The sequence below is a fragment of the Lissotriton vulgaris genome, chromosome 5 (assembly GCF_964263255.1).
Source record: "Lissotriton vulgaris chromosome 5, aLisVul1.2, whole genome shotgun sequence".
Classification (NCBI taxonomy): domain Eukaryota; kingdom Metazoa; phylum Chordata; class Amphibia; order Caudata; family Salamandridae; genus Lissotriton; species Lissotriton vulgaris.
The window spans coordinates 1,906,558,708-1,906,702,886 of NC_141693.1; the positions used below are offsets into that span (position 1 = coordinate 1,906,558,708).

Genomic DNA, 144,179 nt, shown 5'->3' on the forward strand with positions numbered 1-144,179 from the left:
GGCGCGAACTCACGCGAACAGTGCGAGCAGTGCGAGCAAAATCCGCTGCTCGCGGATTTGCGGATTTTGCGGGAAATTCGCAAATCTCGCGGATTGCGGATTTCCCGAAAATCCGCAAAATCCGCGAGCGGAACGGATTTTCCGCCCACGCCTACGCGATATATAGTTAGCGCAACTAACTATATATGGAATTTCAATGGTTTTGTGCGAGTAAAATAAGGTTTTGTAAATGCAAATCCCTAACTATATATGGTCTATAACCTATGGTTTTTTCATTGAATATATATATATATATATATATATATATATATATATATATATATATATATATATATATATATGTGTATATATATGTTTATACAAGATGCCTGTGACATGAGAGGCACACTGCAGGGCTCTCCCCTCCGGGCTGCAGTGTCTCAGCACGCTTCACCACGTTGCAAGGAATAGTATGCCCGATGCGTTTCTGGGGGACTCCCCCCGTCTTCAGGGGCTGCTTCCAGTCGATTCTCAATGTTCGTCACCTGTTTTATGGACGTTTTCTATCAGGCAAATCCGTGGACAAGCATATGTCATCTTTAGCTGGAATTATGGGATTTGTAGTCCATGGTGATGCAAACACATCGATAGTCTTGGGTGCATGATGCTTTCATTTCATACCTTAAGTAGGCTGCTTATTGTGCTTTAGCGCGCTGTAATTAGAATGACGAGTCCTGCGCTCCTTGTACAGCCAAAAAGTTTGGATGCTTCGAGCTTCATCCTGCCGCTCACCATTACAGAACAGCAGGCGATGGTGCTCTCTCCGCGGCCAGGCTGCCGTGTCGAAATGTTTATACAAGATGCCTGTGACATGAGAGGCACACTGCAGGGCTCTCCCCTCCGGGCTGCAGTGTCTCAGCACGCTTCACCACGTTGCAAGGAATAGTATGCCCGACGCGTTTCTGGGGGACTCCCCCCGTCTTCAGGGGCTGCTTCCAGTCGATTCTCAATGTTCGTCACCTGTTTTATGGACGTTTTCTATCAGGCAAATCCGTGGACAAGCATATGTCATCTTTAGCTGGAATTATGGGATTTGTAGTCCATGGTGATGCAAACACATCGATAGTCTTGGGTGCATGATGCTTTCATTTCATACCTTAAGTAGGCTGCTTATTGTGCTTTAGCGCGCTGTAATTAGAATGACGAGTCCTGCGCTCCTTGTACAGCCAAAAAGTTTGGATGCTTCGAGCTTCATCCTGCCGCTCACCATTACAGAACAGCAGGCGATGGTGCTCTCTCCGCGGCCAGGCTGCCGCGTCGAAATGTTTATACAAGATGCCTGTGACATGAGAGGCACACTGCAGGGCTCTCCCCTCCGGGCTGCAGTGTCTCAGCACGCTTCACCACGTTGCAAGGAATAGTATGCCCGACGCGTTTCTGGGGGACTCCCCCCGTCTTCAGGGGCTGCTTCCAGTCGATTCTCAATGTTCGTCACCTGTTTTATGGACGTTTTCTATCAGGCAAATCCGTGGACAAGCATATGTCATCTTTAGCTGGAATTATGGGATTTGTAGTCCATGGTGATGCAAACACATCGATAGTCTTGGGTGCATGATGTTTTCATTTCATACCTTAAGTAGGCTGCTTATTGTGCTTTAGCGCGCTGTAATTAGAATGACGAGTCCTGCGCTCCTTGTACAGCCAAAAAGTTTGGATGCTTCGAGCTTCATCCTGCCGATCACCATTACAGAACAGCAGGCGATGGTGCTCTCTCCGCGGCCAGGCTGCCGTGTAGAAATGTTTATACAAGATGCCTGTGACATGAGAGGCACACTGCAGGGCTCTCCCCTCCGGGCTGCAGTGTCTCAGCACGCTTCACCACGTTGCAAGGAATAGTATGCCCGACGCGTTTCTGGGGGACTCCCCCCATCTTCAGGGGCTGCTTCCAGTCGATTCTCAATGTTCGTCACCTGTTTTATGGATGTTTTCTATCAGGCAAATCCGTGGACAAGCATATGTCATCTTTAGCTGGAATTATGGGATTTGTAGTCCATGGTGATGCAAACACATCGATAGTCTTGGGTGCATGATGCTTTCATTTCATACCTTAAGTAGGCTGCTTATTGTGCTTTAGCGCGCTGTAATTAGAATGACGAGTCCTGCGCTCCTTGTACAGCCAAAAAGTTTGGATGCTTCGAGCTTCATCCTGCCGCTCACCATTACAGAACAGCAGACGATGGTGCTCTCTCCGCGGCCAGGCTGCCGCGTAGAAATGTTTATACAAGATGCCTGTGACATGAGAGGCACACTGCAGGGCTCTCCCCTCCGGGCTGCAGTGTCTCAGCACGCTTCACCACGTTGCAAGGAATAGTATGCCCGACGCGTTTCTGGGGGACTCCCCCCGTCTTCAGGGGCTGCTTCCAGTCGATTCTCAATGTTCGTCACCTGTTTTATGGACGTTTTCTCTCAGGCAAATCTGTGGACAAGCATATGTCATCTTTAGCTGGAATTATGGGATTTGTAGTCCATGGTGATGCAAACACATCGATAGTCTTGGGTGCATGATGCTTTCATTTCATACCTTAAGTAGGCTGCTTATTGTGCTTTAGCGCGCTGTAATTAGAATGACGAGTCCTGCGCTCCTTGTACAGCCAAAAAGTTTGGATGCTTCGAGCTTCATCCTGCCGCTCACCATTACAGAACAGCAGGCGATGGTGCTCTCTCCGCGGCCAGGCTGCCGCGTAGAAATGTTTATACAAGATACCTGTGACATGAGAGGCACACTGCAGGGCTCTCCCCTCCGGGCTGCAGTGTCTCAGCACGCTTCACCACGTTGCAAGGAATAGTATGCCCGACGCGTTTCTGGGGGACTCCCCCCTTCTTCAGGGGCTGCTTCCAGTCGATTCTCAATGTTCGTCACCTGTTTTATGGACGTTTTCTATCAGGCAAATCCATGGACAAGCATATGTCATCTTTAGCTGGAATTATGGGATTTGTAGTCCATGGTGATGCAAACACATCGATAGTCTTGGGTGCATGATGCTTTCATTTCATACCTTAAGTAGGCTGCTTATTGTGCTTTAGCGCGCTGTAATTAGAATGACGAGTCCTGCGCTCCTTGTACAGCCAAAAAGTTTGGATGCTTCGAGCTTCATCCTGCCGCTCACCATTACAGAACAGCAGGCGATGGTGCTCTCTCCGCTTTGTACATAGGTCTCTTTTGAGTTGCCCACCAGCCCACCCCTCTGCGCCATTTTGCTATGGTGGGTGTAGCAGGGTTCAACCAGCTAGTCGCAATGTCCCTCTTGGCCTCCACCTTGGCTGTGTTCAGGAATAGTTTGTCGGCTCTAGACCGGTCCAACCCATCCGTCAACTCCCAGGAACACAATTAATGGCTTATGTGGAACCTCCCAGCCCAGAACCTCTGTGAGTTCCTTTTCTATGGAATCCCAATATCGTGTAATGACGGGGCAGAGACATACCATGTGGAAGAAATCTGATTGGTATTGGTTGCAGCGTGGATATTGGTGTTGGTTGCAGAGTGGATATTATGCATCTGGTTGTAGTCCTGCGCTGTGAAGGCGTTTCGGTGTTAAGTATGTAATATGTAGGTAGTACAGTTGGACCAGACGGAGTCTAGTGGAGGTGGTGATTGTTTTGTCTGCCATCAGTGCGTCTCTCTAGTCCTCTTCCTCCAGAGGCCCGATCCATCCCTCCCACTGGTCCCTGAGTTTGTTTAATGTATTGGGAGTATTGTTTGTTACGGACCGGTAGATACGGGAGACCCCCTCCCTTATGCAAGTTGCCTGTCATGATTTGCGCCTTGGTGGACTGTATTCAGGATGTGAGAAAAGTAAATATTTTTATTAGAAAAATATATGACTGTACCATTTTTTAAGGTCTATGTAACATATAATGTCATGAAGTAGTATGCCCCATACACCACAGGCCCTGGCTGTGGAAGTTACCTTTTTAATGATTAATGGATTAAATGCATATAAAAAATCACTGTGCACTTGACATTACCAAAGACTGAGTTTTTAAGGGTACACGGTATACTATGATGTTTGGAAGAGAGTACCATCTTCATACAACGCAATGGACCAGAAATCTTTTTGTCAGGATTGCTATTCTATCACAATGTGACATTTAGTCAATACATTTAATTAGAAGTCCAATCATTTTTAAGGCACTTGTACTAAGGTGGAAGGCCCATATGTCATATTGTCATAGAGTAAGTTATGCTAAAACGATGTCATACCCAGTATAGGGTTGAGCCCAGGTTTAAGTTCTAAAAACTGTTTTTTACCTTGACAAGAATGTGACCTTATTTCTTGTGGTGGACTCACATCACCCGCAATTATTAACTCTGCCTACAGTTATATTTGTTCTTCTCATTTAAAATACAGTCAGCAGATTTTGTGGCCTTTAATTTTGCCCTACTATATCTGCATAGTTGTACTTTTTAATTCATACTGCATTTGTTGTGCTAAGTATCTCTATCATGTCAGCACTCTACAAGTTTAAAAATGAAAACAAGAATACTACGTTCTTACCTGGCTTGCAAATCCTTTGTTGCAATGAGGTTTCAGTTTTGCATTGTTTGGAGTCTAGGATGCACTTGTCCTATTTCACAATGAACAATAGGTCAGCATAATGGACAGGATCAGTGCTTGATGACATGCGTTTTGAAGAGCTTAGGTCTTGATGAACCAGACGGAGTAATAGGAGGGTGCTGGGCTGGTTTGGTGGTCTGATGTAGTGAAGAGCTATGTGTGAGGACTTGATGCTAAATTTTGAATGTATGTGGTCATTGATGACATAGGATAGAACCTGGAGTTTGAAGAACAACAGCAAGTGAGCTGTGCTCAGCTGGGGATGCTGTGATTTTAACTTGTTAATTAATAAACCTCTTCTGAACATCAAGATCAACAATGTACAAATCTTTACATTGGCGACGAGGTAAAGAGGCTAAAGAAGAAGAAATTAAAGTCAAAGAAAAGAAGAAATTGAAGTTAAAGCTGTGCAAGGGACAGACATCGGCATCTCCACCCTTGGAAAATACAATGACTGTAACTCAGGCAAGGGAAACTGAAAGGAAACGGATGAGCGTTTAATGGGAAATTCTTCCTTATATTAATAGTTGGTTAATTTCTAATCTTATTGATTTTGCCGTTAACTATAACCAGCGTGTGTGATCAAAGTGCGAGCCTCATCAAAGACTGAAGCAGCGCGGGTGACTCAGCACAAGAGCAGAGCGTGTGTGATCAAAGCGCAAGCCTGAATACTGAGTGAGCGGTGTAAGCTCTGACGCGTGTGACTCTACGTGAGTCTGAACTAAGAAGTAAAACAGTGGTGCGAGCTCCAGCGCGTATGAATTAGCGCGAGTCTCTGCACTTGAAAACAAATAAAATCGTACCAATAAAAAAGAATAAGAAACAGCACTATAAATCCTTACGGCAAACTTCATCATAAACTTCTACCTGGATCTGCATGTATATCGGCGACATGATCAAATACAATTCCTTCAATATAACATATGTCTTACCATTACTGAGGAATAACAGCTCCTCGCTTCATTTCCTCATCCTCTGAAGTCAATAAAGGAAGTGGAAGCATTAGAGGAAAGGGCCTCATAGGAAGTGGAACCATTAGAGGAAAGAACTTATCCTTTCTATAGTAGAATGAAGTAAATGCTACACAAGCACATGGAAGAGAATATAGGACAAGAAAAGCTATAAAAGGAAGTAGAAAGAGCATAAAACATTATACAAGAAATATTGGAGAACACATTTCTTGCTTTAATTTTTTATGTTAATTTGTTATATTGATTATTATTTTTTTTTGGCTCATCATGGGAGATCGGTCTTTGTCTTCACCTCCACCTTTTTTGTCATCTCCTGGAGAACCACCTGTACCGTTGAAACAGTGGAAAAATCTTTTTATAACCTATTTATTGGCTATTGGTGGTGATCGTTATGGACCTCTTAGGCGACAAGCGATATTACTTCATCATTTTGGGATTGAAGGGAGGAGGATATATGAGGATCTGACTGTGGTATCTTTGGGTATGGGTGATGGACAGCCAAACAATGTGTATGAAATGTCCATGCAAATGCTTGATATTCAGTTCACTCCTAAAACAAATTTAGTATTAGAGCGACATACGTACTTCTCTAGAGTGCAAAAGCAATATAAAGATATAGCGTCTTATGTGGCTACCTTAAGGGGTCTGTCATTGTCATGTCATTTTGAGCAGTTAACTGATTCCTTGATCAGGGATCAAATAGTTAGGTGCACAAATAACAAAAGAATTAAAGACAGGTTGTTAATGAAAGATGAAAGATCTAAATTTAGATGAAACTATCAAAATTGCAAAAGGAATGGAGCACACAGCAATATGGTTAAAATAAATTGATAGTTCAAACGGTGATAAAAAAGAAACTCTTGTTGCTGTAGTGGGAACGGTACATACTAAAGAAAACAGTAATGTGAAAGGGACAACAGAATCTAAATCAAAGAATGATATTCAGGTTAAACAAACTAGCGGTGATTGAAGAGAGATAAAATGTTTTCGCTGTGGTGCTCCGGGGCATATTGCATCCAGTACTAGATGTACTGCGAGAAGTTCAATTTGCAGGAAGTGTGGGAAAAGGGGTCATCTTGCAAAGATGTGTAAAACAAAGATGGAGTTTACCAATACCAAGCAAATTCAACAGGTGGAATCACAAATGGATGATTCATGTGATGATGTTCATGAATTGATTTCTACAGTAGAAATTGTTTCCATGGTACATGGTGAAGTACAAGGTGGAAAGGATGTGAAAAGTCATAGTCAAGGTGCCGCAAAAGTTGAGAGTACTGACAAATTAAAGAAACCCCATTGTTAAGTACTTCTTGAAGGAGTGTCCATATGAGTCCTGGTGAATTCTGGAAGCTTGTTTACTTTGATATCAAAGTAAGTGTTTGAAAGTAGTTGGGATATCAATTCCTTACTCAAATCAGACATAAAAGCTGTGGGGTAGGCTGGAAGGAAAATTGAAATTTTGGGAATGAAATGGTTAACTATCGATTTCAAAGGTATGAAGGTGTATGGTAGGGTATACATTACTGATTATGGCTCCAATTAATTGGCTTGGCGCCATCAACGTGACTTAGGCATAATCATCAATCCTAATGCCCCTGAACCTGTAATGCTAGCTGAGCATGAAGAAGTGCTAGAAGTTGATGTTACCAATTGTGAAAGTATCATTGAAAAATATCCAGATGTATTGTCTGATAAGTTAGGACTGTTAAAAGGGTTCTCCCATAAAATCATATTGAAAGAAGGAGCAAAACCTGTAGGACATAAGGTGAGGAATGTCACTAATGCCATAAGAGATCTCTTAAAAGTAGAATTAGATAAGTTATTAGAGCAACAAATTATCGAACCCATCGACGCCTCTGAATGGTTGGTCCCAATTGTGGTAGCGCCTAAGGCTGAAGGAAAAATTTGTTTGTGCGTTGACCTCCACGATTTAAACAAGTCCATCTGGGTGGATAGACAGCCACTTCCTAATATATCTGAAATGTTGACAATGAATGGTGGTGGAGTCGTATTCAGTGTTCTGGATATGTCGTCCGCTTATCATCAGGTGGATTTACATACTCCATCAAGGCATTTGACACCTTTTGGGATGCCCTTAGGGGCCTTTCATTACCAGAGGATGCCTTTTGGCCTAGCTTCGTCATCCACAGTGTTCCAGAGGATAATGAAAAAATATTTTTGGAGATCTCAATCATGTGTTATGTTTTCAGGATGATGTATCAATTATAGGAAAAAATCTTTCTGAACATGATACATTGTTTTATGAGGTGATGTTGAGGTTACGCAAAAATGGCATGACAGTAAAAAAAAGAAAAGTGTCAAATTAGAAAGAACGAGGTAACCTATCTAGAACATACAATAAATGCTAAAGGTATAACTCCAAAGAAAAGCATTGTGACTGCAATTGAAAAAGCAAATAGACCACATACCAAGAATGAATTAAAATCATTCTTGGGTTTAGCAGAATATTGTGCCAAATTTGTAAAGGGATTCACTGAAATAGTGGAACCATTAAGGAAATTGCTAAAAAAAAGGGTGCTGAATTTGTCTGGTGTACGGAGTGTGAAAGTGCATTTTTGTGTATGAAAAAGGGTATTAGTCATGCTCCAACACTAGGACATTTTGATGTTACAGCAAGGACATATCTTACGACAGATGCTAGTGAAGGGGGAATTGGTGCGGTGCTCACACAAGTTAAAGATGGTGTCGAAAATATAATTTGTTTCGTATCTAGGAGACTGCAAGAAGCAGAATCTACATATTCTGTAATTGAAAGGGAAGCTTTAGCTTGTTGTTGGGGGATCAACAGATTCAGGTTCTATGTATGGGGAATTCCTTTCAAATTAAGAACGGATCCCAAACCATTGGCATTCATCTTTAAAGGTGGTATAGGACTGGAGGGAAATGTTACATCACGCATCTCTAGGTGGTTGCTATCAGTAATGGACTGTAACCTTGAGATTGAGTTTGTGAGAGGTATAAAAAATGTGATTGCAGATTTTTTATCAAGAGCACCTGAAAACGATGAAATTGGAGAAGTTTCTAGAGATTAAGTATTTATCAATTAAGAGATGGCTATAATCGCTGAAGAATGGATGACTGCAAGAGAAGATGTTGGAATGGATGAAGTTGAGTAAAAGGTTGTACATGGATGGAATGAAAATTGTGAAATGAATGTGGAATTGCGTGAATATTTTAAAGTCAAGGAAGAGTTAAGTATAATTGATGGAAAATTGATGAGAACAAATCAGCCGGTACCTCCTAAAGGTATTCGATCTAGGATTCTCAATATTGTCCATGAGGGGCATTTGGGACGTGGTATTGTGAAAAGGAAAGTCAGACAATCATACTGGTGGCCTGGAATAGATCGAGATATTGAGGAAAAGGTGAAGAATTGCTCAATATTTGCTAATAGTGATAAAACCAAAGTAGATAGGGAGCCTCCATTGGACATTGTGGCTTTTCCAGAGAAACCTTGGGAAAAGTTAGCCATAGATTTTTTGGGACCTATATCTAAGTTAGGTTCAAACAGTAGATTTATTCTAATTTCAGTAGATTATCATACAAAATGGTTTGTGTTTAAAGATGTTGGTGAAGTAAAGACTTCAAGCATTATTGAGGTCTTGGAGGAAGTTTTTGTGGAGGAAGGAATACCCAAGAAAATTGTGTCAGATAATGGAGTACAATTTGTATCTATAGAGATGAAGGATTATTTGTCTTGAATGGGGATAGAGCATGATAAAGTGGCTCTTTTCCGACCTCAAGCCAATGGCTTGGTAGAAAGAGTAAATCGATTGGTGATGGATAATATACAATTAACCGTTGCTAATCATCTTCCATGGAAGAGAGAGTTGAGAAGGATGATGTGGACGCATAGGACTAGTCCTCATTCAGTGACAGGAGTTTCTCCTTTCGTCTCCTTAATAGGAAGAAGTCCTGGAGTAAAAGAGTGTCCGGTGTGGCTGAAAGGAGTGGTAACTAATATCAGAGTTGATTGAGCAGAGATTCAGAGGAATGTTTTAAGATTGCAAATCAAAAACATGGTGTACTTTAATGAGAAGAAGGGTGGGAAGCGATGTTGTGTTAAACCTAGAGATTGGTTGGTTGTCAAGCTAAGAGGGTTTGTTTGTAAGGGTCAGAGTAAGTATTCTGCACCTTAAAAAGTAAGAGAGGTCAAGCGCAACGTAGTGGTTTTAGAAAATGGAACCACAAGAAGTATGAGTGATGTTTGTAAGATCCAGGGTTAATGTATTGTATTATTGTTATTATGCTTGTTATTCATTAATCTTAATGTGATTTATTTTATTGTAATTCTTATTTGGTTCTAATATGATTTTGTTAATTTAGAATGTATGTGGTCATTGATGACATAGGATAGAACCTGGAGTTTGAAGAACAACAGCAAGTGAGCTTTGCTCAGCTGGGGATGCTGTGATTTTAAATTGTTAATTAATAAACCTCTTCTGAACATCAAGATCAACAGTGTACGAATCTTTACACTATGCTTGTTTAAACACTGTTTGAGTTCCACCTCTTGCCTTTTACATGTCAAAATTATCAATATATGGCTACTGGTATTTAATAAATCATCAAAATAAAATTGATATTTCCCAATAAATGTTAAGCTAGTGTTGCTATATGTCAAATGTATTTATTTTATGTGTATTTTTAAGTATCAAGACACTACTTGAATATTAACTTTACATTCTGGAATTCAGAGAATGCTTTATATTTCAGGGTTTTATTAAGCTTGGAAGAAAAAAACTAGAACTAAAATATTATGCATATAAATATTTTAACTAAAAAAACAAAGGTTACAGGGTTGTTGATGTTTATTTCAGAATTTACACACACAAAACCATAGAAATTCAGGTGTTATCGTTAACTCAAGAGACTAAAACTCGTGTCCTAAGGTAACCATAACCTGCGCTCCCTATTGCTCAGTTTTGGTATAAAAAAATGAATAGCAAATGTTGCACTGATGTTATCAATGATGTCATAGAAAATGTCATGAGTGATGTAATATGTGGGGTAATTAGCAGTGCATGGCAAGGGCACAAGTTATAGTTACCGTAGAGCGATGGTTATACTTACTTGCGATAGCTCTAACTATAGTAGCTAAATTTCTATGGTTTTAGGTGTGTAAATTTTGAACCTAACTAACGTCCCTGTAACCTTGTTTTTTTGTGCATTTCTAAAGTTTTTAAAAATTTCTGACTGGGTCTCTGAGTGGGTTGGTGTGAGTCTCTGAGTGGGTGTGTGAGTGAGTGCATGAATCTGTCAGTGGGTTTGAGTGGGTCCATGTGTTTATGTGTGGTTCTGTAGGTGTGTGAGTCTCTAAATGGGGCTGTGAGTGGGTGTGTGAGTCTTTGAGTGGATCTGGGAAAGTGTCCTTGAGTGTCTGAGTGGGTCTGTGAGTAGGTGCATGAGTCTGAGTGGATCTGTGAGTGGGTGCTTGAGTGTCTAAGTGGGGCTGTGAGTGGGTCCATGAGTGTCTATGTGGGTCTGTGAGGGGTGCATGATTCTCTGAGTGGGTCTGTGATTGGGTGGGTTAGTGTATGAGTGGAGCTGTGCCTGGGTGAATGAGCCTCTGAGTGGGTCTGTTGGTGAGTATCAGAGAGTGGGAGTGCATATGAGAGTGAATTCATTGCTGTCTGAGTGTGTGATTGTTGGTTTTTTTCGGCATTGTTCGGCAGTTCATTGCAACCTTGAGCTGAGAGTCATGACGTAGCTCCAAATATCACACGTGGAGAGAAGAAACTTTTTTTGACATGTTCTATGCATATGTGGTCCCTCAGAGACCCCTATATTCCAGTTATGGGGTGAGGTTACCTCTGTCCTGACCCCTTCTATTGCTGTCAATATATAGTTTCAGCCCCTGGGGCCGTGTCCAGTTACACAAAACGGCAACTGCTACTTTCTGCACAGGTTGTTGCCATCTAATCATGGCATTCCTTGTGGCATGTGCATTCACAACTTTGCAAAAATAGTCATGAAGTATTCTCACTTCTAGATATACAAATTTATTTTTCTTTAAATATCTTGAAAACTGCTTAACAGATTTATAACAAATAACAACAAGCATCGATAAATGCCATAGGTTACACCTATGTGATTAATATATATTTTGTTGTTGTTGTAAGTTTTAGCTTGGTTAGTAATTGTGCAAAGGTAGTGTAGTGACTAAGGTCCTCCTTTACTCAGCCCTTGTTAAAACAGTATTAGTAAATGCAGAATATGAGTTACAAAAGGAATGTATTAGATTAGTAAAAAGGGAAATATTGCTGGATTATAATATGTGGGATTATATTTGGCAGGGGAAGTCATTCCTCACAAAGCGTGCAGGGCTGAGAGTACGTCAGGTAAGATTGATGGATACATGCTGGAATAACAAGGAAAAACTTGAAATTACAATAAGAGATAGTGAGAGGTGAGGAAGTTACTTTAGCTGGAAATAGATCACGAACCTTAGCATCTTTAGATTGCGAAGAAGAAGGGTGATTGAGTGAGATCGACTAGGAGCAAGGGTATTCGCACAGTCTGTCTATATCATCCTGGAATATAAATGGTTATAAGAGGATATTGAACAAGGAAAGTTTTAAAAAAGATCATTGAGTGTAACGTTTGTAGGAAGTTGGAATCTTACTGCATGGTTGCCCCCATTTTTTCTGGTATTTTGGTGGTTTTTGGCTCAGTTTGGCTGGGATCCCTGCCAATCAGGGCCCCAGCCTATCTGCTTTCCTCTCTAAATTGATTGCCTGTACATTAGGTACACTCCAGATTGGTTACTGGGTTACCCTTGTGAGTCCCTAGTAGATGATACCTTAGGTACTAAGGGCATAGGTACCTCAGAGGACTACCAGGGGCAGAAGCATGTATTATGCCACCCCTGGAAAACCTTCCAAAATGGCACCACAGGTCTGCTACTGCAGCCTGGGTATGGTGGTGCATGCACCCCTTACTGAGAAATTGGTTACCTATTATCTACCTTATATCATTGACACATATAAACCTATAAGTCACTCCTATGGCATGCCTTATCAATCCTGAAGGCAGAGTGCTTAGTTTTGTGTGAGAGGGTGCCCAAGCCTGAGCAGGACCCCTTTGCAGCTTTTGGAATTACTTCCCTGTAGCTGTTTTGTGATGCAGCCAGACCATATACTCTTAGGTGCATTATAACCTAGCGGTTATTGCTAACTTTGGAATGGCTGCATGGATACATGTCGTGTTTGGTGTCAAACACTTTGGAATCCTACCCCCCGCCAGTCCAGGTGGCGGGGGTAGAATTCCACCCTTCTAGAGGGAGAGACATGTACACACTGGTCTAACCGGTAATAGTTTTAAAGAGCACTGGCACTACAAAATGGATGCCACAGCCACAGACACTGGTCTGGATTAAAAGGTAAATGGGTATTAGGGTGCAGAATGTTGTTGTTGGCCCCCTCCCCACGCTATGAAGGGATAGTCGTTGTTAAGGTATACATTCAGAAAGGGAAGGAGGATGAATATAAGGTGGAAATGGAAAATGTAAAAGAAGATTTGATGACTGTATGTGACAACTACCAGAATGGTGTTCTCATTGTGTTGGGTGATTTTAACCATAAACTAGATCCCCGGAGAATAGATCCATGGTGTGAGGAATTGTTGATCTCCTATAATATAGAGGGGAGTCTATCTCAAAAAATACAGATTGGCAATGGGTTGAGTCAGGGGTGCGTATTGGCACCCTTACTTGTCTCCTTATTTATTGCAGAGTTTCCCCAAGATCTAGGTAATGAAAGGGGGGCAAGTCCGAAGTTAGATGGGAAAAACATTTCATGTCTATTATATGCAGATGATCTTGTTATAATTGATCAAACAGAGATCGTCCCATAAATAAAGCTTAATAGGTAAGATTACCTCTCGCAGAAAAGTTCTGTACGCTTCATGGTCACCGCATGGCAAAATAAACAGCATTTCCCTTACATTTATAGGTTACCCTGCCACTGGTTAGGAAGGGAACTACTATGGCTAAGAATTGGGGTTAACCCCTTGAAATGTTAATGATGGGGTAAAAAGATCCATGATTGATAGTAATGGAAACTGTGTCTGCACCTTGAAAACAACTTGTGACATTTTACATATATTATTTGATTGTCAGAAGGTTGTAGATATACGAAAAGAGATTTTACGCCCAATTTAAAAGTATGATTTCAAAAATAGGGCTCAGGCAGTAAACCTTTTAACCGAAATGAGTACTTCGGACATAGCTAGTGCCATGGAGAAGTTCATTGAAAACGTTAAAGTATTCCTCAATTGTGAATGTAATTGAAAGGCTGTTTAATAGTTTTTGGTTCTCTGTGTATATGAACTGTGGACAGGACAATTGAGTGTATTACACGAAATGTTATGATGTTTTTTACGAAATGTGATTTAAAAGTTTGTATTAATGTAAGTTTTAAAAAAAGTTTGAGGAGTATTGGTCTAAATAAACTTGCTTTGAACTGAACTGAACTGTGCAATATAAGTAACTGAAACTCCATAACAGTGTTATGACTTGTTTATTGAGATAGCGAATATATCGTGCAGTAACTAGGGGTAATAGAATGCGGGGAGATTAGGTAAGAGGTGGAAGACAAAGAAAGAAAATCATGCAGCGGCCAAGCACATTTGATATGCCTGCAGCCATGGGGGAGTCTGTAAAAGGTGGGGGACACATCAAACTATCACAGTGTAACTGAACTCTCTGGTAAGCTGCAGTACAAAGCTCTGCTACCAAGAAACATGAAGAGCGGGTGGTTCAACCAAGCCTTCTCTGCTGAACTCTCCAATGCAAACTGAATGATTTTGGACCATTGTGTTATTTTCACAATCATTTTTACCAAGAGTGAATTTGTTGAAAGAGAAATGAGTAAAGCTCTGGCCCTGTACTGCATCGGGAATGCTTATCCATCTAACCAAAACCAAGGTCTCTCGATCAGGGAGTAAGAAAGGGAACAGGGCCAGTCTCTACCTTTTTTGGTAGATGGGAGAGCTTTGGTGACGTCTGTTTAAAATCTCATTTCTTTTTTAAAAGGTGCTGCTGTTTATTTTACATTGGTGAACAGAAGATAATTATGTGCAGATGCCATGAGTGGATCATGAAAATTTCCATACAGTACAACTTTACAAAAGAAGTAAACATGCTAGACATAATAGGGCATGTGAATAAAAGGAAGGAATCAAAGGAAGCCCTCAGATTGCTTTCTTTATGGTCCTCTCCCTTAAAATCATTTACCATTGCTGCATATATGGGATGACTGGAGAAGGTGTGGACAAAACAACTCACCTGCTGAGGGAAATTTAAGACCCGCTCACAATCCAGGGTGGTAAGCTGCATGTGCCGGAGGGGCACAGTTAATGTTCTGACATTAAAATATTTACATAGTTATTTGGTTTTTCATGTATTGATTGATAGGTGGCTAAAATGATTACTGTTTTATGCCATAGTTTATAATAACCTAGCTTGAAATTATGTAAATTTAATATGTGTATAAATCGGTTTGGCATGAGTATCCAAAATAGAAGCAAAGGGGCAGGACAGAGTATGTGGCATAACGGCCAGAACTGCTAACCTTTGACCTGGGGGTCGATTTTGGCGTTGGTTCAACATCTTGAACAAGCACACTAAAATACATGCAGACAATGAGCGCACTTCAAATGTGTTCAGGTTTGCAATGCAAAATGGTATTAATAGTCTATAGTATGCGCGTGTGGGTCTGTGTATGTGTGAGTGCAAGGAAGGAGGGCAGAGTATATGCTTGATGTGTGGCTGATTGCTTTGGATACTTAGCACTATTGAGCTATTGAATTTTCTTCCTCTGGAGGAAAACAGAAATATAACCATACCCATTCCTGCTATGTGACTTGGCACAGTGTTTTAAATTGGAAAACAGAGTGATGTCAATTCCTGTGTCCTTCATCCTTCATCATTGGAATTATAATTTAGGACTATTGTCTTGTTTCAGGCAAACACTCAAATATAGGGAGTTGTCCTCTACTTGCAATCTACTGCAATGACTGAAAATGCATTTAAAAAAAGGCATTACTAAGAAGACTGTATAAAAATCATGTTAGGAGTGACTGGGAAAGGGGCAGATACCACACAGGAAGTGCATGCTTGAAAGTAAACCTTCAATAGCACAGTATGGGTGTGCGAATTCTAAGAATACGAGTGATGCAGTACCCGAGAAGAGAGCAGGAGGGGGAAGTGAAAGGAACAATCACTGTTACAGTTTGTTCTATATTGTTCATATGACCTTAGGCTTTCTCAGCTAAAAGTATGTTTTAGGGGGGCGGAGCTTGCCGGCAACGATGGCCGACGCGTGATCCCGGAGCTCTGCATCGCTGCCCTAACTATCCTTTAATATCCTACATCAGTGCGCTTACCCATAAGTGTTCAGTTGCCAACCTGACAAACCCACGATGTGGACAGCCTGAGGGAATTTGACCCGCGATCAAAGGAGCTGAAACGGCCGGCGATGCGAGAGAAGCGTGACCAGCGATGAGTGAGGCCGTAAAGCCGCGAACTAGCATACTGCCAGACCTGGGCTACGTGATAGTGCGCGCGGATCATGGAGGCATGAGAACCCGGTGAGCGCTTGGCTTTAAACACTCAGAGCTGCGAGGCCCCCGATGGCGGGGAGGGGGATATCTGCTATCCTGTCCCCCCCCCTGTAATACCGTGCCCTGGCGAGCTACAACACAACGGGAGCACAATCACCACCACCATCGTGGCTCCCACGCGGTGACGGCTCTGGGACTTGGTGCATAGCCTGATAAAGTGAGGCACAGCCTGGGGGTGATCGGCGAAAGCGGAGCTAGGCGCAGATAAATGCACACCTACAGCCCTGCTAGCAGGTTGATCCGGGGACCATGCATTACTGTGCCCTGGCGATTTACAACACAATGGGAGTACAATCACCACCACCATCGCGGCTCCCACGTGGTGACGGCTCTGGGCACTGGCGCATAGCCTGATAAAGTGAGGCACAGCCTGGGGGTGATCGGTGAAAGCGGCACTGGACACAGAGAAACGAACACCTACAGCCCTGCTAGCAAATTGATCTGGGGACTAAATCACATTGTGGAACCCAGGACAAGCCCAGGGAGATAGCGAGCTGAGGGATAGCCTGCGACGGAGACGGTGCTGCCGCCACCCATAAACTTGGGGCGCGTCACGCTAACGCAGACCGGTGAACAGAGACACAGACCGACTGGAATGCTTTGGCGCTTGCCCTGCGGTGCGTTGCGACCCTGCCTCTGGGGAGCCCTCAGCGACAGCACCAATTACGGAAGGCCTGGCTCTGTACACGAGACCACGTAAATTGGAGACCTCGGTGGGGCTACACGACTTAGATTTGCGGCACCTAGACGGGGTGAGGTTGGGACAACCCCGGCCATATACCACACACCCTACCGCCAACGCCTGGACGGACATAAGTAACACAGTAGAAATAGATCTCGCACCAGATCCCACTCTGGCACTTCTGGAGTACTCTAAGAAGCTACCTAGAGCTACTCGGCGATTGGTGGACATGGGGCTGCTAATAGCCCGAAGGGTAGTAGCCTGTTGTTGGATGAGAGGCCCCGCACCTACACCAAAACGCTGGGCACACGATATGTTATATAGCTGTACACAGTCAGAGAACTACAGCGAGTTACTGCCTCCCACTAGTCGTCCTAAAAAGTTTTCAGGATTATACCAGTCATACCTACATAGTAAGGAAGATACTCACGCTGCAGTAGAGGACTGGGGACACAAGATTGCCATCGGGAGGAAAGGGACGGTGTGTCAGCATGTATAGTAGGGATTGAGTATCACACTATGAGATACAGAGGGGGAATGTGCGAGGGGATAAGTGCAATTCATTTGTGATCAGATCAGTAGATATTTCCAAGATCACTGCCTGCCCTGCTATGAATTGTTGGCTAAATGGCTGTGTACAAACCTAAGAGGGGAATGTCTCATCGTTGTCCTGACTTGCTTTGCGACAAAAGGCGGATAAGCGTGAGGGGTGTTTGGTTGCTTGTTACGAATTATGTATTACAAACTCAATAAAAATATAAATAAATAAAATAAAAAATAAAAAAAGTATGTTTTACTTTAACTAATGGGAAAGTTTAGCCTTATCCTGCTAGATTTGGTTACCCCTATTATAGAATTTCCGAATAGTTGAACTGCACAAAACACGTAAGTGCCAGTTAGCTTAAAGTAAAGAAAGACAAAGTGAATGAGGACAGCAATTAGAGAAAAAGATTGGAACCATCTGTTTCCCTTCTCTCTAAGAATGGACATGTCAACATACCAAGTAAGTAGCCCAAGTGGTGCAAGGGTGAATTTGTGCCTCTGGATCCAACCTGTTTCCAAAGCATGGTCTTTCTCCCTCCCAACATTTTAACACTCCCCAAGATTCTACAGTTGCACATGGAAATGTCTCAGAGATGTCATACATGTGCAGTTTACCCTTTTCTATTTTGGGGTCGATTCCGATGTCGTTTGGAAAGCATTCCTACAGAATCGGTTCCGAAATGCTTTCTGGAAGACTCCGATTGGCGGATTTGGATGTATCCGGATGCTTCCGGAAAAGATTCGGACAGACTCCCATTGACTTCAATGGCAGTCTGTGTTCCGAGCGAAAACACAGGCTCCCATTAAAGAGAGGGGTTGCTGGGGAAAACCTTGCACTCTGTGGCCGGCACCCCATGGTGCCTTCCACAATCAATCAATCAATCAATCAATCAATCAATCAATCAATCAGAGTACTTGTAAAGCGATCTACTTACCCGTGAGGGTATCAAGGCGCTGAGGGTAGGGGGGTGCCGCTACTGCTTGAATAGCCAGGTCTTGTGAAGTCTTCTGAAGGCGAGTAGGTCTTGTGACTTCCGTAGGTGGGTAGGGAGGGTGTTCCCGGTCTTGGCGGCGAGGTAGGAGAAGGATCAGCGTGGCGGAGTTGGCGTGGTTGTTGTTCTCGAGGTGGAAGTTCAGGTACCCGAGGAGGATGTAGTCCGTGGAGGCGAGTGCGTGGGTGCTAGCGAGGTCGGCGATGGAGTCGCTAAACTGAGCCTGGGGTCCGGGGGGTCTGTAGACGAGTGTCCCTCTGAGGGTGGTGTTGGGGTCTGTGTGGATCCGGAAGTGCAGGTGTTTGGCGGTGTTGAGGGTGTCGTCTGTGTGGGTGGTGACCTTGAGGGTGGACTTGTGGACGATGGCTATTCCTCCTCCGATTCCATTGGCGCGATCCCTGCGGGTGATCTTGTAGCCGTCCGGGATGGCGATGTCCGGGGCCGAGGAGTCGTTCCACCAGGTCTCGGTTTGGAAGGCCACGCCTGGGGCGGAGGTGTCGAGCAGATCCCAGAGCTTGACGGCGTGTTTGCGTGCGGAGCGGGTGTTGAGGAGTATGCAGCGGAGGTGTCCAGTCCTTGGAGGTTTGGTGGCACTGTGGCAGGTGAAGCTGCAGGTGCAGCAGGAGAAGGGTCCGTGGGTCCATTTCGGGGCAGCCTGGAAGCAGGTGTGGTTTCGGCCGGCGTTGAGTGCGTGGACGGTGCTGGCGTCAGAGCGGAGTCTGGTGTTGTGGCGCTGGGCGCGGTCCAGGCGTGGATGGGCGCAGACAGGCTTGCCTTAGGCGCGCAGCGTCCAGCATATATTGGGAGGTGGGAGGGAGGAGCAGATGGGAGGTGGAAGCAGCGAGTGAGCAGGGGGGCGGGGGAAGAGTGGGACAGAAAGCAGAATGGGGTACAAAGAGGGGGCAAACCAGTGGCACAGAGGGCAAAACGGGGCACAACAGAGGGGAAAAACGAGTGGCACAGAAGCAAAAACAGGGCACACAGAGAGGGAAAAACAGTGGCACAAAGGGCAAAACGGTGCACAACAGAGGGGAAAAACGAGTGGCACAATGTGCATGGTTGGAAAGGAAGATCCTTTGGGTACCCCAATAATGCCCGATTCAGAAGGCCCTACATGAAGAGGGGCCTGCTATGGTCCCCCAAAGACAGATTCTTCAGCCAATTAATTCCGGAGAAACTGATTTGGAACAGCTGTCCGAATCAGTCATCATACTCGCTCACTCAGAAACCGAGTCCATAGAGCTGTACGATTCTGCTCTAAAAGATGCGACCTGCCCGAATGACTTTAGGAACCGATTCGGACAGCCCTACCGATTTCCAGGCATTGTAATCGGTGTGTACGATTCAGTCGGAAACAAGGGTTCCAGATCATATTCGGCAAACACAAAATTGTGTTTGCCAAATTCGATTTGGAGCCCTTCCGAACGACATCTGAATTGACCCCTATGTGTATTCTGGTACTATAACACCCCTTCGCACTGTATCCAGAATGTAACAAAACATAAATGTCGACTAATTTTGTATTTGTAACCTGTGAGGAGACAACTGGAGCAGAGATGTTTTAAGGCATGGGCAAAGTTTTATTTATGCAACATCCATAAAAAACTATCTTTTAAATCAAAACAGGACCTCATATATGAGAAAAGGAAGGGTGCCACTGAGATTATTTGCTGTAACATTAGTGCGCTGCTGCTGTGACCCGGCCAAAGGGGCATGAAAGACCTGAAATTAGATCATAAATTCAAAGCTGTTCCAAACAGGGACCACCAAAATACATTTTGCCCAGTGCCCCCCAAATCCTTAAGATGTCCCTGAACTGGAGATCTCTATGTAAGACCTGAACTATGCAAGATATCTCAATGTGTGCTACTGCATGAGATCATGAGGCACTCACCGAACCCTATTTTTTCCGTTTACATTCTGCTGGTTATTAGGCCTACATGTACAATAGGAAAAGACAGCACAGCTACCTAAAAATAAGGGAATGCAAAGAAAAGCATCACACGCTATTCACAAATGACACCGGACAAATTGATATTCACATTGGCACCCACAATTTAAAAACTTTTTCAAGCATGAAGCTGAATGAATGAATGAACAGCCTATGGTTTTAACTATTTAATCTTTTTTAGTAATGGACTTGTGTTTTCTTGTCCTATTTTAATGGTTTTGAGTAACCAGAAATAAATGTATTCATTCATTCATTCGTTCATGAAGCTGAATGTTCTCTTGACCATGTCTAAATGCAAGCTTTAATAAAAACATCCTTGAGCGAAGTGACTCATTCATTGGTAGTAAAAAATTTCCCAAGCTATTCAGCGTTCTCGCTGAGCAATGACATCCAATTAATTTGATTGGCAGTTTTACAAATTCGTTGTTGAAAATATTTGACTGCTGATATGGGCTTCTGTGGAAACAATACTTTTTCAAATGTGGCACTGTCAATGAATGAAGGCAATTCTAGATGGGTCTGTGTTGTAATCTGTCTTTTTATTCTCTCTGCCCGTTACCCTTTTCTTCCCTTGGTTTCTTCCTCCTGGAACCCCCCCACTCCCCTGTTGTCAATAGAATGTTCCTTCTGTAGTTCATTTAGAATGTTGGTGCTTTCTGTCACTTGTGGAGAGTGGATGACCGAAATAAAAAAGCTCTTCAGCTTACCTGGTGTAGAACTTCATGGTTTCATCTTTTCAACAGCCTGCTTCACCTAAGGAGCTTTTGTGTAGTTCCTGCACAATTCCCAGTCCCCAGGCCTTTCCTGCTCAATGCAAAAGGACTCTGCCCTACTTTGCCTGGTGATGCACTAATCCCATCACTATTTCATTTGTACTAATCTCACAGCAAGTACCACGGTTCTACCACAATTTGTAAGTGTGATTTTTAAACATGCACAGGTATAAAATGTGTAGTTGATTAACAACAACAAGCATTCATGGACATAAGCCATGCGTTTGAATTTACATTTACAAAAAGGGAAAAGTACAAAAGCAGTGATTGGGGTGGGGGAGGTGGGATCTGTAACTACGGCAAGCAGCGAAGGGAGGGTGACTGAGGGGAGGACACGACAAACAGCAACAAATGCAGATGGGATAAGAGAGTTGGATAGAGAACCTGGAAAATGATGCAAAATAAGCACAAGTGAAGCAAGGCACACAGCTGCGAGGGGTGCAGCTCGCTCTTCCTGCGTGCTCGGCTGAACAAATACCTTTGATATGACAGCAGCGTGGTCTCTGCAAGCGGCGACCTCCGCAACAAAAGCGACCACTAGAGTAGGTGCCTGCTCCGGGCCCGGGAAGGACTGGAGGGTGCACATTGCAGTGAGGGAACTGGTGATTGCCAAACCTGAACTGGGATCTTGAGGTCTCCACTGAGACCAGCACAGCACGCGGAGTGCACGCCATTCAGCCAGTGCTGTAGCTTCAAAGCAAGGGTGTAGATCTTGTAGTGTCAGCAGGGGTGCTAACAAGCGGAAAAAAGTTCCAGCAAAGCAGATTGAAAGAGCGCTTGGGCAAAGACGGACCGAAAAAAGAAACACACGAGGAACAGCAGGAAATAGTATGCTACAGACAACAGAAATGGAGGAAATGTATGTAGCAAGCACAGACACCAATAAAAAACAATGTTGGGATGTAAGCTCCTTTTAAGATTGATATTAAATACAATAGATTTCACATGCCGGCAAAACCTAAATAAATCACTTTCTGGACCAAGAGCTACCTTTCCCCAAACTTTAGTGTATTTCCGTCCAGCAATTTGGGCTGTAGTTGCGTCTGAAATATCTATGGGAATTAACATTGGGAAAAAGCGTTTTGGGACCACCGACCTCCACTTGGCAAATCACCCCAAAACTTTCAACACAGAAGCTCAATGGAGTGTTGTACTCATTTTTTAAGATAGATAGAGACAGACAGACAGACAGACGGACGGACGGACGGACGGACAGACAGACAGACAGACAGACAGACAGACAGACAGACAGACAGACAGACAGACAGATAGATAGATAGATAGATAGATAGATAGATAGATAGATAGATAGATAGATAGATAGATAGATAGATAGATAGATAGATAGATAGATAGATAGAAATTCAAGAAGACAATATTCTGATCTCAAATTTGTCGTATCACAATTTGATATTGGACTGTTGCTTATATCTCTGATACATTTTGAAACTACAAGTCATTTACTATGCTTTATTAACATTATTCTTCATTGATAACTGTGTCATATTTTGCTACAATTACATCCTATATGTTTATTGAAGTTTCATATAATCACTTCACTAAAGTTTACATAACACCCCTTTCCCATTATCTAAGATGGGATCTAGGCATAAGCACTGACCAGGTCAAAGAGGCTGAAAACATCTTTTGGGTTCTTTTGGGCCTCTATAGTGTGTCTTTCAATACCAGTGTAGTAAATTCTGGACAGAAAGAGTCCGTTGGATGCCTTAAAAAGCACCTTCTCATTTTCATATTGAACTTCAAATTGAGAATAGGGTTGATTCCTTCTTTTTACTGTCTTGATGCTTTTACGGTAGTCACGTGGGTCCAAACTTAGATAGTTGCCTTTGTAGTCAGTGATTTCCACATTCCCATCATTCATCTGACACACCTGAAACCAACAGGTGTGGTCTCGGTCTTTTTTCCCTCGGATCCCATTCGGCATTGAGCTCCAGTACATGCCGTTATCCATCTTGAAGGAGATGCCCTTCGGAGTGCACTTTAACCCCATGGGCGGGTGAAGACCTTCGATGAAGTGTGAGTAAAAACTGGAAACATGGGGATCCTTAAAATCTAAAAAAAAAAAACAATTGTCAAAGGAAAATTATATTGATATACCTGTCATAATTTGAGTCATGATATTCTTTGCTTTGCCTCACGTTCCTAAATAGTGCTAACTGCTTCCACTTAATAGCTTTCAAAACATTTGCAACTTCAAATCCTTGTTCATGGCCTTTACATTTGTATCACAGCTTCTTACCCTGACGTGGTGAGAAAACATATTCAGATAGTTAGTTCTCCCAACAGAGAGCTAATTATCAAAGAAGCTGGGAGAGCAAACCTGGCACATTCTCATGCTTTTACCATCAGTGGCTTATGACCCAATCACTAATGCTTGCTAGAGCCCTATTCCTCATTATCCGTCAATATGGGGAGGGACAATTACTAATATTATTACCTGGTTGTAGTATATAATGTTAAGTTGCAGCCCCTCCATAGACCGTGGGCCCGATTCACAGAACTAACTTAAGACAAAATCCTAAACTTGCTACCTTTGGTATTCACAGAAGTTAGGATTTTGTCTTAAGACAAACTTAAGACAGACTTAAGACAAACTTAAGTTAGGATTTTGTCTTAAGTCTGTCTTAAGTCTGTCTTAAGTTTGTCTTAAGACAAAATCCTAACTTCTGTGAATAACAAAAGTAGTTAGTTTAGGATTTTGTCTTAAGTTAGTTCTGTGAATCAGTCCCCTTATTTATGAAGATCGTGCACAGAAAGGCACGAATGTGCTAAAAGACAGGCACTTACATTAATGACTTGCCTCGCTGGCATATTTTATAAAGTGTATGCAGCTATATTGAGCATCGAGGACCAGATTTACCAAGATGTCATTCAGCAGAGCACAGCAAGGCAACTTGCTGTGCTGCGTGAAAAGGTAACAGCAGAAATGCTGCATATTTACAAAGGTATGCCACATTTCTGCTGCCTCCTAAGGCTGGTGCACTGTGTACAGGCTTGCGCCAAAGGAGGCATCCTTGCACCTTGGATCAGGGAGACGTAGCATTTTGGTGCAATCCCAGGTTTACTGACCTTAGTACATCTGAGATTGTGTCAAAATCAATGGGTAGATGCACGGAAATGTTCATACTCCATCCAAGGTAATGTAACCCAACTCAGCCGAAACAATTGCATTACGTTACATTTCACGCAACTTGGCCCTCACATGGCTTTGTAAATCCCAGTTAAGGACTTGCATTGCCTTGAGATGACGTGCGTCATGCAAGGTCGATGAAAGTCCTTAGAAAATCATAGTCGCGGCCGGTGTAGGCAAGCGCGGCGGGGCGGGGGGGAAGGCGACTGACAACTGAATAGGTAAAATAAATAAATAAACAAAACCAATTACCTTACGCTTGCCGCATCACTGACTCGGCAATGCGGCGAGCGCAAGGTGATTTTCCTTATTCCATCATCTGTCGACTACCTGCTCCACCACGCTTACCTGCTCCGGCTGCGACTGGTAAATTAAGTCCCTAGTATTCTTTTAAATGAAAATGCTGCTACCTTTGCATTATATGAGGTTTTGGTGAAGGCCATTACAAAAGAAAAGCAAAGTCTCCTGCATCAGAACCCTGCTGCACTGAGCGCTGCTATATTGAATTTTTCTTTAACCCCTTCCATGCTGGTGACGAACCCCAGCCGTCATGCACTACGGTGCTCGTGTGCTGATGACGGCTGGGGTTCGTCATGGCCCGCCCGTGTTCGGCCGGCGGCCGCACACGGGAAAAAAAGCGGCCGCATCGAAGGGGTTAATGTATATGATGATGCTAGGATGCCTCTACAAGTTATAGAAGAACATGCATGAGCATATGTTGTCTGCAGTTTTAAGGAAAATATGGGATACAACATATTATGTGACCATATTAACTGTTATGACTTAAGTGATCAGTAAGGAAAATGATATGATTGTATTGTAGTCAAAATAAGCTAGGAGGTTCTCACCTAAGTATAATGTGGAAACATGCTGACAATGGCTGTTATGTCAGCAGGGATGAATATCCTGGGTAAAATAAAATATATATGTACATATACCTGGTGTGGGGGAAGTGTATGAAAGATTCGGAATTGTTGTCTGCAGTGAAATTCTGACATTAGGAAAGAACTGTTTGAAAGCAATGGTCTTTTTAGGTCTCGCCTAGGGAATAAGGATTTTCAACTCCCATCGCTTTGCTCGTGTTTTTTTTTTACTGCCACACATTTGATTGGGCATTGTGTAAGGCTTCCACAAAAGAATGCACGCAAATGGCCAAAGGCTCATGTATGTAAATGTAAATGTAAATTGATACTTGTATAGCGCACTACTCACCCGCAAGGTCTCAAGGCGCTTGTACGAATACCGCTGTGGAACCCATCCTGGCATTCCCTGTGAGGCGTCCACTCCTGGGCACCCCCAAGGTGTAGGCCAGGCATCCTTAGCGTTGTGGGGGACGTTGTGGAGATTAAGCAAGCTATTGCCCAGAGTTGCAGAGTGGGACTCCATGATTGGAATAGGCACCGAGGCGAGAATTATCAGGTCCGTGGAATTTTGAGCCCAAGACCCACCGAGGCGGGGAATTGAACCCTGGTCCCGGGCTAGACCTCTGCATCAGGGTCTGCCACTCTAACCATTGAGCCACACTTCTCCACTGGGTGGAGAAGTATGTCCCGCCTCTCCTCAAAACTAGCACTGCCATGGCCTAGGGGTCTCGGGAGCGTGCAGGGTGCCATGTTTCAATGGCAGCTGCATTCCTTACAGGGCGCGCATGCACGCCCACCACTCCCGGGCTGGTTTTGTTTTCCACGTTTGCAAAACTGCTTGAAAGACAGACGGAGATCGCACCAGCACAGCCCTTCCTGGCCACAAGGGAAGGAAGCCCTCATGATTTATTTTGTCAGCAGCTTTCCTTTCTGGCGATGCTTGTTTCAGATGCAAGCATTTTCAAACGGATCTGCTGCAAATCCTACACAACGCAAATCAAAATCCCAGGACTGGAATCGCAACCGCACCCAATACATGGCATAGTGCAAACACATCTTGACTAAATATAAGCATGGCAAAGATTATCCTGGCATTTATGAGATCACAAACAACACAATATATATATTACCCAGTGGATGTCTCCACTGGGGAGTAATAAGCGGTTGTATATCGGTACACCGCTAGTAAAAACATTGCATTCCTTTAAAATGCATTTGTTACACCGCATTTGTTTAGCACGCATATGCTCTTACCTCGCATGCCATTACCACGCATTACTAAGGTAACTTTAAATATATATATATATATATAAATATATATATATATATATATATATATATACATCCCCCAACCCCTCGTACTTACCTTAAATGCGTGGTAAATGCCTATACGTGCTAAACAAATGAAGGGGTAACAAATGCATGATAAAGGCACTGCAATGTAAAAATCGAGTTGCAAAGACTCTTTCCCGTTATAGGCTAGATCCCAAAACACAAAATAGCCATGCATTTTCCATAGATTTTTTTGGGAATGTGAACTGCAAAAACTGTTGAAAGGAATTACACCAAATTTGGCAGGAAGCTACATCTTGGTCCAGAAAATGTGCTTTTTGTGGTTTGGTGTAAATCCGTTCAGTAGTTTTTGAGAAATTAGGGTTAAAAAATATTTGCATATCTGAATAGTTGGGCTCGAGGAACTCTCATAAGTGTCCCTAAATCACAACTTTAAAAAAAAGCATTTGCAATGCAATCAGTCTCGCTTTTGGGAACTTATAAGTATTTAGCCATGCAGCACAGGCTGGCTCAGCTGTGAAAAGGCAATCACGTGGGATGTGTCAGTCACATATTAGGCCACACACTGACACTGAGCAGTAATATGTCAATACTTATGCATGGTACTTACCCCAGACTAACATCTGCAGTTACAATGTGCTGTGCGATGAATCATTGGCATAGCCAATAGGTCTCACTTTTGGGACCTTATAAGTATTTAGTTATGCAGAATAACATCTTTGGTGCAACAACATCAACTTTTGCATGGCTAAACACTTATAAGGTCCCAAAGGCGAGACCTATTGGCTATGCCAATTTAATAATATTGTATTTATTTCTCCTGTGCATATACAATAGCATATGAATTAGCTTCAATACTACTACAATCCATAACATAAATAACGAAAATATAACAAGGCATTAACATGTAAGCATATAATAACACAAATAATAAAATGTAATTAGTATACACAAATTAGGATGCTTTCAATGCTGTACTCTATAATATCCGCGAAAAACAAGGGTGTGCTGCAGTGTCTCCCTACTTTCTGCCGCCATGTTTGACTGATACTGGTGGTTACTGACTCTGACTGTTCCCTGGAATCTGTTAACCAGGTCCAGGGACAGTGCTCTGTTAAAAGATATATGATAATTAGATTTAATTATCATTGGTTCTGACTGACTACCTGTAAGTCCCTGGTATATGGTAGGGCATGTAGCTTTAGAGGCCCAGTAGATTTAATGCTCTTAAGTTTGCACACTGCATTGCCTGCTGTCATTTTAAAAGTCAGCCCTGCATTGCAGACTGCTTTAAAAAATAAACTATGCCCAATTTCAGCTTAGAAATCAAAGTTAATTTTAAAGCCTCAAACTACCCTATTTTAACATATACGTCACCGTGTTAAAATAAGCAGGGACATTATAAAATATGTTTCATATGCCCTGGCAAGGGAAGAACTGCCAATTTAGTTTTTCCCCCTTGTAGTGCTTTAACTCCATGACTAGCATGGGAAGGCTGTATTTAGCTAACGCCTAACATGTGACTGGAATGAGCTAAAATAATATTTCAAAGTGTTAAATTAATAGTTACAAAAAATCCAGCAACTTGCCAGGGTTGGATTTATTATAACTATTACAAGAAATAAGTTATAGAACTAATTTCCTAAAGTTAACCACTTCAGCCCTGTAAACAGCCTCTTCTGAATAGCTAGCCATTGACAGGCTGAGCCAAGCACTCTTGATTAGGTGTGAAGTGGCCTGGGCTGAGACAAATTAGACTTCTGGTGGAAGGAGATCTGCTGCCTGTAGATCCCAGAACAGGAAGGGGGCTGGGTAGCCAAACTGGTCTTCTAAAGGAGAATGACAGTAATGACCAGAACCAGGGCCAGTCCACTTTTTGCACCCCCAGTCAGATGGGAGCCCCTGTAATTGAATAAGGAGAAGGGCTGGAATGGGAGTGTAGAGAAAAGTTAGCCCCATCTCTCGGTTGGATTAGCCAGACCTGAAGATTCATGAGCGATGATCTTCATTTTGATTTTTCTGTGATAGTGCTTTTTGGGACAAAAATATACCACACTTAGGAGGACGTGGTCATCACAAAGGGTGGAACCCTGCAACTCATTGGTCAGGGGTGCCCCTCTTCTTGCCAGCTCAGAAGCCTGGATAAATATGGGAGAGCTGCCCAGCAACTCAAATCCCTGCCTGAAAGAGTAGAAAGACTGTCCTACTGAACCGCTGGTCTGCACCACAAGAAGACTGCACTCACTAGAACTGCACCTGCTGCACACTCTGAGCTTCACAAAAGAGTACTTTGCCTGTCTTAAAAAGATTATTGAGTGGACTCCTGTTAGGCTTGGCCCTTTTTGCAGGGTCATCCCTGAACATTTTTCTTTTTTCCTGGTAATTTTTCCGACCTGGTGTTGCTGTTTTTAGGACTCTGGGCACTTTATCACTGCTGTCCAGTGTAAAGTGCATATGCTCTCTATTGTAAACATGATAAGATTGGTCTACACCTGTTCAGCGTATTTAATTTACCTATCAGTCCACTCTAAAGTGGTATCTCATATACCCAGGGCCAGTAAATAAAATGCTTCTTGTGGGCTTGCAGCGCTGCTTGCACCACCTACCAAAGTAGCCTTTGAAACCTGTCTCAGGCCTCTACCATTGCAATGCCTGTACACGCAGTTTACTGCCACTGTGATGTGGCACATAAAGTGGGTGCCACTTCTATGACTCCCCTTTTACTATATATCAGTCACCCCTAAGGTAAGCCCTACCTAGCCCTATGGGCAGGGTGCAATGTGGGTAAAAGGTAGGACATGTGCCTTAACGGTGTGGCATGTCCTGGTAGTAAAAAACAGCCATCTTAGTTTCTCACTATTGTGAGGCTACCCTCTCATAGAAATGAATTGGGGATTCCCTGATATGTGTTTCAGTGATAATTCCTGGTATGAGAGGAGTAGCATGCTCAAGTTTGGTATGTTTAGAAAAGTGGTAATAAATGCTTCGTAATGGTGTTCACAGATTTATCATCACTATTTTAGAAATGCCACTTTTAAAAGTAAGTGATACCAAAGGGGATGATGGACGGAGCATTTGAGCAAATCAAACACTCACCCCCAGTCAACTGATCTGGGTTTAATCCATCATCAGTCTTAAGCTCACTCACCCCAGTTCAGACATGGCCATATGCAAAGTAGTCTGACCCTGTGCCTCATGGGAACAGTCCTGCCCGAACTGCCAAGCTATGTCTTCATTGGACCAGAAACAAGCATCCTGGGACTGGTTTCTGGCTATTCAACCATCATCAGCCAGGCTAGCTTGAATCCAGTGGCAAAGTGAGCAAGGGACCCATGTCTGGGCATACCCTGCCAACTTAGGGCGAACAAAGCGATACCAGAGGGGATGATGGATGGAGGAGCAACCTTCGGAGGGCCCGTTCCTACCTCCCCTGCAGTTATCGAGCTGCATTTCAATCAGCACGGGAGCGCTGGTGCTTCTAGCGGAGTAGCAGGATCATTTCCTGGTGCGTGTGGCACCTCCACCCCCGGATTTGGATGTGATCCCCAATAAAATTTTGGGTGGGATTAGACCCAGGTAAGACCTCGACGGAGGCCCCCAGGTCCCAGAGGAGAAAGGCTCTCCACAAAATTGCTGCATCCCCTGTAGAAGGTGGACAGGAAGCCCAGGAGCTTATGCAGGGAAACCAGTTGCTACAGTACAGGTAGCAGGAGTGCCGCTCCTCAGTTTGGTAACCACTTTTCTGGGTTACACCTTATGTGCAGTGATGGTGTCTCAGCATGTTTTCTTTTTATGCTGTGGTGGTAATGTGAGCACCCAGTAAGTGATTACCATGCACTGCTGATGATGGTGGGCAGGGTTGTGATGATGTACATCACTACTGCTGATTATGTTTGGCAAAACATGCTATACTAGGAAGTGCTATTATGTTCATGCCTCATGATTGATGCCTAATGTGGTGTGCTAGACGTGCCTTTACCTGTAGATACTGGTTGGTTTCGCTAACTGTGAATGGTGATGGTGATCTTAGTGGCCCGATTGGCCCTGTAGTGTATATAATCCCTGTAGAGGTGGCACAGTGTATATATGTGATTATGTTCTAATGCTTTTTATGAGTAATACAAAGTCTATTTTTGATATAACCTTGTATGGAGTTTCTTTTGTGGTGTGCCTAGTGTGGCACTGCTGTATGAGTGTGTTGCATAAGCGCTTTACACATTGCCTCTGGGATAAGCCTAACTGCTCTGCCAAGCTACCAAGGGGGTGAGCAGTGGTTATCTTCAGCGTGTAAATCCCTTGCTCTTACTAGAGTGGTGGTTTCTGCCTGATTTAGGCGCAAGCCCTAGCCAACAAAGAAACCCATTGCTAACAACTCCCTGAAAGCAACAGGTAGAAAAAAGCTTTAAGAAGTCACCTGCATCAACTCCACCAAGATAGGCAAAGCCAACCAGCTTCACATGGACTTTATAGAATGTGACCAAGCGCTTTGAGGGAATTGTAGACTCAAGTCTCCAAAAGGCAAATCAGAGCATCTGGACACTTGGATGATGTGGACCCTCAAAAACTCAAGAAGAAACAACTGGAGAAGAAACACTGTTCTGATGGACCCTTGGACTGTGCAAGAGATGTCTGCACTCATAAGGACTTCACCTGCTGCACTCACAAGGCTTCACAACAAAGGACTTTTCCTGTCTTAAAGGATAAGGAATTGACTCCCTGATCAGTAACAGGTAGAAAAGAACTGGAAGAGCTCTCTGCAACATCAACAACAAGGACAACTCCTGCTGACAAGCTTCACCTTGGATTTTATTAGAATGTACCAGGTGTATTTGAAGTTGTAGTCCCAGACCCCAAGAGGCAAACCAGAGCTTCTGAACCTTTGGATGGTGCCAAGGACAACTTTCCTGTATCATAAAACACTTCAGGAAGTAAGTGTAAAAGGGTTACCTCGCAGGCGGCCAGGGCTGCCTTTTCCTGCATTCAATTTTTGTCATTTTGTTGACATTTTAATCAAAAGCAGTGTTCATATATATATATATATATATTACCTAGTTATTTATAGTTAGGATTTTTTTCAATGTTAAATCTCAAAATTCTATTTGGAATAACTTTGGCGCCGGTTGACGAATCTGCCTGGAAATTTCCTCAAAATGGCCTCGCGGCGCCCCGGTCCTTTCCTGAAAGTTTCGGGGGGATTCGTCAAGCGGGGGTCAAGATAAAAGGGGGGTCCCAAAACCCATTTTCCCCATGTTAATTTCCTCAGGGCGGTCGATTTCACTTTTAGCCCGAACGGCTGAATGGATTTCCACCAAACTTGGCAAAATTGTAGGGACTGGTAGCCCGATGTGCCTTTGCTATGTCTCGAGATATGTGCTCCAGTGGATTTTGAGTAATTTAGGTTAAAAAAAATATATATATCTAGAGCCGCGCCCCGGTACGCGCACCGGGGAGCGCTCCGGGCGCGCCACGCGACTTGCGCACAGAAAGCTGATTGGCTATTGGGTGTCTGTAAACATTCGAAACAGTCCGGAGCGGCCGCCATCTTGTGTCTCGGTAAAATCGAGACACAAGAGGTGGCTAAAACAAAGGACTTTGCCTGTCTTAAAGGATAAGGAATTGACTCCCTGATCAGTAACAGGTAGAAAAGAACTGGAAGAGCTCTCTGCAACATCAACAACAAGGACAACTCCTGCTGACAAGCTTCAACTTGGATTTTATTAGAATGTACCAGGTGTATTTGAAGTTGTAGTCCCAGACCCCAAGAGGCAAACCAGAGCTTCTGAACCTTTGGATGGTGCCAAGGACAACTTTCCTGTATCATAAAACACTTCAGGAAGTAAGTGTAAAAGGGTTACCTCGCAGGCGGCCAGGGCTGCCTTTTCCTGCATTCAATTTTTGTCATTTTGTTGAAATTTTAATCATAAAAATGTTTCCTATTTTTATACATTTTACTGTATTGTTTTTTTGTAAATGCTTTACACACCTGTCTCCTAAGTTAAGCCTGACTGCTCATCAGCAAAGCTACCAGGAGTTGAGAAAAGATTAATTTACTGAGACATTACTGGACATGTTTTGTGACTGTGGTGTTATTACTAGTTATAGCTACCTACATTCACCTACTAATAAATCACAATCCAACAATATCCAGTTCAAATTCTATATTATTGGATGCAGACTTTGATCCAAAAGATCAAAGTCGTAACTGGCATTACTTTAGTTTCTATTGCATAATTAAGTGCAATTACGGATACAATCAAGTGTACCATGACCTGAACTGCAATTGAGAACACTCTTCAGAGCATTCCCATTCTGCATACAAGTCAATTATGTTACCCCATGTTGCTTCAGAAATATCTTCATTTGCTCTTGTATTGTAGGTAACAGTTTTTATGGTTGTCAATGTAATCCTTAATTTTTGCTGTTTTTATAGCTCTCCAATGAAGCAGCACCATTCTCTGTCATGTCAATTGACTTTCCGCTATTCCCATTTTGTTTTCTTGTGACCTACCTTCCTCATTATCAAAACATTTATTTATGACCAATTTTTATCGTCCCACAGTTCAGTTATAAGAAGGCATGTCACAAGTAGACGTTCAGATCTTTCCTGCTTACATATCCTGCATCTACATTACTTTGTTAATGTCAATGTATGCATACAGTTCAAGATTCCTACTTCATCTAAAGTCACTCATAGGGACACCTCTCAAGATTTCAGACAAGGGACTTTCTAAATTTAATTTTGTTATATATATATATATCCCCTGCAATAAAGTGGCTTCCGACTGTTCCCCTGCTGGGTCCTTGTTTCTTATCCTCGGAGAAGAAAGCAGTGTTCATATATATATATATATATATTACCTAGTTATTTATAGTTAGGATTTTTTTCAATGTTAAATCTCAAAATTCTATTTGGAATAACTTTGGCGCCGGTTGACGAATCTGCCTGGAAATTTCCTCAAAATGGCCTCGCGGCGCCCCGGTCCTTTCCTGAAAGTTTCGGGGGGATTCGTCAAGCGGGGGTCAAGATAAAAGGGGGGTCCCAAAACCCATTTTCCCCATGTTAATTTCCTCAGGGCGGTCGATTTCACTTTTAGCCCGAACGGCTGAATGGATTTCCACCAAACTTGGCAAAATTGTAGGGACTGGTAGCCCGATGTGCCTTTGCTATGTCTCGAGATATGTGCTCCAGTGGATTTTGAGTAATTTAGGTTCAAAAAAATATATATATCTAGAGCCGCGCCCCGGTACGCGCACCGGGGAGCGCTCCGGGCGCGCCACGCGACTTGCGCACAGAAAGCTGATTGGCTATTGGGTGTCTGTAAACATTCGAAACAGTCCGGAGCGGCCGCCATCTTGTGTCTCGGTAAAATCGAGACACAAGAGGTGGCTAAAACAAAGGGGGAAATGACCATAAGGCGTCAGGGATAGACCCCCTCTGACCCCCTAGGTTTGATGTGGGGGAAATAAAAGGGCCCAGCGGGGCATTTAAAATATATATTTTTTTCGTTTTGCGCGGGGGGAGCGCCCGGTACGCGTACCGGGGAGCGGACCGGGGAACGTACTATGAGGAAAAAAGAATGACAGTTTTTAAAAAAGGAAGCCTTTTTTTAGAAATTGGAGGTAGTTCTAAAAAGAACTTTTTTTTTTCTTCTTTTTGTTGTTTTATATTTTTTTGTGTTTTTTGAACATTTTGTACTTTTTTTGGCTTTTCAAAACAGTTTTATTTTTTTTTGTATTTTTTTAGGGGGAGAAACAAAAAAAAGGGAATTGAAACTGGCTCAACTGGAGCAAAAAAACAAAAAACCCAAAAAATTACTTCTTTTTGGGGCACTTGTGATTGTCACCTGCAAGGACGATGAGCTTTACGCTCTTTTCACCATAGGCGATAAGCTTGCCACATGCAGAACAAGTGATTTTAAAATCAGCAAATCGTGGCTGAATACAAGGCATCATCTCTGATGTTTCTGGTCCCGATGAAGTGGGTTTGTTTCTTTGGGAGGTGGTCCTTGAAGACTGGGGGAGGTTACTGGCCAGTTCCCTGAGCTCTGCACGAGAATAGTTGGTAGGGTGCTTACGGGTCATATGTCGAATCATGGTATAGTTACCAAAGGAATATTTTTTGTTTGGGTTGCCCCTTGAGAGTTCTTCATTACAGATTAGACAAGTTACCTTGGCCGCATTCACTTTTTTCTTGCCCTCTGGGAGTGAAAAAAACTCCCATACAATGTGTGGCTTGGGCTTGTATGGGGTATTTTGTTCAGGCAGCCATCTTCTGCTCCCCTCCTCCTCTTCCTCTTCCTCCTTCTCCTCTTGTTGACCACCAATATAATCTTGAGCTGGTCCTCTTGGTTGTTGTGGTGGTGGTGGTGGGGCAGATGCACCAGCTGCTGCTGCTACTGAAGCCATTATAAAGATCAAAAAGGTACAGAGAGGTACAAACAGGTCTTCCTCAGTCAAAGGACAAAGTCAGAATAAGGAAAAAAGGTGGGGTCTTTCATCATTTGGAAAAAAAACTGTCCTGAACCAATGAGAAGTGTTATTTTCAGGTCACAAGACCAGGGGCTTCATCATTATGAAAACAAAACTGTTATGAACCAATGAAAAGTGTTATTTTCAGGTCACATGACCTGACGCGCTTACGCTACGCGCCCCGGGGCGCGCGCCCCGGGTCGCGTCGCGTAAGCGCGTCGAATGTTTACGTTGCGCGATCGTATTCGCTCGAGTACTTCTGGGTGCGCTTACGCCGTGCGTATAACGGGACGCTCCCCGGAGCGCGCACCGGGGCGCTTTATAGAAGTACGCTTTTCGGGGCGCTGCCCGGGGCGCGCACCGGGAGCGCTCCCAAAAAAAAAAAATAATATGGGAAAATTGTAGGGACAGGTAGCCCTATTCTGAAGTGCTTTTTACGAAAATTAACTTTGGAAAAATATGTATTGTGCTACATTGGGCTTTATATATGTTAGAGCCAAAATGTAGCCCAAATGTAGCCCAATGTAGCCCAAAGATGGCCACCAGAGACAAAAAAAAACAAATGAAGCCCAAATATCAGCCAGATGTAGCCCAACTATAGCCCAATGACAGAATGAACCAGAGTGTTCTAAAGAACAACTAGAGCGCTAACAGTCTTACTTATAAAGTGAGACTTATAGTTAGGAATTAGCATTAAAAAAACCTATGAAATTCACTGAAAAAACCATAGGTTTCAGACCAGTTATAGTTAGGAATTAGCATTTAAAAAAACAATGAAATTCACTGAAAAAACCATAGGTTTCACACCAGTTATAGTTAGGAATTAGCATTTAAAAAACCTATTAAATTCACTGAAAAAACCATAGGTTTCACACCAGTTATAGTTAGCTGGAAATTTTACTGACATAAAACCATTGAAATTCCACGTTATAGTTAGTTGGACTCACTATAACTTGCGCGTGTAATGCACTGCTGATGACATCACATATTACATCACTCATGACATGGTCAGTTACATCACTCATGACATCACTGATGACACCATCCATTGAATGTGTGTCTTTCTGAAAAATAAATATGTTTTATATATGTATATGTAAAAGTTGATTGAAGAATAAATGTTTAAATAAGTGTGGCTCACTGGTTAGAGGCGGCAGACCCGAGAGCAGAGGACGGCCCAGGACCAGGGTTCGATTCCCGGCGTGGCAGGTTTCTGGACCAGGGTCATTGGACTCGATAATTCTCTTGCCTCGGTGCCCACTCTGATCAGCGATCACACTCGGCAACTCTGGGCATTAGCTTGCCTCATCTTCACTAACGGTCCCACCAGACCGCCGGGGATGCCTGGTCTCACCCTGGAGATACCCATTAAGGGACCATCTCTCAGGGAAGCCAGGAAGGGTTTCGCAGCGGTCGAAGCGCCTTGGGACCCTACGGGTAAGTAGTGCGCTATATAAATGCCTATACATTTACATACATACATTACATTACATTTGTCTAAATGGATTTTTTTTTTTTTAAATTGATTGGTTAACTGGCTTATTAAGTGTATCTCAGTGAATACATATATTAGCGAATAATGTTTAAAAATTTAAATATATGTATCAGTGTTTCGTTTTGTGTATAAGTGGCTGTATGGGTTGCTGAGTAGCTACATGTGTGTGTATATGGGTTATTAGATTTTTTTTTAGTATCAGTATGAGTGTCTGTATGGTTTGGTGGGAGTGTTACTTAGCACATAGATGCATCAATGACTGACTCACTGTTTGTATGTTTTTTGAAAACAGCATATGTGCAGGACTATATGAGTGGATGAGTGTGTATATGTGTGTGTTAGTGATTGAATGCCTATCTCACTAGTGTGTTTATCAGTAACAAGATATATTTTAATCTAGTATATGTGAGTATTGATGTATATAAGTCAGTATATGTGAAAGTGAGAGATTGTAAGAGTTCCTGTTTAAATAAGTATGTGTTTTTATAAGTGATTGTTTAAAAGAATACATATGTGTAAGTTTCCTTAGAAGTAAGGTGGTAGTGTGTGTATATCTGTATATGCAAATAAATGGATGTTTATTAGTTTATTTGCATATGTGAGTATATGTGTGAGTAACTTTTTGATGACTGTCGGTGTGTAACAGGATGAATAGGTGTATCACTACATATGATGAGTGAGTATATGTATGAGTGACTATATAAAACTGTTGGTGAATGTGTGAATGTGTACATAGATGGTGAAATTACTGAATTGGTTGTTGTAACTGGTATGGGTATATCCACTTTTTTGAAAATGTTAGTTTCTATTTTTGAATATGTGTTTCAAGGGTTACTTTACAGTGAAAGGAGATCAGTCACTGTGTCACAAGGATGGTGTCATCAGTGATGTCATGAGTGATGTAACTGACCATGTCATGAGTGATGTAATATGTGATGTCATCAGCAGTGCATTACACGCGCAAGTTATAGTGAGTCCAACTAACTATAACGTGGAATTTCAATGGTTTTATGTCAGTAAAATTTCCAGCTAACTATAACTGGTGTGAAACCTATGGTTTTTTCAGTGAATATATATATATATATATATATATATGCCTCGTCTCTTCTCACCATAGTTACCACGGCTGAAGTCACGGCACAGCAAAAGGTTCAGTTCACAAAAATAGTTTATTCACACACCATGTGCAAAATAATGTGCATCAAATAACGGACGGCCTACGCATTTCGGCTACTCCTAGCCTTCCACTGGACCATAGAGTCCTTGGGTCTAGACCTTGTTTTTAAAGTGCATAGTGTAAGTACCCTCATCCCTTTCCATGGTCATCTAGACCAACAACCCTGCACAGATCTCATTGGTTTTACAATGCAGCCATTTTACAATCTGACGTTTCTGTAAAGTACGCTCTCTTTCAAAAGTTACTCAAAGCCAATTCATAGTATATACATATATACATATTAACATTTCAATAGTTTTATGGTTCCCATTCTTTTTATAGCATTTTCGATTTTCTAATTATTCTAAATTTTCTAACAATTCATGGTTCTTTTTTATGTTTTATATATATATATATACAGTAAAGTACTCCGCAAGAAAAAAGTATATGCTTCTTACATTATTCTCAATCCAGTTATTATCCTTTTTCCACTGGTTTATATGTACACTATTTACATTTTTATAATGACTATACACAGTCTATTAAGTGTTCCAACGATTATGTACATATATACTGGTACCAGATATTTACCACCATATTCATTGGATGAGGGGAATAATTACTGAAAATTTCTGTAAAGTACAAGTTATACAACCATAATTATATCCTCATCACCCATTTCTTCTATGTCATTCTGCGTTTATGTATTTCAAATTCATTCTAACCACGAATCATGATAAACTATATCAAAGAACCTTGGATGTTATGTTACTTAGGCTTTGAGTTTTGACTATTATGTTATATTTTGTTGTCCAGTTCCTAATCTCATCACATCTATTCACATATTTTTTCAACAACATGTTATTTACATATATTTACACTTCTCTGTTTCGTGAAACAAGTCTCTCATTTTCTCAACATTTTTCTCTTCTGATATTTACAAGTGTACAAACAGTTCGGCATCTAAGTTATGTCCATATGGGACCTCTGTTCCCATACCCAATATCATTCTGGATTCAAGCTTTCGAAGTTGCAATGTTCGATCTCCACCCCTTTCAGAGATTTTGCTTAGCTTGATACCTAAATATTTCAATAAGGCTGGGTTGCCCTGATGGTGTTTGGCAAAATGTGTGGCCATCGGGTAGCTAGGGTCATTGTTCTTGATTGCCCTTAATTGTTGTAATATTCTTAATTTCAGTTTGTTAATAGTGCTCCCGATATAGAACTTATCACAGGGACATTGTAGTCTATACACCACACATTTTGATTCACACGTGATGTGATCCTTCATTTTTTCTATTTTGAAGTTTGTATTCTTTGATGTTCACGCCATGATCACAGGCTTTACATTTATAGCACTTCCAGAAACCAGGAGTTGTTAACCAAGCTCGTTTATCTGGTTCTCTTAACTCGAGATGAATGTGAGTTAAGATGTCTCCTAGAGATGAAGTTTTCCGGTAGGCAATGCTTGGATAGGTGGTTAAATTGTTTTTCAAGGTTTCATCCAACAGTAAGATTTTCCAATGTTTTTGTAATGCTCATTTCATTTCACTACTTTGGTTATCAAAGTCTATGATTATTCTTGTCACTTCGTTCCTGTGGTCATTTTCATTGTCCATGTTTTCAGGCCTTTTGGTTTTAGGTACAAGTAAATCCACTCTCTTTTTCTCAGTCATCCTTGATTTTGTGGATGATATCACTTCCTCCGGATATCCCCTCTCTAAGAACCGTGGGCTCATTTTATTTATTTCATCTTCTAGATCTATTTGTTCAGAACAATTTCTCTTTTCTCGCAGCATTTGTCCATATGGAATACTTCATTTCAATTTTATCGGATGTCCACTGTTCGCATGGAGGATGCTGTTGCACGATGTTGGTTTCCTATGGATTTTCGAGCACAACTTGTTGTTCTTTACAAAGATCTCTACGTCTAAGAAGATGAGATTTGTGGAGCTGATGGTTGAAGTGAAATGCAAATTATATTCATTTACTTCCAAGGTTTCAATGAATGATTGGAGTGAGTTGTTGTCCCCTTCCCATATGATGAACAAGTCATCTATAAAACGACACCAAAGTTTTATTCTGGACCCATTTTCCTCGTCTTTTCTCAATACCTCGCTTTCCCACACCCCCATCAGGAGGTTCGCATAAGTGGGCACAAATGATGTTCCCATAGCGGTCCCCTGTTTTTGGAGGTACATCGTCCCCAAAAACAGGAAAGTATTGTGTGTTAAACAGTAGTGGAGAATCTCCAGTAGCATTGCTGAATGTTCTAGAAGACTTGCTGAGCGTGCTCCTATTACATTTTTAACAGTTTTCACACCGTCCTCATGGCGTATCGAGGTGTAGAGAGAGGCAACATCAATACGTGCCATTAGATAAGTTGGTTTCCATTCACTCTCAGAGATATTTTTGAGGAAATCCATTGTGTCTCTCAAGAAAGATGGTAGTGCTGTCACATAGTTCATTAAAAATATATCTATGAATCTTGATGTTGATTCCAATAATGATCCTATGGAACTTACAATTGGTCTTCCGGGAGGTTGTATAAGGCATTTATGAACTTTTGGTAAAAAGTATATTGTGGCAATAATGGGACTGTCTGTTTTTAAATAGCAATATTCATCAAAGTCGATCAGACCCCTCTCTTTCCAACCTAGCAACAGGGAATGATATTCAATGGTCCATTCTTCCATTGGATTTTTCTTTAGTTGTTCATAATGTTCCAGGGTCTCGAGTTGCCTGTTCGCTTCTAGAATGTAAGCTGACACGTCCTGTACCACAAGATTGCCACCTTTGTCAGATGACTTGATTATTATTGTTGGGTCATCTTTTAGTTCGGACATCGCTTTGTATTCTTTGGGTGAAAGATTTTGTTTCTTCTTCACTTTTTTGGCAGATTTGTCCGCGATCCTCGTTATTTCTTCCACAATTAGTTCATGAAACAAATCCACCTTGTTGCCCGGTGGAAGTTGTGGGCAAAATCTTGAGCTTTTCTTTAAACCACTCTCTCCTCCTGAGTTCGTGGTTATGCCCATTGTATATATATATATATATATAACTATATATAACTATATTTAACTATATATATATATATATATATATATATATATATATATATATATATATATATATATATATATATATATATATATATATATATATATATATGAGGTTTTTTTTAATCTGTGATCAATTTCTTTTATTGGTGGTGACCATTGCATTTATGCAGGAATGTGGACGATGTCCTAGTTCTATTTTTCACAGGCGCGCAGTCTCTCGTGTATATATTTGTGTCTATTATATCTTGACATGTGCACCCATGTGAATTTTACAATGTTTTATTCAAAATTCTAAATCACTGTAATTCATGAATTAATGCAACACTGTGTTAATTGCACAATCGCAATTATAACCATTTGCAAATCGCTTTTAAATGGAGTAAGATAGTTTGGCTATAAGGAAAAGTAGACCGCTATGCCCTTACCTTGTAGTGTGTCCTCTATGTCCATTAATCACGTGTGAGTTTTGAAAAAAATGGTGAAAAAAATCGAAAAAAATGTGTACTTAATCTGTGGAGAAATCATTGTCTGACGATCTGTGAGCAAGGGCGGATGCCCGAAACGCGTCGGATCTATTGGCTCTGTTGGATTAAAGAATTTATGCCAAATCTACACATTGGAGTTGCGTAATCTTTTCTTTCACTCGCGTGAGCGGATGTGTTGAAGATTGCACCTTTAAGGATATATATATATATATATATATATATGTATATATATATATATATATATATATATATATATATATATATGTATGTATGTATATATATATATATATATACTTTGTTTTCCAAGTCCCCGCTACAAAGTCTCCTGTGTGGTGGTAGGAGATGCGGTTGGGGACCCGAGGAGGGGGCTTGTTTCAACTATACCGGACCTTGGGGTTCCAGGCGGCGCTGCTCCACCCGTCGCATAGCCTGCCAGCAGTTTCCTTTGCATGCTGGTACCTGTAGGCGCTGGAGGAGAGGCGTCCTGTAGGAGGCTAAGGCGATTGGCACTGACCAGTATGGGCGGAGCAGCAGTTCATGAAGCAGGTCACGGAACGATATTTAAATCGGCACACTCACCTGCTTCCTGTTCGTCACACCCACGGCGCTGAGGAAGGCTGAAATGATGCCGAAATGCATTCGCCACTGCGGGTGTTTGTGAGACTTCTTTGCCGGTGTTAGGGAAATAAAGCTGCCTTCCACGTTTCCCCTGTTGTGGCCTTGTCTTCCTTGGAAGAGTGTTCTGGACATTACCTCAGCGCGATTTCCAGTGTCGCGCTCTCAAGGCTCCCGCATCATCTAGGGTTCAAGCCCCACTGGTTTCCGCCTTCGTGGAGGATTTTCTGCTGTCCTGGCTACAGGAATGACTTGAACCTGCCTACTCGCACTGGAGACGAAGAGGCGGAGTAGGTGTCTTCGACATCACGCAGGACAAGGCTACTTTGTTTTCCAAGTCCCCGCTACAAAGTCTCCTGTGTGGTGGTAGGAGATGCGGTTGGGGACCCGAGGAGGGGGCTTGTTTCAACTATACTGGACCTTGGGGTTCCAGGCGGCGCTGCTCCACCCGTCGCATAGCCTGCCAGCAGTTTCCTTTGCATGCTGGTACCTGTAGGCGCTGGAGGAGAGGCGTCCTGTAGGAGGCTAAGGCGATTGGCACTGACCAGTATGGGCGGAGCAGCAGTTCATGAAGCAGGTCACGGAACGATATTTAAATCGGCACACTCACCTGCTTCCTGTTCGTCACACCCACGGCGCTGAGGAAGGCTGAAATGATGCCGAAATGCATTCGCCACTGCGGGTGTTTGTGAGACTTCTTTGCCGGTGTTAGGGAAATAAAGCTGCCTTCCACGTTTCCCCTGTTGTGGCCTTGTCTTCCTTGGAAGAGTGTTCTGGACATTACCTCAGCGCGATTTCCAGTGTCGCGCTCTCAAGGCTCCCGCATCATCTAGGGTTCAAGCCCCACTGGTTTCCGCCTTCGTGGAGGATTTTCTGCTGTCCTGGCTACAGGAATGACTTGAACCTGCCTACTCGCACTGGAGACGAAGAGGCGGAGTAGGTGTCTTCGACATCACGCAGGACAAGGCTACTTTGTTTTCCAAGTCCCCGCTACAAAGTCTCCTGTGTGGTGGTAGGAGATGCGGTTGGGGACCCGAGGAGGGGGCTTGTTTCAACTATACCGGACCTTGGGGTTCCAGGCGGCGCTGCTCCACCCGTCGCATAGCCTGCCAGCAGTTTCCTTTGCATGCTGGTACCTGTAGGCGCTGGAGGAGAGGCGTCCTGTAGGAGGCTAAGGCGATTGGCACTGACCAGTATGGGCGGAGCAGCAGTTCATGAAGCAGGTCACGGAACGATATTTAAATCGGCACACTCACCTGCTTCCTGTTCGTCACACCCACGGCGCTGAGGAAGGCTGAAATGATGCCGAAATGCATTCGCCACTGCGGGTGTTTGTGAGACTTCTTTGCCGGTGTTAGGGAAATAAAGCTGCCTTCCACGTTTCCCCTGTTGTGGCCTTGTCTTCCTTGGAAGAGTGTTCTGGACATTACCTCAGCGCGATTTCCAGTGTCGCGCTCTCAAGGCTCCCGCATCATCTAGGGTTCAAGCCCCACTGGTTTCCGCCTTCGTGGAGGATTTTCTGCTGTCCTGGCTACAGGAATGACTTGAACCTGCCTACTCGCACTGGAGACGAAGAGGCGGAGTAGGTGTCTTCGACATCACGCAGGACAAGGCTACTTTGTTTTCCAAGTCCCCGCTACAAAGTCTCCTGTGTGGTGGTAGGAGATGCGGTTGGGGACCCGAGGAGGGGGCTTGTTTCAACTATACCGGACCTTGGGGTTCCAGGCGGCGCTGCTCCACCCGTCGCATAGCCTGCCAGCAGTTTCCTTTGCATGCTGGTACCTGTAGGCGCTGGAGGAGAGGCGTCCTGTAGGAGGCTAAGGCGATTGGCACTGACCAGTATGGGTGGAGCAGCAGTTCATGAAGCAGGTCACGGAACGATATTTAAATCGGCACACTCACCTGCTTCCTGTTCGTCACACCCACGGCGCTGAGGAAGGCTGAAATGATGCCGAAATGCATTCGCCACTGCGGGTGTTTGTGAGACTTCTTTGCCGGTGTTAGGGAAATAAAGCTGCCTTCCACGTTTCCCCTGTTGTGGCCTTGTCTTCCTTGGAAGAGTGTTCTGGACATTACCTCAGCGCGATTTCCAGTGTCGCGCTCTCAAGGCTCCCGCATCATCTAGGGTTCAAGCCCCACTGGTTTCCGCCTTCGTGGAGGATTTTCTGCTGTCCTGGCTACAGGAATGACTTGAACCTGCCTACTCGCACTGGAGACGAAGAGGCGGAGTAGGTGTCTTCGACATCACGCAGGACAAGGCTACTTTGTTTTCCAAGTCCCCGCTACAAAGTCTCCTGTGTGGTGGTAGGAGATGTGGTTGGGGACCCGAGGAGGGGGCTTGTTTCAACTATACCGGACCTTGGGGTTCCAGGCGGCGCTGCTCCACCCGTCGCATAGCCTGCCAGCAGTTTCCTTTGCATGCTGGTACCTGTAGGCGCTGGAGGAGAGGCGTCCTGTAGGAGGCTAAGGCGATTGGCACTGACCAGTATGGGCGGAGCAGCAGTTCATGAAGCAGGTCACGGAACGATATTTAAATCGGCACACTCACCTGCTTCCTGTTCGTCACACCCACGGCGCTGAGGAAGGCTGAAATGATGCCGAAATGCATTCGCCACTGCGGGTGTTTGTGAGACTTCTTTACCGGTGTTAGGGAAATAAAGCTGCCTTCCACGTTTCCCCTGTTGTGGCCTTGTCTTCCTTGGAAGAGTGTTCTGGACATTACCTCAGCGCGATTTCCAGTGTCGCGCTCTCAAGGCTCCCGCATCATCTAGGGTTCAAGCCCCACTGGTTTCCGCCTTCGTGGAGGATTTTCTGCTGTCCTGGCTACAGGAATGACTTGAACCTGCCTACTCGCACTGGAGACGAAGAGGCGGAGTAGGTGTCTTCGACATCACGCAGGACAAGGCTACTTTGTTTTCCAAGTCCCCGCTACAAAGTCTCCTGTGTGGTGGTAGGAGATGCGGTTGGGGACCCGAGGAGGGGGCTTGTTTCAACTATACCGGACCTTGGGGTTCCAGGCGGCGCTGCTCCACCCGTCGCATAGCCTGCCAGCAGTTTCCTTTGCATGCTGGTACCTGTAGGCGCTGGAGGAGAGGCGTCCTGTAGGAGGCTAAGGCGATTGGCACTGACCAGTATGGGCGGAGCAGCAGTTCATGAAGCAGGTCACGGAACGATATTTAAATCGGCACACTCACCTGCTTCCTGTTCGTCACACCCACGGCGCTGAGGAAGGCTGAAATGATGCCGAAATGCATTCGCCACTGCGGGTGTTTGTGAGACTTCTTTGCCGGTGTTAGGGAAATAAAGCTGCCTTCCACGTTTCCCCTGTTGTGGCCTTGTCTTCCTTGGAAGAGTGTTCTGGATATATATATATATATATATATATATATATATATATATATCACCTTCTGGCGGTCGCCAGTAGGTAGTTATAGTTAGAACCTAGTTTCCATAGGGAATCCTCAACATTGTATTTGGAATAACGTTGGCACTGGTGGACGAATCTTTGCGAATTTCTCCAAGAAAATGGCCTGCTCTGCTCCTTCCCTGAAAGTTTGGGGGTGATTCGTCAAGTGGGGGCAGAGAAAAAAGGGGGGTCCCAAAACGTGTTTTCCCCATGCAATTTTCCATAGAGACATTTAGCCAGGGCTACAGCCCGAACGACAGAACGGAATTACACCAAATTTGGCCGCGGGGTAGAGTTCGGTTTGCAGATTGTGCTTTTTGTTAAATGGTTTAATTCCGTTTAGTAGTAACTGAGCAAATCTAAAGTAAAATCATAGCGATATCTAGAGACGAAGTACGGCACGCGTACCGAAATCCGTACAATTACGAGCACGAGCTGCATGCAAATTGGATGTCAACTGTCTGTCAACACTCCAAACCAGAAAGTGTTGGTAGCCATCTTGCGCCTCGGTAGCACTGAGTCAGAAGAAAACAGTACAACAAATTTAAAAATAAGGAAAGGGGGCAGGGTAGAAACATGTTGACCCTCTAGGCCTGCTCAGGGGGTCCCACACGGATCTTTAGGCACAAATTGTATATATTTTTTTTTAAATAAAAACAACGTGGGGTACGCCTATGGTACTCATACGCAAACTAGAAGTCTGTTTTGTTCTTAGTTAGCTCCCGGGGGTAATTTTTTACTATAATAGGGGGCTTGGAAGTGTCCAGCAGGAGCAAAAGAATGGAAAAAAAAACTAATGTCGAGGACAGCGATGCTCCTGCTTCTTCCGTTTTATCAGGTCAATAGACTGTTCCCCATAACAAAAAAGTTTGTTGCAATAAATGCATAGAATTTAAATTTTAGCAAAATCAGGAATAATTTGTGGGTGTGGATTGCTTGCTGAAAATGCTGGTACAGCAGTTGATGTGCTTGGTGCAGCAGCAGGTGGGTTGTCCTTCAACGTCCGTGTTGGAGCTCAAGCAAAGTTGTTGGGGTGCAAGTTCTTCACGTGTTGCTCCATATTTACTATGCCAAAGGAGTATTTTTTAGATGGATCACCCCTTGAAAGAGTTGATTGGCAAATTTTACAGGTTACTTTTGGAGCATTATCCTTTTTTTGCCCTTCTGGAAAAGTAAAATACTGCTAAATTAGAGATTCTTTACTCTTCTTTGGAAGTTCTTCAGGAATGAAATATTCCTCTGAAGAATGGCTGGAAGATGAGTCCATTGCTGTTATTATGGTAAACTTCGTTCTATTTGACAAGATTTTCAGAAGAAATGCTTCTTAGAAAGTGAAAGTAGAATGATTAAAATGGGACGGAAGTTTCAACAGTTCTAAAAGGAATTGTTATGAACCAATCAAATGTCTTCTTTTAAAGTCACATGGCTTTGCGTACGCTTACGCTGTGCTTACCGTGCTCTTACGGTGCGAGTACGCATGTCGTTCCACCGCGATTTATGTAATTGCTTTTAAAAGTAATATAGGATTATTGAAACTTAAAAAAATAAAGATTTCATAATTATCCTAGATAATGTCTTCTGTTGGTAAGTTCAATAAATACATAAATATATGTTTTTAAACAATTAAAAACATTTGCGTCTTTTGCGTACGGGGCGCCGTACATAACGTCACACGGAAGCTTTGATGTGACGCGTAACGTGAAAGCGTATTCGTAGCGTATGCTGAGAATGATTAGCAGTACAAACTATGGTGGGATCACTCTCTCACTGTCAAATCAGAGCACAGGGCGCGCTATGAGAATGGTTAGAAGTGGTCAGTCATCGAAGATCCGATTCAGCTGTGTGGCTTATCCAGGGTATCATAACGTTACTTTTCAGCCTGTTTAAGTTTGATTTTTGCATGAAATACTATGCTATAGGCAGATATGGATCTTTAGGCAGCGCTTATCTCCATGAAGCTTGGTTATTATCATTTAAATATAGGTGCCTGAGGGAGAGAAAATAAGTCTATCTGAATGGCGAGGATTGCACAATAGCACCAGGTCACTCCTTAATTTGTAGACACATACAATTGCATGGCTCTTGTAATGAAGATGCGCCTAATTTGGACTGAGTTTTGAAAGGCACTGCGACACCTGCTATCATGCCAACGTTTAGTTTACTGGAAACGGGAGTTATTACTTTGAAGTAATGCAGATTGTTGTGGGATGCTAGCAGGCATCATTTACATGATTACGGTAACTGAGCGTGTGGTTTGCTATAAAAAAGTTGTGTTTACTCCTCTGCATGGGAAACTGGATGTTTCCATCTGGCCGTCGATTCTGACCTTGAAAGCAGAGTCAACCAAATGAGCCGTATAAGAGCGCTAGTGTCTCAAAAAGAGGTCGCTCTTACATCTGCTACAGAAAAATTTGTCTTTCATGTAGCAAACATCTGCACAGAAGTGCATGATTTATTAAATACAGACGTGCTCCTGAATTTTGGGGAGTTAATTTAGAGTATCTTTAATGCGTCCTTGACTACGGGGTTGCCTTACTTTTTTAAAGTTAGAAGCAGTGGCCTTGTGTCTTCTTTTTAAACTATAATTGGTGTCTTCTCGACATTTTGTCATTCCTGCACTGCCAGTGAAGGGGGTAGAAGTCGATCGAGCTTCACCCACCCCGCCGCCGCTTCCATCAAGAAGCAAGCAACCCCGTATGTACATAACTGAAAGGAGACATCCTTCTCCTGGATCACGGACATTTCCGCCAAAACCCGCCACGCTGCCGCTTTCATTAAGAAGCAAGCAACCTTCGAGTGTCAGAACTGAAAGGAGACACCCTGCTCCTACAACACGGATAATTTCGCCAAAACGAATTAATACACCCTCCAAACGGCTACATTAAATGTAGCCAGCCTCCTGTTTACTGAACCGGCAAGAATTCCCTTCCGCCGGTCATAAGAAGCAGTGCTTACTCCAGGCGACTACATGCTTTAGCGCCAGGCTTTGCAGGCATTAATTTTATAATTGTCCTGATGATGATCCCAGTGTATTATGAGCCCTTAGGGATCGAAACGTCGACGCACTATGCAGTGTAACATATGATTTCATATGTATAATTGTAATTGTTTACACTGCAGGGTGAATTTGTTGTAATTAATTATTTATTGAAAGTACAAGTCACCCTTTGGCTCAATAATTTGTCTTTTGCCTGAAAAACTTCTTCCTCTCTTCCATCTCTCTGACCTTGATTTGTTTTCTCTAAACCTTTCTGGGATAGGTACAGGACTGTACCCTATCTTGTTATTTATCTTGGCCCCTCTCTGGGTCAACACGATTTTACATTATCCTTTAAATAAACTCACGTCCGGCTGGGCATTCAAAAATATAGCACTGATTGTAGTCTATATTATTATTCTACTGTCTTATTGTAAACCCTTAGGACCCCTGTTCTCTGAAATAAGTTAAACTGACCCATGGTCCGAAGGCCTCATATTGGGTTCCCTTGTGTTCCAAAATGATTCGATTTTTTCCAACATCTTTGGTGGATTCCCCTTAATGCTTGCATTAGTTGCCGGCATGCTTTTATTGTTTACTTAAATATGGATGCACATCCTGCAGCAGAGGACAATATGTCCCGGCTGTTGCTGCTCCGCAACCGAATGCTTCGTTATTACGGAGCGCTGCCTCTGGCTACATTGAGTGCAGCTTATGGATTCTCATTTTGATTTTCCTTTTTCACATGCGTTCCACCTGCCTTCCATTGCATGAGCTGCGATTTCGACTGGGCCCTGGATTTGTGTCTCTGCAGTACGGTGTCTCCCAACGCGGATTATGACCAGCTGATGAGCCCCTTAGTGGTTCATGACTTGCTCTGTTCTGGTGGCAGGATTATGGCCTTAGCAGCGATACATGGAATAATGGGACGTTGGAATGTTTTGCAGCGGCGCTTGAATTCTTGGCACGCAGTTACATTGAAGATGACCCTAGTTTTCCACCGATGGTGATAGAGGCTACGGTCGTTGAGGAACATGTATGTTCATTCTCACTATTGAATTGGATGGCTGAAATTTTTTCAGATGAGAACAATGACTTCCTGTTGGAGGCTGTAGCTACATACTGTGCTTATACACTGTTGGATTAAGAATCTTTGATTTTTGCACCTATTCTTTATTATTTAGCTACTGTTTTCTATCAAACAGTAAATATTTTTTTTTGCAAATTTGAACTTGACTCTGCTTTTCAGGCTTGGACTCTGCGTTCCTAATTCGCCCATGTTTATATCACGTGCTCCGATTGAGGGAGGGTGTCGTGGGCTGAGCCTTGCACGCACACCGTGTTAAGTTAGTGTGGGTTTATTAGAAGTTTAAACGCAATTTTTCCTTTCCTGCTCTGCTTTGCACACAACACACACTTGTGATATTGTTTAGAGAGTGATGTCACTGACCATGTCATGAGTGATGTAGTATGTGATGTCATCAGCAGTGCATTGCGGGCGCGCGAGTTATAGTTAGCTGAACTAACTATAACGGGGGAATTTAAATGGTTTTGTATGAGTGAAATGTCCAGCTAACTATAACATGTGTGAAACCTATGTTTTTTTCAGTGAATTTCAAAGGTTTTTTAAATGCTAATTCCTAACTATAAAGTGGCTGAAACCTATGGTTTTTTCAGTGAATAGATATATACATATATATATATTGTGATGACAAGCAAATATTCAACAATAGTCCTAAAAGGTGGAGAGATCAGAATCTACTTTTTGTAGCACAAGGTGGTATAGAGTGATCAACACGTTCTGGTTGGTGGAACCAAAAGCTACTGGAGGGTTTCAATCAGGAGATTATGTTGGCAAGGTAGTCAAGGGAGTTACCTTGGACCACTTTCTGACCATTTATCAGAAATTCCTAGAGTGCCCTCTGTTTTGCTGCCAGCATCCATTTTCAAAACAAAAGGGAATGGTGGATGTTTACTGGGTGGAGAGAATAAGGTAGTGGAAGCACATGAGACGTTTATTAATTAGGTAGAAGGGATACTGAGAGAGGCTCCCTTGCAGGCTATTGCAGTAATCTCATCAATTTAGTAAATTGGTTATTCCCTTGCAGTTGTGGATCAGGAAATATTAGTCATATTTTTCTGGTATTTAGTACTTGGTAACACACTGCTCTGGCAGTGATAAGCAGTTCCATATGTAAAGGACAGTTTCTAGTTCAGCAGATCAAAATGGAGATGTTTGAGGAAAAGTATATATAATTAAATTGAGGGATGGGTGCAGTGGAGGAGTAAAATGTTGTTGGTTGTTTGGACAAATTGAAATAATGTTCAAACACCTAAGATATCATCTACAAAAGGGCTCATGGCCCTCACTACTTTCAGAAAAATAATATATGTTTTTACAGACGTCCATGCCTCAACACCATACAACAACTTTTCTGCAGAAATAAAAATGAGCTGAATTACTTATATCTGGGTCTCCCACCTATACATTTTATGTACTTGCAGATTTATACTGAGGCCTTTATTAAGAAGTAGGGGGTATAGACTGTAGTATTTAATGTATACAGTAAATGAAGATATCCTGATGTCCAATATTTACTGGGTGTGGTACATCATAAACCAAGTTCGACTCCGGAAAAATGAAAATTTACATGTGGAATCTGTTTTCCACACCGAATTCCATATGTTTTGCAACTTAACACACATTGCCCGTAGTAAATATGGGCAAGGGGAGCTTGCTATAATTTGTCAGGGGAAAATTGCAGGCCCGCTGTAAACCCGCTTAAGGATTAAAATAAGTGTGCCCAAAGTACATCCAAACGGTATGTCTAAGCTAGCTTACGTCCTACGAGTCACGGGGTTGGATCATGGTCAAATTAGGCAGGTGGCGCTCCACATGATTAAGTGGCCGCTGAGGCGAGTCCTGGAATTAGTTTCCCGTTTTTAATGAGGACCGTCCTAACTAAGCGGACATTCTTTTACTCACTGAGGACACTGACTAACTTTAGCTGACCTAAAGTAAATTTATGCTCTAGCGCTACCCTCTTTAGGTACTACACACAAGCGCTGCCTATGGGGATACTCAATTTCCCAATTTTCTTCCAGATTGCATACCAGAGAAAAGTGCGACAAGCAGACGACTTGCCTCAGTGGCCACTTAATCATGTGGACTGCCTCCTGCCTAATTTGACCATGATCCAATCCCATGACTCGTAGAGTGTAAGCCAACTTACACATACCGTTTGGATGTACTTTGGGCACACTTATTTTAACCCTTAAGTGCAACATCCTGATTCTCTTCATTCACTCTATAGGTTCATAAGGAGGCCCAACACCCATTTCCTTGGATATCCCAGCCTGTCCTGAAGAAGACCCGCAAGGCCAAGGTCTAAACACCACTTGAATAGGCCTGGACCTCAACCCCATACCAAACGTGCCACATGAGAATATATTTCAAATGCAAAACTGTAACAAAATTGAAGTTGTTTACTGAGAAATGTGGCCAGGCCAAAAAAATGACGGTGATTTACAACCAGTCCACCTGTTTAAATTGTACAGATCCACTTTCACACTTGAGCACTTTTTCTTCACACATGTTCCCTTTGGAGCAACCTCTAATACGTACATACCAATGTAGAGAAATAACATTAGTTTGTTTGTCTCACCATTTACATGAAAATAAAATGTATGGTGAACTAGACTATGGTTTGTTGCACTTTTTCCGTTGTTCAAGCCTGAATAATTTATTGAGTATTGGGAGCAGATTTTCTTTAGCATGCTCATGAAATAATTTTCTGAATATACCAAAGAAGTAAACCGATTGATCTCTTTTTGTAATAAGGTCTAGGACCATTGTTTTTTGTATCAATTAGCACCCAGGTCCAAGACCACTTTAGGGTATCCCCATTTTTGTAATGGCTACCTCTGTGCAGGTTCTTCCTGCAAGGGTTTTTGTGTTATATGTTTAAATGTTGTTTATAACTAAAGCGTTTGTAACTAAATGTTTTGTTATTTTGTATGTTTGGACATAACTCTATACTGTTGTTGAGTTGGCTTTAATTTAACATGTCGGATAAGGAAACACTATCCTATAGTGAAGATTATATAGAGAAATTCCTACAGAGACAAAGAGGTGGGGCTTTCTTAGGAGGCACCACCACCAACATAGACCTCACACTCAACGAAAAAATATCTAAGTTACAACGCTTAGAGAAGAACCTGATATGAACTAAATTGCATGGTCACACTCTAGCTAAATATCTTGAATACAATGTCATCCCAGTTGGGTTGTAGGTTAGAAATGAGCCTGCAATCTTCCTTGATAACCCCAAGTTCAAGGAGAACTTTAGTTTCTTGTTTAATAACTGTTCCAGGCACTGGATGGTGCTTGGAATTGAGACAGCGGTTGAGGAAGTACATCTTCTAAGTAAGGAAATTCTAGACTTAAAGAAAGAGATCATTGAGGATAAAGCCCTCATCAACACCAAAGAGGCCCTAGAAAGGCTATAAAGAACAATACAGGAGTTTGACATTTACACCCAGGCAACCAAGTTAGACAAGGTAGCTAGGGATATCAAATTCTATGAGTAAAAAAACACCTACCCTTACCTCCAGGAAGGATATTACATGAGAGACCAACCAGACACATTCTCTAGCGGGGGGAGAGGTGGGTTCAGGAGGTACACAACATTCTCCGAGTCATCACTAGGAAGTAGTTCAGACAGTGACATTGAACGCCCTGGCCCAAGCACAGCCACACACACTCCAGGCCACACCTACACGGACCAGCAGCCTTTTTTAGTAGAGGAACCATGGTGGGGACAGAGGTGTCGGGGACGTCCCAGGGGCAGAGCCATGGGAACCAGAGCTCCAATGTGGGACCAGGGCAGAGGGAGAGCGAAAAGACAGACGCATTTCCAACAGGAAACACATGGAAATATACAAAAGCGACGTCAACACTAAAGATGGTAGCCTACACACCTGTAAACCCAGTGGTCAACCTATTTGACTACATACTTAAACCGAATGAACAAGAATTCCTATCCAAAGGCTTGTCCTTTGTCCCAACCTCAATGCCTAATAACTTCAATCTGAAAATAGAACTGCATCAATTTTTTCGCAAGGTTAGGCTTAAACACTACTTCCTTAAGATTCCCTACAATCCCACCATTCAGGTAGTGGACTGAGATCACCTTCCAAATTCAATCCTCCAACACACCTAATGCCTCATAAACTGTTGGCTTTTGAACAAGTGGTACTGCGGGATGTAGACAACATACTGACCAGCCGGCAGTATGGAAAATACAATGTGAGTAAACAGGAAAGGGAAGCATTGGAATCCCTAAAAACTAACACCAATATAGTGATCAAACCAGCAAATAAAGGCGGGGGGATTGTGGTGCAGAATACTGAGAACTACAAAAAAGAAATTCTCTCACAGTTATCAGTTAAAGGGAATTATGAGAAATTAAAGGTGGACCCTACAAAAGAGTTTAGCAACATCATAACATGTGTGACACATGAGGCATTTGAGGTAGGTCACCTTAACAAACAAGAACATGACTACCTAAATAATAAGAACCCAAGAATGCCCACCATCTACACCGTCCCCAAGATACAAAAGCGCATGCAGGACCCACCAGGGAGACCAATAATCTCAGGGTGTGGCTCGGTACTGGAACCACTTTGTAAATATATCGATGTGTTCCTAAAACCCATCGCGGAGAGCACCGTCACCTATCTCAGAGACACAATGCAGACAATTCAACTGGTGGATGAACGTCCACATGACCCTGTGACTAGCATTTTAGAAACTATGGATATAACTGCCCTTTACACCAACATCCCCCAGACAGCAGCAGTCAAGTGCATAGAATCAGTACTGAATAGGAGACCTGCACCACACCCCTACTGAATTTATTATTGAGCTTTTGAAGATTGCTATGACAAAGAATTATTTCACCTTCCAGGGCCAATATTATGTACAGACTAAGGGCGTAGCAATGGGGGCGAGCTTCACCCCGAATCTAGCAATCATTTACATGAGTGATTATGAGCACCACTTTATCCTCAACGAGCGTAATCCTTACCAGAATTGCATAATATTGTGGCAACGCTTTATAGACAACGTCTTGATAATTTGGGAAGGGAGTGAGGAAGAACTGAGAACTTTTCATCACTGGCTCAATACCTGTTCCACTGATATTCAATTCACTATGGAATTTGACAGGGAGTCAATCAACTTCCTGGACATCTTGATAAAAACAGAATCAGGTAAACTATACACTAGTCGGTATAGGAAGAGCAGTGAGCGGAACACACTGCTGCGATACACAAGCCACCACCCTCACAACCTCAGGGACAATATTCCCTTTGGCCAATTCCTGAGGATGCGGAGGAATTGTTCCAGGAAAGAGGACTTTTTTGAGGAGTCAGCAGGTCTCTTAGCAAGACTACTTGAACCAGGATACCCTATCAGACTTCTGAAGAAAGCACGCGAGCGTGCGTGGCATAACCAAACAGAGTTCCTACTGGCCCCCAAACCTAAAACTGAGAATGAAGACCAACTAGTATGTGTTACCACCTTTAACACCAAAAGTAGTGCGATTAAAAAGACCATTAATCAACACTGGAATCTGGTGTCAGACAAATTGGGGAACATTCCACCCCCACTACATGCATTTAGAAAAGGCAAAAATGTGAGGGACCATGTAGTAAAATCCTTGCTACCCACACCACGTACCCCTGGCCAAACAACCCTTGGGCGGGTCCCGCCTGTCAGGGGACACCACAAGTGTGGTGTTTGTTAAGCCTGCCCTTTGACGGAGGAACGAACTGAATTCACACACAATGGACAGACACACACACTACAGGGACACAGTAATTGCAGCACTACCGGTGTCATTTATGTGATTAGTTGTCCCTGTGGTTTTCTGTATGTGGACAGACCATTCTGAGAGTGAAATGCCGAATTCTCCAGCATTGCAGCCGCACACAATGCAAGGTACAAGGGGCACCGTTAGTGGACCATTTCACCACATTTGAACATACAGCTGAAATCCTTAGGTGGTGGGTGATTGAGAACCAAAGAGGGGGTGACTTCACTAACAAACTGAATAAATGTGAGTGCAGGTGGATACACTCATGGACAATGTTTCAAGGGGGTTGAACGAGTTTGAGGAGATCAACAGACAGGTCTCTGTACTCGGTAATGGATGAACCCGTGTGTCTTTCTATTCTGTATAGCACCCATGAGCCTGTTACACTAGGGCCCTAGTGTATGACATTCCGGTTAATTGAGCATTATGATGCGGTTCCCTAACTGTAATCAAGATCGTACTACCTCTTGTGCCTTAATGGGATATAAATGTACATAATTGTTAATAATTTTTTTAATGTTTTTACACTTACAATTGTGTGCGCTATACAATCACAGTCAAGTTCTTAATTGTCATTGTATTATCGTCACTGAATCTTATTGCAATATCGGAGCATGGACACTGTCACTACTATTCATACAGAATGTCACTACATCACTGCAATGGACGCTGTTTTTGCTTCACGAATGTATGCGCTATTTTATTATAGGCAACTCCTTACAGTGTGCAATTGCAATTGGAGCATTAAGAGATACTGCCAATAACATAGAGTGTCACAACGATATTGCCACTGTTAATCGTACTATTGTCACTACTTCACCGCTATGGAGAACGTTCTGCACTCCTGACAATTGTGAACATTATAGAATTACGGCCATGCCATCACTAAATACAATTGGTTGTCGTAGCAATATTGCTAGCGCTCATCTATCAGAATGTCACCAGGGCGATAAAGGGAGTAGCCTGATTGTGAGTACACATGTTAAGGACATGTCTCGGGATAGTCTGTCATCCCTGCCAGTTTGCAACGCACCGTTAACGTTGATCCGACGTGCAAGTGGTTTCCCCCCTTTTTAAACGTCCTCGATGTAGCCGCAGTTCTCAGTATACTGCAATACAAAGCGGAAGCGTTTTGCAGAATCCAAACGGCACAAAGGTAATTATTATTATTATTATTATTAACATTTGTAAAGCGCATTGTAACCCCACGGGCATCCTGGCCCGTGGGGTTACATTGCGGGTTACAATTAGAGTGCCTAAACCTCTCTATTAGGCCCCGGAAATCACTTCGGATGTGAGGCTCAATTCTTCCCTCCTTTTATTTTAATTTCAGCCCTGGAATCAGTTTCCGGTTTTTAATGAGGACCGTCCTAACTACACGGACATTCTTCTACTCACTGAGGACACTGACTAACTTTAGCTGACCTAAGGTAAATTTATGCTCTAGCGCTACCCTCTTCAGGTTCTACACACAGGCTCTGCCTATGGGGATACTCAATTTTCCAATTTTCTTCCAGATTGCATACCAGTGAAAAGCACAACCAGCAGAGGACTCGCCTCAGCGGCCACTTAATCATGTGGACCGCCACCTGCCTAATTTGACCATGATCCAACCCTGTGACTCGTAGGGGGTAAGCCAGTTTAGACATACTGAATGATCACAAACACTACACTGAACAACAGAATGTTATCTTCACAGACTCACTTCCTGGTTATGGGTGTACTTCTGGCCCATTGGCCTCTTGCACTCATACCCCTAACACCCATAAATCTAGGATTTAAGGGCCACCACTGACATCAGAACCTCAGTTCTTATCCAACTTGCATCGAAGAGCACAAAGAAGGGACCTGAGATGACGACAACAGGATCAGCAAGACAGAGGGACCCCTGTGAGAGCAAGAAGCAACCTCAGACTCTCCTGGACTAGTGGCCCTAGTAACCTGAAAACTACTGTTAAAACAATGCTCTGGATCATGTGCAGACCATCGGGCCCTTCGAGGGATCGCCCAAATCCACATGGTGTAGTGCATCGTAGAAACTGTAATCCTGCCTGCCATAAAGTAACAGGCATATATCATGGTCCCTGGGACCACCAGATGTTGAAATAGACAACTGCTGTACTTACCTCTGCAATTCTTGTTGATTGCCAGTCAGAAAACCGACCTCGCACTCGATGCTACACCTAGAGGGAACTCCATCTGATGTTCATCTCATATCAGTAGTAGCCCCCCAGTTTTGGTTTTTCATCCTGCTCCCCGCAGCACCATGTAAGCGGTAAAAGTAGCTCTGCCACCGCTGCAGTTGGCACCAGGGACAGCCTGAACAACTCTGGTTCCGGTTCACGCTGCTGCATCGGCAGCGACAGCGAGACAGTCCAGCCCAGCCCAGAGTCAGAGCTCAGGGTCCAGGGTCCGGGGTCCAGGACATCTTGAGCCGGCCAACCTACACCCGCATCTACATCCGCTCTGACGCATAAGGGACGAACTGGCGGTCTGCACATGACGGCAGCCGCCTCCCCCCCTCCTCCACGGAAAGCGGCCCAGCGCTTCTGGATCAGGTGCGGGTTGTGGAGAGAGGAGTGAGAAGTGAGGAATACGGAGATGGGTGTGATGGGGGAGCAGCGTGCAACTCACGGAGTGGCAGGAGTGACAGTGCGACAGAAAGCCCAGGACCAGGCTTCAAAGCATTAAGGTCTGGCCAGGCCAGGAGGCGCAAGGTAGTAGGTGGTTGGCGATTAGGCAATTAGAGGCCTTTGGAGAGGGGGCACAGAGTAGCAGACCGACAGCAGATCGACAGCAGATCAGCAGGTCTGCGAGGGGGAAATTTCCATACTTCTAGCTTCCCCCATCGAAGAAATGCCACCAGTGACCACCAGAGACCACCAAGTCAAGCGCAGGATGGTAAGAAGGGCAAAAGCTAGTGAAAGTAACTGGCAAACAGGACCTGGGGGGGACATCAAGCCCATATCAGTACACATCAGCTTCAGCACCAGTAACACCCACTCTAACCGCAGCAGGGTTTCAGCACAGAGGTCCTCACAATAACATTCACACTAGGGGCAACCCAAGAGCACCCAAGAGCATCTATTCTAGGACTCATATAGCCTCCAATAGCCTCCTATAGTTTTCCACCTGCATATCATAACTCACAGCAACTTACAGCAAGAAAAAAAAAGAAAAGAAGGAAAATAGGAGGAAACACAAGGAAGAAACACAAGCATAAGTGCAAATACAACACAATACAACACAACGTATAATTGCACCAAAGCTGTATAAAACAACTATACAATAGCAAAAACAACAACACTGATAACAACAGGATAGTGACTGAAGGATGAGATCAGGCAAAGTGAGGCAGACTCCAAAGTAGCCCCAGACAACCAGTGGTACAATTCAAGGGAAAAAAGGACATAATACAAAACAGCCAGTAAAAGGAACAGAAGCTAACCTGAAAAGCCCCCTAATATCACCAATCTTAACATTGTTCAGGAACCAGGAAATTAGGAGCACCATGGGAAAAAGTTCAGGCTTTTCATTTCTTAAAAACCTTGGGGTAGTAATTTTCTCAACACCTAGGGACATACCGGGTCTTCCAGCACCGCTTACCCCACAAAGGGTGGCATACATTATTTGAACAGAAGAGTAAACCATGTGCCTAAAAATCCACAGCTGACACATCAAACCAAAAGGACCCAAGCAACCAAACTTCTAGTAAAAACTTGGGTCAGGAAGCCAATGAAAAGGGTAGTCAGAAGGTAGATATGAACTCAACACGCAAGCAAGAGAGGTAACATCTACGCATGATGACCACCACCCTGAGATACTCTCAGACGACAAAACAAAAAACAGCACCACTGGGGGTTACTCTGAGATACTCTCAGACGACAAAACAAAAAACAGCACCACTGGGGGTTACTCCAAGGTGACAGACAAGTTTAAGCCTGGGAACGGAATAGAGCGGAGTGAAGAAAGAAGGATGCATACTACTTTGTTTAACATCTATATGGAACCCCTGGCTGACATAGTAAGGAATTTTGGGGTGGGCATTGTTAGTTATGCTGATGATACTCAACTCATGTTTAAAATTACACCGGACTGTAAGGAAAATGCCGCAAATTTTTCAAATTGCATGTCGGCAGTAGCCACTTGGATGGACGATAACTGTCTGCGCCTTAATGGAGAGAAGACAGAGGTATTGGTGGTGGGGAAGGAAACATCGTTGTGGTCTGATGCGTGGTGGCCCTGTGAACTGGGAAATCTCCCCACCCCTGCCAAAGTGGTAAAGAATTTGGGGGTCATGATAGACTCTGACCTGTCGGGCAAAACCCATGTGAATAAAACCATAGGAAAGTGCACTGGCATACTTAAATTCCTCCGAAAAATCATTGACTTGATTCCTATAGGAGCAAGAAAAACCATAGTTCACGCCTTAATAACGCCACATTTGGACTATGGTAATGCCCTTTTAATAGGTCTCAATCTCAAAGGCCTTCACCAGCTCCAATGCATTCAAAATACGGCGGCTTGTCTGGTGTTAGGTCTCCCGAGAAAAACTTCTATTAAATCTGCCCTAACCAAACTACACTGGCTTCCTATCAAGGAAAGAATTATTTTTAAAAATCTCTGCTATGCCCACAGGATAGCCCATAACAAAGGCCCCCTGTACCTAGGTAGTCTTCTGACTATACACCGACCGATGAGAGCTCTAAGGTCATCTGGTGCAATGCAATTTAAAATCCCCCGCATTAAAAAAAAGCTAAAATGGGTGGTAAATCCTTCCGATTTTTAGCTGCTAAGCACTGGAACGATCTCCCCCTTCAATTGCGGATGGAACCGTCCGAAAGAATTTTCAGAGCAAAACTCAAAACGTTCCTCTTCCCTAAATAGCTAGCTGATATGACTCCCTTTCTCTAGTAGCTCTGGGTCCACCTTTTGGATGATTTATAAGCAGTTAGCGCGGGGACACACAGTTTGTGCAGCCAGGCGCTTTATAAGTGTTTTATTATTATTATTATTCATACTGCAAAAACCAGCATATCAGACCCAAGTACAAACCCTAATATTGCATCTTGCTCTATCTCAAGTGTGACAACCCCTATAGTACCTGTAAAGCCACACAAGACTACACAGGGTCACAGAACGGAGGCTCAAATTCATCAGACAAATTAAGACGAAGTAAGTGCTTTGGAAGAACTAGAATCAGAAAACTCTTGACTGAGACTCCTAAGCCCAATATCGAACAAGGTGTCGTCACAGGACTTTACCTCAACAGAGGGATTAGATAGAGAGGACCACACAGCCCCTAAGCAAAATGGAGGGGGAATACCTGGATTGGAAAAAAAAGAAATTGTGACTTTATCTGTTCAGACACAGCAGAATACTAGAGAAACACTGGCTAGCAATCATTTGTCAAACGCAGAGCTACACTCAAGGAGTAAACAGACATCTAGACAAGGAAAATTATCCAGTGATACAAGTAAACACTTGAAGATATTTAGGTCATTATTGGATCCACTGAATTTGCAATCAGACATGTTGGATATCCAAATAGACCAAATGAATATTACAGCATTACACATAGCAGGGATAAACACTAAACTGGATCAACATAATAAATTAATAACATCTGCGCAATCACAATATATTTTAGAGCAAACTTGGTGCACCTGTGGCCCAATCATTGATAAACTGAGTTTCCTTCCAGCCCTCCTTGAACAAATAATAGCTCTTAGACAGCAAAACACGATATGCACCGAGCTCGCAAAAACTGATGAAAAAATACAACCAGCCGCTTCTAAACAGGAGGACAAGAAAGAAGAAGGCAAAGTCGATAAAACACTGGTGGAGACAGAAACTACTTCCATTACAAAGTTGGGAGAGTGCACATTAACCAAACAAACGAGAAGACAAAAAAAACGGGAAAGGAAGGCAAGGAATAAACAATCAGAAAGAAACACTGAGCAAAGAATTAAACTGTACCCAATATTCAGCGCATCAAGGGGAACAAGTGACATACTCAATACCACAAGGTCCTCTGAGGGAACAACTGACACCTTAATTGCTAACCATAAGGAGTGGTCTATGGCTACAGCAGTTAGGCAGGTAGATGAATTAAGGGGACAAAGAGAAAACAACATAAGTAGCACAGCGGAGCACAGACCAAGGAAAAACACAGTAACACATACTACGGGGTCATAGATCACCGAGCACAAAAAGGGCATATAACAGGGTCACAGAGCAGGGACCCAACTAAGAGGGATTTCTACTCAAGTCCAAAAAAAGGGGACATGGGAAAGGAACAAAGAAGTGACCACTCCGAGGAGACCGAGACCCAAGAAAAGAAGCAACAAGGGAAAAGGGAAGGGCAAGCCATGAACTTGATACCACAACTGTTCACAAACAGCATCACACAACAGAAGCTGAAGGACTGGACTAAAAGAATAACTAATACGAAAGAAGGATCTAGCCAGCAACAGAGTAAGGATATAAGGACCACAAACGGAATCCTGCTAGGTTGGACACATGAAACCCAAGGAAAAAAAGCAATTTATGAGCCAGGGATTGACAAAGACACAGAAATATCTCTCCAAGAAAAGGACAATAACATCACCTTAATCCAGTGTTCGAAGATTATAAATCCCAGACCTACAATAAGTGGGACCCAGTCATACGAAAGTCATATATTTAACATACACAACAAGGAGAATGTAGCCCTCCCCCCCTCCCCCCCCCCCCGGAAAGTAATCAAGGGAGTCGACCAAGAGATATGGAGAAAAACATTAGTTACTTCAGCACAAGAATACAAAAAGAATACTAAGACTAATGAAGGAAAAGTATGATACAAAGATCGATTGAGGGGGGGAAAAGATCAAGAAGTTGACAACAGTACCAAACCTCGATAGTATGGACAACTACCACAACCAAATATTATGGTCACCAGAGTACGAGTCCCAGGGGGGCAAGACACCCTAAACAGGGGTAACATTTTAAAACTGCTAGAAACTATCCCAGGGCTAAAACATCTAAACTCAACCCACTTATTGACAGCGGAATTTTGCCAGCAGGGAAAAGGAAACATCAACGAACAAACACTTACAACATGGCAAACAGAGGAGATTGCCCAACTAATTATGAGTCAAACCCCTCTATTTGACACATGGGACATAAGGCTGTCTAAAGCCATAAAACCACGATATCCAGACCCTTTAGGGAAAAAAACACCCAGGAGGAAAACGCTGGACAGAGCCAGGTAACAAGTAAACAGGCCTACTCAGTCCTCTGGCAAGCGAAAGGAAAAAGCCCAATGTCAACAAGATGTAATGAGACCTTCGTAGGAAAAAAGGCATTTACAGAGCCCGACATGGATCGCTGGAGTTGGCTCCCCGGAATCCTGAACAAAGAGAAAGGTAACTGACCATTTTGCAAACAGGCATCGAATTACCGAGAAGGGATCCTCCACCTTACCTCATGGAACATAGCTGGAGCGAAGAAATCGTTAGAAGACGGCAGACCTCTACAAGACTGGGTGACATGCGACATGATTGCCCTTCAGGGCAACGTAGGAGCTGCCTCTTGCGGGATTTATACACTTGAGCACACTAGCCAAAAAACACAGGAGGCACGGACTCCCGAAAGGCTGACTAGCAGTTTATGTATCAACAGCAATCAAAATCCATGCAGAACATAAACCTCTTTATGGGCCAAATGCACAACTGGTAAAACTTTCATTTTCAATGAAAGAGGAATTCAGAGTGGTATTGTTAATCAACACCTATACACATCCATTGTCGAAAGGAAAAAAATCCCATGTTGCCTTATTAAAAACCATAATCACTGATATACAAAACACCAACCGATCCTGGGATATCCTCATAACAGGAGATTTCAATTCAAACTTCGTTTTTACACCAGAAGAGGATGAGAAACTTGCAGCAGACAATATGTCCTGGAATGTACAACCTCAATACCAGTTCAAGTCGGCTCGCTTCGACCTTGCGGGGCAGCAACTAGTAAAAACACTTAAATACCTGGGCTTGAGAATAATAAACGGCAGAACCTCTGAAGACTACCCACCAATGTATACCTATTTTGGAGGGAAATCGCAATGAAGGTATGACTACACAGCGTTATCACTAATGCCGTTTCTTACCCGGTTCACCACTGAATATACAACAAAGAGCGACCACTCGTACCAACATATTTACTTTAGCCTAAATCCACCAAAGCATCAGATTAGCACGACAGCTGTAGAAAGTATACTCTCAATTGCCTTGAAAAGGCTGAAATGGACAATGGAGCATCGATGAACTACAAGCTAAAGTACAGGGGTTCAAAATGGAAAGTGAAAGAAGCAATCTAAACAAAATACAAGAGTAGGTAAAATATATGGATAAACTAATAACAATAATGATTAGTAAATCAAAACAGGCCCAAGACTTTAAAAAAAATCACACCAAAACCGAATGACACTCTCAGACTAAAACAAGAACTAAAGAAAACTCTAAAGGAACAAAATAGAACTGAGTTAAATACTACAAGATGGAAAGCATTATGTAACCTAAGGAAAGAATACAAAAAGAAGATATAGGAACATAAAAAAAGATGTGAGGACAATTTCTGGGCTACACTACTACATGATGATAAGAAAATCAACTCAAGTACATTCTGGGAAACAATAAAAAATCTGAATAGGTCCATCAATCCTCTTGTCTCAAGTGTACAAGAACAAGACAGGGCCAACTTTCTAACAGCAAGATTTACAGACATCGAACTTACGAACTTTCAAGTAGGTAAGGAGAATGAGCAAGAAAAGGCCTGAGGTCAAGTTGAACAAAAGAACAATGGCATCTCCTTTATGCAAGAAACAAACAGCACTACACCCGATACCTTACAACTGAGCTAAAAGCTGAAGAAGTTCAAAGGAATAGAGTGGCCACGAGTGCTAGTGGCTTAAGGACCATACTTGAAAGTCGAACCGATAAACTAGAGGACATAAAAAGAATAATTTCGAAGGGACGGGGAACCGGGGCAGCAGGCCCAAATGGAATCCCCCAGAGTTCTGGGGAGAGAGACTAAAATAATGCATTTGAAGTAGTGGAGAACATAAAGCAAATCCTGCCGAGCTGGCAAGGATCAGTAATTTCACCAGTCTACAAAGGGGGTGATAGATCATCCCCGTCCAATTACAGATTATTTGCACTACTGGATGTAGACGCAAAATATTATGCATCTCTGATACTGGTAGATTTTATCACCTGATTAGACAAGCTAAAACTGATACCTGTCAATCAGACAGGCTTCAGAAAAGGAATTGGGACAATCACAAACATTTTGTCACTCTCGCTGATTGCTGACATATACAAACGGAAGAAGCAACTATTGCACCTCTGTTGTGTCGATTGAAAGGCAGCTTTTGACAGTGTGTATCGTCAAGCCAAGAAAATCCCCGAAAATATACTCAGAGGAATATTTCTCCTGTATTCCAACATATGGATGAGAGTTAAACTGGGAGACGGTTCAAGATTATCAAGGAAGGTCACCACCACAAAAGAGCTTAAACAAGGGTGTGTGCTGGCACCGCACCTCTTTAATCTTTTCATGGCAGACCTGGCTCATAAGCTCAACAAAATCAACTCCCACCTACTCCCAGCTGGGTACACTGTCGTTATCCCACCTATAATATGCGGACGATGTAGTCCTGATTGGCCTTCATAGGTCGCTCACAGGTAGGCTGAAATATATAGCCGACAATAAGCTAGAGATAAACACATCGAAAAGTAAAACAATGCGAGTTAGTGGATACCCGTTGGCCAAACAGAATTTTCAATTTGAGGTCGAAAAGCTAGATGAAATCTCTAATTATAATACCTGGGTTTATACATTGGCAATACTGAATCATCAAGAGCAAAACTCATATATGATGCAGAGAACAAACACCCTATTGTTTGACTTTAGGACCGTAGCTAAAAAACTAAAGGGGCCATCATTTAAACCCTTACTAGCAGTAATATCTGCCAAAATGCCACCAACATTATCATATGGCAGTATTGCATTACATGGGAAATACTCAGACCAGCTGAATAAACTGCGAGTGTCAATATATAAAAGGGTCTTTCAAATCCACCAGGTTGCATCTCCAGCTCAGGTGAGACTAGAATTTGGCATAAAAAAACAAAATATTGGGGAGGATGTACGCAACCATTAAGCAATGGTATAGACTGAAGCAAAATACAGCAGAATCAGAATTGAATAAAGCTATGAGGGAGAAATTAGAGAAGGAAAAAAAATCTCCCTACAATCAATTTCGACAAAAAGCTTTGTTAGTAACCTGTACAGGGGAGCTTTGGAACACCAACCTCTCGTATTCATCCTTCAAACAAGCCATAAATAAATCTGCAAAACTACACTCCCTGCTAGTAGATAAAGATGTCTTCAGTAAGAGAAAGCAAGCCTGGGTGGTAATCAATAACTATAAGACCCTTACCCAAAGCCTATATCTGAATACTACATTCCCAGCCCATCGTAAGTTCCAACTGATGGCCCTACGATTTGGCAAACTACAGTCCATCGTGTATCAGCCAGCATGGGTCCACAAAGGGCCGAAAGAGTGCAGACTATGTGGGAGCAGCAAAGTGGACTTTATCCATCTAGTCTGTATATGCCCCAAACTTTCGAACGCATGTGTCACTTTATTAAAGAATGCAATGAACAATAGAAGAAAATAAGGATGTGCAGATCAGCTTTCATAACTGGATTGGACCCTTAATAAACTGTCAACTGATAAAGTTCCTCTCCTCACTTGAGCAAGCATTAAAAACTGAATCTCCAGTTACTGCCTAGCAATGTGTACCGGGAAGGTTGAATGAAGAGAGAGGCAACACGCTAAGCAAGAATAATGGCTTGAAAGAATATTTTTAATATCTCATCGGAATAAGGACTAATTATTGCTTTTATCTATTCAGTGTTTACCATATAATTCTGTACATATCTAATTATTATTAAGTTACTCATTAATAGTTTATCATACATCATTGTACAAACTGGAATACTAATAAGTGACAACAAAAGTTTTTTTTAATGTTTTTTAAGTAATTTTACAATTTATTTGTCTGTTGACTTAGATAATACAGGGACCAAATTGTAATGGTTTTAATTAACTGAAACATTAAACATTTTGAAATTTTTGTTGATGTCTTTAGCAAAGCAAACAGTTTGTTGAGGCAATTTTTAGGAAAAATCAAACACTTTTATCTGGAGCACTTCCCCCACCCCCTAAACTAAATATTTTACTAGCTTTTTCTTATTTTCTTGGTCCCCTCTAAAGAGATTCGCAAACTGTGGGTACCTGCAGAATTGTTAGGATGTTTGAAAAACAGGTTGCACTTTTGGTATGGATACCTTATATGAACGAAACGTTATGGCAGCCTAAGTGCAAACTTCTCCAAATAGCCAAATAAAAGGCTCAGCATTTGGGAGTGCGTGGAAGGTCCAGAAAGTTAGGGGTTAAAGTCCAGTGTTTTTCTCTTATCCTTTTCTCTATTTTGTGCTCTCTACTGCATGTGTGCTGCTACATGGATAGGGATTCAGGACAGTGATTTCCTCAGCTCGGAATTTGACACCTTCTGAAAGCTGCAGTTTCAGGGTGTCCTTATATAGTGTCCAATGAGTGTTTCATGATAATTTCATTTGCCCACCTTCTACAGTAATACATCTCAGAATTGTTATATATGGTTGTTTTTTTATCTTGTGACTCCAAGCTGCATGTAAGGCTGTTTTGACAAGTGTGTGGTGAATTTATGGAATCCCTATAAACAGGGATGGGTGACTGACATTGGACCATGGGTCTAAGTACTTCAGTCCTACTTGGGACGGGGGGTGGGGAATATTCAGGTTTTCAGCCTGTATTGATAGGTCAAGGTTTCAAGTGTAGATAAACAAGGTCTGCTATAACAAGATATCACCAGAGCACAAAGCAATAAAGAAAGAAAGGAACCTTAGCTGAGCAGAGAGCAGCATCTAGCTTTCAGCACTTTTTTAGCTCAAGGGAATAGATAATGAGAACATCCAGTTTAAGGGTCACACATTTATGTCCTCGACAAAGGGGAGGTGCTAAATGTATTTGTTCAGTTCAAAGACATATCCTCATTCCATCACTTACCTGTTGATAGCCAGCTAGCTTTGCGCACTAGAGAAACCAAAGCATGTGTACATATATATATATATACACATACATACATACATACATACATGTATAAGGAAATCAGGAAGAAGAAGCAATACCAAGACGCTGAACTAACCCCTCACCTGATACTTTGAGCTGCAGAGCAGCCTCAAAAAACGCAACCTTTGATTGGATCTGGCATAAGTACGTCCCTTTATCAGAAGCACTGATGTTCCTCAATCTCAAGCCAACAATTCCTTTTCCGATATCTTCTGTAAGGATCTCTGTCCTCCCACGGAAATAGGGGTCCTGTTTCAGGTTGTCATCGCGCCCATTGCGGTATATGTGGACTACGGACGGCGAGCAGCGCTCAGGATAGACCCATCGCACCTCCATCATCTCAGCACTAACTTCATTGGTTAGAGGGCAGAAGAAGTCCACATCTTCACCAACAGCAGCTTCAATAGTTTGACTGGGACTTTCGACTGTAAAAACATCTGTTAAAACAGGAAATTAGATAAGTTGGATGCTTAAGTGATAATACTTTTTAATGTGACCATACAATCTTAAGGAAATGCTGCTTCATTTTAAAAATCCCTAACCTAAGTATATCTCTTTGTTAATTAAAGGAAATGTACTTTCCTTTATGGTTAGCGCTTGTCTTGTAATGATGACATTCTAGGCCATACGTATAAGGTTAGCACAATAGGCTTGACTTACAAAATATGTAAAAAGTTGAATTTATCGTGATGAATCTGAAATACGAAGTTACAGAATCGATATTTGATGATTTTTCAGTCTAAATTCCAATTGAAGCCAGGGAAAAAACTTCCATTGTGGAAAGTGTTCTTCTGGTCCATGTATAACACAGCGGGCCTGATTCACAGAACTAACTTAAGACAAAATCCTAATCTTACTACTTTTGGTATTCACAGAAGGCATTTATTAGTAGTAGTTAGGATTTTGGCTTAAGTTTGCCTTAAGACAGACTTAAGACAGACTTAAGACAAACTTAAGACAGACTTAAGGCAAACTTAAGACAGACTTAACTCTTAAGTCTGTCTTAAGTTTGTCTTAAGTCTGTTTTAAGTCTGTCTTAATACTGTCTTAAGTCTGTCTCAAGTTTGTCTTAAGTCTGTCTTAAGTTTGTCTTAAGTCAAACTTAAGACACAATACCAACTTTACTACTACTAAATGCCTTCTGTGAATACCAAAAGTAGTAAGTTTAGGATTTTGTCTTATGTTAGTTCTGTGAATCGGCCCCAGCATTATTATACACTCCTGAGAGATTAAGACTGCGCATCAACGTAAGCAGTGCAACTAAACCCAAATCAGACATAAACTTTTCAGAGACCAGTCACCGTCATTAGTGAAAACAATCTGATTTCAATTATTGGATCTGCCTTGCAGTGCTCATACTGGTATACATTGAATTATGGAACAGTACTTGGCAAGTCTCTGCACAGTGAAGCAATGGCAAATGCAAAGTTCTCTTCAGAGAATGGTTTTAAGACCTATGGTAAATGCATCAACCCATGATTTAAAAACTGATAACTATTTTGGCATTAATTGTCCAAGAATGACATCATGTCCTCCAGCTTTTTTTTCAGTTAACCGCACAGCTTGCCACACATATGACAGCTGTACTGCTTTGGTGCATAAAAAGTGGCTTGAGGTGCTGCAAATGCATCCACCTTGGCTGCCTGACTCATATTCACTTTTGTCAAATCCTTCCTCCCTCTTGCAGCCACGCGTGTCTACTGTACTCCGTCCTACGATTTCCTTTCTCCCTTAACATCTCCCTCTTTTGCTTTCACTAAATCCTCCTCCTCTCTTCTTGCTTCCTTCCCCATTTTATTTACACTCCTCTCTGTCTGTTGCTTTCTGTTGAACATCCTTCTCTTGCCTGCATCCTATTTTTTCTATTTCTAGCCCCACCCTCCAACATCATCTTGCTCTTGGCCCACACTGTACTGAAGCATTAAATGAAATTAAACCAATTCTGTGGAATTTAATATTTTGGTTTAACTGACTTTATTGCTATAAAGAAAAGGTGCATCGTTCTGAAATGCCGCTGTTAAATACTACATGCATTCATTAAGTTAATTCAGAATACAAACATTTGTGAGAAACTCTTTCAGGGGTGTTAAGTTAGGATAAACATTAACCGTAGCAATTTAAAACTAAAAAATAAGGTGCCAATGAAAAAAGAACCTTTTTTTTTATTTATCACGTCTATTTAAAGTAAATATGAGAAAAGTGAAAGAGTGGTGCACTGAGATAGGAATGAGAAGTTAAACTAAATGCATGTATTACAAAATAAAATGTATACACAATCTACATACTTACCCACAATCAGTGTGCATTTAACCATACGGTATAACAAAAAATGTTTGATAGACAGACATATAGACAGACTAGCACGTCATTGTAGGACTGCGCATGCGTGTGCAGTCTTACACGACGTATGTCTGATGTAGGGGATTCTGCAGGACCAGGGTGAGGAGGAGGAGGGCAGCCGAGAGACGCCACGATAATGTTAAGTGTGTTTTATTTACCATCATTTTTATTTTTATTTTATAAATATTTATTGGGGGGGGGGGTGGAGAGGTGCGGAGAGGTGCTCCACTGAGTTTTTGCCCAACTCCGTGTAGCAACTCCACCTGGGGTTAATCATATGCCGAATATCATACAATATCCCTAATCAACAGGGAAGTGAAGATCTTTGTGACCTTTCCCCTTTGATGCCTCTGTTAAGTGTCCTCGAGGGTTCGGGAGCATGAGGGTTGACCGGTCATTTCTTGGGATGGCCCTTATGGTTGCCAAATGCGACCTCAGTGCCCAATGGAGGTCCACTAGCTACCTGACTCAAGCAGGTCCTACCCAATTGATACATCCAGATTAGTGCGACTTGATGCCAACTCGTAGTAACCGACACTGCCTTCCCCGGCTTCATGTGGGCCTGGCCCACCATTAACTTTTATCTTCTCACCGGGCTTTGCTTTTTTAATTGATTTTGAAAAATGTGTTTGACCCAGTAGACTGGAACTACCTCTGGCTTGTACTGGTGCGGGCTGGGTTTGGGCCCTGATTTTGTGGAATGGTCCAGGCTCTGTATTCCAAACCAACGGCGAGAGTTCAGATTAATGCAGTCCTTTCATACGTTTTCTGAAGAGACTAGGCAGGGTTGTCCCCTGTCCCCGCTCTTATTCGCGCTCATGATTGAGCGACTGGCACACCTCATCTGAGTAGATGCACAGATAAATGGGTGGACATAGAGCAATGGCCTTATAGACCAAATAGCCCTATATTCGGACAATGTCCTGCTTTATTTGCCCAACCCTGCAACGAGTGGACCCTGCTGTTTCCATCTCCTGTGCAGCTTTGTGGAGGTCCTGCTTGTGGTGAGTCCCTTGGACCTTGCTGGTCCCAACGTTGCTCCTTCTTTGTTCTCCACGCCAGTAGTGGCTACCAAGGCTTGTTCGTGCTCCCGCCAGACAGCGAACCCCCGGTCCTCGATATCTGACATGGAACAGCTTGTGCACAGCTTCTGGTCTCACTCAGCATTACCTGGTTTTCACAGCTGCAGTGGCAAGTTCACCATCAACTCGTCTGAACCGTCCGACAACAGTGGGCATTGCTCTTCCATGCCTCCTAGTCACTCCTGAGTGGCATAGACACTGTTCCCTCTGCTTGCAGGTTCTTCACTTCCAGAATCCACCCTTGGATTCCACTAGACTTCTCCACTTTCCTCTCAAGCAGGCACTTTTCTCCAAGTCTTCCATTGTCGTCTACAGAGGTTTCCGACGTCTCTTCACCCCTATGCACCTGGCTTCCCTGGTGTAGGTATCCTGGTCTCAGGGGCATTCACGGGTAGGGCGGCTATCCAAACTTCCATTCTCCAAGGGAATTCTTCATGGTCCTCTGGGAATGGTCCTTCTTCTGCAAAACTGCAACAGTGACTTCTCCATTGACTTTCATTAGGCACAGGGTTGTGTTCCCACTCTGCACACAGCCTCCGTGGTGTTCCTGGGTACTTACCTTGGGAGGTGTCCCCGACTTCTCTGGGTCTTCTGGTCCAAGTCCCATCCTCTTCTGCAGTTCGCATTCCACTTTCTTAATATATGGTTTGGTCTCCCCCTGGAGACCTCAGTATTTTGTGCTACTTACCTTATTGCGAGAAGTGTGGCTCAATGGTTAGAGCGGCAGACCCTGATACAGAGGTCTGGCCCGGGACCAGGGTTCAATTCCCCGCCTCGGCGTGTCTTCGGCTCAAAATTCCACGGACCTGATAATTCTCGCCTGGTGCTGATTCCAATCATGGAGTCCCAATATGCAACTCTGGGCAATAGCTTGCTTAATCTCCACAACAGCCCCCACAACGCTAAGGATGCCTGGCCTCCCCCTTGGGGGTACCCAGGAGTGGACGCCTCACAGGGAAAGCCAGGATGGGTTCCACAGCGGTATTCGTACAAGCGCCTTGAGACCCTTGCGGGTGAGTAGTGCGCTATACAAGTATCAATTTACATTGCAATTGAAGTATTGTGTATTTATTTTGATTTCTCAGGGTAGTGTTAGTGAGTGTATTCTAATAAATAGCCATATTTGTATGTAAACACTGTGTGGTTCTTTTTCATTTGACCTACACTACATGATTAAACTGGTAAAACAAGCTGCTTAACACTCCTTCAGTGTAAGCCTGGAGGCTGCTCTCCACAGCTACAACTTTGAAGGCATTCTATGGTAATCAAAAACCACTAAAATCACTATAAGGGTTACCTGGATTAGTGCAAGGTGCATCACTTAAATAAGTGTGAACCATATACTAAGCTACCCTCCTACATGTAGCAATCTCCTTCCTCCGGCATGGCTACAGTACCCGTCTTGCATCTGCACATTGCCAACGAGGCTAGCCTGTGATGGCGGGCTAGGGATGGCCAACCTCTACTACTTAGCATCACATCTCCTGGTCAATCATGATTGGTTCAATGGTTGGTGGTCTGACCCTGCTTATAGACTGGAGCTAGCCCTACTGGGGTTCCCCCAAATATGGCCCATGCTATATGACTCGCCCATCCCTGACTCTACACCTTCAGCAACCAAGGTGGCCCTACAAGCTTGGAGTGCTGCTTTATGACATACTTGATGGAATGCCACACTCATGAAGCAAACACCTCTCTGGCAAAGTACCTGGTTACGAGAGGTGGCGTCCTTACAGGGATTTGGACGATGTGACCTCATTGGGATCTCCCAACTGCGATGTGTTTAGTCAGGGACACACATGCACACCTACCAGTAACTTCGAGCTACATATGCATTTTCCTGTACACAGTTTTACAAATACCTTCAATTAAGACACGATCTCCACTTATATCTCTCACAGATTATTTCATTGCCCAGAGAGGGGTGGCCAGGTGGTGGAAGCAACCTTAGTGTTCCTGGGTGGGGTGAATATTGCAACCCTTGCTGCCTTACCTCCATACATGGACGAGTACAGGCAGAGGCCTAAAGTGAATGGGACTGAGGTTGAGGCTATCAGAGACACTGGGGCTAGTGTAACTATGGTCCTGGATGAGCTGGTGCTTCCAGAGAGGTTGTTAAGTGGTGAGCTTCACCAGGTGACTTATGCAGACAGCACTACCAAACTCCATCGCATGGCTGTGGTAGATGTGGAATGGGGAGGTATGACAGGCCCCCTGAAGGTAGCTGTGTCTAAGGTGCTCCCAGACCAGTGTTTTCTGGGCAATGATCTTGAAGCCTCTGTGTGGTCAGAGGTGGAGAGAGGACTCCATATGAAAATATTGGAGCTCCCTGAGTGGGTATGTGCTCTGACTAGGTCACAGACTAACCAGAAGGGAGGTGCTGGGCACTTGGACCCTGGAAAAAAGGGCCAAGCATCCAAGGACAAGGGCACATGGCCTGGTGAGCCAGTCCAGGGAACTCCAGAGATGCAGGAAGAATCTAACCCTGATGGGGAGGATCTGGTCTCTGAGGGAGGGACTCCATCCCTACCAGTACTGTCAGATTTGAAAGAACAGACAGGAACAGGTGAACCTTCCAGAGAGGATTTCAGTCAGGGTTAGCGTGATTGTCCCACCCTTGAGAGCTTGAGGTGGATTGCTTCTAAGCAAGAGGAGGGGGATGACAGTGGATTTCACAAACTCTACTGGGAAGATGGACTATTTTAAACCGAGGACAGAAACCACAAGGAGGGGGCTACCAGGAGGTTGGTGGTGCCCCAGCAATACAGAGAGTTCATCCTGACTTTGGGTCATGATATCCCCTTGGCAGGACATTTGGGACAGACAAAGACATGGAACCGGTTGGTGAACCATTTCTACTGGCCCCATATGTCTGAAAAGGTAAAGGAGTTTTGCACCCCCTGTGTCACCTGTCATGCCAATGGCAAGGCGGGGGGCAAGACAAAGGCTCCCTTAATACCACTGCCAGTGGTTGGGGTTCCTTTTTAAAGGATGGGATGGGCATTGTTGGTACCCTGGACCCACCTACTGCATCAGGGAATAGGTATATCTTAGTGGTAGTTGACCATGCCAATAAATACCCTGAAGCCATACCTCTTAGAACCATTGATGCTCCTGCGGTGGTTAGAGCACTGCTTGGTGTGTTCACCAGAGTGGGTTTTCCAAAAGACGTGGTGTCAGATAGGAGCACGAACTTCCTGTCCAGCTATCTGACTGCTATGTGGGATGAGTGTGGTGCTAAGTACAAGTTCACCACCCCCTATCACCCAAAAGCAAATGGTCTTGTTGAGAAAGTTCAACAAAACCATGAAAGGCATGATAAATGGGTTGTCAGAGAAACTCAGGAGGAGATGGGATGTTCTCCGCTCATGCTTACTGTTTGCCTACAGGGAGGTGTCACAGAAAAGGATTGGTTTCAGTCCCTTTGCGTTGTTGTTTGGATACCCTGTGAAGGGGCCATTGAGAGAGTCTTTAGAGAAGCCACTTAAAGAAGCAAAGGACAATGTGCTTGACTATGTGCTAGGCCTGAGATCTAGAATGGCAGAGTACATATACAAGGCAATCAGGAAACTGGAGGCCAGCCAGGAGCTCATGAAGCACTGGTATGCTCAAAAGGCTACTATGCCTGAGTATAACTCTAGGACAATTGGTGTGGATGCTGGAGCCTGTGGCTCCCATGGCCCTCCATGACAAGTAGAGTGGGCCCTATCCAATCTTAGAAAAGAAGGGTGAGGTTGCCTATTTGGTGGACCTTGGCATCCCCAGGAACCCTCATAGGGTCCTGCATGTGAATAGATTGAAACCCCTCCATGACAGGGCAGACATGACCATGTTACTGGTCACTTATGAGGGTGTGGAGGAGGAAACTGAGCCTGTGCCCGACCTCCTCTACACTAATGTGCAAGATGGGTCAGTGGAGGGAGTTGTATTCTCTCCCAAATTGACAGACCAGCAGCACAGAGACAGTAAGCAAGTGCTGGAGAAGTTTGCTGGTCTGTTCTCCTTGACCCCAGACATCACTGAGTGGTGTGTGTACCACATTGACACTGATGAAAGCCTACCTGTCAAAAATAAACTGAAGGTTCAATTACCCCCAATTCCAGCATTTTAGCAACCTCAGCTTTAATGCTGGATCCTGACAGGTTGTCTGACCATGTCAGAGTCAGCATTAAAGCTGAGGTTGCTAAGATGCTGGAATTGGGGGTAATTGAACCTTAAGAGAGTCCATGGGACAGTCCAGTGTTGCTGGTACCTAAACCTAATCCTCAGGGGGGACTCAAGGAGTTAAGGTTCTTTGTTGACTACAGAGGATTGAATGCAGTCACAAAGACTGACGCTCACCCTATACCTAGAGCTGATGAGCTCAATGATAGGTTAGGGGCTGCTAAGTACATTTGATTTGACTTCAGGTTACTGGCAGATTGCCCTCACTGATGGAGCAAAGGAGAGGTCAGCATTCTCCACACCAGAGGGACATTATACATTTAAGGTAATGCCCTTTTGTTTAAAGAATGCACCAGGCACCTTCCAAAGGATGGTGAATAGGTTCTTGTCTGGGTTGGAACCGTTCAGTGCAGCTTACCTAGATGATATAGCTGTATACAGTTCGACCTGGGGGATCACTTAAGCCACCTAAGGGAAGTGTTTCAGGCCATGCAGCAAGCAGACCTGACTATTAATGTAAGTAAGTGCCAAATATGGCAGAGTTCTGTGGTGTACCTGGGCCACCTGGTAGGTGGGGGCCATGTACAGCCTCTCCAAGCTAAAATCCGAACTATCTTTGATTGGACAGTTCCTGTTACCCAGACTCAGGTCAGGGCATTACTTGGACTGACAGGGTATTACAGAAGGTTTGTTCAAAATTATGGGACCATTTTTGGGCCCCTAACAGAACTGACTTCTAAGAAGAGGCCCAAAAAAGGCTCAGAAGGCTTTTGACAATCTGAAAGCTGCTATGTGTTCCGCACTAAGGGTGAGCGTAAAATCCATTTCGCGGGCGAATTTGCGGATTTTCCGCGATTTCGCGATCCGCGAATCTCGCAAAATCGCGGTAAAATCCACGAATCAGCGGGGACGAATTTTCAGCCAAGCAAGGGTTACAGCAGCAGGTGCAAAAGTTGAACCTAATTTCTTTGTAACCTTTTACAAAAGGGTTACAAACAAATTAACTTCAACTTGGACACCTGCTGGTAATTGCTTCCTGGCGCCTCGTTGCCTTCTTGCAACTATTCTCTGACCCTGCTCTGACCCTTGAAGCAGGGTCAGAGAATAGTTACAAGTAGGCAACGAGGCACCTGTCCAAGGAATTAAACCTCATCAGGAAGCACTTACAGATATAAAAAACAGGAAGAAGGGAGAGGATGGCAAATACACCCATTTTGAGTTGTCAGGAGGGGTTAAACTAAAAGAGACCTTTACAGCACAATTTTCATATGCATTTTGCTAAAAATAAAAAGCTGTGTGTTCTGTAGGGGCAACTCAGGAATCTGGCCCTTCAGAGATCCGGCCTCTCTTTCTTTCTCTCTCTCCCTCTCTCTTTCCCTCTCTTTCTCTATCTATCTATCTATCTATCTATCTATCTATCTATCTATCTATCTATCTATCTATCTATCTATCTATCTATCTATCTCTCTCTCCCTCTCCCATAAACGACTGCATGGGTAACTTCGCTATGCAAGCGGCTCGCGAAGACGCAAAAAGCCCCGCGAACACGCAAAAACCCCGCGAGCACGCAAAAAACCCAGCGAACACGCAAAAAAACAAAAATCCGCAAATTCGCACAAATTCGTGAATTTTGCGGATTGCGAATTTGCAAATCCGCAAATTCGCGGATCGCGAATTCGCAAAATTCGCCCATGCTTATTCAGCACCAGTACTGCTGGCCCCTGACTACACAAAAGAAGGTGTGGTTCAGACAGATGCTTGGAGCAAGGGATTGGGGCAGTACTGTCACAGCTGAATGAAGAGGGCCTTGATCAGCCAGTTGCCCTCATTAGTAGGAGGCTTCTTCCCAGAGAGCAGAGGTGGAGTGCCATTGAGAGAGAGGCTTTTGCTGTGGTGTGGTCCCTGAAAAGGTGAGACCATATTTGTTTGGGACTCACTTTCGTGTTCAAACTGACCACAGACCTCCCAGATGGCTCATGCAGAAGAGAGGGGAGTATCCCACGCTGTTAAGGTGGTCCATTTCCCTGCAGGGAATGGACTTCACAGTGGAACACAGACCTGGGGTTGCCCATGCAAATGCAGATGGACTTTCCAGGTTTTTCCACTTAGCTGATGAGGATTACCAGGGTGTAGGTTAGTAACCCATCACCTTTCGTTTGGGGGGCTATGTTGCACAGTCATCCTGTGCCCTGGTCACCCCCCAACTTTTTGCTGAATGGTACTGGTGGTAACTGAACCTGCCTGACCCTGGGCTCTGCCTAACCAGGCCCAGGGCCAGTGCTATGCTGAAAGAGACACATTAGAATACAGTTAAAATATCTACATACACTAGGGTACACAATGGTGTGGTGGGGCATGACCTACCCTATAAGCCCCTAGTATATAATAGGACAGGGGGCTTGAAACTACCTAGAAGTCCCTAGTACCCTAGGGCATGGCAGTTTAGAGGCCAGCAGCTCTTTTGGACTTGCATGTGTGCACTGCCGAAGCCTGAGGTCAGTTTAAAAGCAGCCCTGGGTGCCAGGACTGCTTTTAAAAAGTAAATTGTGCCCAAACGTGACTTTGGGGTTCGTGGCACCTAAAATGGATAACCTACAATGTTTTGGCATATTAGGAACCCCCAGGGTTTCCCCTAATAGTCCCAGGGGTGGGGGTCAGATATTTATAAGATACACCCTTATAACATGAGTTTTATATCCCCTGGGTTAAGTGACATTTCACATTTCACTCCCCACATTGTGGTAAAATGCTGCTGCTCAAATTCGACTTTGATGCTAGGAGCACTGTGGAGGGAGGATCTGCAATATTTCTACAGATTCAGAACCCCTAAAGTCTCCCCTAGTTGCGCATGGGCTGTGGGTCCTGTAAAAATCAGTGAAGTACTTATAACATATATTTTTATAAGCCCTATTGCTAGAAAAATGGTCCAAGTCATTTTCCCCATTGCAAAATCCCAGGCCACATAGGTTAACATGACAAGATGTTAGTAACTAATAACTCTTGATAGGAACAGGCTAGAAATCCCATTCAAACACTTCCCAGAATGGTATTAATAAATCCAACAATATCTTATTGTTGAATTTCTCCTAAAGTGTACATACAAGAAGTTATTAGACTTTCTTGTTTGTACGTCCAAATTCAGCATTATAGTGGTCTGCTGTGATTGGTCAGAGTTAAGTGGATTAGTCAAGCTGCCTTTAAGAGGTGATAAAGAGCCCCTTGGGGTTAACCAGCTCTGCTAGGAGGGCAGTGTGCTGCTGCACAGGAATGCCAGAGCAGGGGGAGGAGTCGTAAACCATGGTCTTCAAAGGCAGAGGGATGGCCACAGTGTTAGTTTCCACTCTACACTTTTGACCCCAACCAGACCTAGGATTAGGGAAGGCATGTGCAGATGGTAGGGGGGAAGTCTATGGAAATAAGCCATCCTAGGTGGTGTGTTTAGCCAGCTCTTGACTCTCTGCTGGAAAATCAGCCATTATGAATGTGGAAGATCTCGTGCACTGTGGGACAAAATAATACTACACTCTGCAGGATGTGGCCATATTTTTGGGGAGTTTGCCTGCTCCCATTGGTCAGCAGTGACCTTCTGCTTGACCCGGAGAACTGGGAATAAATATCTGAGACGGGCAGAGCGCATGGCGCACTGAATATTGCAGGAAAGCATGTAGGGCCTGCAGTAGGAGAAACTCAAACAAAATAGTGCTTACAGACTAAATAAGACATACTGTGCAACAACAAAGGCAAAAGGGCCAGTCCTCATGGGAGGTTACAAGTGAAGACAAAGCGATACTAAGGAGGGACTAACAAGCCTATTAATGAATCAGAAGCCACCATTTAAAAATGACAATTACACAAGCCAATGAAAAATTTGAGAAGCAAGTGGGCAGAGCTTCAATCCCATACTCCAATATAGCATGCCTTGCAGAGCAGCGCATGCGCTGCCCAGGCTCGACCTAAAAAGTGAGGACAGCTCTGACAGTGGTAAATGTGTTACGGTCGACAGTGTTGGTTGAAGTGACCACATACAATAAGTGTTTACAAAGCATATTGTAACATAGAGGCAAGGTTCACATGAAATGCACATTTACGACAGCATATATGAGGGTTGGGAACACGTTTTGGCCTTCCGTCAGTTGCTTTAGATGGCGCTGGATTACACTGCTCAAGTCCTGATGTGCAGAGAGACGGCAAAGATAAGTTTGGTATTTGTGGTTTTAAGTAGATAGGTTGTGAGTATTAAAGACATGGATGAGAGCCTCCAGTTTCCAGATTCAGTGAGGTCGCCCATAAATGGGGGCCCTAAAAAGGAATCGTAATCATCTTGAATGCTGCATTGAGCCAACAGGGCTGGAACCATTTTCTGATAGGGACTACTACTGAGACCAAGGTTCAAAACCATGATATATGAAATAGTTATTGCAGTTCTCAAATGCTCCGAGGCTGGGTTTGGCAAAGTAACCCTAGATCGAAGTTTGTTTATACATTGAGTCCCAAGAATTATCCAAAGATCCATGGAGAATAAACGTAGATTTATTCTAAAAACAGTACTGGTTCCTGTTAAAATATTCAGGAGCAGCCCCGAGAGGCACTGGAGTAAAAGGTATATCGATTGGATGGTGGTCTTTTGGAAACCCAAGGAGCCGCTTCAGTTAGCTTGAACCCAAACGCGTGATGATTGAACGTCAATCAAACACTTTGTTCCTTTTTTGTAAGCCAAAGATCTTGTACTTCAGCATCCAAAGGATATATAATGTATTTATTTATTTTATCTTCTGCAATTGATGAAGTTCGAGTTGACAGGAATGTGCCACAGAACCGTTTTGACTTTCAGCCCTGAAATGGAATCTAAGATCTTACCAAGGTCCAAGTTGCAATTGGCCCAAAACTGGCCCTTCTGAACAATCAGGGTCTCGCTTCTAACAAGCTGGCTGTGTTCCAACACAAGGCAGTTATGGCAATTGCATTAATTGCAGTGTTGCAATCTTAATTCTCTGCCCCCATGGGGGAACGATATCTGTAGCCTAACATAAAACACAGTAACGAACCTGGAGGTGTCCAGGAGGAGACATTTCTCAAAGGGGAAGGTGGGGGAAAGTATGAATAAATAGTGGGGATTGATGTTCGATTTATACAAGGAAGATTTGACTTAGGTTTTAGAACAAACAACAAACAGCCCTCCCAGGCTTTGTATTAGCATTTTGGATTTTGCATTGGTATCCGTGAAGTAAGATTAAAACTTTAACAAAATCTGCAGGCCAACACAGCGCCTACGTAGTGGGGCGGCAGCTATTGTTAAAGTGAAAGCGCAATGCAAATATAAACACGCACCGCCATTGCCAAAGCCGAATGAAATGAAATGAGAAAGAAAGTGCCTACCGACTAAAGAATGAGACCATGTAACGCCGCAAGTAAAAAATCCAGTCCTGATGGGCGGTCGCAAAAGCAGACAGAGCGGAAACAAGGAGGGATTAAGAAGCCTCATTATCAATCGGAAGCCAGCATTTACCATGGAAAATGACACCAGCCAATGAAAAATAAGGACAGGGCTTCCACACCACTTTTAAAACATACCCTACTATAGCTTGCCTTGCAGCGCGAGCAACACATGCACTGCAACACTAGTCTCGACTTAAAAAGGAGTAAATGTATGCACAAACATTTTTGGGCTGGAAACTGAAAGACCAGTAAGTCTCCTACAGAGAGCTCCTATTTGGAGCCAACCCTGATATAAAAATGTCTTATCCAACATGAGGAGGGGACCCCATGAAGAAGCAGGCAACGTTAGTGGATGAGAGTTCAGTCAAATAAGGGAAATTTATCTTGAGTGTGAACCATTACTATGACAGTACCAATTTAAGAAAATCCCTTTAAGAATAAGAGGCCTTTTATGTTTTTGATATTAGATTGGGAGGTTGTTAGGTGAATTATACACAATACTACTCACTGCTAAATAGGTTCTTCAATACTGAATAATTTGCACTTGGGGTTCAGACATTACAGTGGGCCCTAGAACACCATGCTGGCAGGATTCAACAGATGAAAGGAACCGGGATCACTGTCTTCTCAGTCAAAAAATGTCATATTGAAATGGCTGAGCATCTTCATGCTATGATGTCACAATGTGTATTTTACCAATAGCATGGGTGATTGCACTGGAATTACTTCAGTTTCCACAATTGGCAGATAACATGTAGATCTACATGGCCAGTGCCTGTGTTATTTGTGTTTCCTATATGCAAAGAAGGACAAGCATATTTCCCCTATGTCTCTTTCCACTGCACATCTGTGCACTCATGCCCCAAGGTTCCCACTCACTGCAATTCTGTTCTGCCTGAAATGTGAGTCTTGTGGTATGGTCTCATGTTGGACTTGATGCTTTCTGCAGGGTCATCCCTAAACCTTTTGTCTTCCTCCTCCTATTTTTGCTGAATTCATTTTTGGTGGCCGTAGGACTCTGTGCACGTTACCACTGCTAGAAATGCTTGTCGTCTCTCTGTAAAACATGTTGGAATAGACTTAAGCCCAATTGGCACATTTAATTTACTTGTGAGTCCCTGTTAAAGTGGCACTACAGGTACTATGGGGCTGTAAACTAAATGCTACTAGTGGACTTGTAGCACTTATTGTGCCACCCACTTAAGGAGCCCTTTACACATGTCTCAACCCTACCGAGTCCAACCTAGCAAAATAAACCTTTTGCCAAGCCTATACCTTCCTTTCTAATACATATGTCACCCCTAGGGCAGGCCCTGGAAAACCCAGAGGTCATAATGCAGTGTATTAAAAAAGTTGTACATGTACTTTAATAGTTTACATGTCCTGGTAGCGCAAAACTATTATATTTGTTTTTCACAACTGCAAGGCCTACCTCTCCCATAGGATAACATTGGAATTGCCTTATTGCACTTAAATAACTGTAATTTCCAAATGGGAGCAGGTGACCAGTTCCTGTTTGGTGTCTTTGGAACTGGAATGAAAAATCCTAACTTATGGTAAAGTCGGATTTTAAATTACAATTTTGGAAATGCCACTTTTAGAAAGTTGTAAACAACAGGGGTTAGATCCATAAACACGTAGTGGGGACTAGACCCTATATTAAATCGCAATCAACACACAGTGCCCACACCACAATTACTCAATACTTGTTTTAGAAGGGTAAGAAACCAATTTATTGTCACTTCCCTAGACAGCGTTACTTTGTGTCCATTATTTTATGTCTTTTTCGTATTTGCAAAAACTCATAACAGAAAGAAGGACAATAGGTTCAAATATTTACAAGGCTAAATAGACTTTGTACATACAGTACCGGCTGGTCCAGTATTCAAGTGTTTATAAGTCATTGAGTTACTTATAATTCCCCCCCCCAACTTAGTTTTTCTCATGTTCTGATTGTAATAACTGTTGTTTGTGATGTAATTGTTATTATTTTTTTGTAATTTTTTTGTAATGCTTGATGTAAAAATGTTTTCTAATGTGTAAATAATGTTTGTCTTTACTGTATGTACAAAGTCTATTTAGCCTTGTAAATATTTGAACCTATTGTCCTTCTTTCTGGTATGAGTTTTTGCAAATACGAAAAAGACATAAAATATTGGACACAAAGTAACGCTGTCTAGAGAAGTGACAATAAATTGGTTTCTTACCCTTCTAAAACAAGTATTGAGTAATTGTGGTGTGGGCACTGTGTGTTGATTGCGACTTTTAGAAAGTTGGCATTTTCCTACCTTACCCATTTGCAGCCTGCAATCTGTTTTTGGGTCACATGACCGGGTGTAGCTGAGAGTTGGGCTTTGTATTTTCCTCCTAGATAGCCCACACTATAGGGAACTCAGATGGGCCTGGATTCGCCATCATTGGCAGGATGGGAGGGAGAAGCTGAGCAAAGCCCTTCTTATACTTGAATAGGCGTTGTCCTGTCTCCACACAAAGGATTACATACCCCTCTGTAATTAGTCTGGAAGGCAGGGCACCTGGCCATTTCAAATGAGAACCTCTGGAGGTTTCTCCCCAAATAAAAAACTCATTATAAATAGTGGACCTCAGACACAAACACTTCAGTACTTTGGATACTCTGCCAGGAAGAAGAACTGGTGTGCTTCTTAAAGGATTGCCACTCTGCTTGATTGCGGCACTGAAGGAACTGCTTTTCTGCTGTGCTGACCTGCTGCTTGCTGCACTTTTTCCTGGGTGAGAAGGACTGGATCTGCGGCGCTAAAGGATCTGCTTCTCTGCTGTGCTGACCTGCTGCTTGCTGCACTTTTTCCTGGGTGAGAAGGACTGGATCTGCAACTCTCGAACCCAGAGTGACTCCAAGGGTCTGTTGGCTGGCTCCCTGAACTGAGGCCCCTGGGGCACAACAGGCTATCAACCAACCTTGCTTCTGCACCTTGACTGTGCCAAGTGGTGAAACCCCAGTCCTGGATCCATGTAGGTGGGCCTGAGGTGGTCTGAAGCTCATTTGTGGATCCAGCAGAACAAATGCATCTCCTCTGCTGTGTGGCGCAGACCCAATTAGAAGTGATGCAACTCCTCAGCTATGTGGATCTTCCTGCTACAGGGAGTCAACATCCCCTCTCAGCCCCGCACTGATGCACCTCTTCAACTGCGGGGCAAAGCCTCAACACAGGCCTTCGCATCTCTCGTTGACGGCACTCTCAATGCCGGACTCAGCTTCTTAGCCCTTAGGAACCGACATATCACATTGACTGCGCAAAGCATGCCTGACATCAGACTATGCAGCGCATTCCTTGTGGATGGGATCCTTAATGACGCCGCAGGACCTCGCATCGCAGTCTTGCCACATCTCGGAACCAACACATCTACAGGATTTAAGTTATTCTGTTCAGCGAGCCTAACTGGGTCCGTGTAGCCAGCCCATGCTCCATCGTGGTGGGCCTAAACTTGTGCCTTTGTCCAGGTCCAGTTAGACCAGATACCACTGTTAGCGCTTTCTGCTTTTTGGCATTATTTTTCTTTTAAATTGCATGTCTCCGGTTTTGCTGATTGGATTTTTGTCACTCTGGTCTTGTTTTATTTATTAAAATAGACTCTAATTTTTTTTAACTTGTTTGGGTTCCTTTTGTGGTGTGATTGTAAAGTGTTACTGTATGAAAGATTGTATGAATATGTTACACATTGCCTCTGAGTTAAGCCTGACTGCTCTGTGCCAAGCTACCCAAGGGTTGAGCACAGGTTAAATTAGGATTCGCTTGTGACTTCACCCAGAGAAAAATTGTGGCTGTTGCTTAAGAACACATCCCTTATTAGAACATTGGAATGTTGGGAGCTCCATTTCAGACAATGGAGTGCTCCCTCCTCCAAGGGGCGGTAAAGGCCCGCACAGCAACATTCCAATGTTCTACAAAGGCTTCTCGAAGCTTCGAGAACCCTTTGTTTCATTTGTTAGAACATTCTGCCCTCTAGCGGCAGAATGTTCTAATAGCCTTATAGCCCTTCGTAGCAGGGCTATACCGGCAATTAAAGTCCCGCTGTCTCGTTAAAGTCCCTCGCCTTCGGCTCGGGCCTTTAACGATTCAGCGGGCCTTTAATATAGCCTTATAGCCCGCCGTAGCGGGCTACACCGGCTATTAAAGGGACAGCGGGACTTTAATTGCCGGTATAGCCCTGCTACGAAGGGTTATAAGGCTATTAGAACATTCTGCCACTAGGGGGCAGAATGTTCTAACAAATTAAACAAAGGGTTCTCGAAGCTCGAGGGGATATAAATCCCTCGAGCTTCGAGAAGCCTTTGTAGAACATTGGAATGTTGCTCTGCGGGCCTTTACCAGCCCGTAGAAGAAGGGAGCACTCCATTGTCTGCAATGGAGCTCCCAACATTCCAATGTTCTAATAGCCGGTATAGCCCGCTACGGCGGGCTATAAAGCTATAATAAAATTTCCATTTATTACACCCTGGGTATGCTTAAACAAATACTGCACTTTGCTAGACATGATGGCAGCCTGAGCCCCCCAGTCCCCACTGCAATGGAGATCACAGTGATGTGCCTTGTGTCCCCACTAGTGAGCATCTAGACAACAAGGAGCTTAAGAGGGACAATTTTAAAACAGCTCACCCTCCGCCCATCAATTATTCAAACAACAAGAATCTAGCTACCAGGGCACTCTTCAATCTTTTTAGTAGGACCGGTATGGGGGGGTATTTACCTCAACCCAACAACTGTTTCAATAAATACACAGTCTAATGTGGTCCTTTACGCCCAGAAAAATGTATTAACTTTAAAAAAGGGAAAAAGAGACAGGTGTGTGTCAGAACACTCACAACAACATATACAAATAACATTAGAAAATGTGTCCCACCAAAAATGTGTGTGACAAAGAGAAAGTGCCTCACGGGAGCATCACCCGAGGAGCTACTGGCAGGGTCTCACCAGCTTCCCTACGTATTTATCATTATCGGCAACTTTCTCATATAAAGTGAAAAAGATGTATAGTGTCCTGTAAAATAGAATAAATGTGTAGAGGTGTACTTAGTGAAAGAATCACTAATAAGAAAAAAGAAAGAAGAAAAGACCCAGTGAAATGCAAGAGACAAGAATGTCTCAAACAAATATTAAAAATGAGCTAAGACTCACCTACACAATTTGACCTTTAAATCCAAAATCGTGAGCTTGCTCAATATTAAAAACACTGCATGTGTTATAGAGCCGTTCTAAGAAGGCCAAGATTGCCTGTATTTATTGACACCAAATTCGTAAAGCCTTGACATTTTTAATTTTTGGAATTTAAAGCAACCTGTTGGGTTTTCGAAGGTATTACTCACATACTTGAGAGATCTGTAGACAGTGTCATGCAGTTGGAGGTCTCAGGTATCTTCTGAGGTAAGGCAGAACACTGCCTCGCGCCCCTTTGCGCTGCTGCTTCACACACTTATTAAAATTTGCAACAGTAAGGATTCCTACCTGAAGATTCACCTCCATGTCTCGAAAGAAGAAGCGCGAAGACAAACACCACCGCGTGAAGGATCACCACCATCCTGTAGGAGAGTCAAGGGCAAGGGTTATTATGTGCAATAAACTGTATGACTTGTGATTTCCTGTTCCTTTCGAACATGGGAGTATATGTATGGAATAATTCATCCTCAGTTGTCAGCATCAGCAATAACTGTGTATTTAATGAAGGTAGGATTGGCTATGGCACCATCTTACAGGTCTTAAGAGATGAGTGTTGGAACTTTAGGAAGACAGTGATCCCACACTGAATCTAGGCTAGAAGCGCGGGGAAATTAGTTGTTCATCTGTTGATGTGATATTTTTGTGCTGGGTTGGGTAATAATCATCATCTGTGCGTTTGGGTAACCACCACTTCCTTATTGCAAATGCTCACATCCCCCTTCTATTATTTAGAATGAGCAAGGGTTTCGGGATAGAACTCCTCAAGTCATGAACTAACACTATTGAAGCCAAAGTGCTTAATGTGTATGCAATATTGAAAAGTAGGGGAACCCCAACATGTTTGAGTGTCTAGGGTGATACAATATGGTTTTTTTTGGAAGAAGGGGATCGTTATGTAATTAATAATAGAAACAAGCATTGGCATAGCCAATAGGCCTTGCCTTTGGGACCTTATAAGCATTTAGTTATGCAGCACAATAGCCTTAGGGCAACAACATTAACTGTTGCATGGCTAAACACTTATAAGGTCTCAAAGGCGAAACCTATTGGCTATGCCAATGCTTATTAATCCTGAAAGTGCCACTAATGGAGGTCACAGGCAATCACTTTCAAAGCCATCAGCTGGGGTAACGGAGGAGCAGGCAGGTCTCTAGGGGAAGCTAAAGGGAAGCAGTGATGTCACAGAGGAATTGAGGGTGGTCTCTAAGGGTAGCTAAAGGGAAGCAGCGAGGTCACAGAGGAATTGAGGGTGGTCTCTAAGGGTAGCTAAAGAGAAGCAGCGAGGTCACAGAGGCAGGAAATGGCGGGTGGGGCGCATTATAAAGGGACGTAGGGAGACTATGAAGTAGGGTGTGGGGAAGTCACTCAGAGCAGATAAAAGGAAGCGGAGAAGTTGAGATGGGGTGGGTGGGGGTTGAAGGAGCTTCACAGCTGCCACATTGTCTCTGTGCATGTCTGACATTTCTATAGTTGCTGTTTACCCACGTGTAGCGTTTGCAAGGCTTGTGTGACACTTTAAGTGACATATAATCACAAGCAGAAAAGCAGTGCAATGCCGTGCCCCAGTTTCCATGTCTGCCAAAATGAGAAGTACTTAAAAATAGCCGGGATACCTTACTTAAAAATATAAAAATAAACCTTTGAGACATTTATTTAGGAATTGGGGTTTTATATAGTCCATCTTCAGGGTTCTTGTGCGCATCAGAGAATTATTCATACGTAAAGTATAAGCAATAGCACATCAGGCACAAAACACGTTATAAAACAAAAGAAGCAAAAGCACAAGGCACATTTCTGAACAGATAATACATGGCAGCATCACTCGCTGCCCGTTCTCATGAGCATGAACATGCACAACCCACAGAATGCTTTAAAATAGTCACCTCATTGTGGTGCCTTTGTGTGCATTACTCTCTGTGCCCTTATCTTGGGACAGGACCACACAACATGGCATCACCGCAACCGATTTGATTCAAAAGAGACAATGTAGTCCCGGTTCAGCATTACTCCCCACAGTCTGTTTTTTCTCCAATTTCTGTACTCGATTAGGGAATCTCACCCAGTTAGGACTGGGACGGGCAGACGGACTTGGAAGTAATGGAGCTCAAAAGCGCCATTCCGTGCCCGGCCCACCAGGTGTGTCCTCAGTGACACTGGGTATTAGACAGGGCCTGCCATGCTCCACCACTGCAATACCTCACGCAGTGTTTGCGTGACTGTCAGTGAAAGGGGCTTGTCCCTCGAGTCCTCCGGCGCGGGTTGACATCCATAGAAATGCGCCCACCACAAGATGCCCAGTTTGGAAACTATCATGACATTTATAAACAAGCACTGGACGCAAAAGTCATCGCGATCGCAAAAAAACCCAAATGCGAGTGGTGCGCACGCGCGTCACCGCAAGTGCTAACTTGCCGGCCACCAGCTTGCTATAAAGCGCACGCACGCGCGTAATAGGGAAAAGTGCTGTGCACATCGCGCACGCATGTGCGCGTTCTAGCAAGCTGGTGGCCGCTTTGGGAGCACTTCCAGAAGCCACTACTAAATGTCTCTCCGTGCAGCGCATGTGTGCTGACTCAGCGAGACCTAAAAAAGTAATGTCTATATCATATATAGAGAATCAGAAAGAAGTTATTTTTACTATTATTAGAATATACATAGTACGTGTTACCTATATTATTAGATTATACATAGTACATATGTAACCCATATTAACCTAAATGAATTAAATGTCTATAAGACAGGAACTGATTATACTGTAAATCTTTTTATTTTTGCAGTACAAAGATTTCATGCAGTATGTTCCAAATGATCAAGTGCTCACAAATTTGAACAGGTGTGCAGTGATAAGTGACCAGTGAAACAACATTGCATCAAAAGAGTTAAAAAAATACACATTACTACTGTTTTTTCTTTATTTTTGAAGTGCAATGATTGGAGTCTATAGGTGTCTATTGTCAACGGCATTTCAGGGTCTAGTTAATGTGAGGTCATCACCAGGATAGGGCAGTAAGTCCCGAATATCTTCTGTATCAAAAGTAAGAGGGGTATCTTCATCATCCCTCATAGCCATAAAGGTGCCAGCTGGTCCACACATCTCCAATTAGGGGAAATTTGGGGAAATATTGTAGAGGATGGGGTGGAAAAGGACAAAGTAAATGTGGTCACTGATGAGAATGAGCATATCTTTTCCAATTATTGAAATGTTTATGTTAAGTTGGTTGCAATTAATGAGGAACCTTATGTTCCACCAAAGTGTGAGGTTGGTAATGAGGGGAAAAAAAAGAAGCCATGCCAGATTATGGGTCTCCTTCAACATCATTGTTTTAAATAAAAGTCTGTTTACCATGAAACTTGAACCCAATGACATCAAAGTTTTTGCTTTCGGTGAAAAAGCGAATAATATGATTGGGTATTTTGTGGCTGATATTAGTTTTATGCACAGGGCTATTTTATACAATGTATATGTAGTTATTGATGGTCAACATGTATTAGGGTTGGAAACATCAGGGCAAGTTAGTAGTGTCATTAATTCCTAACGCTAAAATGAAAATCCACAGTGTTTATTGCTGAAGTGGGGCCAATGGCCAATAGTTTAAAATTCAAGCATGATCGATTGGAAAAATTGTTAAATACTCACAAAGTAATTATTTCCTTATGTATTAGGAAAAGTGATTGGTTTCACACACCAGATTCAGCTTATACATAATGAGTGTCCTGTTAAACATAAACAAAGGCATGTGCCGATCACTGTCTGTTGAGGAAGAATTTTCTATGATGATAAAAGGTATGTACAAAGAGGCATTATTGGATCTGTAGATTCCGCTGAATGGGTTTCTCTCATATGGTTGGGATACCCGTCACCCCCTCCCAACACACTCCCCAAGAATGGGAAAACGGAAACGGTTCTTGAGCTTTTGGAAGGCGGGAGGGAGTTACCCTCCCGGCCGTATTTATTAAAATATGAAACAAAATTAAAACATTAAAATAACAGTTTCATATCATGTACAATTTCATTTACACATTACGATGTTTCTTGGCTAACCTTAACACATCTCTATAACAAAGGTTCTCCTAGCCGATTCTAAAACATCCTGTAAATGCATTTCTCAAAATTCAAATTGTACATCCTAACATTACGGGCCAACGGCAAGGTCGTAACCGGTGTCAGATCCCTAAACCAGAACTCCCCCCTCACTTGTGAGGGGCGGGCGCACAGAGGCCTGTCCCTCTGTGCCAACTTCCAATTTCCCTTGTCTTAACGGGGGCCCCCTATTTACTCGACGCCATCTTAGTGGTCGTCCGAGGACTCGTGTGAGGTGTCTAGAAGGTAGCGTAGACCCCCCTCCCACCCCACACTGCTTACCACATCTGCCGTCGCAGATGTCCTGGCCCCGGGAAATTACCAGGAGGGGCCCGTAGCCCCTCCTCCCCAGGGAGGGGCCTATGACCGCCTTCCCTTTCGGCGGCCCCATCCTTAGAGGGGACCGCCTCCCCGTTTGAGGGGCCAATGGCCGCCTCCCCCCGGGCGCTCCCATCCATAATGGGTGACGCCCCCACCTCTAGGGATCTTCCAATTACTGCTCACCGATCATGACCTTACCGCCCGACCAAAATAAATACGACATTTTTTAAACTAACGAGGATGGAAAAGACAGTCATACTGAGCGTTTCAAAGTATAAACTCCTACCAAGCACTACATTTAATTGTGCTGCAACTGCTTTGCCGAAATACATGCTGAAAGAGCAATCACTTTATTACATACCAAAAATTACCAACTTTAATCGACAATAACCTGAAAAGAAAACAGTATCATGTCACTCGACTTTATTCCAAAACAAATCGCTGTCATCAGGGGCTGGTGGGTGGGTCAAAAATGGCTCCTTGTTCCGTCTCGAGCTCACGTGCAACGGGGAGGTGCAGCTTCTGAGCACAGGAACAAGAGGATGCTTCCTTGGATCATTGCTCCTTTTATCCTCCTTCGGGCGGGCGTGGACCCTCCTTCAATCCGCCTACGGGGCGTGGCCAACGGTGTAGGTGTCTAGGACAACCCCTCTTGGGCGGGAAAAGGCGCGCCCCGGCTACGCCGCTTCGGGCATACCAGCCGAGACTCGCCTCCCACCCAAAATGGCTTCTCGGGGGGGATCGGGGTACTCCACCATACGTTCGGGGGGACCGAGTGGTCGCCCCTTTCCATATGGTTGGGATACCCGTCACCCCCTCCCAACACACTCCCCAAGAATGGGAAAACGGAAACGGTTCTTGAGCTTTTGGAAGGCGGGAGGGAGTTACCCTCCCGGCCGTATTTATTAAAATATGAAACAAAATTAAAACATTAAAATAACAGTTTCATATCATGTACAATTTCATTTACACATTACGATGTTTCTTGGCTAACCTTAACACATCTCTAATACAAAGGTTCTCCTAGCCGATTCTAAAACATCCTGTAAATGCATTTCTCAAAATTCAAATTGTACATCCTAACATTACGGGCCAACGGCAAGGTCGTAACCGGTGTCAGATCCCTAAACCAGAACTCCCCCCTCACTTGTGAGGGGCGGGCGCACAGAGGCCTGTCCCTCTGTGCCAACTTCCAATTTCCCTTGTCTTAACGGGGGCCCCCTATTTACTCGACGCCATCTTAGTGGTCGTCCGAGGACTCGTGTGAGGTGTCTAGAAGGTAGCGTAGACCCCCCTCCCACCCCACACTGCTTACCACATCTGCCGTCGCAGATGTCCTGGCCCCGGGAAATTACCAGGAGGGGCCCGTAGCCCCTCCTCCCCAGGGAGGGGCCTATGACCGCCTTCCCTTTCGGCGGCCCCATCCTTAGAGGGGACCGCCTCCCCGTTCGAGGGGCCAATGGCCGCCTCGCCCCGGGCGCTCCCATCCATAATGGGTGATGCCCCCACCTCTAGGGATCTTCCAATTACTGCTCACCGAACATGACCTTACCGCCACAGGCCGGATAGTTGACCGGCTATCCGGCCCCCCACCAAAAGCTCCTACTTAAAGGTCATGGCTGCACAAACTCTTCAACCAAGCTACGAAGTCTCCTATGAGTAAGGCATTCCCCTCCCGGGACAAATGGACCCCATCCTCCAGATACATATGGTCCCCCCGAATACATCCATGAGGAATACAATGCAATTTACCTGTACGAAACAATCTACCAAGTTTGTTATTTACTTTCTTCACCGACTGATTTAAGGCTGACACAGAAATAGCCCCCCGCCACACCTTCCGCGGAATCATGTGTGACCATGCAATCGTGCACCCTGGAACCCTTCTCGCCAACCAACTTACTGTGGATAGGATTAATTCGAGAAGTACTCATCGACTAGTGGACACCAAATCATTGCCCCCAAGATGCACTATGATTACAGATGGCGGTGACCTTGTCCGCCCTAACAATCCCTCCATAAAAGTTTGAAACTGGTCAATACAGAGCCCGCCCCTTCCGTAGAAGGTCACCCTGTACCCGTATTCCCCAGCCATGTGAATCATGTCACCTGCTTTGAATACGTCCGCGGCGCGCCTCACGTATGAGTGGCCGACGACCCACACCACTCTTCCCTCAGTCGGTGATCTTTGACCGCTGGTCCCCAGGTGTCCGGTCAACTGCACAGTTCGCCCCGCAAAGCCTGCTCGCGAAACTGAAAACCAAACAGAAAACAAGAAGCGTGAGTGCATGACATTAGCTTCACAACATGTGCAACCGCACATACCTCTTATAACAATTCGAGGACCAACGCCCCAACTGTTTCACTTTATCCACACTCAACCCCCTGGCTGTAGCCTCTGTAGCAGCACCTATCCGGAATGAGTGGGCCCCAAAATCGCCCGGGTTCAAGCCCGCTGCCGCGATTGCCATTGTTAACACCCGCTGAAACTGAAACCTGGTCAGTGGGGTGGCGTCGGTATGTCTCAGCAAGCTCCCCCCCCCCATGATGCCGCCCTTTGCGCTAAGTACTCCTCTACGCATTTCACTGGGCATATGGGGGGACCCTAGCGTGCGCTGAACAACCACACTGTCTCCGATCGCTCCCTGGTCGGTTTTGGACTTGGTTATAGTGATTACCATCGTGTCACCTTTAATCTGTATGTGTTCTCGACACAGACCTCCCCCCGTATCCTGCTTGTTCCTTGCTACCAGTTCGCTTATCCGCATAGCCCCATGGAATGCTAAGGCAAAAGCGGCCCGGAACAGCACTGTCTCTGACTGAGATGAACAAGTCGCAGGGAGTACGGACATTAACTGGGACAACCTTGCTAGCCCTATCGGGCGCCTCTCGTCCTCTCTACGACCCTCAAGGCGTTGCCACCCACGCAGTGCCTTCTTTACTAGAAAGGACGCTGTGGGGTCCTGAATGCCATGAGCCTGCGCCATGAACGCAATGGCGGCTCGGTGTCTATTGGCTGTTGCCACTGATCGACCTGCCTGATGCAATGACACTAGAAATTTCAGAACATACTCTTCCTGCCCCCAATGCTCCCTCCTAGCTGGACCCAAAAATGCCCAATAGGAACGAAACGCCCCTTCATATGCCTTCCTTGTCCTGGGGGCTAGACTCTCTCCCACGAGGTTTTGTAATCCGGGGCACCGAGAGACCAGAGAGCTTCGGGAAATGGTGCCGCCACCAAGTCCGCAGAGGGCAGATGGCCCCGGAAGGCCTGCATGTGGGAACGAGAGAGTGCATCAGCCGCCTGGTTCAGTACCCCAGGCACATGTTTTGCTCTAAAGTGGACGTTTAATTTCATACACAGCAGAACAATTTCTTTCATCAATCTCAATATCCATTTGCAGCGTGCTGCCTGATTATTGACACATTCTACCACGGTCATATTATCCGACCAGAACACCACAGTGCGATCACGAAACCCCTCCGGCCATGTCTTCAAGGCCACTAGAATAGGGAACAGTTCCAAAAACCCAATGTTACCTGTGAGCCCACTCTCGTGCCACCATGCCGGCCATGTTCGTGCCGACCAATGATTACCAAAGATGGCGCCAAAACCCACACTCCCTGCCGAGTCGGTCCACAATCCCAGCTCCTCGGAGGAAACCGCTGGTTTGTTCCACAGGACACGACCGTTGAAATCCGCCAGAAATGCCAACCATATGCGCATGTCCTGGCGAACCTCTGCCGAGAGTCTTGTGCGGTGATGCCCTTCCTTAAGGCCAACCATGGCTTGAGCAATAGAGCGAGAAAAGGGGCGAGCCATTGGTATCACTCTAAGGGCAAAATTAAGCTGACCCACAGCCTGCTGCAACTGATGCAATGTCACTTTCGTCTCGCCAATACATGTCTCAAGCGAGGCCTTAAATTTCAATACCTTCTCTTTAGGCAAACGGAAGCACCCCTCTTCAGAATCGAGCTCAATTCCAAGAAACTCGAGTGAAGTAGATGGCCGCACTGTCTTACCTGGTGCCAGTGGCACGCCAAATCTTTTCATGAGATCACAAAATTTACTCAAAGCCTGTGCACATTCCGTGTCCCCGGCTGCCCCCAGAAACAGAAAATCATCAAGGTAATGCATAACTTGCGTAAAGCCCGTAGCTCTGGTGAACGCCCATTGTAAGAAACTACTGAATTTCTCAAAATACGCACAAGAGATGGAGCAACCCATTGGCATACATTTATCCATGTAATAGCGTCCCTGGAACATAAAACCTAACAGACGCTGATCCTGTGGGTGTACCGGGAGCAACCGGAATGCTGACTCGATATCAGATTTAGCCATCAGCGCTCCGGGCCCCAGGCGATTCAACATGGCAACGGCCTCATCAAAGGAAGCGTACCGCACCGAACAAACTCCCGGGTCAATCGCATCATTCACGGAAAGACCCTTAGGAGCGGACAAATTATGTATTAATCGAAACTCACCTGGGTCCTTCTTGGGGACCACTCCCAACGGTGAACAAACAAAATCAGGAACAGGCGGGTTCGCATATGGACCCGCAACCTGACCTCGGGCTACCTCCTTTGCAATCTTTGCCTGTACTACAACCGTATTTTGTTGAACCGACAGTTGGTTTTTACACAGTGCTTCCCCCCGAAAATCCCCCGCCGGGATGCGGAAACCACATGAGAAACCGTCCCTCAACACCCCGGCGGAGACATGATCAGGGTATTCGTTCAGCCAGGGGATCATTGCCATGATGTCGATGGGAGTAGGTAGCAGCGCCCCTCGGCCGTCATTAGACCTGTTTGGCGCCGCCTCTGCCCCCTGTATTGCCATTCTTGGCTCTGCATGAACTCTCGGGGTGTGAAGACTGTCCGCACCCTGCACACTCATGCCTGAACTTGCACGTCCCCTGTGGTCTAGTGCACCTGCCCCTGTTGAAGCTCCAACAGACCCCTTTCTTGCCCGAGTTCCCAATACTCTTTGTGTGCTGATCACTACCGGTGCCCGCTCGAAAGGGCACCGACGGGGAATGGCGGGAAGGCTCTGCCCCATTCCCGCCAAATGAAGACGGCTTTGTCGGGTTTGACCTGACCTGTTTCTGCCAGGAAATGGAGTCGAAACAATCCCACGTCAGGGATGAGTCGTGCTCTTTGGCCTTACGAAATTTGTTATCATAACCCAACCATTGATCACCATCGTATGATTCATAAAACTCCATTATTCGTGTCTGGTAACAGGCCAATTCCTGTAACACCTCGGGCCTACGTTCCCCCATGATTGCAGTGAACATCCCAAAAGCCCTAGCCCAATTAGCGATTGTCTCATCAACTCTGAAACCCGCCATCTTTGCTCGCCATACACTTGGATGCAACAATTCTTTCTGATTTCTAACGTGTTCTATTTCATAATGATCAGTCAATAGCGAAAACATGTTCACGTACTTATCAGCCCATATCATTACCTTTGTGGCCAACGGGATATGTTGCACCACCTTTTCCCTCCTTGAGGGCAACGACCCCTCCCCAGCCATTGGCAACGGCTTCTTACCCGAATCAGTAGCTGCACTCGTTGCTGCTGCTTGTCCAATGCCCAAAGATTGTTGTTCCGCGGGAACCTGAGGGGGAACAAGAGGACAAGGTGCCTTCGCAGCATCTCGCGATTGCCGCAACTGCTTCATTATTAGTTTGGCCTCTTCGGCCGTATCACCTGGAGCTATGGCACCCTCATTATTCTTGCCCAACCATGCCGCCAACTGGGCGGCCAACTCAGGTGGCATATCCCCCTCGTTCACAGGAGGAACTACGACAGGGATCGGCTGCCCCGCGTCCGGGATCGGAACTGGGGCCTCTACTGGCCTGACCGGGCTCGCCGGAGGTGACTCGGGCACCGGAGCCTCCCCCCCTGCCGCCCTGTTCCTGGCCCTTTTACCTCTCCCGGCAGGGACTACCCCCGGCAATGCCGGTCCGATGACTTTCTTAGGCCGGCCCGTACCGTTCATGGCCGCCATTTGCTTCTTCAAGTTCGTCATGTCCTTCACCAGCATACGAAGCATTTGGTCGGTGCTAACCTTCTTTCCGACCCTTTTTCCCGGCATTTTCTCACGATAATCGACCGAAAGGTCCTGGAACCAAAGTTCGATGCGCTAAAAGAGAAAAAACACAAATTACTAATTCTCAAAAATGGCTCCTTGTTCCGTCTCGAGCTCACGTGCAACGGGGAGGTGCAGCTTCTGAGCACAGGAACAAGAGGATGCTTCCTTGGATCGTTGCTCCTTTTATCCTCCTTCGGGCGGGCGTGGACCCTCCTTCAATCCGCCTACGGGGCGTGGCCAACGGTGTAGGTGTCTAGGACAACCCCTCTTGGGCGGGAAAAGGCGCGCCCCGGCTACGCCGCTTCGGGCATACCAGCCGAGACTCGCCTCCCACCCAAAATGGCTTCCCGGGGGGATCGGGGTACTCCACCATACGTTCGGGGGGACCGAGTGGTCGCCCCTTTCCATGCTATTAGTTAAGAAGAAAACTGGCAAGTTGAGGATATGTGTACATCTCAGGTCTTTAAATAAACAGATTGTAGTGTATTGGTATCTATTACCACACATTTAGAAAATGTTTGCAAAATTGGAGAGAAGGGCATTATTATTCAGTTGGACAAGTGTAAATTCTTACGGTCGAAGGTGGGTTATTTGGGTCATATGATTTCTGATGCTGGTATTTCACCAAAGAAAGATTACCTTGAAGTAATATTTGGAAAATGTCCCTCTCTGCAGGGTTAGCCCCATACCCTGAGAATTAATGCATCTTCATCTACAGGAGCAGAACCAACGCATCACATTTGGAACTAGCGCATCACCCTCTGAACCAATGTATTTGCCTCTGTTGTGGGATCAGGACTAAAGCAGCGCCTCAGCTGCACTCCAAATCTTTCTCCATGTCCATGCAAAACAGGATCAAGGTACTTTTGTTAAGGAGGCCCAAACGGGACCCTCTATCTGGCCCATGCTCCATCAGACTGAACTATTGACTATGCCCTGACCAGATATCCTATTGCTTCTAAGCGCTAATTTACAGTTATTCTTTAAAAATTCATACCTCAAGTTCTACTTATTGGATTTTTTTCATTCTTGGTCTTGTTTTATTTATTAAATTAAATTATTTTTTTCTAAACTGATGTGGATTCTTTTTGTGAGGTGTTTTCACTGCTTTACTGTTTAAAGTATTGCACAAATACTTTACACATTTTACCTGAAGTTAAGCCTGACTACTCAGCACCAAGCTACCGGAGGGTGAGCACAGGTTAATTTAGACTGTTTGTGGCTTGGATGGTGATTTCCGCTTGGACAGAATGCATACCTCTGCCAAACAGAAACCCAGTTTCTAGCAGTAATTAAATCTATTCAGTCTACCAGTGATAAAGATCATCTTAGATCTTTATTTTTGAACGTGCGAGTACTATTCCAGATTTGTAAAAATATTTAGTGGCATTTCTTTGCCTCTCTGGTTACTATTAAAAAAAGTTGTCAAATATGTAGATGGTGAAAAACAAGAACAAGCCTTTGTTACATTGAAAGCACAGATTGTTAATTCTTCACCTTTATCTGCATGCTCTTGCAATGCACGCAAGGTTGTGACGGTTGCTAATGGTTTAGGTGCTATTTTGAGTTAGTTTAAAGGTGATGTTGACTTTACTGTCACTTTTGCCTCTAGGGCTTTACCTTTTGCAGATTGTAAGTTTACAGCTGCTAAATAGGAGTCTTCAAGACATATGCTTGGGGTAAATCATTTCAACTGAGGACAGATCATAAACGTCTTATTTCTTTACTGTCCACGAATGGTGTTGAAAAGGCTTTGTCAAGAGTTATAAGAATCCTAGCTAAATTATATTAATATATTTTCCAGGTATTCAAAATGTAGGAGATGGCTGTTTATCAAGATTGTCGAAGAGTCAAGACAAACCAGCTGATGGAGGTGATGTGGAAGAGTTATTTGTAGAATCTGTTTATGATGCTGTTTTTATTGGTTGGTCATATTCTTACAACAGCTGAATAAATTGAAACTTCATTGAAGATGAAGAACTTAATTCTCTTCGAAAATACATTGTGGAAAGTTGACTTTTAGAAAACCATCTATCTAACCATCTATCTAACTACAAGAATTTTGGAAGATCAAGAATAGTTTATCCATTGAAGAGTTAGTTATGAAGGGCCAATGTTGTATTCCACCTAAAAATATAAGATGTGACATTTTTTCTATTGCACATTTAGGCCATCTGGGGCAATCTGGTACCATTAAAAAGGCTAGAGAGTTTTTTTGATGAGCAATTATGGATGCTGACATTGTACGTTTTGTTAAGAATTTTAATTTATGCCAGAATTCTGATAAACTTTTGAAGACATTATGTGACTATAATATTAGGAGAGTGATGGCTGTTGAGCCATTGAAGGACCTGGCTATAGATCTTTTAAGCCCATATGACGGTGTTGTTCCAGGAAAATCAAATGCCTTAGTGGTTATTGACTATTTTTCAAGATGGAAAACCCAAATGAATATCTACACTCAATAATAATGAAGTCATTACATTTTTACAAGAATGTTTAAAAAAGGATAAAATTCCAGCTTTGTATTTACCTCCAATGAATGGTTTAGTGGAAGGGTTGAATACATTGATTGTGAAAGCTGTTGAGTTAGCCAGCAAGTCTAGAATTGATGTAAAGAAATGTATTTCTGAGTTAATTTGGTCATACCATTGTATCCCTTATACATCTAATGGCTTTTTCCTTACTTGTCAATGAAAGGAAGAAAGCTGAGACAAGGACTAAATCCTAGTTGACTTAGTGGATGTACTGTTGAACTTTTCATGAGGGGCATTTATACCTAGCAAAAGATAATGTAATGCGTTTGTGCAACAAATCTGATAATTGTCAATACATGGATTCCAAGTGTGCAAGGCCAAATTCTTTGCAAGTTGGAGATTATGTAAAGATCAAGATTCCTAGACATGGCATCAAGGGAGACCCAAAGTTTTCTAAGGCATGGAATGTCGCCATTGTCTTCCTAATATTGGTTTATGGTGGAGCCAAGATTTGCTAAAGTTAACAAAGATGTGTGTGTGAATGCTGATGAAATCTACATGCCAGATTTTGTTGTTGATTCAGTAGGTAGTTCTGTGAATAATGTGAATAACAATATTTTTGGGGTGCACCAAACATCAATACTTTACTAAGTGAATGATCTTCAAGAGGTAGTAGAATTGTACTCAATGCAAAACCTTCTAAAAAGTTGAATGATTTTGAATGATGCTGTTATGCATTATTTTGTAAACTTTCGTGTAACATGAAACTTCATAATTTTCTTTTGTTTTTTTTAATTTATTTTGTTTCTTGAAAGGTAAGTGGTGCTTTCAGGTTTTACATGTTCTAGTAGTGAAAGACTCCTAAAATATATTTTGCTCCTGTAAGGTCTACATTTCCCAAAGGATAACATTGGCTTACCTTATTACTTTTAATAAGTGTTAACTTCTGATTGGCAAGAGGTAGACATGTCATGTTTGGTCTCAAATGAAGTGTAATCTAAAATCTTCTCTACTGGTAAAATCGGATCATAAGTCCTAATTCTGAAAATCCCACTTTTAGAAATTTAAAATTTTTTTGTCCTAACTATTTAGTACCTGCTGCCAGTGTTCAGAGTCACATTGCCCAGCTGGTAGGCTTTGTGTATTCCTCTAAGACAGTAAAAGAATAGGGCTTAGGTGTGGACAGAATGGGCCATCCCGACAGGATGAATGGGGCATAGGTGTCACCTGCCACACTTGCACATCGAAAGGGTTTGCCTCCACTACGCACAAAGAAACCTAACACTAGCTTTTTGTCAAAGAAAGGGGGAAGGAGCACACTACCATCCATCCGAGCACAGTTCACCCCATTCTATTTTAGTAAACGTGGTATGCTTACTTCAAAGTTGCTGTAGTTTTTCACCACGGTTGGTACATAGAGTGCTGTTGTCTCTAGACATGTGTTTTTGGGATTGGTCCTCCATCAATAGAGAGCAGAAGTAGTAGAGAGAAAAGATTTATCATCCGGGTTTGCTAGAAATATTGCCCAAGTCTTCACAATTCCCAGTACCACTCATAGGCACACAGGTGCATCTTAGAGCTTGTCAGCTCGTTGGCTCAAGGAAGCCCTTTAAACAGAGAGGGGGGAGGGAGCACACAGCCTCTCATCTCAGCACCGTTCACCCCAATGCCTTCCGGTAAATGCAGTATGCTTACTTCAAAGTTTCTGTTGTTTTTCACTACAGTTGGTGCAGATAGTGCTGTTATCTCTGAACACGTGTTGCTGGGTGTAGCCCTTCATTAGTAGAGAGAAGTGTCATATGGCCCTTTGCATTTATCCGCACCAGGATACTCTGGTGGTAATTGAGCGCGCTACAAAACTGCATATGAGCACATTCTAAGATTAGGTACAACACCACCACGTGTCTTTTGTTGAACACTAAAAATTTACATTTGACACTTTCATTGAATGCCTTTGCAGTATATTATTCTCTGGTGTTTACATTTCCACTTCGTAAGCATATTATCACATATTTTGAACATTCTGTACAAGGACTATGTTGTCAGTTATCAATGGCCTCTCAGCGACAAAGCTATCACATTAGAATAAACAATAGCAGTCTAACTGGGACTTCAGCATGGCCACATGGGTGATGTTTATTATATAAACAGCATCACTTCCTTGTTTAGTTAGAGGACCATTTTGCTGACACTGTGAGGCCAACCCATGGCAGAATTCTAGCCCAGTTAATTCCTGTTCACCTCAGCGAAGGCTGCTGCCCAGCTCTGCACCAAGACAAGCTCCCTGATGATACTTACCTTCAGGTGACAGGAAAGCTAGATCACCCTACAAGGATTTGGCTGCTTCACCCACCCTAGACATACTAGGATAGGCAGCGCTAAGTAGAAGTACATAATATTATAGTACTTATATGCAAGCATATATTCTCTGCTACAGCATAATGGTTGAACTGTTTATCTTCTTCACCATTTTCGTTATGCTGATGCCTTTGCAGTATATTATTCTTTGGTGTTTACATTTCCACTTCGTAAGCATATTACACATATTTTGAACATTCTGTACAAGGACTAAGTTTAGCATGCAAAATGTTGTCAATTGTAATTGGCCTCTCAACGACAAAACTATCACATTAGAATAAAAAATAGCAGTCTAACTGGGACTTCAGCCTGGCCACATGGGTGATGTTTATTATATAAACAGTATCACTTCCTTGTTTAGTACCATTTTGCTGACACCGTGAGGCCACCCCATGTCAGAATTCTAGCCCAGCTAATTACTGTTCACTTCAGCGAAGGATGCTGCCCAGCTCTGCACAAAGACAAGCTCCCTGATGATACTTACCTTCAGGTGACAGGAAAGCTAGATCACCCTACAAGGATTTGGCTGCTTCACCCACCCTAGACATACTAGGATAGGCAGCGCTAAGTAGAAGTACATAGATCACCCTACAGGGATTTGGATGCTTTACCCACCCTAGACATACTAGGATAGGTAGCACTAGGTAGAAGTACATAATATTATAACACTTATATGCAAGCATATATTCGCTGTTACAGCACAATGGTTGAACTGTTTACCTTCTTCACCATTTTCGTTATGCTGAACACATTACTCTGTTTCGCTCTATTGATTATCGCACCATATGTCTTATACGCAAGAATCACAATACTTCAATAAATATTGAAACGCCATGTAATGTATCTCTTGTGTATCTCTTTGGGTGCATGAGTTACTAAGCAAAAATACTCATCTGTTACCACAATTTCCTTAGGTAGTCAGGATTGCCGTGTTTTGAGGTTACACAATTCATTTGTTACCTTGTCAGATTAGAGGTATAGATGGTGCACTGTGAGCTAGCAGTACTTATGGCCAACATATCCTAGGGGTGTGCGTAGAATCGGACTCACACAACACTGACTTTCTGTTGTTCAACCAACACACAGTTCTTGCTGAGAAAGTATAAGCTGTACAACAGCAGAAGTAGTAGAGAGAAAAGAAAAGTAATCTGGGTTTGTGGGAAATGCTACCAAGGCTTCACAGTTTGCAGTACCACTCACAGGCACACAAGTGCATACCAGGGGAGCTTGTCAGCTTTTTGGCTCAAGGAAACCTTTTAAAAAGAGAGGGAGGAAGGAGCACACTGCCTTTCTTCCCAGCAGAGTTCAGCCCATTACATTCTGGTAAATGCAGAAAGCTTATTTAAAAACTGCTGTAGTTTTTTTCCACAGTTGGTGCAGATAGTGCTGTTATCACTAGACTCATGCTTCTTGGTTTAGCACTTTATCAGTAGAAGGCAGAATTAGTAGAGAGAAATGAAAAGTCATCGGGTTTGCTGGAAATGCTTTCCAAGTCTTCCCAGGTCACAGTACCACTCACATCCCAAGAGAGCTAGTTGGTTCAAGCGAACCTTTTAAACAGAAAGAGGGGAAGGAACACACTGCCTCTCATCTCAGACATTTGTCAAGACCAGGCCTCTCACAGCATTGGCAGTGGCACATGTTCAGTAATTGTTTTACAGAACGGTGCCAACATCTGATAGATAGATAGATAGATGGATAGATAGATAGATAGATAGATAGATAGATAGATAGATAGATAGATAGATAGATAGATAGATAGATAGATAGATAGATAGATAGATAGATAGATAGATAGATAGATATATAGATAGATAGATAGATCAGGTTCCCCTCGGCACAGTGAGAGCCAGGCCTGGATGACAAAGACAATTCTCAGAGCACGGGTGGGAAAAGGTTTCCCTGCAGCCTGAAGAGTCAGGTTCACCAGAGCTTTGCTTTGGTGGTCGTTGCAAACGGAAATATCTTGTCATGAATGGGCCTGTTCACGGTCGCGAAGAGACTGAAGCTTCAGGATTTCTTCTTTTCACTTGAGGAGTGCACCTTGATGCCTGGCAAGGGCCCAAGACCTGGGGAGGCACCTCTTGGGTGTCAGAGACTGACTGTAGCAGAAGCCTGCAGGGCTTAGGCAGATCCAGGTACAGGAGGTCCAGCTGCAGTAGGTTAGCTGGCCAGTTGCAGGGAGTCCACTGGAGCTGGTTATGAGACTGTTGTTTGGAAGAGAAGGTCAACCAACAGACCCTTGGAGTCACGAAGGCTAATTTGGGATGAAGTGAGCAGGTCCAGCCTTCATTCTCAGTGAACAGGTAGGCCTCCAGCAACAGTGCAGTCCTCTGGCAGCAGGGTAGTCTTCTGGAGTGCATACAGGTTCTGGAGTTTTCTGAAGGTTTGGTCTGAGGGCGCAATATTTATACCTGGTGCCTGCTTTGAAGTAGAAGAAACCTCTATACTTTCCCCGATATCTGGAATTCCCTTCCATCCCCTGCCTGGACTCCAAGGAGTCTGGAGTGACAATAGCCTGGTGGCAAGTTCGTTGTGACTGTGCTGAAGCAGCTCTTTTAAATTTAATTGGGGCAGAGAACAGCTCTGACCCTCCCATCAAATGCGTAGTTTCAGGTGAGGGGAGATTTGGGACATTACACCCCGCTGCAAAATGTATACTGTGGTGAATAGTTGGGTACAGGTGCTTTCAGACAGGTATCGTGAGGAGTCTGTCGAATATCACCGTCGATTTTAACATGGCCACAGTGACAAAAAACACAAACTCTCTCTTTACTCTCTCTCTTGTCTCTGCCTTACAACCTGGTATTTCGAAAACTATTGTGTTTTTAATGACACCCTAACAATTTGCATTCTTGTGTATCCTCATGTCCTGCTGCTCATAAAATTTATTTTTAACTTTTTAATGTTAGAGTGATTGTTCAGAAATCTGCAACTTACACCCCCTCAATCTTACTGCCTAAGCTACACCCCTGCTTCCCATATTAACAGGATGGCTCTTCCTGACAACACCTAGTCCCCCTTTGTCTCACTGTCTGGGAGGAATACACAAAGGCCATCTGCCAACTACACCTAGTCATGTGACCCCGGATACAGGCTGCTAGTACCATTGATTAGGACAGGAAAATTAAAACTTTTCATAAGTGGCATTTCATTTTTTCAGATTTCTGACTTACAAGCTGACTTTACCATTTAAGAAGGTTTTAAATTACAATTCGTTTGAGTATACACATGACTTTCCTACCTGTTCCCAATCAAACGTTACCACTTATAACCTGTAATAAGGTAACCCACTGTTATCCTATGGGAGAGGTACGCCTTACTGTAGGGAAACAATTATTTAGGAGTGTTTTTACTACCAGGACATGTAACACGTCAATGTGCATATCCAACTTTAAAATATACTGCACCCTGCCCTTTGTTCTGTTAAGGCCTACCCTAGGGGTGACACCAGACAAAATGTATATTACACTGTTTGCTAGTTCTCACAAGGGATGATGTGTCCTTATAGAGGGGAGCAACCTACTTCAGGAATTCCGCCCCTTATTCGCATCTTTCCAACACCTTCCTCATAAAGTGCTAGAGTACCCAGCCAAGTTGTCTACAGCTCACCTCACCTTCGTTTATTTAACATGTTCCATTATTATAAATGTTCTCCCAATGTTCATGGTAGTGTTTTCTCTTGCAAAAGGTCTCTGGTTTGTGTGCATCAGCATCTCCGCTGCCTTCAATAGTCACTTTGCGAATATTTTGCCTAATATTTTAGTGCCATTGGTATTCATAATCGTTCTGAGTATCTGGGAGCTCCCCTTTGTTATTGCTTCATTGTACATTGCCAGCATGCATGGGGCAAAGATCCCTAAAGTTAGAAGATGTTTGTTTTTCTATAGATAGTTAAATGTTGATACATATTCCAATGCTATTGCCTGTCATCAATTCACTGTTGAATTTTTTTTTTTTTTTAATCAAGTGGCTCATTTGTAGTTTGGCGGACGGAGGTATACTCTGTTAGTGTGGCGGTGTAAAGTACTCTGTTGCCCTGACAGAGTCCCTGCTTGCCAACAGTTGAGATTGGCACTGGCATCACGGCAGTGCCTGTCAATGCATTATAAGTTTAAGGTCAACATGATGGAGCCGCACGGCACTCGTACAATGTTTTTCTTTTAAAAACCAAAGTGAAATAAAACAAAAGGAACGCCCCTTGTTACAAAGGTTGTCTGTCCTTGTGTGGGAGGCGTTTTACAGTTTTCACTGCCACTTACCACCAGGTTTTACCTGATGGTGATGGACAGTGAAAACTAACGATGTGTTCATACAATTTTGATCAGGTGGGCAGACATATTGCAACACTTTCGACCTCCCTTACTCTGTTGAGCTGCTGGAGGGTTAAGTCAGCGCCGGAGATAGACTAGCCTCTTTTGTTGACATAATGATGGTCTACCCAACTATAACCGAGACAGGCGTACATTCAGTTTGGGGAGAGGGTACTCTGTCACAAAGATGAGGGAGTACCCACTCCGACAAACTATAGATTAGGCCCTAACTATTCAGAGTTTGACTGGGCATTAGCTTAAAATGGCAGCTCCCCTTCTGTTTCAAGGTGTCTTCAGTACAATTGGTCACATTGTTGCCTATTAACATATCTAAAGGTGAGAGGATCCCTTGAATGCTGCAGCCTTTCCAAACACATGTCGGATTAACAGGCACTCTGCACTGAGCTGGGACATCCCATTGGCCACTGGTTTGTCTCACATTCCTTGGGGGCAGCATTTACCTCTCATGTGATACAATCCTACAAACAAGCTTTGTCAAAGGTTTGCGACATATCAACTTAAAGGTGTTGCCAATTGTTTTTTCTACACTGCACAGCGCCCCTGCTGCTCTGTAGCATGGCTACAGTTGAATAAAAATGGTAAAGAGGAAATGCTCCATGGGAGCAGCAAACGCAAGATTGACAAGCTCAGGCCTGAACAAAATGCAGCAAATGAGTGGGACAGGAAGCCCAACCAATGAAAAGCAATGGGCAGTCTCTAAGCCCCTCTATGTTCTTGGTATGCCGCAATATGTCTGCAACAAACGGAAGAGGGCTTCTGGCATGTAGTGATCCTTTAACAGCTGTTGGGGCATCACTTGTTCAAAAGGTTAGGAGTATCAGGCCTGCCTTCCTCGCCGATAGCCCATCCTCATTCAGTTGTAAGTCCCTCTTTCTGTAGCGTTCAGTCCTAGAGGGTTATCAAACCATGTCAGGATGTGCGTGACCTCCAGCTGTGGTAGTGGGAAAGGAGTGCGATGGGAAGGGGATTATGTTTAGTGAGGAGGATGCATTGTACGTTCCATAATGGAAATGATGCTTGGCTGCTACTTCAGCCAAAGCCTCATGTGAGTTTTGAAACTGGAATTATAACAATAAAGGTAAGGCAAAATTTTGGGTTTAGAGGTGAGTAATGGAAAAGGGTGGTAAGGGTATAATTTCAGGGTTTAGGAGTGGATAGTGGTAAAGGGTGGCAAGGCTAATTTGGGGATTTATGGATGAGTAGTAGTAAAGGGTAGTAAAGGTCATTTTAGGATTTAGGAGTATCTAGTGATAAAGGGTGGCAAGGCTAATTTTTGGATTTCGGGGTGAGTAGTGGTGAAGGGTGGTAAGGGTAATTTTATGGTTTTGGGGTGGGTAGTGGTAAAGGTTGGAACGGGTAAATTGTGGGTTTAGGGGTGGGCAATGTTAACAATTCTAGGAGTTATGGAGGGATAGTGATAAAGGGTTGTAAGGGTACTTTTAGAGTTTAGGGGTGGGTTGAGGTAAAGGGTGGTAGAGGCAAATTTAGGCTTTGGGAGTGGATAGTGGTAAAGGAAGGTACGGGTAACAGCCCTTGAAAAGCCTACACACCCACTTGCTATAGCAAGACAGTTTATTCGAGGGAGAGACAGTTTTCAGACCTACTTGCCCGTATGACGAGAAAGCTGAAGCCAGAACGGCTACATTAACTCATAGCCTCTTACTCCAAACTCACTAAATGTGTCTGGAGGCCCTTGTTGAGCAGCCAAACCTTCAACAATGCATAATGCAAACAAAGGACAGGTGTTCTGGTTGGCTGATTGCAGAGCTGACTCAGACAGCACAGCCGGGTTGCAATTAACCGGGGGGCAGCCCACATTTGCGATTTTAAAGCACCATCCATCATCACTTGGTGTGCTTCCAGCTCATGCGCTGCTGCTTCTCATTGGCTAATTACAATCAGCCTGGTCGGAATCTGCAACTTGGAGTGTGCGTGTACTGCCACAGTCAGCCCCTGCTTGCAGTGACTCTGTGCCTGGACAGAACTGTGGGAGAGTCAGCCCCCAGTGTTGTCTGGTGTCCTTGCTTCCCACCTCCCTCACAAGATGCCACCTCAGAAACCTCCATGCGGCTCAGGCTGCACTTTTGAAATATAAAATTATACGCCCCTGCCCCTGGCTTGCGTCTTTCACCTCAAAGCGGGTTCAGCACCATCTCTTTCCACAGTGGGCAAGTCCCTCTGGTTAGGATGGGTCACTAGCTCCCGCCCATAACCTTTCCCTCCAGGTGTTTGACTGAGTAATTGTAACAGCTGCGGCCACTGCTGGAGTCACTGATCATAACATTCTGCAAGCAAACATTTTGAATTGTTGGTTTTCACACCACAGCGAGATTTTGTAACTAGTATAAACACGTTTTGCTTATAAATGGGAGTGTAGAAATAGCTGGGTAGCAACACCCTATAGAATGCGCCCAGAATACTGATTTGCACAGGATCACACAGTGCACAGAGCAAACCGGATTAGAACTCTTTCTTGCTGGTTCTTCGAGTTAACAGTCACTAGACCAACTTGTGCTAGAACTGCTAGTGCAGCACATGGGTGGCCTGGAGGACAAGTCATTGTGATCAAGAAGTCGGGTCGTCCATGTTGAAATCGGCGTGAAGATACTATAGTGTCGGTAAGGAAAGTGAAAACAGACAGGGTTACAAAGGAGCCCATAGTGAATGCACTGAATGCTTGTAACCGAATCATGCCGCTCACTCCTCCTTCCAAATAATCTTGAGTGAACCCATCAGGTTTGGTCCTAGTGAAGTGGTGGCACATGAACGAGGCCCAGTGTTTTCCAGAGGGGTGCCTGTTTATTCCCCCTATTTCCCTGACGTTTGTGGGTGAGGTGCAGCCTGAAATACAGTTTGTTTCTCTGCTGGGCCTATTTGTGTTGCTGTGATGGACCTGTCAACCAGGGAGCCTGCATGCGGGGATGTTTGTACGTGTGCTGTACGTATGTTTGCAGCACTCTGGATCATTTTTGTTCATGCCAGTGTGCGTGTGATTTGTCCTTGTAATTGTGTGCTCAGTCGTCGTGTGTGTTGGAGGGAGAGAGACGGAGCCAGGGCTCACCTGATGAAAGTCTTATGGCAGGAGCAACATTGATCTTTTAGATCAAACAGAAACCGTGTGTACAGCTCCTATTCTGAATGAACATAATTGACGGTATTCATATTGGGATAATAAAGAAATAGTAGGGGATTGGTTAAATAAAATATGTGCCTAAAATCACATAGTTTTGAAGCTGGGAAGCCGGGAGAAGCCCCATGAAAGCTCGGCTCGCTTGGAGCTCGAGGTTCCAAGTGGACCTTGAGCTGAACCAGAGGCCGGCATCGGGCGCGCGCTTTCAGTGGCCCACCCACCGCTATGCAGTCTTGCCTACACTATTGCCTGCTGCAGAACCAGCTTGGAGTGGTTCTCATCCAAGTGTCCTGCTTATGCTGTCTGCGGACACACAGCCTTTGTGTAAACCTTATCACAGCAGGGAACACTGAATCTGGCTCCAATCTTGAGCACCCACAGCATAAGCATAATGAAGTGTGAAATCTCCCCCCTTGTCCTTCCTGAACCATAAGGACACACATAAAGAACAGTCCTGGCAAAGAAACGTACTACACCAGAACCTACAGCCACACCATCATCAAACGAAGTCCTGTCTCCGCGCCTCTCCACTTTCCACCCTCAGGAATAATGGCAATACATTTCAGTTGTCAGGGGAGGCTCTCTTCTTCCCCAAACTTGTGCTATGTTAAACCAGGGTCGCTGCTAATGTTTAAAAAAAAAATATGGGACTAGTTCACCTTGTATCATAGTTCCGTTTTGCGATTCCTAACTAGCGATTTTTAAGGAATTGCTATTTAGGAATCGCAAAATGGTATGTATGAAGAAAATCGCTTATTTTTAGCGATTCCTTAAGCTTCCTTAATTGCGAATTCGCCTTTTGCGAATTTGCAATTAAGGAATAATTTCCAATGCATTCCTATGGGCAAGGAGGCCCATAGGAATGATTTCCAAATAATTCTCAAATTGCGAATTTGCAATTTGCTAATCGCAATTTGAGAATTATTGCAAGGGTGCAGGGGCGTCTCAAGGACACCCTGCTGCACCCCTGTAAATTACATGTATGTGCATATGGCGCACATACATGCCCAATGGGCGTGTATGTGCGTCATATGCCACCTTCACAAATGCACAATTGTGCATATTTACAAGAAATCGCAAATTACCACCAACTACAAGTTGGTGGTAATTTGCGATTTCTAAACCTGAAATCGCAATGCTTAAAAGCTTCATACATAGCATTTAAGGAATCGCAAAATTGCGATTCCTTAAATGCTATGGCAAATGAAGGAATCGCAAGTATTTGCGATTCCTTAAGATGCGATTGTTTCATACATATCAAACCATGCAAAATAGCCTTTTGCGATTCGCAAAGGCCGAAATTCGGCGAATTTCGGCCTTTGCGATTCACAAACGCTTGATACATATGGCTGTAGGTCAAGTACACTGCATGTGGGTTGAGTAGATTCTTCAGGTTACTAGATCTGCAGGTCTAATTACATTTTTAAGATTTTTCGAGGCATGGGTAATTTTAGGGTTTAGTAATGGGGAGTGGTAAAAGGAGTGAATGGTAATTTTTGGGTTAAGGGGTGGGTAGCGGTAAAGGAAGGTATGGGTCATTTTAAGGTTTAAAGCTGGGTATTGGAAAAGGCAGGTTAGGAGTTTAAAAGTACATATAATAGTAATTTAATAGTGATTTCATATATTTAGTATAACTATATTAAACCAATATATATCAACCAATTCCAGTCTCTCCTGAAGAAAAAGGCACTGACATCACGAGGATGATTTTCGCACAATTTTAACATGTTTCGACAGTTCTTACTGCCTTGTTCGCACACAATGAGCGCCATTCCTCTTGCCACATAAATACCTTGTCACAGTTCAAGAACATCATAGACATGGTAAACATACTCTTGAAATTGTTCCATCCACTCTTTTTTCTATTTTCTCTCCTTTGCACTTTTTTCCTTCTAATTTTCATTTTCTGTTTAACATGTTTTTATAAACCTTTTTCATTGCACATTTTATTGTTGTGTGCCACTCCTACTTTTTAAACCTCTGTGAAAAGTACCCGTGCTCTGCAACATGCTAATTCACAATAGTTCTAATTTTTGATTCCATTTGTGCAAATGGGTTTCAAAGTGCTAGTGCTATACATATATAATATTATAGAAATAAGTAAGGCTGGGAGCACCCCGTTAGCATGGGAAGGGCATTTTGTTGTTAACTAACAACTGTGGCACCGTCCGACTAATCCTCACAAAGCTTAATAAAGAAAAGCTATTCCACCTCAGCTCCTTCCTGGACAAAAGTTTCATAGTGATACGTGAAGTAGGGTTAAGAAAAAGGGGATGGTGCCAAAACGTGTTTTCCCAATGCAATTTTCTATAGGAAAATTAGACATGGCTACAGCCAAAATGGCTGAACGGAATTACACCAAATTTGGCAGAAAGCTATATCTTGGTCCGGAAAGTGTGATATTGTGTAAATCAGTTAAGTAGTTTTTTGAGAAATGAAGATTTATAATGCATGTACATATCATGCCACGGAAGAACCAAGAGCCGGCACATCTAAATATAAGATATGATTTGCTGCACCATATCATCAAAGATGTGGCGGAAGCCATTTTAGGACTCAGGGACACAGTCCCCTCTCCTGTAAAAAAGGAAAACAAATATGGGGTACCCAGCACCCCCAGGCCTGATGGAGGGGGTCACATCCGAGTCCCTCCCCATGGCAATTTTTTAAAGGTAAATGCATATCTGTGGAGTATCCACATAAAAGGGCATGCTCCTGAGCTTTGGAAAAATAAGGGGCATATTTATAAAGAAGTGATGGAGTGCGCCTTAGCCTCCTTGGCTTAACGCCACACTCCGCCACTGCTGCAAAGCAGGGCTGCACCGCATTTACAATACGGTGCAGCCCTGCGTTTCCTTCTGCACCGGCGCAAATTTCATCTTTCTAGCGCCAATGCAGGCTCCCTTGCACCATAGTGCAAAGGTGCCCTCATTGTGGGAATTATTGTTAATGTGCAGAAAGGTGTCCCTTCCTTCCCATAAACAATCTTAAAAGGCGATTTGTAACTTCTATGTATGCTGCTTTGGGCAGCAAACATAGAAGTTGCAACTCGTCATTTTAAAAATTATTGTTTATGTGCAGGAAGGGGCCCCTTCCTGCACATAAACAATCATGCATGGTGTTTTGCTGTTTAAGTGGCTTAACACTGCCTTGTACACCAGGCAAAGCCCGTATTGCCACAGGAATAACAAAAAAGTGACGCTCCTGTGTCGATAGGGGCTTGTAAATATGCCCCTAACTCCCCCCAGTGGGGGCTAGGGTCCCTGGGGGTTGGTGGAACCTACATTTTGAAGAAGGGGGCATGTGTCCCCCTTCCTGAGCCTCAGGTATCCCCAAGGACTCCAATCAATTGTTTTATTACGGGGAGGGGCAATCAGCCTGTCTCCCTCATCTCCTGGGCCCTAAGTAATAGTTTTAGGGAGGGGAACTTACACCGCCACCCCTCCCTGAGTCTCTTCAGGGCCCCAGGGACCCAATTCTCTCGGCCCAATCAAATAGTTTTGGGGAGAAGAGCTTCCGCCCCGTCGACCTTGGCCATTAATTTTAAGGAAAAGGGACATCACGACCCCCTACCTGAGCCTCCGTCTGGCCCCAGGACGCTATAAAAGTAGTGTCCTGGAGACCTCATCTCCTGGGACACTACTGTGTTCCCTGCCCAGAAGAGTGTTTTTAAGGAATGTATACTTAATTCCCATGTCTGCACTCTCCCGTACAGGGAAGCCAACTTTGCTCCCTCCTGGTGAAAGCACAGAAAAATATTTCTAATGTTGATGGGTGATAGCGGAACAGCGGCAGGGACCTGGAGGAAACCATCAAGGCCCCAAACTTAATATAAACTGTGGGTGTGCTGGGTAGAACAGGGACACCCACAAATAAAAAGAAATCATTTTTAAAGGAATAATAAATGAGTGGTAGGAGCCGTTCATTTATTATTCACTGCTATGTGCAAGGAGCACAACATAATTTGTGACGTCTCTATTATTAAATATTGCAATATGCAAATTTATTAAATTAAGTTTGATTACAGAGATTGATGACTTTTTGAAGAAAACAGTAGGTCTGCTTAATATAGGTTCATGTGCTGACCCCATGATAAAACCAACTGGCCCAACATTTTTTATATTTTGACCCTGTGACCAAGCCAGTAGATCTGCCCTACTTAAAACAACACCCTATATATTGTTCCATGACATAGTCAGGCCTGCGTGGTGGGGAGGTCATACTGTGTGGTGAGTAGGCGCCCGACACCCTCAAGCCCGGGTATATGGCCAACCCCACGCCAGCATTGGGGTAGATATCTTAAGTTACATTTAAAAAAATAGAGATTCACAGAAAACCCCCCCACAGATTATAGTTACGTAATAGTTCCGTGAAAATGTCAGTTAATACAAATCATTTTAAATTAACAAAACCATTACAATTCACTAGTTATCGTTATCTCAAGTAACTATAACTTGTGACCTAAAGTAACTATAACTCGCACTCTCGCCATGCACTGCTAATTATGTCACATAATACATCACTCATGACATGTTCTATGTCAATGATGATGGCAATACTGTGCATATATGTGTATATAGGGTTTTTACTTCCCTTATAATACTTGGCATGTGTGGTAAAGATGCTTGGTAAAGGCATGGGTGGTTAAGGCTGGGTGGTAAAAGCATGCATAGTAAAGGATTGTGACGCATCATCATACAGCCACTGTAGCAAAAGGAACCACTTATACTGAAGGTACGTCTGTGTTTGAAGAATATCTAACCTTTGGAGACGACTTAACTACTAAGAGACAGTTCTCCATGATGAATGCTGTAAAATGTAGGTATATTGATATAGGCAGAAGCTTAACCCCTGCCTAGGCCACAGCTTGCAGGAAGGCAAACGAGCCAAATACTAAACAAGTGATACTATCGGCACCCAGGCTGTGCTTCACTACACATTGCAATGCTTGGTAGGGCTGTTGTTACCGTATTTGATAGAAACTGGGCTTCTTTGAAGATTGCCTCTGCACTTTTTGCCCCCATTAGAACTGCCAGATGCTGTTTTTTTACATCTGATAATGCACTGGGACCTGTTTACCAGGCTTCAGTGCCTGTGCTCTTTCCTCTAAAAGTGATAGTAATTAGTGCACCCATTAAGCAAGGTACTTTGCCCCCTTATAAGTTCCTCGAGTAACCCTGTAAAGCAAGGTTTGACGGTAAGTGACCGGCGGGCCACAGAGTAACATGAGCTGGCTACCGACGAAGCTTGAGATAGCCAGCTCTGGTATGGAATGACCGAATTGTGTCATGTTTAGTGTCCAACACAGTGCTTTTTCACCACAACATAATTCTTGTGTCAAGAGTAAGCTAGAACAAAGCACAGGGATGCCACCCTGCGTGGGTGCCCCCCAGGATACATAGCGCCCGTGCCTTGGTGGGCTTCCCCAAGCCGTTTTCCACCAAGACAAGATTCAGCCCTCCTAGTGGGGTGTGGTAGCACTTCCCCACAATGGAGACAGAGGCCCGCGCAGGAAGGAGGTCCAGTACGCCCAGTGTCCCCCCCCCTTCATTTGAAAGGGACCAGTCTGATTTCAAAGGCATCTATGTTTGAATTATTTAAAAGTTCACAACTCAGGTTGTATATATGATGCAAAGTTAGTATTGGTATCTATATGTATGTACAAATACACTCTATTGTTTATAAATTGGTGTCAGATTTCTTTTGAGTTGTCTCAATTACTTATGAACCATAATGGTACTATATAATGCTAAACACATGTTCCCCCAGTAATGCCTGACTGCTCTTTGCTGCACTACCAGGATTAAGCTAAGGATTCTTGTTGTGGATTCCAAGGATCATCCACTGTGTATAGTAAGCACCCCCTCCCCCCCCCCCAGCCATGCCACATAATATTCCACCTTGCAACAAGCACCTTTCAGGTCGAGCTCTGGTAAATATTTGACTAATACATGGTCTTCACTCAGAAACAATGGCAACATGGAAGAGTGGGTTCATCTTGCAATTACTCATCTGCAGCCTTCACTACTCCTGATTCAGTTTCAAAAGACAATTTCATTTATAATATTTGCAAAGTATGCACGTTCTTACAAATACAATACAATTTCTTGTATAATACTTGAATAGTATGCATGTTCTTTCAAATACAATAGAATTTCGTTTATAATATGTGCATAGTATGCACGTTCTTTCAAATACAATATAATTGTATATATTGTCTAGAGTCCTATTTTGTTTTCTCCAGTCAGCTGAATATGCATCACCAATGTGCCCACAATTCTTGGAAATGGAGAAAGGGACAGCGTAATGTGTGTTCTTTATTGGACATGTTGAAAGTAGTCTAATGTGCTTAGAATCTACTATTTCCGTTTAGTTTTTCCAGCAAAATGCAAACCGTAATGCTAGAAAATAAAACATACTGCAATGACCCATGTCCTCCACCTCACTGACCTCGGCTCCCCCAGCATGTCCCTGATAAACGTCCAGTTTCACTGTTCTCTGTTACGACCACTCATTCCCTCGAATTCGTTTCCGCTGCTTCAGGAGAAGCCAGGGATCACCCCACAAATCACGGAGACCCGGTCACACGAGCGCTCACAAGAGCACACCAGTGTCTGTGCACTGGACTCCAGCAGGGAGAAGGTGCAGACCTGTGCCTCCTGCGTAGGCATCTGCGGAAACACTATTTACTCTAGAAGTTGACCTCACTGGTGTAAAATAAAATGAAATGTCTTCACCCACCTGTGCACTGAGGGGGACGCCTGCCTCTTCGTCTGCCTCCAAGTTGATTTTCTTTCTGGGAGTCAGGATTTCAGCTTTTGTGGGGCTGGGTTAACTGGCTGGTGTCCAGAGCTGACAGCAAGTAACCAATCGGCAGGCTCCAATGACGTAAATCGTGTTGCAATTACTTCTAGGGAAGTGACCTTCTATGTTGACTTGTAGTCTGTTTACATGCGCTAGCCAAAAGTTAACAGATTTAACGTTTTAACTAGAAATGACAGATTCTAATATTTTTTGGTCTCAAGTCAGACCGTCAATGAGGGGTTTTAGCACAATTCATTTTACAGTCTAATGTGCTACTCGGGTACATACATGATACATGTGTGCAATAAAGAGATGCAGAGAGTGGGGTAGTAACATAGGTGCACAATAAAAAGATGCAGAGAGTGGGGTAGTAATGTATGTGTGCAATAAAGTGATGCAGAGAGTAGGATAGTGATATATGTGTGCAATGAAGAGCTGCAGAGAGTGGGGTAGTTGTATAGGTCTGCAATAAAAGAGTGGGGTAGTAATATATGTGTGGAATAAAGAGCTGCAGAGAACACGGTAGTTACATATGTGTGCAATAAAGAGATGCAGAGAGTGGGGTAGTGATATATGTGTGCAATGAAGAGCTGCAGAGATTGGGGTAGTGATATACCTGTGCAAGATAGAGATGCAGAGAGTGGGGTAGTTATATATGTGTGCAATGAAGAGGTGTCAAGATCAGGATAGTGATGTATGTGTTCAAAAAGAGATGCAGCGTGCGGGGTGGTGATATATGTATGCAGTGTAGAGATGCTGAGAGCAGGGTAGTGGTATATGCGTGCAATAAAGAGATCCAGAGAGCGGGATAGTGATATATGTGTGCAACAAAGAGATACTGAGAGAGGGCTGTATTACATGTCAATGCAGGAGATACAGAGATCGGAGCAGTGTTATAATATACAGGGAAGAGCTGTACAGGAGTGTTATATCAGTGCAATATAGATATGGAATAAGTAGAACCGTGTTAAATGAGTGCAATAGCAATATTTACAGACCAAGGTATTGTTATATACAGCCACGGCCCTTAGAGGGAGATTCGGTGGGGCGGAGAGGCGGGGGAGAGGCAGGATGGGGGGGTGCTAAAAACTGGAGTATGGATAATTGAAGGTAAGTAAACAATTTATTGAATAAAACGAATTTCGTAGCGCGCCCTGCATCGCAAAATGCGATGCAGGGTGCGCTACGAAATTCGTTTTATCTAATAAATTGTTTACTTACCTTCAATTATCCATACTCCAGTTTTTAGCGCCCCCCCGCCCCACCGAAACTCCCTCCACGGGCCTTGGCTGGTTATACATGCCTACGCATGCTCCTAAAGATCTTCCGATGGATCTCCACAGAAACCGGAAGAACAGTCACCCAGGCCCTTGTCACCAGCCGACTGGACTACGGGAACGCCCTCTATGCTGGAACCACAGTCAAACTTCAGAACCGTCTCCAACGCATACAAAACGCCTCCGTATGACTCATCCTCAACATCCCCCGCTGCAGCCACATCTCAACCCACCTGAGAAACATCCACTGGCTCCCCGTCAGCAAAAGAATCACGTTCAGACTCCTCACCCTCGCACACAAAGCACTCCACAACATGGGCCCAGAATACCTCAACAGCTGACTCGTGTTCTACACCCCCACCAGCCAGCTCCGATCCACCAACCTCGCCCTCGCCACCGTCCCACGAATCTGCAAAACCACCGCTGGAGGACGATCATTCTTCTACCTGGCAGCAAAGACCTGGAACTCCCTTTCCACCCACCTACGACTGACCCAGGACCATCTCAGCTTCAGAAAGCACCTCAAGACCTGGCTGTTCGAGCAATAGCAGCGCCCCGCCCCCCCCCTCGCCACTCCAGCGCCTTGAGACCCTAACGGGTGAGTAGCGCGCTCCACAAATGATTTGATTGATTGATACATGTGCATTGAAGATATGCAGAGAGAAGGGGGAAGTTATACAGAGTCATTGCATCTAGTTCCAGAATGCTAGCTTCACTGACTTTAGAAGGCACATGTTATGCCAAACCTTAATTGGTAGAATTATCTGCATTGGCAATAGTAGGAGGAGCAGGCTTCCAAGCTGCCTGTGAAACAATGGCTAATGTCTAGACAGTAAAATGGTTGGTAGAATGGGGAGTTGTAAGTATGCTTCTTAGATTATTTAAAAGCCTTTGATCACCCTAGCAGAAAGCTGCTGTGGAAAAATGTGGTTAAATGGAATCCTTACAACCTTAAGGGCCGTTAAATATCTTCAGACTGAAGCATTGGTGGTGGTGGTGACTTATAAGGAATGCAGAGGAGGAAAGCTGGGTTCTTGCATTGACTCCGCCCTAGCTAATTGTATTTAACTCATGTATTCTCAAGTCCGATTTGAAATAGTAAATGTAAATCGCAACATATAAAAATTCCAGGACTGAGACATGTTGAGAATGTTCACAGTGTTTAATGCATACAATCAGTTCGACATACTGATGTTTGAGAATGCCAATTCTGCTGAATTGAAAGAGCTAGGCTTAATTATTCAAAGAACCATCAGAAAACAGAAAAAAGTGGTCCAGTGCAGCAGGGGAAAGAGTTCCGGCTGATAAAATTGGGCCATTTGTGATTGGGTGCAGAAGAGATCCTCCCGACTCATAATCGGCCCCTAAGGTCTTGACTCCTTATCCTTGTTTGTAAACTCCTTTTGGTCAAAAGGTGAGATGTATACATTTTGGAGAATTTGTTTCTTCTTGATTCCTATTTTATAATTTGGAGAGCTTTGGAGAACCCAGGAAAGAAAATCAGGAACCATTTCAATGCTCAGCGACCTTATGACCACCAGTTTCAACGCCCAATTCAGGACTTCTTCTGCATTGTTTTTAACACAGCCCATCTCTGCACTGGCCCTGTCATCGTCCATACACTCCCTTCGCTACTGCCTCATACATATCACTCCCTCAGGACCCTTCTACAAAGTCCTATCCAGAACCCCTTTTGTACAACTCTCGCCTTAAATGCCTGGACACTCAGAAATCATATCCCCCGTCCACAAAATGGACACAGACTTTAGAAATCAAAAGCAGTGTGGAGTCCTGGTGATGTGGAATCATAGACATAAAAAGAGGTGCCATGGATAGGAGCAGAGCCAATACATGTCAGCTTATAGCATGCAAGAAAATGCACTATGGGCCAGACTTACTAAAGGCTTGTATTGCTTTTCCATTTTTAAGGCAATGAAAGTCTTTAACTGGGATTGCCTTGTTTCACAAGACAATTTAGGCCCTTAGCCTCCTTGTGTGGATCTGCCTGGTTCCTAAATTCAAGGCATCCCAAGGCAGCGCATTTTGCTGCTTTGCGCCACCTTGCGGCAGAAAGTCATTTCATGAGTGGAGTGTGGGCATACCCATGCACCCACCCATGGATTTTGGTGCATTTCCAGATTTACAAAGGATTGTAGGCCTGGGAATTTGTCAAAATGGTACACCTCCCAGACCCAGATCTAACAAGGAGAAATATCTTAATTTCTCCTCGTTACTTATTTTCTCTGTGTGTAATGCATTCCGCAGCACAGAAAGAGGAAAATGCCTTTAAGGATTGTTGTAGTGCAGGAAGGTGTACCTTCCCCTACAAAAAAGTCCTGCTTCTAACGCAGTAATCCTTGCACTATTTTTCAAGGGTGCCTGTGTTGACGCTTGGCAGCACTCAGTGCAGCAGCGTAAAGAGGCAGCAGAAATGCAACATATCTTTGTAACGCACTGGGTGAAATGTTAGTGAATCTGCCCTTATATTTTACAAGCTTAACCACCAGAACAGGACAACAACATAAGTTAGTAGGATGTTCTGGCTATTTATTTGAATGTGTTCTGTGAAAAATTAGGACACTGGTTGACTGGGATGTGGGCCTGGTCAAGCAGCAACCATAATCCTTGTCAGGAAAAGGCACAAGTCAACCCTCAATTCACCTGTGCTGGACCCTATGGTAGCAAGTATATAACAGAATTCAAATGTTCTATTACTAGAAAAAGCTTTGGCTTTTTAATTCGTTGAATGAAGCATTTGCACTAAAAACAAAGGTAACAAAAATGCCACACTCTTTATTTCACACTCCTCAGGACACATAATTGCATCCATAATACCAGCCACAAAGTCCCTCTGCATTCTTTAACTAAAGATGGAATTCTCCAGCTCTGCAAAAACCTAAAAATTGCATAAACCTTTCCTTCAGTCATGTTCTATATGGGTTAGTTTTCATAAATTATTTTTGAAGAGTTGCTGCACTCCCTGTAGTACCCCCACAACAATTTCTAAACATGTTGGTGGGCTTCCTGCCCACAAATGGGCACCACAAAGCAGTAAAGATATGCTAATTAGCGCACAAAGGGCATTATGGGCACTCATTTGCGGTAGCAATTGATAATAAATGATACGCTCCAGCCTCCTATTAATTATTACTCTTTGTGGTCTCGAACAGGAACACTGAGTTTTTTTTCTCTTCTCCAAACCTGGACACCCACAGGTTCAAGGCACCAAGGCCCCCGAGGCCCCGCCATCTCCATGCACTATGCAAGAGCTGGTATTCATGGTTAGGGGGACTCCAGTCCCTTCTGGAAATACCAGATAATATTTATTTTAGTCAGGGGCTGCACAGGAGCCCCAAGGCCCCTGCGACACCACTTGTTCCTGCACTCTCAAGGAGCCAGCATATGAATTCTTTTTCTTCCGCTTGAGGGGAGCAGTATCTTGCTGTTTCCACTGCAAGCAGGAGCTGAAGAACCCCCTGTCGTGGAGGGAAATTGCAGAGGTGGCTAACACCCCCCCACTAGACTCATGCCCCGTGCAGGAAAAGGTCAGCAACACAAAGGTGCTGGCCCAAGGCTTTACATTTACATGGCCCCTGGAGGATGGAACCCCCAGGGCTAAAAGGTGGCTCGGGAGGGACACATGTCACTGCCTCCCCACAAAATTATTTTTAAAAATTCCACCTCTCCACCCCGGGCACACCACAGGGTGACTCCTCATTTTTTAATTTATTTTGCAGCACACCGTAACCCAGTATTATTTTTCTTTAATTTTAAGGCGGGGGAAGGGGGGTTTTAGAACAAGGGCGAGGGGGTCATGTACTTTTTTTAATAACAAAACATTTCCAGGACAGAAGACCAAGGCCACAAGTCCTGTAATGGCCAACACCACCAATCAGAAGGCTTGAATTTATGAATTCAGCCCAACTGCAATAAGCTATACATTTCTAACCTACATTTCTCCAAAACTAGTTATCATATTTACAGAAGCTCACAAGAAGCATGATTTCTGCGCAAAGATCTAGCTATATGCCATATTTGGTGTACTGCTGTTCAACTGTTTTGACTGTAGTGCTGCCTAATGTTTCCTACGGAATCTGCATAGGAGAAAAGTATTAGCTACCATCTCCCTGCTCCCATTCCTGGTGAAAGCCACCGAGAAGATCGTCAACAGACAACTGACCCAATTCCTCAAAGAGAACAACACCCTGGACTCGTTCCACTCCGGATTCCACAGCAACCATGGCACTGAAACAGCCCTCATCACCGCCACCGACGTTATCAGGACCCTGCTGGACAACGGCGAAACAGTGGCCCTCATCCTCCTGGACCTCTCGGCGCCTTTGACACCGTCTGCCACCACACCCTGTGCACACGCTTCTACAACGCGGGAATCTGCGAAAAAGCCCTGGACAGGATCACCTCCTTCCGCACCGACAGAACCCAGAGAGTCCGCCTCCCTCCATTCTGATCTGAAGTTACAATGATGACCTGTGGCTTACCCCAAGGATCATCCCTCAGCCGACCCTCTTCAACGTCTACATGACACCGCTCGCGAACATCGTCTGATCACACGACCTCATCATAGTCTCATACGTCGACCACACTCAGCTGATGCTCTCCCTCACCAAAGACTTCGCCACCGCCAAAACCAACATCCACGCAGGGATGAAGGCCGTCGCCATATGGATGAAGAACAGTTGCCTGAAACTGAGCTTGGACAAGACAGAGGTCCTCATCTTCGTCTCCACCCCCTTCGCCTGGGACGACTCCTGGTGGCCAGCCTCACTGGGAACTGCGCTAACACCCACCGACCATGCACGCAACCTGGAGTTTATCCTGAACTCTCCTCTGTCAATGACCCAACAAGTCAACATCGTCTCCTCCTGCTGCTTCAACACCCTCCATATGCATCGCAAGATCTTCAGATGGATCCCCACCGAAACCAGAAGGACGGTCACCGAAGCCCTCATCATCAGCAGGCTGGAGTATGGCAACGCCCTCTACGTGGGAACCACGGCCAAACTCCAGAAGAGACTTCAATGCATACAAAACGCCTCCGCACGCCTCATCCTCGACATCCCCCACCACAGCCACATCACCGCCCACCTGAAGAACCTGCACTGGCTTCCCGTCAACAAATGGATTACCTTCAAGCTCCTCACCCACGCTCACAAAGCACTCCAAGACACCGGACCAGCATACCTCAACAAACTCACATTCTACACCCCCAACCACCAGTTTTGCTCCCCTGACTTCACCCCCGCCACCGTTCCTCGCATCCACCGAACAACCACCGGCAGCAGATCCTTCTTCCACCTCGCTGCCAAGTCATGGAACACCCTCCCCATCCACCTACGACAGACCCATGACCTGCTGACCTTCAGGAGACTCCTCAAGACCTGGCTGTTTGATCAGTAGCTGCTCCCCCTCGCCCCTCCCAGCGCCTTGAGACCCTCATAGGTGAGTAGCGCGCTTTACACATGTCTGATTGATTGATATTTATACTGCCACATTTCTAGGCCACATTTGACGGATCACACTCAAAATGTTCCAGTAAGAATCCGGGGGGAATTCTTTTTTTTTTTACATTGTTTTTCTTTAAATGTTAAAAAACAATTTGTTATATGGCATCAAAGTTCTATGCTCACATGATCGAAAAGTAAGTCAAGAGGGACAAGGACTAGGACATGTAAATCGCAACATATAAAAATTCCAGGACTGAGACATGTTGAGAATGTTCACAGTGTTTAATGCATACAATCAGTTCGACATACTGATGTTTGAGAATGCCAATTCTGCTGAATTGAAAGAGCTAGGCTTAATTATTCAAAGAACCATCAGAAAACAGAAAAAAGTGGTCCAGTGCAGCAGGGGAAAGAGTTCCGGCTGATAAAATTGGGCCATTTGTGATTGGGTGCAGAAGAGATCCTCCCGACTCATAATCGGCCCCTAAGGTCTTGACTCCTTATCCTTGTTTGTAAACTCCTTTTGGTCAAAAGGTGAGATGTATACATTTTGGAGAATTTGTTTCTTCTTGATTCCTATTTTATAATTTTGAGAGCTTTGGAGAACCCAGGAAAGAAAATCAGGAACCATTTCAATGCTCAGCGACCTTATGACCACCAGTTTCAACGCCCAATTCAGGACTTCTTCTGCATTGTTTTTAACACAGCCCATCTCTGCACTGGCCCTGTCATCGTCCATACACTCCCTTCGCTACTGCCTCATACATATCACTCCCTCAGGACCCTTCTACAAAGTCCTATCCAGAACCCCTTTTGTACAACTCTCGCCTTAAATGCCTGGACACTCAGAAATCATATCCCCCGTCCACAAAATGGACACAGACTTTAGAAATCAAAAGCAGTGTGGAATCCTGGTGATGTGGAATCATAGACATAAAAAGAGGTGTCATGGATAGGAGCAGAGCCAATACATGTCAGCTTATAGCATGCAAGAAAATGCACTATGGGCCAGACTTACTAAAGGCTTGTATTGCTTTTCCATTTTTAAGGCAATGAAAGTCTTTAACTGGGATTGCCTTGTTTCACAAGACAATTTAGGCCCTTAGCCTCCTTGTGTGGATCTGCCTGGTTCCTAAATTCAAGGCATCCCAAGGCAGCGCATTTTGCTGCTTTGCGCCACCTTGCGGCAGAAAGTCATTTCATGAGTGGAGTGTGGGCATACCCATGCACCCACCCATGGATTTTGGTGCATTTCCAGATTTACAAAGGATTGTAGGCCTGGGAATTTGTCAAAATGGTACACCTCCCAGACCCAGATCTAACAAGGAGAAATATCTTAATTTCTCCTCGTTACTTATTTTCTCTGTGTGTAATGCATTCCGCAGCACAGAAAGAGGAAAATGCCTTTAAGGATTGTTGTAGTGCAGGAAGGTGTACCTTCCCCTACAAAAAAGTCCTGCTTCTAACGCAGTAATCCTTGCACTATTTTTCAAGGGTGCCTGTGTTGACGCTTGGCAGCACTCAGTGCACCAGCGTAAAGAGGCAGCAGAAATGCAACATATCTTTGTAAATATGGCACATTTCTGATGGCTTCCTTTCACGCAACGCACTGGGTGAAATGTTAGTGAATCTGCCCTTATATTTTACAAGCTTAACCCCCAGAACAGGACCACAACATAAGTTAGTAGGATGTTCTGGCTATTTATTTGAATGTGTTCTGTGAAAAATTAGGACACTGGTTGACTGGGATGTGGGCCTGGTCAAGCAGCAACCATAATCCTTGTCAGGAAAAGGCACAATTCAACCCTCAATTCACCTGTGCTGGACCCTATGGTAGCAAGTATATAACAGAATTCAAATGTTCTATTACTAGAAAAAGCTTTGGCTTTTTAATTCGTTGAATGAAGCATTTGCACTAAAAACAAAGGTAACAAAAATGCCACACTCTTTATTTCACACTCCTCAGGACACATAATTGCATCCATAATACCAGCCACAAAGTCCCTCTGCATTCTTTAACTAAAGATGGAATTCTCCAGCTCTGCAAAAACCTAAAAATTGCATAAACCTTTCCTTCAGTCATGTTCTATATGGGTTAGTTTTCATAAATTATTTTTGAAGAGTTGCTGCACTCCCTGTAGTACCCCCACAACAATTTCTAAACATGTTGGTGGGCTTCCTGCCCACAAATGGGCACCACAAAGCAGTAAAGATATGCTAATTAGCGCACAAAGGGCATTATGGGCACTCATTTGCGGTAGCAATTGATAATAAATGATACGCTCCAGCCTCCTATTAATTATTACTCTTTGTGGTCTCGAACAGGAACACTGAGTTTTTTTTCTCTTCTCCAACCCTGGACACCCACAGGTTCAAGGCACCAAGGCCACCGAGGCCCCGCCATCTCCCTGCACTATGCAAGAGCTGGTATTCATGGTTAGGGGGACTCCAGTCCCTTCTGGAAATACCAGATAATATTTATTTTAGTCAGGGGCTGCACAGGAGCCCCAAGGCCCCTGCGACACCACTTGTTCCTGCACTCTGAAGGAGCCAGCATATGAATTCTTTTTCTCCCGCTTGAGGGGAGCAGTATATTGCTGTTTCCACTGCAAGCAGGAGCTGAAGAACCCCCTGTCGTGGAGGGAAATTGCAGAGGTGGCTAACACCCCCCCACTAGACTCATGCCCAGTGCAGGAAAAGGTCAGCAACACAAAGGTGCTGGCCCAAGGCTTTACATTTGCATGGCCCCTGGAGGATGGAACCCCCAGGGCTAAAAGGTGGCTCGGGAGGGACACATGTCACTGCCTCCCCACAAAATTATTTTTAAAAATTCCACCTCTCCACCCCGGGCACACCACAGGGTGACTCCTCATTTTTTAATTTATTTTGCAGCACACCGTAACCCAGTATTATTTTTCTTTAATTTTAAGGCGGGGGAAGGGGGGTTTTAGAACAAGGGCGAGGGGGTCATGTACTTTTTTTTAATAACAAAACATTTCCAGGACAGAAGACCAAGGCCACAAGTCCTGTAATGGCCAACACCACCAATCAGAAGGCTTGAATTTATGAATTCAGCCCAACTGCAATAAGCTATACATTTCTAACCTACATTTCTCCAAAACTAGTTATCATATTTACAGAAGCTCACAAGAAGCATGATTTCTGCGCAAAGATCTAGCTATATGCCATATTTGGTGTACTGCTGTTCAACTGTTTTAGCTGTAGTGCTGCCTAATGTTTCCTACGGAATCTGCATAGGAGAAAAGTATTAGCTACCATCTCCCTGCTCCCATTCCTGGTGAAAGCCACCGAGAAGATCGTCAACAGACAACTGACCCAATTCCTCAAAGAGAACAACATCCTGGACTCGTCCCACTCCGGATTCCACAGCAACCATGGCACTGAAACCGCCCTCATCGCCGCCACCGACGTTATCAGGACCCTGCTGGACAACGGCGAAACAGTGGCCCTCATCCTCCTGGACCTCTCGGCGCCTTTGACACCGTCTGCCACCACACCCTGTGCACACGCTTCTACAACGCGGGAATCTGCGAAAAAGCCCTGGACAGGATCACCTCCTTCCGCACCGACAGAACCCAGAGAGTCCGCCTCCCTCCATTCTGATCTGAAGTTACAATGATGACCTGTGGCTTACCCCAAGGATCATCCCTCAGCCGACCCTCTTCAACGTCTACATGACACCGCTCGCGAACATCGTCTGATCACACGACCTCATCATAGTCTCATACGTCGACCACACTCAGCTGATGCTCTCCCTCACCAAAGACTTCGCCACCGCCAAAACCAACATCCACGCAGGGATGAAGGCCGTCGCCATATGGATGAAGAACAGTTGCCTGAAACTGAGCTTGGACAAGACAGAGGTCCTCATCTTCGTCTCCACCCCCTTCGCCTGGGACGACTCCTGGTGGCCAGCCTCACTGGGAACTGCGCTAACACCCACCGACCATGCACGCAACCTGGAGTTTATCCTGAACTCTCCTCTGTCAATGACCCAACAAGTCAACATCGTCTCCTCCTGCTGCTTCAACACCCTCCATATGCATCGCAAGATCTTCAGATGGATCCCCACCGAAACCAGAAGGACGGTCACCGAAGCCCTCATCATCAGCAGGCTGGAGTATGGCAACGCCCTCTACGTGGGAACCACGGGCAAACTCCAGAAGAGACTTCAATGCATACAAAACGCCTCCGCACGCCTCATCCTCGACATCCCCCACCACAGCCACATCACCGCCCACCTGAAGAACCTGCACTGGCTTCCCGTCAACAAATGGATTACCTTCAAGCTCCTCACCCACGCTCACAAAGCACTCCAAGACACCGGACCAGCATACCTCAACAAACTCACATTCTACACCCCCAACCACCAGTTTTGCTCCCCTGACTTCACCCCCGCCACCGTTCCTCGCATCCACCGAACAACCACCGGCAGCAGATCCTTCTTCCACCTCGCTGCCAAGTCATGGAACACCCTCCCCATCCACCTACGACAGACCCATGACCTGCTGACCTTCAGGAGACTCCTCAAGACCTGGCTGTTTGATCAGTAGCTGCTCCCCCTCGCCCCTCCCAGCGCCTTGAGACCCTCATAGGTGAGTAGCGCGCTTTACAAATGTCTGATTGATTGATATTTATACTGCCACATTTCTAGGCCACATTTGACGGATCACACTCAAAATGTTCCAGTAAGAATCCGGGGGGAATTCTTTTTTTTTTTACATTGTTTTTCTTTAAATGTTAAATAACAATTTGTTATATGGCATCAAAGTTCTATGCCCACATGATCGAAAAGTAAGTCAAGAGGGACAAGGACTAGGACACCCACTGTATCGATATAACACAGGACCCAATAAAACAAATCATGATTAAATAAGTATTTTTGCAAATAGGAGATGGGTCAGTAGAATAATCATCCTGAACAAGATCTAATAACAATAATATATTGTCTCAAAAACTTGGCTTTATTGTGGACTTTAGAGGCTTTAAAGTGTTTTTATATAATAATTATTTCAATTATATTATGTGTATTATCACTATCACCTCTTGGATTTCAACAATCTACACGTTGAATTAAAAAAGTCTTCAACTTTTTGTAGGGTCTGCCTCATTGCTTCAGACAGAGGGTGCACACCCTCCCTCACACGCGCTGGAGTGCACTTTCCCAGAGCATCCTTGGCTGAGCTGTAGGAAGTGATCTCTTCTGTGTCTTCACTCCTGAACTTTTCAACTCTGTAGAAATTCCCTATGATAAGTAATACTGATGAACTGTATCCTGTGGGCGGCCTTGTCTCCGAACTACACCCTTCCGAGGAATAGCTCCCTAACACAAAAAATGCGCATTTCAACAAAACCCTTGTCTGTGTCTGCAAAAGTCAAATAGCATTATCTGTGGAAATGGCAAAGGCCATGTATGCAAATATGCTTTTTTTCTTTCTTGGCTCACCTCTTGTATGAAGGGCACTCGGCTTGGATCAGTCTGCCCAACGCACAGCCAATCAAACACTTGTTCTGACATGGTGCTGCCTGCTAATTAAATGGCTTCTCTGTCTTTAGCCTCTAGTTTTTGCAGCTGTGGTAACTTAGACTCTGGCTACAGTAAGGGTTGGAGCCCATTCCTGTCATGTGACGCATGTCACTCGGTCATGTGGCATATGCCACAGCTCATGTGACATGTGCCACAGCATGTCATAGATTTCTGACTCTTTCATGATTAACTGCAGATGATGCCAGTTGGTGAACATTTTTCACTCAGCTAAAATAAATAAAGACAGAAAAAGAAAGAAAAACGATATAAAAATGAATTTTCCAAGGTGAGGGTTTGAACCCTTGTCAAAATGCAAGCCAGTCCCTGATACTAACCCCTGTACCAACTGTTATATTCTTACATTAAGGGGTGCGAAGCTTTTTGTCATAGACCGAGAGTGGTGGTCCTGCTATTTCTTTTCTGTTTTGCTTTAACATTCTATGAATCCACACTTGATTTTCATGCTTTATAAATAAATAGCCCTTCTTTTCTTTCACTCTGGGACTTACCCCATGCATTTCTTTTTTTTACACAGCCATTCCCAAAGTATCATTCCACAAATTAAGGGATTTCTTTCATAGCAAACCTTGCCCCCCTGCCACATGCCACAGCATGTCACAGATGTCTGACATGCACTGGCTTGACTAAAAAGGCCACAAATCTCACAGACACTGCTAGGGTTGATTTACAATAGGGCATATTTCATTCCGGTAAAATAGAAGAAAAATAGAAAAAATAGAAAAATCTAATTTCCCCAGCTGGGGCATGAACACTTGTCAAAAACCACTGCAAGCTCCTGTGCACTACCACTTGAGCGTTTGCACTGCAAAGAAGAACTCTGTCCAAAGCCTTTGTGTCATGGAAAAAAAGGTGCTGTCCTTCTTCTATTTCCATGTTGTTTTCCGTTTTACATGCCACACATCTACACTTGATTTTCATGATTTATAAGCAAAGAGCCCTTCCTTTCTTTCCCTCCGGCACTTGCCCCATGCATTTCTTTTTCTTACACAACCATTCCCAAAGTCTTATTCAAATTAAGGATTTCTTTCATAGCAAACCTTGCCCCCTTCCTAAATTCCACAGCATGTCACAAATGTCTGACATGCACTGACTTGACTAAAGACGCCACAAATCTCACAGACACTGCTAGGGGTGAATTACATAGGGACATCTTTCATTTGTGTAAAATGAAAAAGAATATAAAAACCGAATTTCCCAGCTGGAGTTTGACCCCTTCTCAAAACACACTCATATTCACTTTGAGCTGCCACTGTACCATCTATTGGACTGTTAAAATGCCTTGGCCCAAAGCCATTTTATCAGGGAAGGAGTGTGCCCACCTCTCCTTTCTTTCTATGCCATTTTGTTTTTACATGTCACAAATTGTATGTCATGACCGGAGGCTCCGTTTATGCTTCTCATTTCTTTGCTACATTACCCATGTACCTCCCATGTCACATGCTCCAATTCTACATGAGCTACCCATATAACTGTAGAAGTCACCATTTTGTTTCCTCTTTCTTTGCTGCTTCACATCCAGATAAGTGCAGTTTAATTTTTTATACTTGTATTGACGTAATTATAGATATCTCATATCTCTATTGCTTAGAATGTTTATTTTCTATATGCTTGTAATGCCTTAGTTATAGGTATTTCCTACTTCTATTTGCTGTGAATGTCATGCTTTCTACGGGATGCGGTTCTATGAGGGCAGGATTGGTAAGTTGACCAATCACCTACTGCATGCGCTACAGCGCTGGAATTCCACCTTCATTTTCTGAACATTTATGGCGGTAATACTCTGACGCTGCTTGCTGCCTTAATGCAGCGGGGAGCGGACAGCGCACATCTTGCTGAGTTCTCTTTTACTTGCAAATGAGGACCACACAACGCGCATGTGCGGAAGTTGAACGCAACGCTGCGGGATATTGATCAGAGCATTTGCTGGCTTTTTTTACACATAACGTGACTTGGCTCTGTATTTGGTTGGAGGGGTGAATGCTCCCCCTACGCCCTGTCTCACAAGTGTGTGCAGGGTTGTATACATTTGCATAGGCTTTGCCTCAGCAGGTTTTTGGTCCATAAATCTCCCTCCACATTTAAATTAAGGCATAATCCTTAGCCTTGCAGGGTTAGTTCCACTCCCCGCTTACTCTCTCAACTCCCAGTAAATTGAGTGTGCATGCAGAGAGAATGGCACAATAGGAGCCCTATAAGGTGGAGGCAGACAACTACCATGAAGAAGGTGATGATCAGCTAGAGCGTGATTTGGTGGATGCAGTGGACTTCAGTGTACAGCAATCTGTGAATAAGGCCCTGGTACAGGCACAAGGTCCCTTCACAGGGCAGCTGTGTGAGTTTGCATGCCAACAAGGCTGGCAACCCCAACTTCCTCCACCCAACAATGAGGTTGGCCCATCAAAAAAGGGCAAATTCAAGACTAAATCACAGCCAGAGGTACGTGGAGAGGCGTTTGCAAAGCTGAAGTGCGAGAGAGAGGCTGAACACGAATATTGTGCCAACCCACAGGGATAGTCCACTCAGTCTCACAGCTCACAGCATGCAGAGGCCCTAGACTCAGACTGCTTTAACCGTACTGAGGACAGTGATGAGGGTGAGAAGGCAAGACCCAGTAGGAAGAAACGGGCTCCAGTCCATACCCTTTGGGTGCTCCAATTCGAGCCCACCAAAATAATTCACTCCAGGGAGTCCAATTCAGTCCCCCTCTAGAGGTTGGGGGACACATTCAAACCCATCTATGGTGGAGCTTTGATAAAGAGGTACGAGCATGCCTCCGCATGGAGTGCCCCCGCCAGACCTGGGGGTAAGGTTGCAGACACGCCAGAGGTAGATCCCATCAAGGTCACTTTTATGAAAAAAAGTATTCAATGGATCCGAAAAAGGGCCTGGATCGCTCATATTGGATGTGCCAAGATAAACTACTTGACCTGACAGGAACCTTGACTAAGATCTTAAACTTAGCAGATTTAGCCAAAGAGTTCAACTCCCCAGTAAATACTGACAATCTGATTGGCTGGGCTCAGCGAGCAGTCTGCATGTTAGGGAACACCAACTGCACCATCTCTACAGCACGCTGGAGATCTTTCCTGATGAGATTAGATCCTAAACTCAATGATCTATCCAATTTGGAAGCCAGCCCAATGGCTGAAAGCCTATTATTCGGGGGCTGTCCCGATTTTGTGCCACCTACTAAAGTATATACAAGGCCCAAATGTCGCTAAAAAGAGTTTTCTGGAGAGGCCTTTTTGACAGTGCCGGGTGCCATGGAGCGTGCGCCAGGCTGTGGAACCCACCAAAGCTCTCAACAAGGCTACCATGCCTGCGGCAAAGGTGGTTGGTATGGAGACCAACCAGATCCCACTCTCTATCCCACTCAACCCAGAGGTGGCCGTCCCAGATTCTACCGCAGATCCAGACATGGACAATAGAATGCAATCCAGGACACAGGATATACTGGTATGAGTTATTTCCTTCTCGGAAGTGATATTGAGAGGAAGAGTGTCGCTACTCACAACAATTATAAATGCATATCCATGGACCCAGGTGTACTGGAGGCCATTCTGGGCTTCAAACTGGAATTTTACGAATATCCAACTCAACAAGTTGTTATATTCAAACTCTCCTAGCCAAAGGGGCATCATGCCTGACAACTCCACACCTCAAAGGGTTTATGAGACCCATCTTTCTGTTTGAAAAGAAGGGCAGAGGTCACTACTAGTCCTAAACCTGAAAGATTTCAATGGCTGGATAATGTACAGACATTTCAAAATGGAAGAAATTCTCTTACTAAGAGATAGTCTACAGGAATGCGACTGGATGGTCTGTATGGTCCTGGAGGATGCCTACCTCTCCATCTCCATATTACCACCTCACAGATGGTTTCTACAGTTCTTAAAACGAGGAGAGTGCATGGAATGCACATCCCTTCCATTTGGACTCTCATTGGCCCAGTGGTGTTTAACTAAATTGAAGAGAACAGTCGCAGAAGCACTGAGGGCTTGAGGACTATGTCTAATTGGCTAGAGAACCTCCTGTTGATGGTCCAGGACCTTCAGACATTCAGGACTCATTTATGATGGACTATACAACTTATTCAGAGTCTGGGATTCCTGATCAACTCCCAGAAGTCAGTCCTGTCGCCAGTCCATCAAATGGCATTTCTGGGTTTCCAGATAGAATCAGTCTGACCACAATTGCTCCTTCCAACCAAAAAGATTTGCAATACCAATAGGGAATTCAGGTCTGCGTTGTACAAACAGACTGTTTCATTGAGTTAGATCGCCAGACTCCTGGCCTCATCGATACAAGCCATATTTCCAGGCCCCCTCCATTACAGAGCCCTTCAGAGATAAAAAAAATCCAACACTTATGGAAGAGTCTATCTTACACAGAACAAGTCCCCCATTGATGGGCAAAGCCAGGATAGAGATAACATGGTGGTTGGACGACATGGAATCCTGGAATGGTCAAGCCATTTTTGGCACCTCGCCAGAAATAGGAATCAAATTGTATGCCAGCTGGTTGGGTTGGAGAGTGATGTGCGGGACGATGTCGAAAGGGGGTCGGTGGTTGGAGGCAGAGCTCAGGCTCCACATAAATTGCATGGAACTCCTGCAGGCTCTTTTGCCAGCAAGAGTCTCTCCCCGATAAAGATGGACTATTATATATTACTGAGAATTGACAACATCTCAGCAGTTCGCTACGTCAACAAGCTCAGGGGGAAGAAGTCCTGTCTACTAGCAGAGATTGCCAAGGACTTCTGTCACTTCTGCCTCGATCATTGCATCTCCCTCATAGTCGAGCATCTACCGTGCAAGAGAAACACCATAGCGGAGTGGAACTCCAGACACTTACGAGATTTCAGCGACTGGAAACTGAATCACTCAGTTTTTCAAGCTCTGAACAGATTGTAGGGCCTGTGTGAAATAGATATGTTCGCATCATGACTCAATCGGCAACTGACACATTTTTTGAGCTTGCGCCCAGATCAGATGCCCAGGTGACAGATGCATTCATCCAGAACTAGGATCAGTTCTGAGGCTATGCTTTTACCCCATTCCTGATGATTCCCTGTGTCCTGTCACAGATCAGTTGACAAGGAGCAGAAATCATTTTGGTGCCTACTTACTGGAGAGTGCAACCTTGGTTCCCAGTAGCTCTAACTCTAGGGAGTGCGACTCAAGTTCTACTCCCAGTTCAGCCGGATCTCCTCCTAGAAACGGAAGGTATTCCTCACCCATTGAATCTATCAGGCCAACTCAAGCTGATGGCTTGGATGGTTTCAGGCAAAGATGGCATACCCAAGGCATTTCACAACAAGCAGCATCCAGCATGAGGCAGGCCTGGCCAGATAACACCCATAAAAGATATTCATTAGCTCGGAGGAGATGGTGTGCTTGGTGCAACACATAGAGTGTTGATCCAGTGGGGGCACAACATTGTCTAGTAATAAACTTTCTATCAGAACTAACATCTTCCGGTTTAGCATACCGAACAGTTCATAACTTCAGATCGGCAATCTCTGCAGGACACCTCCCAGTAGAGGGTAAACTATTGGATGAACACCCTCTAGTCTGCAAATGGATGAAAGGTATCCATATGGTCAACCCTGAGACTCAGGTATACCCCATTGGGGGACAGGAATGTTGCTCTCAAATTCTTGGGGCAATGGCCTTCAAACAAATACTTGTCGTGCAAACAGCTTTCGGGCCAAGCTTACAATGTTATTATGTCTGATTTCCTGTAAGAGGGTATTGGTCTTACGAGTATTGGATCGAGTAGTCTCTCCAGAAGGCATTTTATGTACTATCACACGTCGCACCAAATCTATTTCCATGTTGGTAACCTATCCAAGTTTTGTAGTAAAATATGTGTGCTGCAATGCTTAAAGGTTTATGAAATTGCTACTTTTGGAGTTGTGTGGAAGCCCTACCCGGTCCTTAATCGTTGTTTGGCACAGCGAGCCCCAGCACTTGGGAAAATACTCAGCACCTCGCCGGACCCGCTTTGCGGGTCCCGCAGCTCCTGGATGTTTGAAGCGGCTGACTGACTGGGAATCTTTGGTGAGGAGCGCGGGGCAGGTGATAGCGTAAGCGGGGCTGCGAGCATTAGGCTGGGACTCCAGTGTCCAGGAGTCCCTGCACGCCCGATTGAAGACACCTGGGCTGCTCTCCCCGCTGGCCACGCCCCCGCCAATGGAGCAGAAAGCTGACCTTGCCTCCGGTTCATTGGGACCCTTTTGGAGTTGTGTGGAAGCCCTACCCGGTCCTTAATCGTTGTTTGGCACAGCGAGCCCCAGCACTTGGGAAAATCCTCAGCACCTCGCCGGACCCGCTTCGCGGGTCCCGCAGCGCCTGGGTGTTTGAAGCGGCAGACTGACTGGGAATCTTTGGTGAGGAACGCGGGGCAGGTGATAGCGTCAGCGGGGCTGCGAGCATTAGGCTGGGACTCCAGTGTTCAGGAGTCCCTGCGTGCCTGATTGAAGACACCTGGGCTGCTCTCCCCGCTGGCCACGCCCACCCGCCTATCAGCCTATGAGTTCGCTGTAATTTAGTTTAAAGGCGACCAGTGCCACCGCTTCGCGGGAGCGACCGGGAGAAGCCCGGGACAAGGGCGGGACCGTCTGTGGCCGTCAGGGGCCTAAGGAGGCCGGGCTGGGCCACCCCACTGACATTTACTGAACTGGTATTCTTTTTTGTTGGTAGTGTTAGTGACCTAACCTGCTTTTATTTCTTGAGGGGGTAGGAGGTTCGCTAGTATGGCTTCTTCTATAAACATTCCTACCTTGTTGCCTTCTTTGAATGAGACAGGGGCTGCTATCATGGGCCCCCTAGATACCTATTTTAAACGGCTGCCACAGGATATTGATAGGGAAATTGCCCTGGCAGAAAGACGTGCGGGACGCAGGTTGTCCCTTGAGCTTCTAAAAACCTCTGTTGACAAACGTCCAACCCAAAGTTTTCCATCATTGGTCACGCCTTTATCATCCATCACGCTGCCTGTCGCACAGGAAATCCCACACCTCTCTCCCCCAACAATTGAGCCATTGGCTACTTTTCCTTTGGAAATAGTAACCTCTACTTTGCCTGTAACCCCTCCTAGTGTTCTTACTAATCCATTCACTGGGCAGCAGCCCACAGCTCAACCCAGTGTTTTAATACATGTTGCAAAACCCAAACCCTGTTCCAAACGGAAAAGGAGTGTAGTTCCAAAGAAATGTTATGCTCCAAAACCTCCAAAAAAATACAGGAAATTAGGAACATGTAAACGACCTCGTGATACTACTGGGAGTAATCCTAGTGGGCCACCAATGGGCGAGGGAGAAGTTGTTCCATCAGGCTCAGATCCCATAGTAATAGCATCCCCTGGGACACCACTACCATCAGGCTCAGATCCTATAGTAATAGCATCCCCTGGGACACCACCACCTAACCCGCCACTGTTCTTGGAGTTGGAAAAATGAATACGGTCCCTCCTGAACCCCTTTGAAGACAGACTTAAAAAGCTAGCTGACCAGCTAGACCACCTAGAGCAGGCCAGTCTAGATAATTTCTTTTCAACAAAATCACTAATCAAGTCTTGTCTTAAGACGGGCGAGAATAGGAATCACCAGCAACCAGCTAAGCGAGATGGAGGTGCCCCCACGGCTGAACTACATCCTCCCGTGGCTAGTATTGCAACTGGTCTACGGGGGAAGGTACAAAGCAGTAAGACTACTACCGAATCGCCAGCTATCCCAAGCAAAAGCAATAGCGGGAAAACCAAGCCCCCTAGTACGGTGGTCAAAGGTAGCAAGGACTGCCCGAAAAATGTCACCCCTGCTAGTAATGTTATTCAACCCCTACCAAGTACCCTGATAGCTTGCCAGGGTCCTTCGGGTAGTGATGATAGAAATTCCTGCAAAAATAGTGTTGAAACAAATAAGTCCCATGCTCCACAAGTTCAAAACAGGTTCTGTAACTGGTGGTAACGACAGCTTTAGGAAAAATAATGCTTCCTTGGTGTCAAAGAATGTTCCCCTTCCACGCCCTGTTGTTTCAGAACAAAGCCGACCAGCACCCTGTGTGACAAAACCCCCAATAAATCTTACCCCGGATTCTTACCCCTATGTGGCTATTCTTACCAATGTTCCACCTCTATTGGTAGGTCAAAGAGAAACCTTCCAGATGTTAAAAAATAAGGTTATGCACTGGTTAAGGGTTAATAGACCACTGCCCGGGGAAGTGGACGGTTTGATCATCGGGGTAAGAAGGGTTAACTGGATAGGATGTACCCCGAAAAATCTGGGGGGAGAATGTATTATAATCAACTTTCAAGATCCAAGGGTGGTAGGATTGATCACGAGGCTAGGTTGGAGCACTAGCAGTGGTGGGATTGGTATTGTGGATCTCACCTTTTTCTATCCAAGACCAGTTGGCGCCCATCTTGGTGGGAATAATGAGTTAGGGAGATTCAGCTTTCCTCCACAGGCAGAGACCATCCCTTTTAATGTTCCTTTACCACGACCAAATTTTTGTTATGATCAAGTTTATAACTCTCATGATGGAATGAAAAACTTGGGGTGGGGATGCTGACGAAAATCGGGCGATTTCCTGGAAACTGGGGGCAACATGGCTAGGGAGGATATATCCGAGAATTTTGTGGCATCAATTATGGACGTAATAGCAAGTCCAAATGAAGTGACTATTGACGGGAAGAATGAGAACTGAAGGGGGGACTGTGGGGTGTGTATGGAAAGTTTGGGGGGTGAAGTAAGGTCCATATTAAATGCTACTGTTATCCAGGGAACTGATGTTAACTGTGTGGATATTGTTGTAGACGAGGAAGGTAATCATGAGAGTCTGGCCAACCTTCCGCCTATTCCAGCCCTAGAGGTGGGAACTTGTAATGGCACTAGCCCGGGGAGGTTTTTTTCGTGGAATATCGCGGGGCTGGGTACTAGACTATTGTCCCAAAATTGGATAGACTTTGTCAACGCAACGGGTTTGAAGTGTGTCTATTTCAGGAGACATGGGCTTGCGATCCGATCTTCCTCCCAGGCTATTTAAACTTTTGTATTCCAGCGAGCAGAGGCCCTAGGGGTCGACCCATGGGAGGTTTAACAGTTTGGATCAAGCAAAGTTTACAAGTTAAAATAAAAGTGCTTGACCTGGGTTGCAAGGATATCCAATTGATAAGAATGGCATCGGATAAGGGGTGTGTGATGGATATACACAACATTTATGCTAGGGGTACCAATACTGGGAATTCTCCCACCCTAGAGGCCCTATCCACCTTCCCTGAATCTCAGTCCCTGGGAAATAGAGTGATTGTGGCTGGCGATCTCAATAGGACCTTCGAACCATTGGGGAATACGGAAAATCCGATAGGGCAAGAGGAAGACGTCCAATGGGGTGTCCCGAACTTAAATCTTGCACCAGTCAAACGGTGGACAAAAGACATACTGCTATTAAATGCACTATGCTTGGAATACGGGTTGAGGGCCCTTAATGGAAGGACAAAGAGTGACCAGGGAGGCAACTGTACATTTGACAATGGTCATAGTAAAAGTAGAATAGACTCTGTCATTTGTAGCCTTAATCTATGGCATGGGATAGGCGATATGGAAATAAAGGGTAGATTGGAAAGCGATCATAATCCCCTTTGTGTCACCCACACTTGGTGGACGGCCACGCCGGACAAGTTACAATCGCGTAGTGGAGTATTACCTGTTATGGCCAATGATATGCGTAGAGTCAAATGGCCAAATGTGCTGGCAAATGTAGCGTCCATGGACTATATAAGTTCCAAGGTGGATACTGCAATTGCCGCCATGGAGATAGCAAATCCCGTAATACCTGGGTCCGCTTCAACAACAGCCATACATGATAAATTTTTTTCCCTTTTAAAACCACATTTTATGAGATTGACCAATGCAAATAGAAAAGCCCCACTCAAAATGGCTAGGTGGTTCAATAAGCAGTGTAGGTTAGCTAGATTGGAACTGGGTAGTGCAATCAGAAGTAGGGACAGGGTCTTGATTGGTGTAGCCAGGAAACACTACAATGTTAGTATTCGCCAGGCTAAGAAAAAGTGGGATGAAGAATATTGGGACGAGTTGCTGGAAGCCTCCGGGGCAAGGGATTCCAGACTTTTCTGGAAAATTGTGAAGTGGGGCCGAGGTGGTACCCCTAACAACCCAGATAACAATGTCGATGAGGCATCCTGGGTTGAGTATTTCAAACCCCAGTACGCAGAGAACAGGGAGATTGTGGTTATAGAACCAATTCCAATTGTATTTTGCAAGGAAAACTGGTTTTCAAACAAAGAAGTAGAATTGGTAATCTCCTCTCTACAAGGGGGAAGGGCACCGGGTTTAGATGGGATACCCTCTGACATATTTAAGAATGATAAGGTACGTTGGGCTAGGTATGTGACCCTACTGGGAAACGCCGTAGCTAAAGGGGCTGTAATCCCAGAAATATGGAAGGGGGCAATAATCATACCCATCTACAAGAAAGGTGATCAGTCACTCCCGGCCAATTACAGGCCGATAAGTTTGATTGCCACTGTCCAAAAAGTGGTGGGGAAGTTGGTGGTTAACAAGCTTATGGACTGGGTAGAAGAGAACAATGCTCTCTCCCCTTACCAGGCAGGCTTTAGACGGGCGACCAGCACGGTAGATCAAATATTTCGATTTACCATGCTGCGGTGGGGGACGGTACTCCTTGGCGAGGGTAGCCTATATGTCGCTTTTGTAGACTTGAGGGCTGCCTTCGACCTGGTTCCAAGGAGCAAGCTCTGGGCAGTTTTGAAAGGGATAGGGGTCCCACCTGAGTTGCTCACCCTGATAATGCGACTCCATGAGTGTAACTTTGCCAAAGTCCAATGGGGGAGGAACGGGGAATCTACTGTTGACTTTCCTGTCGAGCGGGGTGTACGGCAGGGATGTGCAATGGCACCCCTGCTCTTCTCCCTATTCATCAATGGTATTGTGGATAGGATGTTGGACGCAAGCGTGGATGCACCTTCGCTAGCGGGCATCAGGGTCCCGATCCTGATGTTCGCTGACGACACCCTAATTATGTCCAAAACCCCAGCTGGACTGCAGCGTGCCCTAAATATATTTGACACTTTTTGTAGGGAGCTTGGCCTTGAAGTTAATGCTGGCAAAACTAAGCTGATGGTTTTCTCCCAAAGGCGCAGACCTCAACCAAGGGTATCTCTGAATAACATCGAGCTCGAGGTAGTAAATGTTTTTACCTATCTTGGGGTAGAGATATCGAGCAAGCCAGGTTGGTCCCGCCATATAGAAAAGGCGGTACTGAGACACCAGCAGATTGCAGGGGCGCTTCGGGTAGAGCAAGCTAAATCAAAAACTAGGCCTATAAAACCGGTCCTCATGGTTTATGATGCCAAAGCTTTAGGGTCAGCCCTGTATGGGGCAGAAGTATGGGGTTTTGAGAGGTTCCCTACTCTACAAATATCAGAGAATAGGTTTCTGAGGGGAATTACGGGTCTCCCCAAGAGCACGCCATTAATCCCGCTTGGCCTTGATCTAGGGAGGAGATCGGTTAGTGACCGTGCTCGATTAAGGCCTATCCTCTATTGGAGACGGCTTTGGACAACCCCAGAGATCCGACACTATGCTGATGGGTTTTTAGCCTTAATCAAATCAGATACTTTTCATAAAATATCATGGTTGAAGACACTCATGGTTGTTCTTGGTGAGCTTGGTCTCCCTAACCTTTGGGAAAATCCATCTGGGGAAGTATTCCCAAGCAAAAATACCATCAAGGCCATTTATTGGGATCACGTAGAAGAAAGGCTCTGGAGGAGCACACAATCCGAAACAATGGGGGGTAGATTTCTGGAAATTAAAACGAGACCTGTATTAGAACAATACTGGGACAGTATTGCTGTCCCGATAGACAGGAAGTTATTTTTCCAGTTAAGGTCAGGCTCCCTCCCCCTGAGGTCATTGACGGGTAGGTGGAGGAGTTCAAACACCTCATGCTGCCCGGTGTGTGGTGCTCCTAACGAAAGCATAGCCCACTTCCTATTTTTGTGTGAAGCCTATGCAAACCCAAGGAGAGCATGGCTGGCTCCAGTTTGTAGAAACCTTGGGGTATCTAGCGGTGTTGAGGGGTTGAGAATTATTTGTACCTCCACTGACATGCCCATTGTGCTGGGAACAGCAAAGTACTTGGGGTGGGCATGGTCCATTAGGCGGAGGGTTTTATCTCCCAATATGAATTCAAATTTTATAGTAATTTTTATTATCCTTCTTGTTAAAGCTTGCACAACTGTTCAAAATGTATTTCTATGTATGAATATGAATTTTAACTACAATGTATTTTAAAATATATGTATTTTAAAATGTATGTTTGTGCTTTTATGAGTCTATAACTCGAATAAAGCTTTTTCAATTCAATTCGAAATTGCTACTTGTAATATGAAATAGGAGGCTGGAGGACAACTACTCATTGCCTTACAAAAACCCTAAACACCAGTGTCTGCAGCTACCTTAGCCAGGTGGATGAAATGACTATGGCAGAAGCAGGAGTCAACATTTCTGTCTTTGTGGTGCATTTTGCCAGAGGAGCCATGGCATCCAGATCATATGCTCTCGGCTCTCGTATAGAAGACATCGTAAGAGTGGCAGACTGGATCTCTGAGTCTATATATAAGAAATACTATTATAAACCTATCATAGATGTGGTATCTGTGGTGGTAACACAACTTTAAACTAGCATAATCGGAAACTCTGGTGCTGACATTGAATGAAAATGTGCCTAGCTGACGCATCAGGAATTTCCAATTCTATTAAGTACACAGAGGCAAGGATCACCCTTTAGATGCAATTGTCTTTGAACTATAATTTAATTGTTATTAGTGTATTGTTATAACTAATGTTGATACAACATTGAGTTGTTTCTGTTTTATGTCTCCCACCTGATGATTTTTGGAAATAGTCTTTTTCAGGAAAAACCTAGGACAGCTGTGAGGTACACTCTGCTTTGGAATTCTTTCCCTTGAGAGGAGTTATATATGGCGTGTTGACTCGCTGCAATTTTAATCCCATTGCAGAGTTCAGTCACGGGCTGTGGTGGGTGATATACTTCCCTGTTGGATCAACTGGAACTTTTACGTCCACGTTGGGCTTTATGGATCTTTGGTGACTTTTACCCTGTTTCCCTTTGGAATATTCTGTTCTTATGGACTTATCTAACAAAGAAAGAGGACACAAAATGGTGACTTCCACAGTTACATGGGTAGCTCATATATGACTGGAGCATGTGACATGGGAGGTTCAGGGAAACATGGATAATGTAGTTTGTGTTTTACTTCATTGAGATTGGCTGCTGAAATTAGTTGTAAAGAAATGAGAAGCATATTCCTCGCCTCCGTGTCCTTAATAGAATTCTTGATACGTCGGCTATTAAACATTTCATCCACACTAGCTTTTCATGCTTTATAAATAAATAACCCTCCCTCTTTCATTCTGATACCAGTTCCATAAATATATGTTTCTCACAAACTCTTTCTGTATAACTTCTGCCACAATTTCATATGTATTTTGCATGCCTCAAAAACGCTTTTACTTTTCAAGACTGTTAGCCACAAAATAGCTATTCATATTTCTCTTTGTGTTCTATATAATAGGATTGCTAAATATGTTCAATTATATAAGAAAAGTACATCTGAAACATTCTACTGGTCAGTCTAGAACCCTGGATAACAACCAAGCAGCTTCTTAGTTCCTGTATTTTGCCTAAAGGATTTTTTCCATCCATTAACATGAGTGAGATCAGTTGCGCTGTTGCTGTACGTTGCATTGTTTGATTTTATGACTTTTGCTTTTTAACTTTTTAACTGGTGGCTAATTACAGTTCACTTTTGCATATTTACTTGACGGTCTCTCACCTCCACACGCTAGGGAATTTCTCTTCTTTCCTGGTTCTGCCCCGTTCCGCCATGGCTGTGTGCCGATTGGGCGGAGGGCGTTCCCGAACCAGCCAGACTCGCGTCTCACGGCATTCCAGGTTTTTGCTATTCAAACCCATGCCATGGTGGGTACACCGCTGGTGCGCTGAAGGTGTGCCTAAGGCAAGCCCGGCTGTACCATCTGCATCCGTACGGGGCCAGGGGCCAGAACCCCTGCTCTTTTTTGCGCGCAGCTTCAACTCACTTTCTCCTCTCAAGATCTTAGGAGTTTTAAACCCACCCCTAACAATGTTTGTCAGGTTCTTGCCCCTGATGCCAGCATCAGGTTCTGCTCTCATGATTTATTTGATAATATCTTCCCCATTTATTCCTGGCCTGGCCCCCGCCCTTCTTTCGGAGGAGAGACTTCCCACCTTTCCAGAGTTGACAATTCTGGCTCACATTCGTTTAAGGTTTTCCACTGTTTTAGTCTCAATTGTCGCTCCCTTCCCAAACACCAGTTGCACCCATTTCACTTCCTAGTTGACATGGATCCGGATGTGTTTTTTGTTCAGAGACCTGGCTCCACGACAGGTCCATACCAGATGGAATTGTGGCACTACCACACAATTTTGCTCTATTAGGTATAAATAGTCCTCTGGAAACTGGTGGAGGAATTGTCATTATTAAAAAAAATAATCTATAACTGCAAAATTGAGCCGCTCATGATTCCCAACTGTGAAGTCCTACTTTTCTCTATTCCATTCTAGCCATATCTTACCTTTTCTGGTGTTCTTATTTAACGTCCCCCTGGCACATCTAAAAACGGGGGTTCCCTGTTGACCGAATCACTTGCCCTCTTGATCTTCGTGCAGCAAATTTTCTGTGTTTGGGGACTTTAATTTTCATTTTGATGATCCTAGTAATAAATCTGCTCAAAGTCTTTTGGACAATCTGTTGAACCTGAATCTTTCACTCATCAATTCCTCACCTTCCCATGTAGCAGGTCATCCTTTGGACCCTATTTTTACGAATCTTCCTACTGTTTCCACGGCTGCTCCCATTCAGCTAGGCTTGTCTGATCACCTTGCCATTCCTTTCTTTATTGATTTTTCCTTGGCTCATTCGCCTCGCCATCCCGCCTTGCCAAAGAAAACTGAGAACTGGTCTCAACTTGAAGTAAAGGTACTTAATGAGCTGCTTCAGCAGACTGTTCCTTCCATTTCATCTCAACTGAACTCGGACCAGCTACTTTTCGATCACTGGTTGTCTGAGGCTATCAACTCCATTCTTCCCATTTCTACTGAATCCCAATCTAGAGTGCTTTCCCCCGCTCCGTGGTTTACTGACTCCCCTAGAGCTGGAATAAAACAATGTAAAGTTTAGGAGAGACTGTGGAGAAAGGATTATGCACCAAAGGCGAAAGCCACTTATCTGGAGGCACAAAAAAAATATCATGCTCTTTGCAGATCTGTTTGTGCCTCCTTCTATACCAATAAAATTACGTCCGCCCAAAATTGTACGAAAATTTTATTAAAAGTTGTGACCAAACTTTCGACATTCAGTATGTTCTAGCCATCCCCCTCCCTTCCTTTACACCCTTGAAATGAACTTGTGCAGTTTTTTCATAATAAAGTTGTGTCTATTCATCGCGAGCTTGAGTTGGATTCCTCTTCTCATTACAACTTCATCTTTCCCACTACTCAGCTTTCTGACCAGGTTGTGACTGTTCCCCCTGATTTTGCATCTGAAGAATCTTGTCAAGTTAAGGCTTGGCTCCCAATTGATTTAATTTCTTTGAAAAAAAATCTACTTGGAAACATTAAGTCTGGCTCCCCACTTGATCCCCTCCCTCCTTCCAAGCTCAGATGCCTGAATGAGGCTTCCCTTGAGGTGATGGCTCAGCTTCATAATTCCTCCCTAAATCTGGGCCAGTTGCCTCGCACTTGGAAGCACGCTCTGGTGCTTCCACTCTTGAAAAAGACTGGTTGAGACCCCCTCTGCTGGTCTAACTACAGGCATATATCTCTTCTCTCCACCTTCTCCAAAATATTGGAAAAACATATTAACTCCCAACTTTCTGCACATGTGATGAAACATAAGCTATTTCATCAGTCTGGCCTTCGACCTGGTCACAGTACCTAATCAGCTCTGTTGGGGGTCATGGAGGACCTTAGGCAGCAGCTTGATTGTGGGGGCTAAGCAGCGCTCATCTTTTTGGATTTGAGCACTGCTTTTGATACAGTATCCCATTCCATTCTGGTGGAGCACCTCATAAGCTCTGGTATTGTAGGTATATCCTTGCAGTGGCTGATTCTTTTTTGGAGGATCGCTCCTTTCAAGTCTTTTCTCACACCATGAAATCTAACCCCGTTGCCTTGACATCTGGAGTTCCGCAGGGTCGATCCTGAGTCCTCTGAATTTTTAATCTTTACGTTCGCCCTTTGGCAGACATTGCGGAAAAATCTGTGTTGACCATCTTTTCCTACGTTGACGATACGCAGATTATTTTTTCTTTATCATCTGCTTAACATCAAGATCCTTCTTCACTTAAACATGGTCTGCGTAACATCTCCTTGTGGATGTCCAGCAATGCTTTAAGGCTGAATGGTTCTACAATGGAGGTGCTCATCCTGGGGAGCAATCCTGAGCTTTGGGAAGCCAACCACTGGCCTGTATCTCTGGGACCTTTACCCACCCCAGTTCCTAAGGTTAAGAACCTGGGATTTTCGATTGATAGCAAGCTCTGTCTCATTTTTCTGGTCTCTGGAGTCACCTCAGCCTGCTCTGTGGTCCTCAAGAGATTAAAGTAAATTTTCTGTCCAAGTTCACTTGCTGCTCAGAGGACTGTCCTGCAGTCTTTGGTGATCTCCAGGCTCGATTATGTTAATTTATTGTATCTGGGTGTGGACAAGACCTCTG

At 44.1% G+C, this 144,179-nt stretch overlaps 1 protein-coding gene across 2 annotated transcripts; it reads right to left on the reverse strand.

Moving 5' to 3' along the window:
* Positions 1 to 22,607: 22,607 nt before the first annotated feature.
* Positions 22,608 to 115,089, reverse strand: LOC147717689 (butyrophilin subfamily 2 member A2-like). 2 transcript variants are annotated; one of them, XM_086924478.1, is made up of 4 exons: positions 114,979 to 115,089; positions 85,727 to 85,800; positions 67,305 to 67,658; positions 22,608 to 23,224 (listed from the first exon to the last, which is right to left on the reverse strand). In XM_086924478.1, the coding sequence occupies exons 2-4, from the start codon at positions 85,797 to 85,799 to the stop codon at positions 22,755 to 22,757; spliced, it is 897 nt and encodes a 298-aa protein (XP_086780604.1). In that variant the 5' UTR covers position 85,800; positions 114,979 to 115,089; the 3' UTR covers positions 22,608 to 22,754. The 2 variants fall into 2 exon arrangements, with proteins under 2 accessions (XP_086780604.1, XP_086780603.1); XM_086924477.1 differs by lacking the exon at positions 114,979 to 115,089 and adding an exon at positions 114,688 to 114,898.
* Positions 115,090 to 144,179: the final 29,090 nt, after the last annotated feature.

Coding starts and splice junctions, on each gene's coding strand:
- LOC147717689 (XM_086924477.1), bottom strand. Junction 67,659..85,726: donor ACATGGAGGTGAATCTTCAG/GTAGGAATCCTT, acceptor CTGTTTTAACAG/ATGTTTTTACAGTCGAAAGT. Junction 23,225..67,304: donor TCTGCAGCTCAAAGTATCAG/GTGAGGGGTTAG, acceptor TTTTTTTTTTAG/ATTTTAAGGATCCCCATGTT.